At 38.7% G+C, this 125,000-nt stretch overlaps 11 protein-coding genes and 2 long non-coding RNA genes across 13 annotated transcripts in view; 5 read left to right on the forward strand and 8 right to left on the reverse strand.

The window, feature by feature from the left end:
- Positions 1 to 553: 553 nt before the first annotated feature.
- Positions 554 to 4,258, reverse strand: LOC145494295 (deep sea actinoporin Cjtox II-like). Its single transcript, XM_081473736.1, has 2 exons — positions 4,057 to 4,258; positions 554 to 1,008 (listed from the first exon to the last, which is right to left on the reverse strand). Exons 1-2 carry the CDS (start codon positions 4,256 to 4,258, stop codon positions 671 to 673), a joined length of 540 nt encoding a protein of 179 aa, XP_081329862.1. The 3' UTR covers positions 554 to 670.
- A 112-nt stretch (positions 4,259 to 4,370) lies between these two features.
- Positions 4,371 to 6,075, reverse strand: LOC145494491 (uncharacterized). Its single transcript, XR_014050259.1, has 4 exons — positions 6,062 to 6,075; positions 5,792 to 5,897; positions 4,943 to 5,011; positions 4,371 to 4,643 (listed from the first exon to the last, which is right to left on the reverse strand). It is a non-coding gene; the product is annotated as an uncharacterized LOC145494491 (long non-coding RNA).
- Positions 6,076 to 19,187: 13,112 nt separating this feature from the next.
- Positions 19,188 to 22,609, forward strand: LOC145494489 (uncharacterized). The gene is made up of 4 exons (XM_081473956.1): positions 19,188 to 19,218; positions 19,321 to 19,715; positions 20,659 to 20,715; positions 20,935 to 22,609. Exons 2-4 carry the CDS (start codon positions 19,665 to 19,667, stop codon positions 21,544 to 21,546), a joined length of 720 nt encoding a protein of 239 aa, XP_081330082.1. The 5' UTR covers positions 19,188 to 19,218; positions 19,321 to 19,664; the 3' UTR covers positions 21,547 to 22,609.
- Positions 22,610 to 34,849: 12,240 nt separating this feature from the next.
- Positions 34,850 to 38,164, reverse strand: LOC145495412 (uncharacterized). Its single transcript, XM_081475023.1, has 3 exons — positions 37,953 to 38,164; positions 35,827 to 35,883; positions 34,850 to 35,637 (listed from the first exon to the last, which is right to left on the reverse strand). The coding sequence occupies exons 1-3, from the start codon at positions 38,004 to 38,006 to the stop codon at positions 35,413 to 35,415; spliced, it is 336 nt and encodes a 111-aa protein (XP_081331149.1). The 5' UTR covers positions 38,007 to 38,164; the 3' UTR covers positions 34,850 to 35,412.
- A 5,416-nt stretch (positions 38,165 to 43,580) lies between these two features.
- On the reverse strand, positions 43,581 to 47,383 carry LOC145494296 (DELTA-actitoxin-Afr1e-like). Its single transcript, XM_081473737.1, has 5 exons — positions 47,269 to 47,383; positions 46,271 to 46,339; positions 45,764 to 45,944; positions 45,356 to 45,550; positions 43,581 to 44,041 (listed from the first exon to the last, which is right to left on the reverse strand). Exons 1-5 carry the CDS (start codon positions 47,365 to 47,367, stop codon positions 43,704 to 43,706), a joined length of 882 nt encoding a protein of 293 aa, XP_081329863.1. The 5' UTR covers positions 47,368 to 47,383; the 3' UTR covers positions 43,581 to 43,703.
- A 2,106-nt stretch (positions 47,384 to 49,489) lies between these two features.
- On the reverse strand, positions 49,490 to 51,824 carry LOC145495003 (uncharacterized). Its single transcript, XM_081474578.1, has 3 exons — positions 51,714 to 51,824; positions 51,096 to 51,152; positions 49,490 to 50,922 (listed from the first exon to the last, which is right to left on the reverse strand). The coding sequence occupies exons 1-3, from the start codon at positions 51,822 to 51,824 to the stop codon at positions 50,311 to 50,313; spliced, it is 780 nt and encodes a 259-aa protein (XP_081330704.1). The 3' UTR covers positions 49,490 to 50,310.
- Positions 51,825 to 54,276: 2,452 nt separating this feature from the next.
- On the forward strand, positions 54,277 to 57,262 carry LOC145494650 (uncharacterized). Its single transcript, XM_081474184.1, has 3 exons — positions 54,277 to 55,039; positions 55,935 to 56,075; positions 56,991 to 57,262. Exons 1-3 carry the CDS (start codon positions 54,430 to 54,432, stop codon positions 57,260 to 57,262), a joined length of 1,023 nt encoding a protein of 340 aa, XP_081330310.1. The 5' UTR covers positions 54,277 to 54,429.
- A 3-nt stretch (positions 57,263 to 57,265) lies between these two features.
- Positions 57,266 to 62,230, reverse strand: LOC145494652 (uncharacterized). The gene is made up of 3 exons (XM_081474186.1): positions 61,783 to 62,230; positions 59,424 to 59,514; positions 57,266 to 58,170 (listed from the first exon to the last, which is right to left on the reverse strand). Exons 1-3 carry the CDS (start codon positions 62,144 to 62,146, stop codon positions 58,041 to 58,043), a joined length of 585 nt encoding a protein of 194 aa, XP_081330312.1. The 5' UTR covers positions 62,147 to 62,230; the 3' UTR covers positions 57,266 to 58,040.
- A 1,419-nt stretch (positions 62,231 to 63,649) lies between these two features.
- On the reverse strand, positions 63,650 to 67,103 carry LOC145494653 (COX assembly mitochondrial protein homolog). The gene is made up of 3 exons (XM_081474187.1): positions 66,969 to 67,103; positions 65,111 to 65,201; positions 63,650 to 63,841 (listed from the first exon to the last, which is right to left on the reverse strand). The coding sequence occupies exons 1-3, from the start codon at positions 67,057 to 67,059 to the stop codon at positions 63,757 to 63,759; spliced, it is 267 nt and encodes an 88-aa protein (XP_081330313.1). The 5' UTR covers positions 67,060 to 67,103; the 3' UTR covers positions 63,650 to 63,756.
- Positions 67,104 to 67,203: 100 nt separating this feature from the next.
- Positions 67,204 to 69,928, forward strand: LOC145494651 (progestin and adipoQ receptor family member 4-like). The gene is made up of 2 exons (XM_081474185.1): positions 67,204 to 67,431; positions 68,101 to 69,928. The coding sequence occupies exons 1-2, from the start codon at positions 67,215 to 67,217 to the stop codon at positions 68,763 to 68,765; spliced, it is 882 nt and encodes a 293-aa protein (XP_081330311.1). The 5' UTR covers positions 67,204 to 67,214; the 3' UTR covers positions 68,766 to 69,928.
- A 3,526-nt stretch (positions 69,929 to 73,454) lies between these two features.
- LOC145494378 (uncharacterized) lies at positions 73,455 to 78,607 on the forward strand. The gene is made up of 3 exons (XR_014050248.1): positions 73,455 to 73,674; positions 73,764 to 73,997; positions 76,532 to 78,607. It is a non-coding gene; the product is annotated as an uncharacterized LOC145494378 (long non-coding RNA).
- A 117-nt stretch (positions 78,608 to 78,724) lies between these two features.
- Positions 78,725 to 94,662, forward strand: LOC145494376 (signal transducing adapter molecule 2-like). The gene is made up of 19 exons (XM_081473829.1): positions 78,725 to 79,439; positions 79,525 to 79,609; positions 81,373 to 81,448; positions 82,117 to 82,212; positions 82,814 to 82,893; positions 83,447 to 83,510; positions 83,896 to 83,986; positions 84,720 to 84,757; positions 85,212 to 85,271; positions 85,650 to 85,750; positions 86,779 to 86,870; positions 87,384 to 87,452; positions 90,355 to 90,389; positions 91,104 to 91,191; positions 91,536 to 91,590; positions 92,190 to 92,252; positions 92,565 to 92,679; positions 92,912 to 93,019; positions 93,102 to 94,662. The coding sequence occupies exons 1-19, from the start codon at positions 79,397 to 79,399 to the stop codon at positions 93,471 to 93,473; spliced, it is 1,731 nt and encodes a 576-aa protein (XP_081329955.1). The 5' UTR covers positions 78,725 to 79,396; the 3' UTR covers positions 93,474 to 94,662.
- A 16,782-nt stretch (positions 94,663 to 111,444) lies between these two features.
- The window catches only part of LOC145494297 (uncharacterized), a 91,957-nt gene continuing 78,401 nt past the window's right edge, over positions 111,445 to 125,000 (reverse strand). Inside the window, exons 2-3 of the mRNA XM_081473738.1 lie at positions 111,628 to 114,792; positions 111,445 to 111,511 (exon numbers count right to left, since the gene is read on the reverse strand). Coding sequence (XP_081329864.1) covers positions 111,445 to 111,511; positions 111,628 to 114,792 — 3,232 coding nt within the window. The remainder of the gene's footprint in view (positions 111,512 to 111,627; positions 114,793 to 125,000) is intronic.

Genomic DNA, 125,000 nt, shown 5'->3' on the forward strand with positions numbered 1-125,000 from the left:
ATAACGGAATTAACGTAAAATCAAGTTAGAATGCTTAAGAAATGTTTAAATTAATAAATTTCTGCGATTTGACGAGGAAAACAGGAAAAAACTACAAATTTCTCTCAAAAGTTGATTTTTGGCCCGACCTACACGAGATTTGTTGGTTGCCATGGCAGCATCAAAAATGATACACACACAATTAGCACATCAATTTTTGCAGAGAATAAAGAAACAGCTACTGAAATTTTTAGCCCTTTAAAGTAAATCGTCTTGTCAGAACTTTGAAAAAACCTTAAGGGTGTGGGGGGGGGGGGGTGTACGTCTGAGGGTTAAGAGTATTACCTCCGATGGTGAAGAGAATTAGAGAAAAAAAAGGAAATTAAATAAATTAGGGAAAATAAACAATATCAAACCAAAATATTATACTTAACACATGATATCGAAATTAAGAAGCGAACAGGGTTGGCATGTTAAAAGGAGGAAACCATCGGCTCTTTGAGAGGAGTTCCCGTCAAGCCCATTGAGCTCCTTAGTGTTAGTTCACTTGTGAAAAACAATAAAACAGTTTCTTTTTCCCAAACGTTTATTTTTCATTTCAACTCTTTAATACTAAGCACCACAGAAAAAGAAGAAAAAATCGGTTATGCGATTAAGTTGTGCATGCATGCTTGGTTTACATGCCAGTTGCTCATTCTTTTAGAACATGAATTTCCAAGGTAGCTTTACCAGAGTTGGACATAGAGCCGCGAAATTTCAGATCAGAACCGAGGGATCTGTCATGCCAACCATTTGCCTTGAAGGGGTTTGCATCATAATACAAATCATAGTACTGATCATAGTTGGCCCTTTGGTTTCCAGGGTACAGCTTAGCATTCCACCAGTTCTGGTAAAAGTTATAATCAAACGGAACAGAGAACATCACAGCAAGTGTTTTGTCGATGCTTGGAATGTAGTAGGCAAGGACTCCGACAGCTCCCGTAGCGACTGGTCCAGACGTTTTGCGAGGTCCGTAAACAACAGCGCACGCTGTGGAAAATAGAATAAAAGAAACAGACAAACAATTTACACATTTTAAACTCGGCTATCGCAAAATATCGTGATTTGTGAGTGGCAAGCAGATCGATTATTTGCCAACGCCAAAGGCCGAGGCAATGATTGATTTTTGAGATCAGTTATAAGATATTATTATGTGGCTTTGGCTTGTGGCCGATATAACGCGCGCTCTGATTGGCTAGGAGCGAGATCTGAGCGGTCATTATGCAGCCGTAATGCCCACGGGCCGATTACGGATTATGCAAATTAGGAAGAGCCCGGTTCTGAAAATTCAAGCGCATTGAAGCGATGAAAGCCGATTAAAATCAGTACGAGAATGTCAGTAGCTAAAAGTTTAGAGATATTTCTTTAGTAAAATTTATATAGATGACTTACCAGTCGGTAACCTTGTCTGGAACTAGTGAAAAAGAATCAAAGTTTGCCTAGTCTTAAGTAAAGCTAAAATCGCTAAGTAAAAAACACCATCGGCAGATCTGCCATGCATCCTGAGCAGAACACCACAAAGAAACTTATAAGTTATCATCTTAGTCACAGCAATTACCAAAGTATTGAACTCCGTCAAAGTTCTCATCAAATAGATTCCCTCGCTTTGACACAAGCAAGTGTAAATCAGCTTCCAGGATCATCAGATGTAAACAATCGGGCGGTTTCTGTCGGTAGCAGTGTTTCTGATAACTGCAGATGTTCACAAGGCTTGAAATGTTCATCCATAAATCCCAGAATGAAGAAGGCGAAGATGTGTTGTCGAAAGCGAATGCGAAGATCGAGCTAAGCTTATTTTGAGCAGTACATTCTGAAGCATTAGTATTTTCTTTCACCGAAAGACGGTTGGTTTGGACAATTTTGAAGCGCTTGCTGTCTTTTCTATATGCGTTGACGTTTCGCCCCAAAAGTCGGAAAAACTCCCCCATCAACTTGTGGTACCACGATACTAAAATACGTTTTTGAAGCTGTGACATTGACTTTTCCGTAAAGAAATGAGTGTTTTTAACGGAATACGTAATACAGTGGTGAATTTCACTGACTGTGTAGTTTTGCCCTAGGTTTGAGACGATGAATGAATCGGTAAACGCGCGCATCGCCGGATGTAAATTGACGACTTCCGCTCGAATGATTTTTCTTTTTATTGATGAGCCATATAATAAACAACTTAATAACCTCGACCGTTCGGTCGTTACGGGAAAATCTCAAACCTCGGCCTACCGTATTGACCTCGCTATCGCTCGATCAATACGGCAAGGCCTCAGTTTGAGAATTTCCCGTAACGACCTCACTCTCGGTTATTAAGTAGTTAATAAACCACCACCCTAGAAAATATAATCCTGCGCCTTCTGCAAGCCACACAAGACACGTACCAACTTTATCGATGCTCCAGTACTCATACATTTGAAAATATTTGAAATTTCGTAGTATTAGGAAAAATGTTAAACATTTAAAAATCACGGCACAATTCAATTTAAAATTTGGAAAACCTGTTTTACATCGTCAATTCAAAGACGTTTGCAACTTTGTAAGCCTGAATGTAAAGATGTCAACAAAAATAAATGCTAATTATGAATACTGAAGTGACCGAAACATGTTTTCTTAAGTCAAACGTTGTGTCTTGTTTTTGAAATTTTGAACGCATTTTTAAATAGAAAATTAATATTAAGACTTCTAAACGAAACCTCTGTGCCGAGTTATTTGTTTTTGATCTGCGCTTTACTGACAAGGGTTTTAAGATGATTTCTGCAGAACATTCGAGCAATAATGGCAAAAATCAAGTTACCAAAAAACCTCATGGCATGGTAATATTTTGAATAAAGGTAGGGAGATCTTATCGAGACCCTAGCTCTCAAGCTGACCCCGCGAGACAAAACTGGACTTGAAGTTATCCATATTTCAATTAAAACGGACGTTTCGCGTTCGTTGAAAACGCAATAACACGCGCTTTAAGCATTTTTACGAGGTTTGCCGGACATTAAATTTCTCGAGAATGCTTGTAAATTTAATCGCGGGGTCACCCTGAGAAATGAATTACAGTGAGACGTTTTAAATAGTATTCAAAAAGTTACCGTGCTATAAGTAGATTTTTAGTCAATAAATTTTGCACTTATTGCTTGAACTTTGAGCGGAATCTGTCTCCATTTCTTTCTTAGTTATGAATCTGGGCCCTTTTAAAGAGACTCCAATTCTGAAAAATGGGGATAACACTTAGAAAATTACATCACACATTAAGCATGGCGCGAAAAGGTGAAGGATGTTTGGGCAAGAATCCTCTGAGAAAAAAATATACATATATGTTTAACAAGGTGAAACGTTCTTGTTGGTCATATTGTGTTGAAGTTCAAGTAATATATCAAACACGAGAAACAGTGTTTCATCGGGATATTCAAAACCGAGAAGAGAGTTGAAAATACGACGCGCAGCGGAGTATTTTTGACGAAATTCGAGGTGTTTAGATAGCCCATGAAACACTGTCTCGAGTGTTTGATATATCTTCTCAGTGAAACAAAAACTAAGCAGAAAAATCGCCTAAATATCTTCCCAGAAATTCTCAAAAAATCTCCTAAATATCAAACATTTTCTAAATATCTTGAAAACGCCTCTAAAAAATCTGTTATTTTTTATTGTAAAAAAGCATTCCGATTTTAAATCCCTTAGAACGGCCGAAATTTCTAAAATCTCTTTCAGTGGAAGGAGTTGAAAAAAAAGATTCAGGTGCTTCGATGTTACCAGCTTCCGCCATTTCAGTTTAACATTTGTTCCTTTAGCGCTTTTAGTGATATGGAATACATTTTTCAAGTGGGAAATCGCTGAACTGTATTGTTTCTGGCATAAAATTTAGTCTTGTTTCAATGGAAAAGCGAGGAAAACACAGGGCTAAGCCAAAATAGGTATCAATATTTTTAAATTCGCCTACTTTTCTAAATATCTTTATGTTTCTAGAAATCTCGGAAAATTCTAAATATCCAAAAACATATCCAGATATTTGTGGCAAGGCCTAAGCGAGCGTCTGTAAATGCTAGATTCACTTCTTACCGTTATCCACAGAATAAGGCAAGTTTTCATCCGCAGTGCCAGAATAGAAGTAGAAAGAGCCTTGCTGCCAACGAAGTCCACTTTCGTTGTCAACGCCAATCGCGCATTTGCGTTTCACGTTAGCGAGGACATTTAAGACGTCTTTCAACAGATTGATTGTAAGCTGAGCACCTTCAATAACCGTTCCTGCAGCAACTAACATGAAATAAGCAAGTTAGTTTCACAACCGAAATCTCCTTAAAACCTTCGCACTAAAGTCACCGATCTAGAGATCTACTTGCTATACCAACAGCTCCTGATTTTGACGAGTGGCGGCAAACCTTTGCGATATTTAGAGGGCTAACTCAACTAGGGTTGCACCAACTGGCAAAGTTTTCACTCCTGTGATGTTCTGTGTATATGCTTTACGTTTTGATATGTTTTGTTTGTTTGTTTGTTTGTTTGTTTGTTTTTTGTTTTTTTTTTCTAAGACCGATTCCTAAAGATCATTTACCTTTGCGCTTAGACTTTTCGCTGTCTTGGTCTTCCAAGTCCTTCGGCAGTTTAACTTCAGTGTTATGAGATCGCTCCAAAAGGGCCTCCAGTTCCTATGTAGGAAAAAGGGCAACAAACCAAACAGCCCAAAGGGAGAGGGATTCTTTTAGTTTTTAAGTTTCTTAGAGTAACATTGTAGTTTTTAGGGATAGTTTTGTAAAGGGCGTCGGGCAAAAAATGGATGTATGCGCTATATAAATGAACTATTATCATCATTATTATTATTATTTTTATCATTATTATTATTATTACTATTATTATTGTTGTTGTTGTTGTTGTTGTTGTTGTTGTTACTATTATTATCATTCAGTTGGATTTTACAGAAAAAAAAAAAACAATAATTTCTTTTTACCTGGCGATTAGGAACCATTTCAGGGAAATCGGTTAAACGAGCATCTGCCAACAATGCCTCAACTTCCCGCTTTGTAAAGAAAAAAAAAGCTGAAATGTTAGAACAACAATAAGCTATGTTTCAAAACTGTCGCTTGACACATTGTTATTTGGAAATGTTTTTTTTTTCTAGTGGACAGCGACAAATATCCAATAAAAGTTGTTATTATCTTGCTTTTGTGCAGTTCTACTAGTGCCTATTTAAAGAAAACATATTTCCAAGGCCTTTTTAGTGTCTAACACATGCAAAGACGTTTTTCACCCTCTGTTAAGTGTTAAAAATATAAATAAATTCCTTCGACATGTAAACTTAGTGTGTTTAAATGAAATTGTGGCCGTTTCAATTCAACTTTCTTGGAAAAGTGTGTAGGTATGACAAGGTCATACCTACACACTTTTCCAAGAAAGTTGAATTGTCAGCTCGAAAGTGGAAAGAAAGTTGAAAGTCAGCTCGTCTGCCAACAGGCTTCCGGCGGGGACGGAAAAAATATTCTGCGAGCAAAGCGAGCGGACGAGCGCGAAACTGCAGAATTCGGAGAGCAAGGCGATCGGCGCGAGACCCTCGTTCGCCGCGAGCCTGCTCGCAAGCTAGGTCTCGGCATAAACTTCAGATTCTAAATGGCACGTCGAGTTGCAAAAGCTAATTTTCATGCGCTTTCCATTTTTCATGCTCGCTTTAAATTCTAATTTTATTCAAGGCGTAAAACGGACTTCAAATGCCATGGTAATATTAAGAGAAACGCCATTCAGGGTTGCAAACAGAAAGTTTGATCAGAGGCAATAACATAAGCCGAGTCAACTCTTTCTTTACCTCTTCATTTGGGTTGTTTGGTTTGATCGCAGATCCAAAGGTAGTAGTAGTAACCGAAACGATTAACAGCAAGGAGAAGATAAAACTGAGGTGGTCCATGTTCAACCTAGAAAACAATAATAAGACCACAGAACATTCATTACCAATGACAAGAAGTTCAACAAACTTACCGTAAGTTGCTTCAACAACGATTTCGGTTTATGTTGGAAACAAACTGATGATTGTTAAAGAGGCAGTTTAAATATAGAAAATACCAAAAAGCTGACTTACTGTTTTCCACGGTGTATATGTATCTATCTCTGCATAACCTGATAAGCCTTTACGTGAAATCGCTCTGAACAGGTTCCTATATACCGTGGAACCCCGCTATACCCACGAGAGTTAATTGTTTTCTATTTCGTCGCCTATTTTTTGCTTTGCCTTTGTTTCTATCAAATCAAAATATTTCTAGCCGCGTTCGGTTCAGTTTCTGCATTTATTAGTTCATTTTTGGGTACTTTTTCCGTGCAGATTAAATGCAGATTAGTCTTTTCGCGTCGTGTTATGTAATCGCTCATTGTTAATTACGTAACCTCGTCAACTCTATTCTTTGAGAAACCAGAACCTGCAAGGGACCGCATACGATAAACGCTGGCAACGTAGGATATACAAGAGATCTGATTAGGCAAAAAAATGTATGAAGACAAATAATAGACTGCAAGGCTGATAATACGTGAAAAACAGTTCGAGACACCAACATGACAAGAACCGATAAAGTAGAATCGCAACAGTGGACAGCTGTTTCGCGCTTCTTGGGGCTCGTCAGCACTGTGTATAGCGAAGATATGTAACGCCAGCTCAACAGCCAACGCACATAAATTGCAAAATGACCCGTTCACTATATCAAGCTCCGTACTTTGAACTCACTTGCGCCCCGAAACACGCGTTTCGGGGCGCAAGGAGACAAAGTGTAAAAATTGGTTTCTCGAAAAGCAAAAGAATAAATGTGGCTGGACAAGGCCAGCCTAAACATTTACACATTCAACCGCATGGCCAGTACCAACCTTTAAAACGCAGGGTATCGGATCTGAAAAGACCTACAGTCCGCAAATACATAAATGAGAAACCAGAAACTGCAACGCTTATCGTATGCTACTCTTGCGATCCTACTTTATCGATGTTGTATACTGTTGCGATTCTACATTATCGGTTCTTGTCATGTTGGTGTCTCGAAACGTTTTTCAAGTAGAATCAGCGTTACAGTCTATTGTTTTTCTATTCTTTTGCTCAAATTAAGTATATAGCGTTGCAGTTTTTCAATTTGTTTTCAGTCGTTGTTTTCCTGGCGTGCCCTACCGATCTTGTAAGTAATCAAGTCTTCCTTTGTATGTTTTGCTGCTTTTTTTCGTATTCAATTGTTGTTTACGTTCTTATTCATTAATTCTGTATTTTTACTCTGTTTCACATGTTTCAAGTGAATTGCTAGAATTGATAGGATTAAAGACGAATTCAGACCGTACTCAGTGGAGTGTTGTTTACACCCGCCTTACGATCACCGCGTTAACACAGTTACGTCGTTATTATGGGCTCTTTTTTTCTTTTCAGCGAAACGCCCATACATTTTCTAATAAGAAAACCCCATTAATGCGGCCACCACCGTTAATAAGACCAACAGCCACATACTGAAATCCCAACCTGTATAATCCTTCATAATTTTATCCAGTTTATACGGCCATTAAAGCCAGTTATGTTCACCTTTCCAATGTTAATATTACATGTAGTGAGTGAAGTTTCGATTTTTAAAAAGTATATCTGCATTCCGGATGCTTATAAAAGGACAGTTGTCTAGAAGCGCAATTGTAATACATTTGTTAAGACTTCCCTCGGTTTAGACCAATCATTAAATTTAATTTGGCCCTACCCTGTTAATACGACCAAATTTTCATGGCCTGTTGGTGACCCTATTAACGGGGTTCCACTATAGGCAATGCCAATTAGAGAAACGTTGATGACTACGCTATTTTGTAGTCTTCATGTTAGAATGTTTGGCGATCCTTGCCTTCTCTCTTCTTTGCTGCACGTGACTGGTTCTAAAACTGAAAATGACAATGGCACTGAAATGAAGTTTTTTACTTCTGGCCACTTGCACAGTTCAAACAACTTTTATTCCACAATTAGTTTATCTCCACGAGCTAATTAAAGCAAAGGGAACTTGACGTAGGCAATGAAATGCAATTGTTCTAAATTATTCAAAGCGGTCGGTTTGTGATTAGCGCAATCGCTAGTTCGCGCTGTGTTACTTAACCTTGTTCTTAAAGGCGGTTTTGGCTCGAAATCCTTACTCAAGAACTAAAATATTTCAGGCCTTATTATTCTAAGAAACAATAGGGAAGGACTTTCAAAACGAAACTGTTACCAAAACTTGTCTGGGGTGGGTGCATGAAATCACAGACAAAGATCATGATAACAAATAGAACCTAACAATAAATTTACTGGGTTGAGTCTTTTCTCTGGATATATCGTCTTTTGCAGACAGTCTTCCACGATGAGCGAAACCTTCCTAACAGCCTAGCTCTCTGTGAGAACTGAATGTTATCTGTAACATTGCTTCCTTTTAAGAAGTCGTAAACTAGAAACAAATAAATTTAAAATTGACAGCTGTCATTTCGAAAAAAAGAAAACAAAAAAAACAAGTGCAATTGAAACTCATTTTACAATTGCTAGAACTTGTTTGCACCTGTGAAGCTTTGAATCAGTGCATGCCCAGCTACAATCGTCTTGGGTAGGCCTCTAAGAATCAAGATAATAAAAGAATTCTCATCAAACGAGAAACACTGAAAATTCGTCATAAAAAAGAAATTTAAGAAACTTTAAATCAACTTTAAAGAGTATCCCTACCTAACAAACGTTTTTGCATACCCAAATTCAAATTTTAAGGTTAATGTTGAGCACAACAATTATGATAAGAATCCAGGATTTTAAGCAAATGAGGACAAATGAGGGAATTATTCTTTGTCTCCAGGCATTCTGTTGATTACACCGGACACGTAGAATTGTGCTTAATTTAATGGTGTTAACCAGTTTCAAACTAACAATGGTTAAAATAAAATATAATAAATTAAAGCATTACTTCAACCAAGGTGTATTACATTGTTTTTATTTGTTGATTCTAACGTTTGGAAAACATAAAATTGAGCTGTAAGCTTGAGTGTTCGTCCAATGCTTAATCATTAGATGTTCTCTACACGAAACAATAAGGTATCACTTAGTAGTTTTATATAAAATAACCACTATACATTCCAAGAAACTATTTAAAGTAGATATTTCAGTGTACTTTTGAATTAAACTCGCAGAATGTCAAACCAAGGTGATGTTTGCAGTTAACAAAAGGGCGCAAAATATTTCTGAACACACCGATTTTATTTTGAATCAACATAATATTGACGAAATAATTCATTTCCTTGATAGACGATATGTTGCTCTCCCTGATTTTGCTAGTAGTTATTTCAAAAGAAACTGTTGTCACCATTGCACCGGGAAGCTTAATTTTATACCTGTGTACTTTACTTTCAAAAACCAAACCATTCTAATTTAGAAAGTGAAAACTTTTTCAGGTTCACCTTACGTTTCCTAAAATTTCTATTGTTATGACAAATTTCCATTTTTTTTTTCTCGTTTGTCGAATTTTTTTATATTGAGGAAACAGAGCAGAGGTACAAACAATGCCAGACGCCTTGACGGGATTCACTAAACGTGCACTTCATTTTTTAAGGAATTTCGCGCGAAAATCTTCCAGTCGATCGTGTTTTTTTTTAAGATTTTACCGCATTCAGATAATGAGTAACTTGTGTAAGAAATGCAAAAAAAGAAAGAAAGAAAAAAAAAAGAAAAATGGGGGTCATCGACTTCGTTTCAGAGATAAAACGTGTGGAAAAGTACCCTGATTTTGAAAAATTGGCGCACGTAACTCAGCATGGTCTACAGAGGTTTATATTTAAAAACATCGAAGGTGAGTCCACGGAGGCAAACGATCTTGGTCATATTTTGTAGAAGTGGGTCTTACGTAAATAATTCCAAATTTTAACAACGTTTTCACAAAACTTAACCCTTCAAGAGACATTTGAAACCGCTTCACAGGTAAACGAAGAGCTAAAAAGACGGAATTCGATGGTGCACTTTGCAAAAAATTCAAACTTCTAATCGATAAAGTTTCATCGGTAGAGAAAACGATACATCAAAAGAAAAATAGGGGTCACCGAATGTCCAAGATCGTTCAATCCAGGCAAAGCTATAGCAATGGGCATCTGCCCTATCATTGCCCAATTTATTACTTGGCGCACTTGATGCATGAGGTGGCGTGTGAATTTCCGAGCGCAGTAAGGATGCGCAGAAACAATTAGCTCAAACGTCCTTAAACAGCTTGACGCGCGCACGCTTTCACCTATCTGTTAGAGTCGCGTGTCTAATTGTTTATTTCTTCGATGACGTGTCACATTCAACACTTCGAACTTAAGAGGGGCAAGGCCCGAAACGTCTGCCAATTAGATACTTATAATTTTATTTTGGCACTATTCTAGTGCTATTTATAACTTAAGTATCAAGTTCCTCAAGCTTTGGAGCTCCGTTCCGCTTTTTGCACTGTATTTACACTATCAACTAGCGATGACGACTTTTAAATGTATAACTGGGTGCGTGCTGGACGCCATGTTTTCTAGATATACATAAACAGTTAGCATCACTAAACGCACAAGGAACTCGCAGAGTTTACAGATTCCAATGCATCAACAGAGAACATATCTCGTCCTGGCAATGTCGAGTTGTGTTCTCTGTTGATGCATTGAAGTTGCTTCCTCTCTGAGCTGGTTCACTTCACCATATGTAAAGTTTACGTGCATTTCGAAACTGCTCATCACGCTGTAGCCGAGAAAATCGCAGAACAAAAAGACCAGAAATATTCCAGCTGTTGACCAAAGCTATTGAAATATCTCAGACTGTGAAAACCGGTGTAAATAGAGTACTTATTTTGTAGGAGAATGTTGACCTAAAGCCCCCCTCATCTCGGTCAACATTTTCCCGAAGATTTAGATGGATGCCTTTGTATAAAATTGAACGCCTACACGATGCCATGTTGAGAAACCGCTTTTGAGCTGACGGGCCAACCTTGGCAACCTTGCATACAGCCGATGCGCCTGAAATTTGAATTGGCCAATCAGGATTCAGCAGGAGGGAAAACTGTACTGTCCTGAAATCAAATGCTTGTTAACAGGAAAGGCAGTGAAGTCGGGCAACGTTTCTCACTACTGGAGAAGACAGTAAATATTCACGAAAATTGAGTTACAATTCAAAGACTCATATCGGAACATGAAATATAAAACACTGTGTGAATCCAAGCTTTTAATTTTGGACTGAAAATAGGTCGCTCGCGTCTGACAAATTACTCTTCGATGGCTGTCACCAAGTACGATAATAGTTGTGTCATATCGAACAAAATATTCTGTGCCTCATCATATTAAGCCCAAAATTCTCGAGTTAAGTATCAGAAGAAGCCCAAGCAACTCCAGTATTGTCTTTATTTTTGTTAGTTGGGAACAAAAATACTATTCGCATTATGAACACTTACCTAAAGGCTGATTTTTATTCAGAGAGAAAAAGTGAATCTAGTGATATTCAATGGTGTCAATTCGAAAGCTTTAAAAAAAAATAGTATATATCAACCAGAGTTTTTAACGTTTATTTACATCGGTTTTTTTTTTTTAAATTTTTATTTTTATTTTAAGTTACTGATTCAAAAAAGTAGGGATTACCGTACTCGTTTAGGGAAAAATTAAGATGTATGTCATTGTCCAGCTTGGCTTGAATAAAATCTATTATTGTTGTGTTTGCCGAAGCTAATTTCTTGAGCTGTCCATCTTAATTTAGACCGTTCAGGGTACCACCTTTTGGTTTGCTTCCAAATAATAAATGCTAGAGAATGTTCAAAGAGATTTTTTTTGTGTGCGCACAGACTAAACTAGATGTGCGATTGACTTCCAAACAAAAACTACGCCAGTATGGTGTACATGAATGACAAGCCTTTAGAGAAAATAGTGATGATCTCTGAGCGATATAAAATGTCATCCTGGAATCATGTAATCACTCTCAAGTCGGTGGAATGCCTATTTCCTCGTTTGGGACTTGTTTTCATGAAATCTCCGTAAAGCTCTCGAGCTTTCCGATTAAAACTCGTAAACTCCTAAAGGCATTCCATGAGCACTCCGGAAGCCCTCGGGGTTATTTCCGCTGGAGCTTCCGACACTGTATTAGCGGACGGAAGGCGAAAACGGGAATGACGCCATGTGAAATCAATTTATTAATTAACCCAAAAAGAAGCGAAGGCATGATTGATCACCGCAGTTATGCACACAACTCAAGTAGTTGTGAAATTAAAGCCTGAAAAAATCTCCGCAGCTCAAATATATGATCATTCATAATATATATTCGCACCTCGCCCCCGGGATTTCACGCGGCAATATCTCCTCGCGGTTTATTTACGGTCTCGCTCGACGGACTAAGTGGAAGAAGTACTACTCGTAGTCCAATTTAGCCAAGCCTAAAAGCGGAACTTTCGGGCCAAGTTGCTCAAAGCCCGATTATGTTAACCCAGGATAAGCGAGAATTTTGATTTCAGTTTGTAACGTTGCGGTGAGGTTTTCTGTATGTTGTTTGGCCTTTTGTTTTGAGTTGAATAATCTTATAATACACAAAACAAAAGTAGTGAAAAGCATTTGTATGGAAGAAAAATCTATACTTCGGTTAACTTTTAATCCTAGGTTAGCGTTAACCCGCTTCCGAACAACCCGGCCCTGTTTACAACCAGCTAACCTGACATGAGCTCGCCATCCAGTCGAAAACCAGCACTCGGTCATAGGTCAACTAAAAAAAAAACATGTGACCTAGATAAGCTTAAAGCTTGAGCCCATGATATGATCAGGTAATACTGGTCAGGGAATACCTTGTTTTTACAGTTGTCAATCGTCCTATTTTTTACCATAAAACCCGAGCCAAACGGACTCGCAAGCGGTCGCAAGTAGCTGCAAGTTGAACTTATGAGGTAGATAATTGCGTTCGGTGGCCAAACGGACACGCAAGTTTCCTCGCAAGTACACAAAAGTCGCAAAAAAAACCCATTTCAAGGCAGACATATCCTGTATTTCATTGGCTGATAATAGATTAATGGACGCCACTCCGTCATGCGCTGTGTAGCAGGAGCCCCAGCGTTCATCCAGCTTGAGAGTGAAAACAAACTGACCGGGGTAGAAAGAGTCGCTGGGCTTAGGTTTATTCGGTTCGTATCTTGTTGGGGTCAAAGTAGAGCCAGACACACCTTCCATTCCATAACATGGAGAATGATCGCCATAATTCCCCTTGTCAGTTGTGTGAAACCCGAAAAATCTGGTACCGTCTGACACACCATATCTGATATCACTGTCGGGCCCTTGTCCAATACTGACGTCATTTGCAACAGTGATTTCTACGGTCATCCTTACAGGCGCCGGCGGGAATCCTGGAAACTTTGAGAAGAGCGGCGTTTCTTATTGAGCCTGCGTTGAATGTAAGTTGATCAGCGGTAACTGTACGAGAACTGTCAATGTAGGACGCATGCGTCTCCAACCAAGAAGGAGTCATGGTTTGATGGTAAATCAAGTTTTCCTGAAAACGTCATTAACAAAGTAATCAAGATCGACTCCTAAAGTTAAGTTACAGCGGAGCTTCAGTTCGCTCAGCGGAGTATCACGGATAAAAATTAATAGCGAATAACTTGCAGGTAGTTTTCCATCAGACATAACTAGAATAGGTAATTGAAATCACGAGCGTCCGAGCAAACCACTTGACTCACCTTTACATTACAGAAATCCGCTGAACGTACCGACTGCTCACAACAGGAAAGAGCGACCTAAATAAAAAGAAAGTAAACAATTAGTCGTTGAATAATGACAGGGGATACTCCACAAACATTTACTTAGGGGAGTGTGAGCCGCTTCTTGAAACATTTGCCTTCAGTTTCAGACTAAAAGATGCTATTTTAATTACCCTATCTGTGGCTTAACCTAGTAATTGATACCTATTTCAGACCAAATTCTACTCAGGAACCTTTTGCGTAATTATTTTAGAAGGCCCTCAAATAAGATTGATAAAAACGCATCTTTCATAAGACGAATATCAACAAGGATAAAAATATCTTCTTCCAAGACTTACACATAAAGCTGACTAAGGCGTACAAACCATACTCTATTTCAAAATGTTAAAAATCGATACCCTATTTCAGACCAAAACGGCTAAAAAGCCAGGCGCTTTGGCGCCGCACATAACTGTTTAGGGGGGAAGGGTAGATGCCACCCTCCATAAGTTAATTTCAGAGTTTTGAAAAGACTATTTACTCTAAGGGGTTGAAACTTTCAGTAGCTGTTCATTAATCCTTCTGTATTGTTTCCTCCAGCTTTCTTCATCAAATTGCAAATATTTACGAATTTGTACATTTCATAACTATTCTGGCTTGATTTTGTATTAAGTTCCGTTATTTCTTGAATTTTTAAGGAAAATAGTGGCTAATAGTGAAATCCAAGATAGTGGATCTAAGATGGCTGGTCAAATGACGTCATAATCAACAAAGCTGGTATCATCTTGTAGAGCAATCTCAGGGCTATCCGGAATCAATGTAATTACCTTATCTCGCTGAACGAAAACCCAGGGGAGGGGTTCCATCCACCCATCCCCCTTGGTACCATGTTGGGGGTATGAATTGGCTTGTACGTCCGAGGGTTCAAATACAAGGCAAGACCCCCGGACATTCATCACGATCGTCCCTAGTATAGCGTAGTTTTCTTTCAATGAATGACCAAAGGTTGATTCCATCACTGTACCAGATCATCCAAAATTCCTGCCTAGACTAAGTTCTAAGCTAGTTTTTGGAATCTTGTTCTTTCTTAGTTCCAGTGTTCTAATACCAACTCATCAGAGGTACCCAGCGGATCGATCGTTTCGGTAAAATATCTGTTCGGTAGGTCTTTTGATTTAGTTAATAACCTCTCGGATTTTCTCTGGGGAGCTCTTACCTCGTACTTTCGTGATATGAGACAATTGATGCATTTTGTTTTGGGATTGGTAAGAAAAGAGACGGTTCGGGTACCGCTCATCTGTTGTTTTCTGCAAGCAGGAAGTGAAGCGCACTGCTCAAAATAGGGTTAGGTGGCGGGCACTAGTTGACGACCTATTTTCCATCAGGAACAAGGAGGATTGAGTTAGTGAGTGAGTGATGTTTTCGGCAAAGCAATACGACCTAAGGCTTTCGGGAAATTGACTTAAAAGTCCTAATAAATTCGACAGGACAAGCTCTAATATGACTAAACAAATAAAAACTAATGTATCTCGGCTTTAAATTAACCCACAGAGCTTTAAAAGTACTAAAACAGCGTTTTAGTATGAACAATTTGAGACAAACCGACGTTGGGTGCTCCTGCAGCTGACACATAACAAACGTTTTTAAAAATTTTTAAGACGCGGCTGCTAATCCGCAGGCATTGAAACAGCAGCAGTAAAATCTGCATATTCACACGATATTGAGCAATCTGTCGATATAGTCCGAACTGCGAGGGACAAACAGAAAGTATAATTGCTACATGAATATATCATAGACGCTACCAGTTAACAAGAACACTTTTGCGTGTTATTGTCCCGAGTTCTCTTACGCCAGTGTTCTCTGCAGGTCTTAATGGCAAGTGTGGTAAAACAAACAAACAAACAAACTCGGAGGCAAGTAATTCCTGATGCTAAAGGTCCCATGGAACAGTACCCTTTACCTACGCATTCGCCGGAATTTTTTACTGGAAAAAACTTGAGGCTGCTGTTTAGATGTCTAAATCACTTATCTTTCAGTGTCTTCAATACGTCAACGGCTTATTCGAAAGAGCAAGAAGACAACAGCTAAATGGGTCGTTAAAAGGGTAAAAACAGAAACTTTCGATTCGCAAAACCTACTTGTGTCTGTAAGAAAAGAAGTGAATTTATCGTCGAGCGCCAGTTAATCTGTGTTACGCGGATTTTTGCAAGGAAATGATTCACAATAGCCGGACTAACATTCGTTTTTTAATTTGTCTATCACCGCTCAGTTGTGTTTGCTCAGTCTAGTTTACTGTAGTATAACTGCAACTGAGTGTGATTCTCGCTGAATAAATTAACAAACGAGACTGCTATCTCTTCGAAATCAATGGGTAACAGGGAACAATTTGTTTATTTAATATTAAGTTCAGTTAAATGATTGCTTTATTTGTTCATTGAAAACTATACGTGGTAGGTCGAACTGAAGAAAAATAATCAAAACTAAAACGTTTCCAAACTTTGTTGTATATACGGAAAATTAACTGTTATTGTCATAAGTTAAACAGCAAATTAAACTGCCAGAACTTTTTCTGACATCTTTGAGAACTTTGCGCCCGTATTTAAACATTCATAATTGCTTTTAGGGATGGATTTGAAACTTACAAAGTGTGTTTATAAACCTGAATCTACACTGAACAAATTTTTCAAAGCCTGGTAGTATTAGTTCCTTTTGTCTTGTGGTGTATTTGATCAATTTTGGATGTACTTTTTGGATATATAGATTCTTTTTCAGAAAGACGGTTTTGCAAATCTGGAAAGTATGTTTAGACCAATAGGAAAGCTTTTAAAATGAGTTAAGACAAAATTTTTTCAATTATTAGGGACATTGAATTGCTGGAATGGTTTGTTTTGTTGCTCATGGTGTATGAATTCAGCTACACTTCTTCTCGACGTATCCCTTCTCCTGTAAACATTATACTAAGCACGTCCGCACCAGCTGAGCTTCAGGGAGAATATGAATAATATATCATACCTAAAAAATGTTAAAAAATAGCAGAGGTTATACTTGTGATTTCTTTCCCTACCCTATAATCCTCGCACGTACAAGCTGTCGTGAAGACGTCATTTGATCCGCAGTCTTGGATCCGCCATCTTAGATCAGCCATCTTGATATTTCACTATTTTCTTACAATGTCAAGAGATACGGGAAATCAGTACTTAAGAATCAAGCCAAAATGCTTTTTGAATGTAGAAATTTAAGAATTTCTGCATTTAATGAAGAGAACTTATTTTTGCCGGGTCCCACTGAAAACCACATGTATGTGAGGTGGGCTCCCTGTTGAAAGATCTTTATTATTATTATGATTGTTATAATTGAAAAAGAAAGAGAATCATGTGAAGAAAGTTGATGTTTGACCAGACCTACATGAAGTATGCAGTTACCATGGAAACGTCAAAAATCGTAGACACACTAATGACATATCAAAATGTCCTTCAAGAATGAATGAACATCTACGGAAAGTTTCATCATCTTAGAGTAAATCGCCTTTTCACAACTTCAATAAAAACCTTATGGGGGTGAGGGGGGAGGGGGGGGGAGGGCGGGCATCCACCCCTGCTTCCCATGTAGTGCAAGGGCTAAAAAGACCAAAATGACGAGATTTCCTCTTTTCTTTTGTCTATTCTCAACTTTTATATTAACGAATATTTGTGTTTTCTCAACGGCCTTCCAAAAATAAGATGAGGCTTTAACTCTTCAGGGGAAAAAAGGGCTCTATGTCCAAAGTACTGCATTGATTGTTCAGCAAGTTGCAATTAAATTTATCTCTTTATAACTTTCCCGACTGACTGCTCTACATTGATGACAGTTTCCGAGTTCGAGGTACACTCATGCAGTACTTTAGACATATATCCCTTGTTTTGCTCTGTCCAGTTGAAGCTTCATCTTATAATTGGAAGAACGCTGAGAAAGCACACATATTCAATTAAGGTTAATAACGGAAAGAAAGAAAATCTCGTCATTTTGTTCTTTTAGCCCTTGGACGTACAAGGGGAGAAAAGTTCTGGATACCAACCCTCCACCCCAATAAGGTTTGTTCCGAGTTGTGAAAAGTCGATTCACTCTAAGACGCTGAAATTTTCAGTATCTGCTCATTCATCCTTCGCAGACATTATGATCTGTCATTTTTTGTGTCTACTATTTATGACATTGCCATGGTAATCTCAAACATGATGTAGGTCTGCCCAAAAATCAACTTTTTTGACATAATTCTCTATTTTTTTCCAGTTCTCTTCATTAAATTGCAGAAATTCTTAAATGTCTAAATTTTATAAGCATTTTGGCTAAATTTTTGATTGCTGATTTCCGTTATTTCTGGACTTTTTAAGAAATTAGTGAAATTTAAGATGGCGGACCCAATTAAGATGGCGGATCCAAGACTGCTGATCAGATGTCGTCTTCACGACAGCTTGTACGTCCGAGGGCTAGAGGATCAGGGAAAGAAATCCCAATTATAACTCCTACTATTATCCAAAATTTACAGGGATACTACAATATTCATATTCTCCCTGAAGCTCGGCTGGGGCGGACGTGCTTAGAATAGTGTTTACTTTGAGAGGAAGGTCAGCTGAATTCATACGCCATTAGTAACGAAACAAACCATTCCAAAAAATCAATATCCCTAATAATTAGACCATTTTCTGTTAACTCATTATAAAAGCTTTTACATTGGTCTAAGGATACTTTCTGCATTTGCAAAAACGTTTTCGTGAATAAAATATATATATATCCAGTTAGAACATCCAAAAGGAATTGATCAAATACCTACCCCACGACACAAAAGGAATGAACTAGCGGCCAGTTCGGACTTTTAAAAGCCCTTTGTCTTTGATTTCTATTTGTTTCTTCATGAATTGAAAATTGTCTAACGGAATGAAGAACACAATCTTTATCTCTCGTCTGGGTATCTATAGATAAAAATTAAAATAAAACGGGGGAAAAATTTACCAGAACTTCGGGTCGTATAAGTTAGAAGAAAAGCCCAACCGGAATAAGGTTAAGCAAGCGATCTTCCATGGCTTTGAACAATTTGGTCAGTGTAGATTCAGGTTTATAAACACACTTTGTCAGTTTCAAAATCATCCTTAAAAGCAATTATGAAGGTTTAAATACAGGAGCAAAGTTTCCAGAGATGTCAAAAATGTTCTGCAGTTTAATTTGTTGCTTAACTTATGACAACAACATTTAATCTTCCGTGTAAACAACAAAGTTTGGAAACGTTTTAATTTTGATTATTTTTCTCCAGTTCGACCTACGTCATATATTTTTGAATATGCAAAAAGGAATTATTTGACTGAACTTAGTCTTAAATAAACAAATCGTACCTTGTTACCCATTAGTTTTGATGTGATAGCAGTCGCGTTTGTTTAGTCAGGGAGAATCACACTCAATTGCAATTATGCCTCAGTAAACTAGACTGAGTAAACACGACTGTGAGTTCACAGACAAAATAAAATAGGAATGTTAGTCTATTATTAATCATTTCCTTGCAAAAATCCTCGTAACACAGATCAACTGGCGCTAACAGACACAAGTAGGTTTTGCAAAAGTCTCTGTTGTAAGCTTGTAGTGCCCTATATGTTTCTAATAACGCTTATTATTGTTTTTGATTATCATCTTCTTTTTTAACATTTAGCTGTTGATTTCCTGCGCTTTCGAACAAGGCACAGACGTATTGAAGATGCTGAACGATAAGTGATTTACATATCTAACACAAATCTCAGTTTTATTCCATAAAAATTCCTGCGAATGCGTAGGTGAAGATTACTGTTTTGTGGGACCTTTTTCATCAGAAATATTTGCCTCGCAGTTTTTTGAACACTTCCCGTTAGGACATGCCGCGAAAACACGCATACGAGAAATTTGGGATAATAACCAGTCATGCCAAAGCATTCATGTTTACTGCAAGCGTCTGTGATACATCCATGCCGCATTTTCGATGTTCATCCCTCACAGGTCAGAGAATATCGATCTTGAAAGATGGCTCAATATCGTGTGAATATGCTGTCCCTTTGCCTGGTGATGTGCAATGTGAGTTAATTTCAATACCAGCTTCCTCTTTTATTTAAGAACCTTTGCTATGAGTTGTCAGGAGAACACTGAAACTAAGAATGAGATTTTAGCAGCAAGCTGAGCACTTAGCCTAGCAGAAATTTTGGTACGAACTAGTTCAGTCATTGAATCAACATTTGGACTTTTATAGGTTTGTCTCAGAAGAAGATATTTTTATCCTTGTTACTATTCGTCTCTTGAAAAGTTTGGTTTCATTAATCTCATTAAAGGCCCTGCTTTAATAATTGCGCAAAAGGACATACATTTAAGCCTCTGTTTTAAAGCGGCCACTCTCGGGGATGAGACAACTGGCTGCGTAATAGAGGTGGCCGTTTAATAGAGGTTCACCCGAAAACAACGTTGGGCGTGGTCCAGTTTTCAGTTTATCAAATATAAGTGCAAACAAATGCAAGAGGAGAAAAAGTAGAACAATGATGGTTTTTTGTCAATAACGTTAGCAAAAGCCAAAGAAACAATTACGTGTACAGACTCGACGAGTCTGTCAACCCAACACTGGCTTGTGTGCTGCACAAACAAAGTAAAACGCTTCAAGACTTTGTTTTCTGATTGCCTCAATTAAATACTGCTGAAAATGTGTTTTTAAAGTATTTCACATTGTCACTCTTTTACCTTCATCTGGCCAAAAACGTTCAACTTCAAATCTTCCTGGCCGTTTAATAGAGGAATAAAACAAAACAGAATCAATTAATAGAGGTTCGACCGTAATTCCTGGGTAGAATTTGGTCAATAATAGGTAACAATTACTAGGCTAAGCATCGAACAGGGAAAGAAAATGACATCTTTTAGTGTGAAACCAAAGACGAAGGTTACAAGAAGTGGGCCGCACACCGCCACCCAAACTTTCGTGTATTACCCAGCTCTCAATATTAAATGACTAATTGTTTACTTTCTTGTCGCTTAGGTCGCTCTTTCATGTTGTGTTCAATCAGTATATTCAGCGGATTCCTGTAATGTACAGGTGAGTCACGTGATTTCCTCGGAGGCTAGTGATTTCGATATTACCTATTTTAGTTCTGTCTGATGGAAAACTACTTGCACGTCATACTCCATTTAAAATACTTATCTATAGCAAAAAAAAAATAAAGAACTCTCACCCATGGTGTTTCGTTGGGCGCACTGGAGCTAGGCTATAACTAATTTTAAGAGTCTTGATTACTTTTTTAATGACGTATTTTAGGAAAAATTGATTTACCATCAAACCATGACTCCTTCTTGGTTGGAAGCGCATGCATCCTACATTGACAGTTCGCGTACAATTGCCGCTCACCAACTTACATTCAACGCAGGCTCAATAGTAAACGCCGCTCTTCTCAAGGTTCCCATGATTCCCGCCGGTGTCTGTAAGGATTCAACTCCGCTGACCGTAGAAATCACTGTTGCAAATGACGTCAGCATTGGACAAGGGCATGACAGCGATATCAGATATGGCGTGTCAGACGGTACCAGATTTATCGGGTTTCACACAACTGACAAGTTGAATTACTACGATCATTCTCCATGTTATGGAATGGAAGGTGTGTCTGGCTTTACTTTGACCCCAACACGATACGAACCGAGTAAACCTAAACCCAGCGACTCTTTCTACCCCGGTCAGTTTGTCTTCACTCTCAAGCTAGATGAACGCTGGGGCTCGTGCTACCTTGCGCATGACGGAGGCTTTGTGAGGACCGCTGGCTACAACAACCCGCTAAAGTTTAGTAAGGGACTCTCTCTTGAAGTCTATAAAAGTGGTAAAGGAGAGAAAGTTGGAATCAAGTACATCAAGGTCGCCATCAAGCGAGATGCTTAGAGGGAGAAATCTTGAAACGAAGCACAATTAATGTAATCGGCATCACTAGAATTGTCACGAATTGACTTTAAGGGAACAATAGCAGTAGAAAATCAGAACAAAAGTAATATTGGGAGTTGATTATTTGTGAAATTATAAATTGATGGAAACTTCAGTGAAAAAAATGAAAATGTTGCCGCGGGTTGATTAATAAATAATAAACAAGGGATTTACTTGGAAAAATATGTTTCATCCCAAGCCGTCCTAACTCTTGCTTCTCGCTGTAAATAATAGCAATTCTCTCTCTCACAAATTTTGTGTCCACGAACAGAAAATCGCTGATAAAGTTATCAATTAAAAGTAGTTGATATGTTGCAGTTGATATATGCATCAAAAGTGCTATTAATTTTCTTACTAAAACTACGCTAACACCTACATAGATGTTCTGTTGCCAAGTGAAACGGCTAGCCTCTTAGCCTCCTTGAGGTCATTATGAAACTCCCGCGCGCTTAGGATAGCGACAGTAAAATTAAGTCAGTTCACCGTCAACTATGCTAGTTGAGGACCTATGTTCCACTTAGGAACGAAGAGGATTAAGTAAGTAAGTAAGTACCGTCAACTATGACACAAGGAAGACTCGATCGACTTACAGGTTGCTCGTTGTCTGGTCACTTGAGTCGGCTAAGCGGTCTGAGTTTGAGTCGTTGAGGGTACTGTGTTTTATCTTGAGCAAAACAGTAATAGAGTGTTCCGTGGTGATAACTGTCCAACAGTACCAATTTAATGTAGACACAACGAAAGATGCGAATGCAGCCATAACACTACTGGAAAAAAGACTTGTAAAAATGGTAGTAATAGAGTGTGTCATCAAATTCTCAAATCCAAAACTAAAGAGCCACTAAAGGTTTTATCCTTACATCTGTTTATAACTTTCCAGCTCAATAGCGTCCTTCGTTTGGAAACCAGCGCATTTTGAATTTGGGAGTTATGGCGGTGCGTGACATGAAGCTAAGATCGCGTTTGTCGAAAAATATACACTTATCCCGTGGTTTTTAGCCATTTTAGGAGTTAAAGTACATTAAAAACCCGCGTGTAAGAACCTAATTTTTTCAGAGTTTGGCAAAACAGGCTCTTGTATTATGGGGTACTTATTGAAAAGTTTAGGCTAAGTAGGTTCTTAATTAGCTTCTTAATTTCTACAGAGTTGACATTGTTGTTGATTATCAGAAAATAGTATAAAATCTGGTCTGTTCTTCATTATAAATATTCATTAATATACCCATGTTGCCAAAAGTCCAACAACATTAATTGATATTATATTGTTATATTAAAACAATGATCAAACTGTAAGAGGATACATGCATGGAGCATTTGAACCAAGACCAAGATTACATAGAAATGATACATTCTGTAAATTGTAGCAATAATTGTTTCATAACAACAGTTCAAATTTAACATACATTGTGCATTTTGAGTTTCATTTAACAGTTCAATTTTCTAAATTCTCGATCACCTTTTTGTTTTTGGTAAAAAAAATATATAAATTAAATAGTTAAACCCCACATATAAGAACCTGTTGGAATTTGTTTGGCTAAACAGGTTCTTATATTTTGGGGTATTAAAAAAGCAAATTTCTGCCTGAAGGTTCTTAAATCCCTAGGTTCTTACACGCGGGTTTTTAATGTATTAGGAAAAGTGCTCGTGTAAATATTTTCTGGTTCGGTTCAGATAATCAGTCGACTAGGTAGCCAAAGTAAGTTCCAGATTTTTACACTATTTTCCGGCCGCCATATTGGAGGACTAAGGAGGTCCATCAACATGGCGGCTCCATTTTGCGCGGAACATTTCGACGAATATCTCAACTTTGGAACAACGCACACACCTTAAACTTGGAGACCTGTCTTGTTTATTTATCGTCTATAATATCTCAATTTCTTGACTTTATCCATTGAATGGTTTTTGATTTTACCTTTTATTGCGTGACAATGAGAACACTCTATAGCAAGACAATAATACATTACGTCTCCTTTCTGCAACTTGTTAAGGGTGTAAATGAGAACGGGCATACTGAAGGGTAGCACACAAAAATGCTTGAGGATTACGGGCAGTGGACAAGCATCTCATCCAGAAAAACTAACAATACTTTGAAATTCTTCAGACCAAGGAGATCGGGCTTTCCAGTAGATGCATTAGTTTTTCCCAGGTGTGACTAAATTAAACGTTGTACGTTGCTTGGGGTATTAATTATACCATTATCTGATTCAACAGGAAGAGGTATTGTAAGAAGTAAAGCACGTGTTTGGATCCAGTTTTATTTTAACCCTATTCAGACCGGAATGCGGGTGAGAAAGTCTTTTTAGACCCTCCGCAACTTTCACCGCTTGTAACTTTAATGTTGTTGAATCAATGAACCCCAAATTTGATGAATTTTCCTAAAATGCATCTGGGAGTTTTGTGTCACTCGTTTTTTGTTCAGCTTTTAAAACAAAACTCAATATATTAACTTTCTTGCTGTAGCTTTTACTCCTTTAGACTCTATCTTTCTTATCAGCTTTTAGTGTTTTTCTGAGATTATACAAAAATCACAAAAACCAAGAAGGCGGATCTCAACAACCACTCTACTGTGATGTTGGTATCCTCATTAAAGATTACTACTACTACTACTATCTAATAAAGTGGCAGTTTGAGAATGACGCCAATTCTTCATATTTTGCGCCCAAAAGGATATATTTATGAACGTACCATAAATCTCCCAGGTTGTCTAGCTTATGCATATGTGCATATATGTTTGGTACAGTTGATGTGATGTCTTGCGGGACTTTATCAGCTAAATAAATGTAGATGTAGATGTAGGTTTCATGGCCATAGCTAATAGTTACAGGGTGAGGGCCAAAAAGTCCATCCTCTCGACCCCACAAGACCCCAAAAAGCCTGGGCCCGATTAGCAATCTAGTCTATTTACACCACCAATAAAGGTTCATCCCGTTTTGAAGTCCGTGCGAGTGTCCCTGACAGAAATACTTGATGTACAAAAACCCACTAGGAATAGGTCGCTGATAATCAGTTCATACGTGGTAATTACTTAAGCAGAATACCAGCTAGAAAATGCTTGTGCCAAAGTTTAACTAATTAATGAAACAGACGGAAAGTAGACGATGTTACAGAGATTGAAAGGCATCAAATTCTTTTGAAGGGCAAAAATCCCACCTTTCTCATTTGCAGTTTTGACAAGTCTACTCAAGGAAAGTGATTAGTTGCATGTTAAGCGGTTTTCTGAAAAATGTATTTAATGATGCACGGACAAGTCACGGGCAACCGCTTTCAGACGTTTGCCTCAGAATTACCATTGAGAAGTCACTTTCGTTGTTCACCTTGGCAGAAGCACGAGTTCTTCTCGCAACATTAAAGCATTGCAAAGTTTGGGCAGACCTACATGATGTTGTGGTTACTGTGGCAACGTCAAAAATCGCAGACACACAAATGACATATTATGATGTTCGCGAAGGCTGACAACTTGGAAAATACCTTTTTAAAGGGAGGGGGTGGCATCCAACCCCTCCCCTTGTACGTCCAAGGGTTAAAAGAGCAAAATGACGAAATTTTCTCCTTTCTCTTTTCCGTTATTAACCTTTATTGAATATGTGCGTTTTCTTAACGGCCTTCCAATTATAAGATGAAGCTTTAACTGGACAGAGAAAAACAAGGGGCTCTATGTCTAAAGTGGTGTATTTCTTATTAAAAAAGTTTCGATTTATCTCTTTATAACTTTCCTAACTGACTGCTATACATTGATGACAGTTCCACGTTCGAGGTACACTCCGCGGCCAGTTCTGTACACCACTTCAACAAACGGACTCTTAAAAGCCCTTTGTCTTTGATTTCCTATTTGTTTCTTCGAGAATTGAAAATGTATAGCGGAAAAGAACACAATCTTTACTTCACGTCTTGGTATCAATAGATAAAATATAAAATAAGACGGGAGCAAAATCCACCAGATTTTCGGGTCGTGAAAGTTAGAAAAAAAGCTCGACCTCAATATGTTTAAGCGAGCGAGCTTGCATGGCTTCTCTGCTCTTTTCTTAAAATTTCACGGTTTTTTCTTTTGGTTCAAGTTTTTGTCAGCGTAATACGTCATTTCAACAAATAGCCTCTAGGAAATTCCTTTTTTAAGTTTTATTTTCTATTGTTTAACTGTTTTTTTTGTTTTGTTTTGTTTTTTTCTTGTGTTGGAAATGAAACAAAGGTGAAGAATACGAAGTTTTTTTCTTCATCTCTGGGTATTAATCAACCAGAACTTAAATTCAAATAAGATAGGGACAGAATATGACACTATATTGCGCGACACTATATATCATAATATACATGTATAATATAAACTCACTGGCTCTAAAAACGTTTCCATATCTCGACTGCAGGATTAGCGCAGAATTGTGGCATATACTGTTCGGGGGATCCACTGCAGTGTACTTTTGGTGACTTTTCGAGAGTTTACTATGGAAGACAAGTAGAACTGTTGCGGAAATTCGGTTTGAGTCTTTGTGCTTTATCGGAAAATGTCCAATGTCTTTCCAAGCCAAACTCAGCGGAGGCTCTCAAAATAATAGCTTGTGAATACAGCCGCCTCTTACTGCGTTGCTTTTCTGTCTTGTCTCAATTTTTTAGAAGAAATTCTAGTTCACTGAATCTATGTATTCACTTTGATATATAGATTTAGCCAAGACTAAAAGCGGAGCTCTTGATTACAATAAGCGATAGCCATACAGGAAGAAAATGATTTGTTTTTCTTGGATCAGATACTCCTCTAATTGTTCGGCATGTGGTTTCACTTCTTTTTCTAGTTAACTACTTAACAATAAGGTTACTATCAAATAAAGCGTACCCAATTTTCCAAGATTGTAGAAATTATGTAAACGCAAATTACTTTTTTCTCAGTTCGTGAGCGAGCGGAATTCTACAAATCCTGAAATCACGGTGAGCGGAATCGTCGTGTTGATCTATTTTCATGAACGAAATTGCAGTAATCCTCAGTCTAGTACGTTCTTTTACACTTCCATCGACGATTAATCAATGCAAGTGGATCTGTATTTACTTTTAAATGGCGAGCAAAGTCACTGTAAGTAAATTCAATTGAGTGTTTTGTTTGGTTGTTAGTAGCTTGGCGCGATTATGGCGCTTAATTCTTCATTTCTCTCACCGTAAAATGTTAAGTAAAAAGGTAAGTTAATTTCAGTCGAGTTTACCTTCTGATCGTTGCTGTAAATAAGAGAATTTATGTGGAATACGCTTAACGAATTTCCTCGCTTTCTGCTATTCAATTTACGGTAGAAAAGTCTGATTTCAAGTGATTCGCAACGACTGACAGAGATTGTTTTTGTACTCCAACTTCGAACTTTGCACGAAATTTCACACCGGAAAAGCAACTTTGGAGAACTTAACTGGTGAACTAGATGCAACTAACACAAAGACGTTTTTGGTAAAAAGAAATAAAAGTTGACACTGGCTAAAAATATGCACTGGACGTTTCGCCTACTACTGTTGCCTTCTTCAGCAAAGATAAAAATGCAAATGTCTAACGGCGTCCTGCTTGGTATGTGTACACAATGTGTGATAAAACTAAATCATAGGACTCGGCTTGCGCACTCGCAGGGCAAATGTCGTAAGGACGTAAGGACGTGAGGACGGATGCACGGATGCACGGAAGGACAATCTTGTAACTGCCATTTTTTTTTTTCGGTCAGTGAGTTACCAAATTTTTCTAAGATATGGGGCTGCGGTTGCGTGCCTTCAGCGCGCAGGAGCTCCCCTATAAATTAGCTTGCACTTACATGTAGTTCAATAAATTTCATTTTTTGGAAAAATACTGCAGGGAGCCATCCTACTGGTGATAGTTTTGTCATTTATCTCCGTGTTGTACAAGAGATACTGTGGGAGTTTAAATTTCCTGCAAACATGCAGTTAGGGGTAACAGCAACTTTTATTACCGGGTGTATAATAGGTTTATAAGCCTTAGTAGCTCGCAGCTAGCAAAGCTATTCTGGGCGAGCTACTATTACTTAAACCCTCGGACGTGAAAGCTAACTCATACACTCACGGTGGTATAAGGGGTTGGGACGGGTGCGTTAGAGAGAACCTTCCCCTAGGCTTTCGGTTTGTTAAGAGAGAGCAAAATGAATTTACAATGATTATATATCCCTGAGCTTGTTCTACAGGACGACACCATTTTTACTGGTTACGACGTCATCTGACGTCATTTGAACCGCCATCTTGGGTCCTCCATCTTGGATTTCACTATTTTCTTAAAAGGTCAAGAAATAACGGAAATTAACCCAAAATCAAGCTAGAATGCCCACGAAATGTACAAATTCAGGACTTTCTGCTATTTTGTGAGGAAAAGGGGAAAATACAGATTTATCTCAAAAGTTGATTTTTGGCCCGACCTACAAGAGATTTCTTGGTTGCCATGGCACATCAAAATTTCTCCAGAGAATGAGGAAAAAGCTGCTGAAAGTTTTAGCTCTTTAGAGTAAATCGTCTTTTCAGAACTTTGAAAAAATCTTATGGGGGGAAGGGTGGATGCCACCCGCCTTGTACGTCCGAGGGTTAAGAGTATTACCTCCGATGGTTAAGAGAATTAGAGAAAAAAAGGAAATTGAATAAATTTGTGAAAATAAACAAAATCAAACCAAAATATTATACCTAACACATGATATGGAAATTAAGTAGCTAACAGGGTTGACACGTTAAAAGAAGGAGGCCATCGGTCCTTTGAGAGGAGTTCCTGACTAGCCCATTAAGCTCCTTAGTGTAGGTTCAATTGTGAAAAACAATAAAACAGTTTCTTTTTCCCACACGTTTATTTTTCATTTCAACTCTTCAATACTAAGTACCACAGAAAAAAATAAACGGTTATGCGATTAAGTTGTGCAAGCATGCTTGGTTTACATGCCAGTTGCTCATTTTTTAAGAACATGAATTTCCAAGGTAGCTTTACCAGAATTGGACATAGAGCCGCGAAATTTCAGACCAGAACCGAGGGATCTGTCATGCCAACCATTTGCCTTGAAGGGGTTTGCATCATAATACAAATCATAGTACTGATCATAGTTGGCCCTTTGGTTTCCAGGGTACAGCTTAGCATTCCACCAGTTCTGGTAAAAGTTATAATCAAACGGAACAGAGAACATCACAGCAAGTGTTTTGTCGATGCTTGGAATGTAGTAGGCAAGGACTCCGACAGCTCCCGTAGCGACTGGTCCAGACGTTTTGCGAGGTCCGTAAACAACAGCGCATGCTGTGGAAAATAGAATAAAAGAAACAGACAAGCAATTTACACATTTTAAACTCGGCTATCGCAAAATATCGTGATTTGTGAGTGGCAAGCAGATCGATTATTTGCCAACACCGAAGGCCGAGACAAATAATTGATCTTTGAGATCAGTTGTAAGAAAATAAACCACCACCCTAGAAAATATAACCCTACGCCTTCTGCAAGCCACACAAGACACGTACCTTTATCGATGCTCCAGTACTTATACATTTGAAAATATTTGAAATTTCGCAGTATTAGAAAAAAAGTAAACATTTAAAAATCACGACACAATTCAATTTAATATTTAGAAAACATGTTTTCCAAAGGCGTTTGCAACTTTGTAAGCCCTAATGTAAAGATGTTAACAAAAAAAAGCTAATTATGAATACTGAAGTGTCCGAAACATGTTTTCTTAAGTCAAACGTTGCGTCTTCCTTTTGAAGTTTTGAACGCATTTTTAAATAGAAAATTAATATTAAGACCCCTGAACGAAAAACTATGTGCCGAGTTATTTGTTTTTGATCTGCGCTTTCCCGACAAGGGTTTCAAGATGATTTCCGCAGAACATTCAAGCAATAATGGCAAAAATTAAGTTACCAAAAACACTTCATGGCATGGTAATATTTTGAATAAAGGTAGGAAGATCTTATCGAAACCTTAGCTCTCAAGTTGACCCCGCAAGACAAAACTGGACTTGAAGTTAATTATCCATATTTCAATTAAAACGGACGTTTCGCGTTAGTTTAAAACGCAATAACACGCGCTTTAAGCATTTTTACGAGGTTTGACATTAAATTTCTCGAAAATGCTTGAAGATTTAATCGCGGGGTCATCTAGAGAAATGAATTACAGTGAGATGTTTTAAATAGTATTCAAAAAGTTACCGTGCTATAGGTAGATTTTTAGTAAATAAATTTTGCACTTATTCCTTGAACTTTGAGCGGAATCCGTCTTAATTTTTTTCCTAGTTATGAATCTGAGCCCTTTTAAAGAGACTCCAATTCTGAAAAATGGGGATATTACTTAGAAAATTACATCACACATTAAGCATGGCGCGAAATGGTGAAGGATGTTTGCGCAAGAGTCTTCTCAGAAAAAAAATATACATATATGTTTAACAAGGTGAAACGTTGGTGTTGCTCATATTGTGTTAGTCAAGTTCAAGTAATATATCAAACACGAGAAACAGTGTTTCATCGGGATATTGAAACACCGAGAAGAGAGTTGAAATACGACGCGCAGCGGAGTATTTTTGACGAAATTCGAGGTGTTTGGATAGCCGGTGAAACACTGTCTCGAGTGTTTGATATATCTTCTCAGTGAAACAAAAACTAAGCAGAAAAATCGCCTAAATATCTCCCCAGAAATTCTCAAAAAATCTCCTAAATATCAAACGCTTTTTAAATATCTTGAAAACTCCTCTGAAAAATCTCTCATTTTTTATCGTAAACAAAAACATTCCGATTTTAAATCCCTTAACCCAGCCAAACTTTCTAAAATCTCTTTCAGTGGACGGAATTGAAGGAGAAGATTCAGGTGCTTCGATGTTACCAGCTTCCGCCATTTTTAAAATTTGTTCCTTTAGCGCTTTTGTGATATGGAATACATTTTTCAAGTGGGAAATCGCTAAACTGTATTGTTTCTGGCATAAAATTTAGTCTTGTTTCAATGGGAAAGCGATGAAAACACAGGGCTAAGCCAAAATAGGTATGAATATTTTTAAATTTGCCTAACTTTTCTAAATATCTTAATGTTTCTAAAATCTCGGAAAATTCTAAATATCCAAAAACATATCCAGATATTTGTGGCAAGGCCTAAGCGAGCCTCTGTAAATGCTAGATTCACTTCTTACCGTTATCCACAGAATAAGGCAAGTTTTCATCCGCAGTGCCAGAATAGAAGTAGAAAGAGCCTTGCTGCCAAGGAAGTCCACTTTCGTTGTCAACGCCAATCGCGCATTTGCGTTTCACGTTAGCGAGGACATTTAGGACGTCTTTCAACAGATTGATTGTAAGCTGAGCACCTTCAATAACCGTTCCTGCAGCAACTGAAATGAAATAAGCAAGTTAGTTTCACAACCGAAATGTTTTTAAAACCTTCGCACTGAAGTCACCGATCTAGAGATCTACTTGCTATACCAACAGCTCCTGATTTTGACGAGTGGCGGCAAACCTGTGCCATCTTTAGAGGGCTAACTCAACTAGAATTGTACCAACTGGTAAAGTTTTTACTCCTGTAATGTTCTGTGTATATGCTTAACGTTTTGATATGTTTTGTTTGTTTGTTTGTTTTTGTTTTGTTTTGTTTTGTTTTGTTTTTTCTAAGACCGATTCCTAAAGATGATTTACCTTTGCGCTTAGACTTTTCGCTGTCTTGGTCTTCCAAGTCCTTCGGCAGTTTAACTTCAGTGTTATGAGATCGCTCCAAAAGGGCCTCCAGTTCCTATGCCGGAAAAAGGAAAACAAACCAAACAACCCAAAGGGAGAGGGATTTTTTAGTTTTTAAGTTTCTAAGAGTAACATTGTAGTTTTTAGGGATAGTAAAGGGCGTCGGCCAATAAATGGATGTGTGCGCTATATAAATGAACTATTATTATCATTATTATTATTATTATTATTATTATTATTGTTCTTGTTGTTGTTGTTGTTGTTGTTGTTACTATTATTATCATTCAGTTGGATTTTACAGAAAAAAAAAACAATAATTTCTTTTTACCTGGCGATTGGGAACCATTTCAGGGAAGTCGGTTAAACCAGCATCTGCCAACAATGCCTGAACTTCCCGCTTTGTAAAGAAGAAAAAAGCTAAAATGTTAGAACAACAATCAGCAATGTTTCAAAACTGTCGCTTGACACATTGTTATTTAGGAATGTTTTATGCCAAAATTTAACCGTCCTCTGGCTGGTATGGTTAATTCACACCTTATCATGACAACATAGTTGAATCAGTTTACAATGCACAAAAAACATCAGCAGCAACATCATCGTAATTATTGTTATTGTTATAATTATTATAATTATCAATGGTGTTGTCATGAATAACAATGTCAACATTATTATAATCGTTTATTGTTTTCAGTAACCTGGATTTTCGTTTTAACTCTCTGATTTAATATTTACGATGTATTTGTTCACTTTATTCTTTTTTTTTTTCTAATGGACAGCGACAAATATCCAATAAAAGTTGTTACTACCTTGCTTTTGTGCAGTTCTATTAGTTGCTATGTAAAGAAAACATATTTCCAAGGCCTTTTTAGTGTTAAACACACACAAAGACGTTTTTCACCCTCTGTCAAGTGTTAAAAATATAAATAAATTCCTTCGACATGTAAACTTAGTGTATTTGAATGAAATTGTGGACGTTTCAATTCAACTTTCTTGGAAAAGTGTATAGGTATGACAAGGTCTCAGCTCGTCTGCCAACAGGCTCCCGGCGGGGACGGAAAAAATATTCTGCGAGCAAAGCGAGCGGACGAGTGCGAAACTGGAGAATTCGGAGAGCAAGGCGATCGGGGCGGGACGCTCGGTCGCCGGGAGCCTGCTCGCAGGCTAGGTCTCGGCATAAACTTCAGATTCTAAATGGCACGTCGAGTTGCAAAAGCTAATTTTCATGCGCTTTTCCGTTTTTCATGCTCGCTTTAAATTCTAATTTTATTCAAGGCGTAAAACGGACTTCAAATGCCATAGCAATTTTAAGAGAAACGCCATTCAGGGTTGCAAACAGAAAGTTTGATCAAAGGCAATAACATAAGTCAACTCTTTCTTTACCTCTCCATTTGGGTTGTTTGGTTTGATCACAGATCCAAAGGTAGTAGTAGTAACCGAAACGATTAACAGCAAGGAGAAGATAAAACTGAGGTGGTCCATGTTCAACCTAGAAAACAATAATAAGACCACAGAACATTCATTACCAATGACAAGAAGTTCAACAAACTTACCGAAAGTTGCTTCAACAACGATTTCGGTTTATGTTGGAAACAAACTGATGATTGTTAAAGAGGCAGTTTAAACGTAGAAAATAACAAAAAACTGACGTACTGTTTTCCGCGCTGTATATGTATCTATCTCTGCGTAACCTGATACGCCTTTACGTGAAATCGCTCTGAACAGGTTTTTATATACCGTGGAACTTCGCTATACCCACGAGAGTTAATTGTTTTCTATTTCGTCGCCTATTTTTTGCTTTGCCTTTGTTTCTATCAATTCAAAATATTTCTAGCTGCGTTTGGTTCAGTTTCTGCATTTATTAGTTCATTTTTGTGTGCTTTTTCCGTGCAGATTAAATGTAGATTAGTTTTTTTCACGTCGTGTTATGTAATCCCTTATTGTTAATTACGTAACCTCATCAAGTCTTTTCTTTTGCTCAAAATTCCGTATATAGCGTTGTAGTTTTTTGAATTGTTTTCAGTCGTTGTTATCCCAGCTGGTGACCGTATGAATGGGGTTTCAACATAAGCAAAGTCAATTATAGAAAAATTGACGGCTATCCTATTTTGTAGTCTTAAGGTTAGAATGCTTGCGATCCTTGCCCTCTCGCACGGGACTGGTTCTAAAACTGAAAATGACATCCCGGCACTGAAATGAAATGTTTTACTTCTGGCTATTTGCGCAGTTCAAACAACGTTTTTTGAACACTAGTTTATCTCCACGAGCTAATTAATGCAAAGGAAACTTGACGTAGGCGATGAAATGCAATTGTTCTAAATTATTCAAAGTGGTCGGTTTGTGACTAGTGCCAACGCTAGTTCGCGCTTTGTAACTTAACCTTGAGGCTTGAATAAAGTTAAATTTGTTTGCGTTCTTTCGGTTGCTCTGTACTTTAGAAAACTTCACTTAAAAACACTCAGTGAATATCTTTTAAGTCACTTTTTGACTTGATAATGGCGCAAGGTAGCGTCGAAACCTCGTTCGCTTTTTTAAATGTGTTTTAAATCTTTTAGCGTTGAACTTCTTGTTCTTCTTAATAGCACAAAAGGCCAGCGAACTGAGGATTCACTTCGCTTTTCCATGTAACGTGACGTTAAAATTATTTTTTTCACGGGAAAATTTAGCCTAGATAATGGAAGGAATTTACGGCTTTAGTAACGACGACGCCGTAATTATAGCCTTGGAGCTACTTCATAGTCACGGTTTTATACTGTACTGTATTTCGGACGCTTAAAAGTTTCAGCCGGAGTGTTTTTTTTTTGGGACATCGTTTTTCTTCGAAATTAAAATCGTCCAAGATTTTTGCAAGTAATATATCTTACCTGGTAACAGTTTTCGAAGAGCGAGTTGGGGAACCGCGGAAGATCGAATTTTGGCGCCAAACTAAAAACTTGAAGACACAAAATGTTTTATTTATTTTTTTACTTTTTTTGTGTGTGTGTTTTTGTACTTTTTACAATCGGATGTGAATTATATATATATCCCTTAGCTGCGTTTCGTGGTTATTAAATGCCGTCTCCAGCGAGAAAAGTTGCCCGACTTCAACGCCTATCTTATAACATGCTTTTGACGTCAAGACAGTAAATTTTTAGCAACTGCTGAATCCTGATTGGTCAATTCAAATTTCAGGCCCACTGGCCGTATGTAAGGAGTTCACTGAATCCATGATTTCACTTCATAATCAACTCAGTCTGTAAATTATTTTGTAGCTAAAGATGAAAGTGTGAACTGTCAAAAAACCTGGCTTTTTAAAATTCAAAAATAGCCAGTGTTCCTCCTAAAACTTATCCCAATACCGCGGGTGTTCGATTCCATAAGCGAGTGATATCGACTTTGCTCCTATTTTCCGCTGCTTAACTTTTAACGGTGCTTTTTTTGACCTAGAAGACGTAAGAGCATGTTTGTCCAGATTGGAAAGATTTTTTCGCTAACTGATAACTGTAAAATGACGGCGCGTGCACATCAAAAGAAATGGGACGATTTGCGTCTAATACTGATCGATTATATACAGCGTAAAAGAATGACCAACAAATTTCTCTTTATTGTGTGTTGCAAAATATCGGTTTTGAGTTCGTGGACTGCCAATGATTGATCATATATGATACATAAAATGACCAACAAATTTCTCTTAGTCCCGTTTTTATTTAGTAACCAACTAAAAACATACAATGATTGAAATTTCTTTGAAACTCCCAGTATTACTCGTGTTTCCTTTTTCTACTGTTATGGTTCCCTTATGTGCGCTGTGTTTGAGAATTTCTCCTCCTAGGCGTCTTGCTTGACAGCGACCTTGATGTACCTGATCCCAACCCTCTCTCCCGCATTACTCTTGTAAACCTCGAGAGTGAGTCCCTGGCCGAGCATCAGTCGGTTGTTGTAGCCAGCGGTCCTCACGAAGCCTCCGTCATGCGCAGTGTAGCAGGAGCCCCAGCGTTCATCCAACTTGATAGTGAGGACATACTGACCGGGGTAGAAGGAGTCGCTGGGTTTAGGGATAACTGACTCGTATCGAAGAGAGGTCAAAGTAGAGCCAGACAAGCCTTCCAATCCATAGCATGGAGAATTAGTTCCATAATTTCCCTTGTCACATGTTCCAAAGCCGATAAATCTGGAACCGTCTGACACGCCATATTTGATATCGCTGTCAGTTCCTTAGCCAATGCTGACGTCATGCGCGACTGTGATGTCTACGGTCAGCGGAAATGAATCTCTCATCACACCAGCTGGAATCATGGGAATCTTTAGGAGAGCTGCGTCACTTACTGAGCCGGCGTTGAATGTTAATTGATGAGCGGTAATTGTGCGAGAACTGTCAATGTAGGACGCATGCGCCTCCAGCCATGATGGAGTCATAGTCTGATGGTAAATCAATTTCTCCTAAAAGCAAGTTTGTGAAAATACTCATCAATTCACAATGAAGACTTATTTTCTTGGTGGGAGAGTGTCAGATACAAAATCCAGATATGCCGTCCAGTACAGAGAACAAAACTTTAATATATTTTTTTTTAATGTTTAGCTGTCAGCTGAGTTCAAGAAACATTTGTCTGGCAAGCCAACGTAACCTACCTGTGGTTCACAGTAGTCTGGTGAGCATGAGGTATGCAGACAACAGGAATTAGCGATCTAAAAACAAGAAAAAATTAAACTCCAATCAGAGCCATGGCTACAGAAATTGAATACTTCGCCGCAAGCCGTCGTGAATAGACTGACAGAATACTTAACAATTATTCCATGAGCGCGCGTTGGATATGAGATGGTAAATAGCCAACGAGGCCCGTAGGGCCGAGTTGGCTATAACCAATCTCATATCCAACAAGCGCGAATGGAATAATTGTTTTACTAAATTCGGTGCGTTTGTATTCTTGGAAATATAGCTTAATTTTATTGGATTTTAATTTTACAAAACGACCGGAAGTCGATGTGACAAAAACAACAACAAGTGGGAAATCACATGACATGCGCGCCGTTTGTAAAATTAGTTGAATGAAAAATTTGAGAGCGAAGCAAGCGAATTTGCTGAATGAAATTGCAATCAAGTAGAATTCAAGAAACGTCTATCAAATGAAGGAGATATAACCTTGGTCAGAAAGTTTGAAAAGCGTTCAAGTTCGAGTCATGGAGAAGAGCCAAATAATTGTGCACTTGCACATTGCCATTGTAATAATGCTGCGGAAAACTTTGATCGCCATGTGACACAGACGTTGTGCCAAAATTATTCTCGACAAGATCTCTCTCAGGATTCCCTTGCTTTAAAAGCCTTGGCATTTCGAGCTGTACGTGTGGAGCTCACTGTTGGTCAGTTTTAGAGTCAAGGACAGAAACTATCTTAGCGTCAGATTCATCTTCAGAATCTCCGAGGCCACCCTGGTGGTTTTTCGTGGCTGGTAAAGAAGCGGGCTTACTTCGGTTCAGCTCAAAACACTCAACTCCTTGAGGTGTTTTTCGCAAGGACAGAATTGTTGGCGCTAGCTGTCGTTGATTCTCTCGTCGTCGTCGGCCAAAAAAGAGACTGCGATAAAACTAGGTCGTCCTCTGTAGCTGTGCGGGATTCTTGCTCTCGGCCGATCCGAGCTTGCTTAGTGGAACAGTTTCCTCATCTGCTCATTGGAAACTGGTTTCTTATGGACTACGCCGGCAATTATACCTGTTTTCCTGCGGCCTTTTACAAATGCATATGCTCTAATAATTTATTTACCTGGTCAGAGATAATGGAAAACGGTTTGTTGTGCTACGGCGTGCGAAGGAAATGATCAACTGGCGGCTTTAATGGATTTAATCAATGAACTTTTGCAATACGTGTCATCTTTCTTCCTCGCAGACGAGTAAAAACACTTCAACTCAACATTCAGTTCTTCTTTTGACATTTCTTATATCGGTTTCGAAAATTTGGTGTTACCAGGACTAGCAAGCCATTCTGTTCAGGTAAAATTTGTTTTTGTTACATAATCTTCATGAATGCGTAAAATCTCGCCGGTCATATTTTAATTTTGCAACTTTAAGGGAAACTTAACGTATACGTACCGTTAAATAATCTTATCTCGAGCTTTGTGGCTTTTTTGTTGTTACTGGGACGGCATTGTCCATAATTTCCTGTATTTCCTGTGTAGATAGCTCACCGAATGTGCTTTTTTTCATCCATTTTTTTTGTCGACGAACTTCGCTTCACGCGAAAAAGCTCATGCCGAGCGACATTTGCCGCTTTCATTTCCATATAAGGTCAAACGCAGGTATAATGGCTGGTAACCGAGATCCAGTGAACCAATCAGAAAGCTAGAATTGCATTATCCGAGGCTGCGAATTTAATAATTTGGGATAGTCGGATACGCCAGGCCATTTTCGGGCGACTTCTTTCCCGAATATTCGACAGCAACAAGTTTTGTTTTTCAACGGAACAACGTTATCATTCTTTTTAGCAGTTGTACCTATGGTTTATAATATTATTCGTAGTGAATTTGTGGGCAGTCATTTGAAATCAACAGTCAGTACCGAATCGGTTCCTTCCATTTAAAATCTAATGTTTCGTTTTCATCCCTTTAGCCTACTGATTCCTAAATCAAAACCATATCATGTGTTCGCAAATTTTTTTTTTAGATAACTGTGTTTATAATTAGCACCAGATTGTATTTGATAATGTACAACTTTTAAGACCAATTGCAGTTGTCTTGTGACTGTCTTCATCTTAATTGACTTACCACGCCGAGCAATAGAACCAGGTTCAGGATCGAACTGAAGGGTGAAAATTGCATGATTCCGCTTGATTCTTAAAGAGCCAACCAAAAACCCGATTGCCAGTAGATCGCAATAGAGTCAGGAAACAAAGAAAAGGAATAATAAACTTGCTCAATTTATTCTCGAGCAAAATGTTTACAATAAGCTAAAGTACACACACTACAGAGCAGCGTGCAAACAGCTTGATTCATATTGTGTTTAATCTCTTACTAAATTAAAACGATTTTATTTCATATTTATTCCGCAAAAATTGATTCAAAAAATTCTAATTGATTTTATATCAATACAGTCTAATTATGATTGTATACCATTTAACAAAAACTTCCGGAAATTTCGGTCAGAATGTAAATGCTACGTAACACAAATTTGGCTCTACCGACCGGAAAATTTTCCAAATAAGCAAAACATTTCGAAAGTTCCTAGTTCAAAATTTCCAAACGAAATGCCCGAATGAAAAATGTGCTTACCATTTACAAGTTGTGGAATTGTGATGAGCAGGTTGAACTAGTCTAGACTCTCTTGGTAAATTAAGACTTGCCGAGTTAATGGTAAATACCCAATACGTACGGAATTCAAAATTAGGGGATTTTTGCTTACCATTTGCGCAAACAGATGACGAACCGTTTTATCCTTGTAAACGGTAAATAACCTAGTACCTAAATAACCTAGTACGCTGGACAAAACTGTTTTGGTTGTCTTAAACCTTATTAAATTCCACACATGGAAAATTATTTTCATATAGATCACGCAAGGAAGGCTTGCGTTAAAGCGTAGCTAAATTTGCGGACTGAATCACAAAAGTATGGAAAGTTGCGCGATTTCTAAGATAAAAATTGTTATGGTTTACATCGACATCGTAGTGTTAGACTAGTGTTGTTGTGCGAAGAATATCATTGGGCGTTTGTGGATATTTTCATGAATTCAACGAGATGGCATGAGGAAGGAGCGATAATCCATTTAAACAGCACTATAATCCCGTGATACATCAGCGGTATAGAGAATCAAAGATTCACTTTGCGATGCTATTACTGAAGGGCCACAAAGCAACCCAACAAAGTTATTTCAAGCTGTTATGCAGGAAAATCCGAAAAAATGGCAAGCTACTGGTAGATGGGCCCAGAAACAAGTCCGTAAACATTTCTAAAAGCTCAAATAGCAGTGCCTATTGTTATTGGCTGACAACGCCTTAACACGGCATAATTTTGAGCGAATTGTGGCTTGTACGAAGCGCAATAAAAGACAGCCATCGTCAAAACAGGCGCAAGACCGATCTAGTGGCAAGAACAGTTTCAGAGTTCTAAGATCATATTGTATTTCAGTGGCCAAATAAGTTTTAAGAGTCTTTCTCACGCTTTCTTGTCAAAATCGTGACAAAAAGATTCACCGGCACATAAAGAGTTTCTTCGCAAAACAACACTCCAAATATGACTCATTTTTGTCAGAAATCACGTGATTTTCAATACTTTTGTGACTCAGTTACCAAATTTGGACAAGGTGTAACGCAAGCCTTTCTTGCGTGATCCATATAAAAATAAGTTTCCATGTGTGGAATTTAGTAAAGTTTAAGACAATCTCAAATTTTTTTTGTGTCACTATGTTTGTTTTAATTTTTTGCGGCAAAACTTCGATCCAGAACAGTTTTGTCCAGCGTACTGGTTATTTCGCTGTGTTTGCCCTTCGCTAACCATCGCTAAAGGAAAAGAAACCTTTGTTTGCTGTTTTTCTGTGTTTATCGTTAATATCAGGATGTAACAGGAGCCATAATCGGGGACGGAGACCGTAAGTCTTAGGATCCGCGCGCACCTATGATACCGGTCATTTTTTTTTTATTTTTAGAACAAATTGCGCCATCCTGACGTCATATATCTGCGCGGATCCACGCACATGTCGAGGGCTCTCGCGTGGGTGTTGTCACGTTGTGTGATCAACTGAATGGTGAGAGTTGCGAGATTCTCCTGCAGATTTATCACAGCGATGGCAGGAAATAAGGCAGGGAATAAGAACCAGGGCTCTTAGATGTATTTTTATGCTCTGAGCTATTGAAAAAGGTGAGTTTTTCAGGGTCGAAAGCATGACTTCAATTTCGCGCTGCGAATGAACAATATCTGCTCGCGCTAGTTGTACGAGTAAGATTTTGCGTTTGGTTCTGGAAAGAAAAGTTATGCAAGAAAACACTTTACTCTGGTATCGAGTTAATTTGTGAGTTTCCCAAACAATGCTTAATCATAACCAAACCCTGTTTTTGATAGTTTCTTATTGTTCTGTTTGTATGGCGAGTTTGCAAAAGTTTTTGAAAGGAAAGTCAGACGCGTACATAAGTAGCTAATTTGCATAGTGCAGCTCGCGTACTTCCAAATCCGAGTCGGTGTTTTCAATTGTCAACAAATCTTGACAAGATTTCTTTCGTTGTCTTTTGTGCTGAGAAGTTGCAACAATTTTCACCAACGCCAAAAGGCTCCTAACATTATGTGCATTTCTTTTACAACCTAGTGAAATTTTACACTGCCAAAATAAAATAGACAAGGAGTTTTGATAACTCAACCAACGAAATCGAAATCGTTATTCGAGTTGATTAAAGAAAGCGTCATCGTCACTTTGCTGATTATTTCTGCTGTATTCACATATTTTGAGCTAAGCTTTTAATATGTTCTCAAACATTTATCAACCTTAAACATATTTCAAAACTAGAGATATTATATGAGTTCGATGTACGTTTTCACACGAAGGTGCGGAAGTCCAATTTGTCAGTTTTACCGACTGTACAAAATACGCATCGGCGGGCGCTCTTATTGATCGACAACAGACAATTGGATTTTTACACAAACAAAACTGAGCAGCATCTACAGACGTAAACGTTATTGTCACTTATTGGGCCTTGATAACACATCAAGCGTTGCTTACAATTCAGGAGAAATTCAAACTTGACATTATTTTTTTTTTTACTTTTCGGTCGCGATAGACTCTGGCGAAATCCTCGCAAGCGTGTGGCAAGAGGAGAGAAACTTTGAAGTCCTGAAACGGTGCTATATCCAAATATATCCAACTGGTTTTTTGCTGCGTTATGGACAAGCTGTTAATCTTCAACATATGTGAAACTTAGAGTGGAGTAATGTGGAGCTCTTGTAAAAGAAGCAGTGGAACACAACTTGGTCAGTGATATAAAGGGGGACATAACTAAATTCGACACTGTCTTACTTCACTCAAACTGGAGCAGCTTACGACGAAAATACTGAGGCAAAAAACCAACAGACATGAACGTATTGATTTGTGGGCCAAAAGCATCAAACATTTCGGGAATTTCGGAAGCCATTTCCCCGCGCTACATCCGCAAAAATCCTCGTAGCATTGTACACGTGTGTGTCGCACATGATGGCGTAATTTGTTCTAAAAATGGAAAAATTATCCCATATCATAGAGACAGCCCCAATACTAGAAATAGCGCGCGCTTACGGTCTCCGTCCCCGATTATGGCTCCTGGATGTAATTAAAATTGACCTCACAATGAAAGGATCAAAGCCTGGGTGGAAGACTCCCATATAAAAAAGACGGGGCTGTTCGTCGGAAATTTTAGCCTGCGAACAGGCTCTCGGCGAGGACGGAAAAAAAGCTCGGCGAGCGCGAAACATAAGAATTCGGAGAACGAAGCGATCGGGGGGGGAGGGGGACAGGGGACAGGGGACAGGGGAGCCTGTAGACTTTGTTTTTGATGTGGCTATCCGCCCTTGGTGTTTAGCCTGTGACAATTCAGTCAATGAGGCAAGTAGACCTGTCAAGAAGCTCCAGTTTCAGTATTTCGAAACAGTTCTAATCGACCTAATCAAATAGCCGGGCGGGGCGTCATAATATAGAGTGCAAGTAAGCAACATGTTCACGGAATATTTCAAACTTATCTTTGTCCCTCTAGAGCCAATACTTAGAGAGCTTAAAACATTTTTTCCAAAACTGAAATGAGCCTAAAGAAATTATAAGGGCATGATAGAGGTGTCAAACTCTTCGAAGCGACGTGCCGATAACAGTGGAAAGTCCGGAAACCATGCCTTTGACCAGTAACCGGTCGTTTCGCCTACAAGTCGATTCGCCTATGTCGAAGTCGTTTCGCCTACACCACCGAAGTCGTTTCGCCAAACGGCTCCACTCCACTAGCTTTACTTAAAATTCCTCCTCATAACAGAGCATAGACCCTTTTCATAAATGGCTGCCAATTTAAAATTCTTTTGTATGCATTTAAATTAGCCTCACTAAACTCGTTTGGGAGTAAAAATTCTTTTGAATTAGCAACTCAAAAACGAGGTTAGTCAGGCTAATTGTGGGAGATTGGTATGAATAGGTGTTAAAAATCCCCTCCGTACTGACAGATGTCGACATGGGTCAGTTTACCACAACAATGGGTTATGACAACTTGAAATAAACAGACGACTAATATTCTGGGGCGGAAACCCGTCGCAGTGAAATCGTCCGAGAAGCGACAAACTAAAAGTTAAACTGCCGTGATTACTTTTACTTAAACATTTCGTCGGCGGCATTGGTATTATGTTGCTTAAGTTTAGGCTCCTTCGTTCTCCAGACGTTTTCGAAACCATGCCTCGTGAAGCCAAAAAGCATGAAAAAGAGGAAATCTCGAGGTCTACATTGTCTACATCTACATCTGCGCGTGACTCTCTCGTTGTGGAAGTTTCGGAAGCTCGTCCGTTCTAGAACAATTCCGTGCCGATAGCACTTGTTGTATTTTGTCCTTTAGCTTCATTGGTAGGACTAGTGTCCTCGAGTTCCTTCAACCATTCTTCTTGGTTACAGTACGGTCGACGCTCGGAGCCAAAGATCTTGTTCGACGCTGAACCTGTGGGTTCCACCAGATTTTCGTCTCTTCAGCTTCTTCGAAGACGAAAATGGGCCAGAATTTTTCTTCCTGACATAAAGAAAATTTGACAAGAACGAAAGCAAACTTGCGATGAAACAACCAGATTGAGAACAGTTCGCGTGCACAAATGAAATACCACACCGTAATCCACCGTAGGAAAAAAGATGGCGGCTATAAATTTTACCACAATGCCCTGCGAACCTAACACAGCCTAAAGGGCACAAAGAAAGCCAAATTTTTACAATATTTGTCTCTGTACAAAGGATATTAAGTAGCCTATGTTTGAAGATTTTATAACGTTCCTGTGCGTTTTTATGAGCATTGTTAACGTTTTCGTGCGGTAAGAACTATGGGTAAATTTAGCAGTCGCCATCTTTTTTCCTACAGAGGATTCGCATTATATGTGACAGCTGGCGGTGAATTTTAATTAGAGGTGTCGACGCGTTGTAAGGGGTTAATGATATTCAAAGATAGTTTTTTTGCTTTAACTCAAAAAGTAAAAAAGCGTTTTCCCCCATTCAATTCTTTTTGCAAAATATTTATCTCAGTCTTCTCAATTTGAACAGCCAAAAAGAGATTTTTCGCATTTTTCGTAAAAATCCACCTACCATGATACCTTAAGTAGGAAACAGGGTTGACATGTTATAAGGAGGAAACCATCGGCCCTTTAAGAGGAGTTCCCATCTAGCCCATTGAGCTCCTTAGTGTAGGTCCACTTATGAAAAACAATAAAACAGTTTCTTTTTCCCACGCGTTTATTTGTCATTTACTCGTCAACACTAAGCACCACAAAAGAAAAAAAAAATCGGTTATGTAATTAAGTTGTGCATGCATGCTTGGTTTACATGCCAGTTGCTCATTTTTTAAGAACATGAATTTCCAAGGTAGCTTTACCAGAATTGGACATAGAGCCGCGAAATTTCAGACCAGAACCGAGGGATCTGTCATGCCAACCATTTGCCTTGAAGGGGTTTGCATCATAATACAAATCATAGTACTGATCATAGTTGGCCCTTTGGTTTCCAGGGTACAGCTTAGCATTCCACCAGTTCTGGTAAAAGTTATAATCAAACGGAACAGAGAACATCACAGCAAGTGTTTTGTCGATGCTTGGAATGTAGTAGGCAAGGACTCCGACAGCTCCGGTTGCGACTGGTCCAGACGTTTTGCGAGGTCCGTAAACAACAGCGTACGCTGTGGAAAATAGAATAAAAGAAACAGACAAACAATTTACACATTTTAAACTCGGCTATCGTAAAATATAGTGATTTGTGAGTGGCAAGCAGATCGATTATTTGTCAACGCCGAAGGCCGAGGCAAATAATTGATCTTTGAGATCAGTTATTAGAAAATAAACCACCACCCTTGAAAATATAACTCTACGCCTTCTGTAAGCCACACAAGACACGTGCAAACTTTATCGATGCTCCAGTACTCATACATTTGAAAATGTTTGAAATTTCGTAGTATTAGAAAAAATGTTAAACATTTAAAAATCACGACACAATTTAATTTAAAATTTGGAAAACATGTTTTACATCGTCAATTCAAAGACGTTTGCAACTTTGTAAGCCAGAATGTAAAGATGTTAACAAAAATAAATGCTAATTATGAATAGTGAAGTGTCCGAAACATGTTTTCTTAAGTCAAACGTTGTGTCTTGTTTTTGAAATGTTGAACGCATTTTTAAATAGAAAATTAATATTAAGACCCCTGAACGAAAAACTCTGTGCCGAGTTATTTGTTTTTGATCTGCGCTTTACTAACAAGGGTTTTAAGATGATTTCCGCAGAACATTCGAGCAATAATGGCAAAAATTAAGTACCAAAAAAACCTCGTGGCATGGTAATATTTCGAACACCGAGAAGAGAGTTCAAAATACGACGCGCAGCGGAGTATTTTTAACGAAATTTGAGGTGTTTGGATAGGCGATGAAACACTGTCTGGAGTGTTTGATATATCGTCTCAGTGAAACAAAAACTAAGTAGAAAAATCGCCTAAATATCTTTCCAGAAATTCTCGAAAAATTCCCTAAATATCAAACATTTTCTAAATATCTTGAAAACTCCTCTAAAAAATCTCTTATTTTTTATCGTAAAAAAAAAACATTCCGATTTTAAATCCCTTAGGCCGGCCAAAATTTCTAAAATCTCTTTCAGTGGAAGGAGTTGAAGAATAAGATTAAGGTGCTTCGATGTTACCAGCTTCCGCCATTTCAGTTTAAAATTTGTTTCTTTAGCGCTTTTAGTGATATGGAATACATTTTTCAACTGGGAAATCGCTGAACTGTATTGTTTCTGGCATAAAATTTAGTCTTGTTTCAATGGAAAAGCGAGGAAAACACAAGGCTAAGCCAAAATAGGTATCAATATTTTAAAATTTGCCTAACTTTTCTAAATATCTTAATGTTTCTAGAAATCTCGGAAAATTCTAAATATCCAAAAACATATCCAGATATTTGTGGCAAGGCCTAAGCGAACCTCTGTAAATGCTAGATTCACTTCTCACCGTTGTCCACAGAATAAGGCAAGTTTTCATCCGCAGTGCCAGAATAGAAGTAGAAAGAGCCTTGCTGCCAAGGAAGTCCACTTTCGTTGTCAACGCCAATCGCGCATTTGCGTTTCACGTTAGCGAGGACATTTAGGACGTCTTTTAACAGATTGATTGTAAGCTGAGCACCTTCAATAACCGTTCCTGCAGCAACTAAAATGAAATAAGCAAGTTAGCTTCACAACCGAAATGTTTTTAAAACCTTACCACTGAAGTCACCGATCTAGAGATCTACTTGCTATACCAACAGCTCCTGATTTTGACGAGTGGCGGCAAACCCTTGCCATCTTTAGAGGCCTAACTCAACTAGAGTTGCACCAACTGATAAAGTTTTAACTCCTGTAATGTTCTGTATATATGCTTAACGTTTGGATATGTTTTGTTTGTTTGTTTGTTTGGTTGGTTGGTTGGTTTTTTTGTTTTTTCTAAGACCGATTCCTAAAGATGATTTACCTTTGCGCTTAGACTTTTCACTGTCTTGGTCTCCCAAGTCCTTCGGCAGTTTAACTTCAGTGTTATGAGATCGCTCCAAAAGGGCCTCCAGTTCCTATGTAGGAAAAAGGACAATAAACCAAATAACCCAAAGGGAGAGGGTTTTTTCTTTAGTTTGTAAGTTTCTTAGAGTAACATTGTAGTTTTTAGGGATAGTTTTGTAAAGGGCGCCGGGCAAAAAATGGATGTGTTCGCTACATAAATGAACTATTATTATCATTATATTATTATTATTATTATTATTATTATTATTATTATTATTACTATTATTATTGTTGTTCTTGTTCTTGTTCTTGTTGTGGTTCTTGTTCTTGTTCTTGTCACTATTACTATCATTCAGTCGGATTTTACAGAAAAAAAAAAACAATAATTTCTTTTTACCTGGCGATTGGGAACCATTTCAGGGAAGTCGGTTAAACCAGCTTCTGCCAACAATGCCTCAACTTCCCGCTTTGTAAAGAAAAAAAAAGCTAAAATGTCAGAACAACAATCAGCAATGTTTCAAAACTGTCGCTTGACACTGTTATTTAGGAATGTTTTATGCCAAAATTTAACCGTTCTCTGACTTGTATGGTTAATTCTCACCTTATCATGACAACATAGTTGAATCAGTTTACAATGCACAAAAAACATCAGCAACAACTTCATCGTAATTATTGTTATTGTTATTATTATAATCATCAATGGCGTTGTCATGAATAACAATGTCAACATGATTATAATCGTTTATTATTTTTAGTAACCTGGATTTTCGTTTTCACTCTCCGAGTTAATATTTACGATGTAATTTACTTTATTCTTTTTTTTTTCTAGTGGACAGCGGCAAATATCTAATAAAAGTTGTTATTACCTTGCTTTTGTGCAGTTCTACTAGTTCCTATTTAAAGAAAACATATTTGCAAGGCCTTTTTAGTGTCTAACACATACAAAGACGTTTTTCACCCTCTGTTAAGTGTTAAAAATATAAATAAATTCCTTCGACATATAAACTTAGTGTGTTTGAATGAAATTGTGGCCGTTTCAATTCAACTTTCTTGGTAAAGTGTGTAGGTATGACAAGGTCTCAGCTCGTCTGCCAACAGGCTCCCGGCGGGGACGGAAAAAATATTCTGCGAGCAAAGCGAGCGGACGAGCGCGAAACTGGAGAATTCGGAGAGCAAGGCGATCGGCGCGAGACGCTCGCTCGCTAATTGGCACGTCGAGTTGCAAAAGCTCATTTTCATGCGCTTTTCCATTTTTCATGGTCGCTTTTAAATTCGAATTTCATTCAGGCGTAAAACGGACTTCAAATGCCATGGCAATTTTAAGAGAAACGCCATTCAGGGTTGCAAACAGAAAGTTTGATCAAAGGCAATAACATAAGTCAACTCTTTCTTTACCTCTCCATTTGGGTTGTTTGGTTTGATCGCAGATCCAAAGGTAGTAGTAGTAACCGAAACGATTAACAGCAAGGAGAAGATAAAACTGAGGTGGTCCATGTTCAACCTAGAAAACAATAATAAGACCACAGAACATTCATTACCAATGACAAGAAGTTCAACAAACTTACCGAAAGTTGCTTCAAAAACGACTTCGTTTTATGTTGGAAACAAACTGATGATTGTTAAAGAGGCAGTTTAAAGGTAGAAAATACCAAAAAACTGACTTACTGTTTTCCACGCTGTATATGTATCTATCTCTGCATAACCTGATACGCCTTTACGTGAAATCGCTCTGAACAGGTTTTTATATACCGTGGAACCCCGCTATACCCACGAGAGTTAATTGTTTTCTATTTCGTCGCCTGTTTTTTGCTTTGCCTTTGTTTCTATCAAATCAAAATATTTCTAGCCGCGTTCGGTTTCGTTTCTGCATTTATTAGTTCATTTTTGCGTACCTTTTCCGTGCAGATTAAATGTAAATTAGTTTTTTTCACGTCGTGTTACGTAATCCCTTATTGTTAATTACGTAACCTCGTCAAGTCTCTTCTTTTGCTCAAAATTCCGTATACAGCGTTGTAGTTTTTTGAATTGTTTTCAGTCGTTGTTATCCCAGCTGGTGACCGTATTAATGGGGTTCCAACATAGGCAAAGTCAATTATAGAAAAATTGACGGCTACGCTATTTTGTAGTCTTCATGTTAGAATGCTTGGCGATCCTTGCCTTCTCGCACGGGACTGGTTCTAAAACTGAAAATGACATCCCGGCACTGAAATGAAATGTTTTACTTCTGGCTATTTGCATAGCTCAAACAACGTTTGTTGAACACTAGTTTATCTCCACAAGCTAATTAATGCAAAGGAAACTTGACATAGGCGGTGAAATGCAATTGTTCTAAATTATTCAAAGTGGTCGGTTCGTGACTAGTGCCAACGCTAGTTCGCGCTTTGTAACTTAACCTTGAGGCTTGAATAAAGTTAAATTTGTTTGCGTTCTTTCGGTTGCTCTGTACTTTAGAAAACTTCACTTAACAACACTCAATGAATATCTTTTAAGTCACTTTTTGACTTGATAATGGCGTAAGGTAGCGCCGAAACCTCGTTCGCTTTTTTAAATGCGTTTTAAATCTTTTAGCGTTGAACTTCTTGTTCTTCTTAAGAGCACAAAAGGCCAGCGAATTGAGGATTCACTTCGCTTTTCCATGTAACGTGACGTTAAAATTATTTTTTTACGGGAAAAGTTAGCCTAGGTAATGGAAGGAATTTACGGCTTTAGTAAGGATGACGCCGTAATTATAGCCTTGGAGCTACTTCATAGTTTTATACTGTACTGTAAGTATTTCGGACGCTTGAAATTTCGGACGCTTAAAAGTTTCAGAAGGAGTTTTTTTTTTGGGGGGGGGGGGGGGACATCGTTTTTCTTCGAAATTAAGATCGTCCCAGATTTTTGCAAGTAATATATCCTACCTGGTAACAGTTTTCGAAGAGCGAGTTGGGGAACCGCGGAAGATCGAGTTTTGGCGCCGAACTAAATTGAAGACACAAAATGTTTTTTTTTTTTTTTTACTTTTTTTGGGTGTGTGTGTGTTTTTGTACTTTTTACAATCGGATGTGAATTATATATATATCCCTTAGCTTTTCGTGGTTATTAAATGCCGTCTCCAGTGAGAAAAGTTGCCCGACTTCAACGCGTATCTAATAACATGCTTTTGACGTCAAGACAGTAAATTTTTAGCAACTGCTGAATCCTGATTGGTTAATTCAAATTTCAGGCGCACTGGCCGTATGTAAGGAGTTCACTGAATTCATGATTTCATTTCATAATCAACTCAGTCTGTAAATTATTTCGTAGCTAAAGATGAAAGTGTGGACTGTCAAAAAACTGGTTTTTCAAAATTCAAAAGTAGCCAGTGTTCTTCCTAAAACTTATCCCAATACCGCGGGTGTTCTATTCCATAAACGAATGATATCGACTTTGCTCCAATTTACCGCTGCTCAACTTTTAACGGTGTTTTCTTTTCTCCGAGAGCCTAGGAGAGTATGTTTGTCCAGATTGAAAAGATTAAATTTCGCTAACTGATAGCTGTGAAGTGTCGCTGCGGGCACACCAAAAGAAATGGGACGATTTGCGTCTGATACTGATCGATTATATACAGCGTAAAGAAAATGACCAACAAATTTCTCTTTATTGTGTATTGCTGGTTTTCAGTGTCACGCAATTCAAAATAGATCAAAATAAAAATCAAAACAGGTCAATAGATAAACTCCAGAATCTGGGAAATGAAAAAAGGTAAATATGCAAAGACTCTCGCCAAAATTCTGGTCACAGCAATTTTTCTTATGCGAGATATGCGGAGAAATGTTTTACCCAAATTTATAGAGATTTGTATGGAGACGCCATGCTGGTGCCCATCCGTATGGGCACCAACATGGCGGCCGGAAACCAACAGAAACATCTGTCACTGAGTTTTGCTACAAAAGCGTGAATTTATCCCTCGAGGAACTCTAAAACACTAAAATAATACTTTTTCTGAGACATGAACTGTTCAGATAGCTAAGTTCCCCGAAATAAGTCACTTTTTTAACCATCGTGACAACTCTCTTGGCCGTCACATAAATGTCGCGTCACGCAAAAGCTTAGAAATTCAAGCGTAGTGTATCACAAAACCAATAACCCATTCGGAGCGAAAATTTGTATGAATATTAGTTTTCAGCTGCTCTTATACTGTACATCATTTAAGTAAAATCTCAGGAAGATCAATAGTTTTGTAGTTCGAATTTTGGTGACGTCATGTGAAAACCAGCTATTGTAAAATATTGACAATAATTGATCATATATAATACATAAAATGACCAACGAATTTCTCTTAGTCCCGTTTTTATTTACTAACCAACTAAAAACATGCAATGATTGAAATCTCTTTAAAACTCCCAGTATTGCTCGTGTTTCCTTTTTCTACTGTTATGGTTCCCTTAAGTGCGCTGTGTTTGAGGATTTCTCCTCCTAGGCGTCTTGCTTGACAGCGACCTTGATGTACCTGATCCCAACCCTCTCTCGTGCATCACTCTTGTAAACCTCGAGAGTGAGTCCCTTGCTGAGCATCAATCGGTTGTTGTAGGCAGCGGTCCTCACGAAGCCTCCGTCATGCGCAGTGTAGCAGGAGCCCCAGCGTTCATCCAACTTGATAGTGAAGACAAACTGACCGGGGTAGAAGGAGTCGCTGGGTTTAGGGGTAACTGACTCGTATCGAATAGAAGTCGCAATGGAGCCAGACAAGCCTTCCAATCCATAGCATGGAGAATTACTGCCGTAATTTCCTCTGTCATTTGTTTCAAACCCAATAAATCTGGTACCGTCTGACACGCCATATCTGATATCGCTGTCAGTTCCTTGTCCGATGCTGACGTCATGCGCGACTGTGAAGTCCACCGTCAGCGGAAATGAATCTCTTATCACACCAGCTGGGATCATGGGAACCTTAAGGAGAGCTGCGTCACTTACTGAGCCAGCGTTGAATGTTAATTGATGTGCGGTAATTGTACGAGAACTGTCAATGTATGACGCATGCGCCTCCAGCCATGATGGAGTCATAGTCTGATGGTAAATCAATTTCTCCTAGAAAAGGAATTTTCAGACAAAATAAGCGATACACAATGAAGACTTTTGATTGAACTGATGGGAGAGTTTCGAATATAACTCCAGATGTGCTCTAGACAATGGACCTAGTTTTATTAGAATTAGCTGAGCTAAAAAAAAAGCCGTGCCTTGCTAATCAAGTGATGACTTACCTGTGTTTCACAGGAGTCTGTTGAACATGGGGACTGCAGACAACAGGAATAAGCAATCTAAAAAAAAAAACGAAATTCAAATTAAAATACCATGGTCATCGTATCTTGATCAGTGTGTACTCCGCCACTATCTCGTGAGTTACTTACCGCAGTATTTAATTTTTTTACAAGATATATACGAGGTAAAGTTTATCGGAATACCTATAATTATATATTAGGTATACACCTTTTTAGCATGCTTTAATTTTTTGTAAAAGATGAATTGGAGCGACATTTTTCATTAATTGACGAGGAAAATGGAACTAGTACTAAACTAAATGTACTCGATTCAAAGTAACTTTGTCTATTTATTTCCTATGATTGTAAATAATGTTTTTTTGCGCAATTAATACATGCTCCATTGCGGTCGATATTTTCTTCAAAATTTGCGTTTTGACAATTTTGTTTTCTCTACTTTCACATGCGCTGAGTGAATGCGCCAAGCTTTAGGTTTAAAAGCACCTAAGCCGTGGAATCACGTCTACCAGCATCGTCCGATGGAAACAGTTTCCGAAGTTTATAAAACAGGGAATAATGTATGGCTAAACAACTCGCTTAGAAAATCGTAGATTGACTTACTGGACTGAGTAACAGGCACAGAATTATCAGGCTTGTAGTCACTGAAGCGAAGGAAAAGAACTTCATGATTTCTTTCGCAATTTTCTTTAAAAGTAAAACTGAAAACCTCATAAGCCACTAACAAGGAAGTCTGCATGAAAACAAAATGACACAGTCACTAGGTTAACTTAATTTAATGAATTAATGAACACGAACTTTTTCGAGCCACGTACTGTTTACAATTTTCTTGATCAGTTGGGATTCTAAAAGTTATTTATATGTACGATCGATTTCGCCTTGAATCTCATATGTATTTCTCATTCCTTTGTTTCTCAGTGAAGTTATTTCGAAAAGTTTAATTAATCCTTATAAGCAAAGGTTTTGTAAAGCATAAACAAGTAAAAATTAACGATAAGAAAGAACAGCGTTTCGGTGACATCGTGACACCATTTTCATTTGATTTTCACCTTCATTTTCAAGTTTCACGTTTTTTCCGTTCTCAGGAAGTACATGAATAAGTTCGATTGTTTAGTGCATGAAATGCTGTTAATTAGAGAATTAACACCATCTCTCAATGCCCAGTCGGACTTAATTCAAGCAAAACTATTTGCCTGACATTACATATGTAAATACGAAGTATGTTAATCTTAAACGAATTTTCTGACAGTTTTTTTTCTTATTGCACTGTTTGAACTTGAAAATGGTGTCAGGATGTCACCGAAACGTTGTTCTTTCTTATCGCTTTTTTTTTTACTTGTTTAATTAATCAGACGTATTTTTCAGAAATAATAGAGAGGTTAAGCATGACGTTAACGGCAGATGGCAAACGGCGAAGATAACTTCTGATTTTAAATTCTTTTCTTCTAATCCGTAAATAAAGCACATAAAATTGAATAACGTCTCCCACTATTCATTGCAAATACAAATAATTTCACTCTACTGTACACACAGCTGAAGAGAGAGGGCAAAAGTTTCATTTTGCCGTTTGCCATTTGCCGTATAAAACATCATGCTTAACCTCTCTACTGTATTATGCTGCGCTCGCCTTTCGCTATCGATAACATATGGAAAACTGGGCTTTTTTCTTTTGATAGAGGATGACCGACGTTTTGGTGTGATCATGACGCCATTGTCAAGGTGATATATAGAAATATTGCGCGAGTCCTTTTTTGTGAGAAGCGTGTCTCGATGAAGTTAACCGTCAACCGTGAAAATTAGCCGTCAACCATCAAATCGGAAAATGTTTTACTATCAGCCGTCAAACAACCGAAGATATAACCGTCAACCGCCAAAAAGCTATATTAGGGGTGGCGAATGGTAAATGCGAGACTTTGCGAGACGGCGAGACGAGCGTTTTTCTCAGTGTGAGCCCGAGACATTTTGACTTTTTAGATTGCGGGGCCGAGACTTCAAAGTGTTTTGAGTGCGAGCGCGAGACGTTCAGACTCTTAAAATTCGAGCCCCAGATTGAAGGAGCTTGTACAGCGTTAAGCCAACTTCTTGGAACTGACTGGAACTGGAAATTCGATTATAACACACTACCTTATGATATCCTAGAGAAAAATAACTGTTTTTCTGGCACCAAAACGGACGTTGCGATAGGTTTCGTACCTTTTTGTGGAATTAAGACAATTAGGAGAAGTTAGGATTAACTTTGTCTCGGAAAATTTGTAAGTTGCTTCATTGAAATTCCATATCAAGTGAAGAGAAGACGTAATTTATAAAAACAGATAAAGGAACGAATTGGGACTTCGAGACCCTTAGCCTTGCGAAAAATCGAGACTCCGAGGCAGCTTCGTAGAAAAATCGAGACTGCGAGACCCTCATAACCGCTAAAAAACGAGATTGCGAGACCCGTGAAATTCGACTAAAATTTTACGAGACCCAGAGCTTTTGAAGGACCATTTGCCACCCCTTATATTTTATTAGCCTTCTACAGCTTTCTATTGTCGAATCGAGTCGAAGGTAACCCACCATTACGGCCCTCTAGGAAGTCAGCTAATTAAAAAGTTGAACTACATCTGTATACTTTTGCGTGAATACGTTATATAGTTTTAAGACTTAGGAATTCCTAATTTTCCTCGTTTCTATGAGTTTAGCAAATTGACGTCAGTTTTTCATGCGTCTGCCCTGGTATTGATCATGAATTTCGTCATAACATTGTCAAAGTAGTTGTTGATCCATTAGCTTGCGAGCAGGGCTCACCTTTGAGTCACGCGCGCGAGCGGAGCGCAGAGCGATCCGACGGGAAGGAGCCTCGTAGCCTGTTCGGAGGTTATGGATCCACGAGGCGATAGCCGAAAGGTACTTTGACAATGTTAAGACGAAATTCATTGTCCATAGCAGGACAGAGGCATGTAAAACTGACGTCAATTTGTTTTTTATGATAACAAATCGTCAAATTGTCCGCTCTCGTCTGTCGACGCATCGTATAAATTATAAATTCATGTGCCTGTCTGCTTATTGACAATGAAAATTAGCAGGAGCCATTATGGCTCCTGAAATTAGCCAACGAGCGCGCGAGAATTTATACAGTTATCGCAAAAATTAAAGGGTAAATATAGGACTAACTTGTTGGTCAGAGTACATCATCAGATCACAAAACCTTTGAAATAACCTACAAGAGCAGTGAAGTAAATTTAAGAGACATTTTATGTCTGCTACGGAGGTGTTGGGTTTTCAGTCAACAGGTCGCACGGTATTGGCCTCTCCTCTCCCCTCCCCCACTTAGGCTAGAATGAGGGAGCCTGGGTTCCATAATGAAACAAAAATGGCGGACGAATTTGCAGAAAAAGTTCTTCAAAAGGCTCGCGCTTTGGGGTTGAAAATCCGCAACCGTATCATTTCTACCGAGGGAAAATCCGTAAGAGTGGATTTAGCAGATGTAGCACTTTCTAGCGGGCTTGGTGTAATAACGTTTCCACTTTGTTTGGGAGCTTTACAAACAGGTATTTTTCGTCCGCTACGAATGACTTCAAATATTCGCGTCATTGGCTCTGTCTGTGGAGGCATTTCTGTGCTTATCTCCAGCAGTACTGCTTCGCTAGCTTTTCTTTCCAGCACTGTAATGTTGAAAGAAGTCAAAGACAACTCAGTGAAAGTTTCGGTGGAAAAATTCCTCTCGTTTGTTCCTGTAGACAGATGTTCAATCTCCATTTCAGTTTGTTACAAGGATGTACCTGTCTACGGATTCGCGAGTTTATTTGTGTTTAAATTGTTGGGTGGAAAGTTTCGATCAGTCTTACCAAGCAACTTGATTTATCCAGGGGCGTTTGCTAAAGGTTGCTTTCCGGCCAAAGGACAGAATTATGCCTCAAACGCTGTGAAGCAGAAACTTACATTGCTTGGTGAGTTTTTACATAGTTTACGTAAACAGTGTTATCTATTTGTAGTCTAGTGTTATGGAGTGAGGTGAGGTGTTATTCCACTTATTAAGGTCATTCCACTGAAATAGAACCTGCACTGAGATTTTTGTGAAACTTTGCCTATTGATTGTTTATATTACAGGAACTTAAATTCTGAAATAAAAATGAGGGGTCCCCATGTTCGTTTAGGAGCAACAGCGCCTTGTTTATACCCATATAAATCCTTATAATAGCACTATGATTGTAGTCACGATTGCTTGCTAAATTCAAGTTTCCGTCAATTGCTTTTTGTTCTACATTGAGAACTGGTCCATATTTATTTTACACAGAGAAATTTATTGCTCAATTCAAAACAACAGAAAAAAATGATAGGTCACCATACTCGTTTGCGAGAAAATGACGATTTACCTCTATGGCGAGGTCCAGCTGTAAAGAAAAAGCCGCCATTTTTTTAATGCATGTGCGCTAATCACGCGTGAAATTATGCGCAATAGGGATGGGCAGTGCAATACTGGGGAATGACCTTAATTGGCTGCCTGAGCAGGTATCATTCGTGTGGGAAGAGGGAAGGGTGTAGGTGGGGAATATGGTGTCTGAACTAATGGGACGTTCCATTTTTTATCTGCACTGCATTTTTTATCTGAAGAGGGAAGGGTGTAGGTGGGGAATATGGTGTCTGAACTAATGGGACGTTCCATTTTTTATCTGGCCAATTTATCAACCATGTATTGGCTGAGTGTCAACTGATATTCTGCCGATGTATCAACCAAGTGTCCGTTGATATATTGGTCAATAGTGTTGGCCGACAACACCTACAGTAAACTTGATTCGGGTGAATTAGCTACTTAGCTGAGAGTTGACTGTTGCTGTTATGCAGGGAAAAAATATGGTTGCCATTCTTGTGGAAAACGGTGGAGTACATCTTTTGTAGGAGATCATATGCCTCCAAATAAACTGGTTAGAAAAGGACAACAGCAACAGTTTTATCCACAATGCACAAGCTGCTCTAATTTACAAGGTGAGACTGACTTTCTCCAAATGTTTGTAACACAATTCTTTATTGTGTTCAAATGCTGTATCATGATTTGTCTCCTACCAAACATGGCCATCTCTGGTAACATTAATAGCAGTTGCTTTGCTTCTGGTGATAAAATCAATAAACAACACATGCGTCTCTAGTTGCTTACAATATTAGCTGAAATAAGAAAAGCATTGATTTTGTCACTTATTTTATGGGAGTGTTGAGGACACCATATTCACGTCTGAAGCCATTTCAGAAGAGAGACTTCTTAGTAATACTGTATCACTATTTATGAGTGGTTTACTGCCACTTATAAGCCCTTCCACTTAGAAGCTTAGATCACCATAGTTCATTACAAAACCGTTTATTTATTCCACTAAAATAAGCCCCTCAGTTAAGCCCATTCAAAACCTCATACGAAGTTGTATAAGCCCTGGGCTTACAGTGTATAAGCGGCAGTCTACTGTACATACGTTCCCAAATTCTCCAGTGATGGTGAAATGATGCAATGTAGGTGAATGCAGTCAGGGGAATTTTTGTGTTTGACTAATTAACAATTAGACTCGTAGCCCGCAAGGGCTACGGGTCAATAGCCCATTCGGCTTCGCCTCATGGGCTACTGACCCGTGGCCCTTGAGGGCGAAGGGTTCAATTGTTTTAGCATCACCTAACTAGTCGGACAGAAAAGGTAATAATAAAGTTGGCAAATGCAAGTTCAAGAAATATTTATTTGGGAATAAAACGAAAGAAAGCGTCACGCTCGATGGCGCCAATTTCGCTACTCGATGACTATTACTAATAGTCCCCTAGTAGCGTAGTCAATCAAAATGCAGGATTTGCATTAGTCCACTAGTTGGGTGATACTAAGTGTGAATTAGCCACTAAAGCCAGCTTGTTATTACTAACTAATAGGTGCAGCATTATCTTCAATGTCAAGAAAGCTACGTGTCAAGACCCATGGCTCTTCCTTAAGACTCTATCACTTGTGGTTACCATTACCCATTCCATTGGCGCTGTTAAGGAATTACGTCAGTGTCAAGTCGAATCTACAAGACTCTGACACAGGGTGTGATAAACAGTCTGAAGATGGGCAAAGCCCAGATGAATATTTATATAAACTTGTGAAGAAGACAATTTTGTTTTTAAAACTAAGTGATAAAGGTGACAATGGAGATAAAGATTAGCCCCAGAGATGTTTACAAAATACTTTATTGACCATGTACTCCCCAGTATTGCTTTCCAGTGACAATGTTTACATACATGTAGTATACAATTTTGGACATTTTCATGCTGTATCTGGCTGATTCTGCAGATAAACAAGTTTCAAGTAAGACAATCACATCTGACAGAATTTTAGAATGCCCACTTTCAAGTCTTGCCACATGTCTTCTGATCACTTATTTGTAACATGTACATTTCCTGGCTAGGTCTCAGAGAAAGCTTGATCATAGATCAAAGAGTACATTGTACCACAACTGTATGTAGAGCAAAACCATGACCCGGGAAAATCCTTTAATTGAAGCTACTGTGCAACGCTGGAAGATAAATCGTTGTTGTGATAAAGTGCAATGCTGAGATCAATAAATCACTTATATTAGTCAGGTTGTGAGTCAGAATAAGTAACAAACAGTTTGATTCAAGACAAAACTCTCCCTAGCTAAACTATAAAAATGGATGGTAATCAGTAAGAGAAATTTAGCAGTTGATCAGATCAGTTCTACAATCTGTACATATCAGGGACATACATGTAAAAGTCTGGGGTCCAGAAATTTGATGGTGCAAAAAACACTCCTCAATCTTCTTGCAAAAGTCATTTTGTTTTTGTTGTGTCACACAACATACAGTATGTATAATCATAGGAATGTTTATCAAGAGGTTTAACCTCAGATGTTCTCAGTCAGTGGAAGTGAAGCTTTTTCATTTACCACAAATCCTCAATTTCTTTTCTTTTCATTCCTCAATTTATGCTATTACTGACTCTTTCTTCTTCATATCTGCCGTATTTCCAGACTGAACATAGTTCATTTGATAATCTTCTCGTTTCTTCAGGTACTCTTTCTTGCATTCTTCAAAAAAATCTTTGTCTTGGTAGCTAAGGATAAATCAGATAAATATATTGTTGGTAGTCAAAGTCCTTACAAACCTCTGTAGAGGAATCGTAAAAATTAGTGTTTACAAAACTAACTATGTAGTGTAAAATAACCAGTTAAAAATATCTTTTGAAGCCAAAGTTAAATCTACATCACTTTCTAATTTGAGATTAGTGTTGCTGTGTGCGTACCATGAACTGGGTGATTTGAGAAAGAGTTAACCAATCTGAACATTACTTGAGAACAAAGGAGAGCAATCTTTTTCTTAAATAAACCAACAACATTGAAGAATACAAACAATCTAGTTCTTAACAAAATTGAAAACCCAGCAAAGTGCAAGGTGTTGCAGACCTCTCGAGAAACTTTGCCATTTATTGATTGGTTAGTCTCCATCATACATCTCTTACATTTTTCAACGGTTTGGGTTTAGTTGTCGCAAAATGAGTTTTCAAGCTAAATTTTTTGAGCAGAATGTATAATTATGGTTATCATACATTGTAGTCACCATCTGTCTTCTCATTGGTTAAAAGCCTACAGTTAATTCTGATAAACAGCCCAGCCTACAGATTATTCACTAATCTGCTAGCAGATTAGAGAATAATCTGTAGGTTGTGCGCACAATGCATGATTTCCAAGAGCACTGTCAAGTTCACGGACAACGAAGTAAGAACATGGCTTATCGAAAATATCCTGCGTATGATGCGATAATGTGTTTGTCATTATTTCCTTTAAAACAATGCGTAACAAAACAATTATTTGATTCGGTTTTTGTGACATTGAAATAATCAAGGTCTCAGTTAGTGTTATCAGCCTCAGCCTTTGGCTTTGGCTGATAACACTTACCTCGACCTTGATTATTCCGAATATCATAAAAACCTCATCCAATAATAATATTGTTTATAATTTGCCATCACGGACTGAATCTCTGAAAGTTTATATAGTGCAGAGGAGTGGATTGTCTCATAAATTCATCTCAAAAAGACCATATTATTTGTCACCACAAGGAAAATACCAGTCCATTGTTCTCAGTTTACATTTTGATTGGTTAGTTTTCTTCTACAGTGTAGGTGGTCAGCTTCGAGTAGACTAGACATATTATAATTGGCTTTCAAAAAGCCTGTCCCAGACGATAAACCCTCTGACATCTCCTGTAGAAATTGTAATTTGCCTCATTTTTACACTGATGTCAAAATCACAGAAACAACATAAAGCAGCTTGTTATGACCCTTAAAGTTTAGTAAAGAATCAAACTTACTAGCTTGTCATACAATCCTTCATTGCTTGGTTTTCCTTGCGGCAGGCCCAAGCAATGGATACTGTTCTGCCCTTTGCACATTGTGTAAAAGCTGCCAAAAGAAACATTAGAGAAATGCTCTCATCTTGGACCAAATGCCTAGGGGTTTCATTTATGCTTTCAGCAGGCAGGCAAAATGTTTTGAACTGAACTTCTAATCAGAACAACAAGAAAACAAACAAGCAGACAAGAACATTGAGGCTGTTAGGGAGGTGGATGCCATCCCCCTTCAAGTACAATGTGTTCTTGTCCCAGAAAATGTTCATTTCCCATCAAAGTTGTTTTTTTTTTTGGGGGGGGGGGGGGTTTGAACCTCTCCGGCTACCCCTCAGGAAATTCTAGTTAATTATAACTTCGCACTTTCCTTCAACAATTTTGGCATTTGATACCCCTTCCCTCTCAAAATTTCCTATGACCATCCAAGGGGATGGGAGGTATGGATAAAGGTAGGTAGGTAAAAAGTCTGCATACGAGCCAAGTGGTCCATCAGACTGGAGCTTATCCCAGTTACTGTAGCATGATGGTAAAATGCAGACTGCGGACCAGGGGTAAAATGCAGACTTAAGACTTCTTAAGTATATATAGTGTTATTTCCTTTATAAAGTGCTAACTGTAAACAGGGATATTCAGGCTACATGTACTCGTAGTGAAAGTCTGCACTCTGGTAAGCTTGAATATCACTCAGGTTAGCCTGAAAAACAACGTTCCGGTTAGCCTGTTTACAGGTAGTTCTCAATGATGGACATGGTAACAGGATAACTCAATAACCATAAACAGGAATATTCAGGCTACTTGTAGTGAAAGTCTGCACTCCGGTACGCCTGAATATCACTTTGGTTGACATGGCCCGAAAAACAACGTCCCAATTAGTCCGTTTACGGGTATTTCTCAATGATGGCAATGGTAACGCGATAATTTGATAACCGTAAACAGGGATATTCAGGCTACTTGTTGTGGAAGTCTGCACTCTGGTAAGCCTGAATATCATTGGGATTAGTCTAAAAAACGTTCCCATTTACAGATAGTTCTCAATGATGGAAAATGGTAACATGATTCAATTAAAAAGTCATTGGTCTGCAGTCTGCATTTTATCCCCGGTCTGCAGTCTGCAGATGGGCAGTCTACGTGCATTTTACACTTACCATTGAAACAACCATTATAAGCTTACTCGTGCTGTGATTGTTCAAGTTTGTTGACACCCGTTGACTTTGAAATGTTGCCTTGGACCGCAATGTTAAGATCTCAGTCAACATGTCGAGATGATAAGAACTTTCAATGTTTGAAAGTCAGCATTGAGAAAAATCAACTTTCAATCTTTGAAAGTCGGCTGAAAAAAGGGTGTGGACAAAACATGGGGTAGGCCATGGCCAACGCTGTGGCCTACCCTATAGCCTACTGGTGGTCAGATTTTTAAAAACAGAAACAAAACATCAGTAAGAGTCGAACAAGAAAGGTGGCATAAAATTATATCCCTCAAATGAAGGTATACTAAAAAATCAATAACACGATCCTCAAAATCGGAGGGAACAAAACAATGCAAACCTTACAGCACTCAACCTTGAAACGTCCTATTTCTCATTGTGCTCAACGTCTAGCTTCTTCAGCCAAGCAATCAACCATAATGGCATGTTAAGAGGGAGGGGAAGGGCCTGGGAAGGGTGGGGGGATTCCCAATTATAAAAAAGATGGGGGTGCTCATCGGAAATTTTGGAAAGAACCCCTAAGAGGTACCAAGATCCTGTTTTGTGGACGTAGTTTGAATTTTTTTATCCCCTAAGAGATACCAATTCCGACATAAGACATTATCTCCTGTCATATTTCGCAAAAGCTCCTGCTGTGGACCTTTTTGAGGCTAAACACCCTAAGAGGAACCAAAACTGCGTTTTTAACCCCTAAAGATATGGCAAGCACCCCCGTCACTTATATATGGGATTCCCCCCTCCCCCCGGGGGAAGGGCCGATATTACGTGGTCGCTGAGAATATCTAAAATGGCGGCTCCACAATCCATACCGACTGCCAGTTTGTAACATATAGTGGAGTGCTAGTGTAAACATGTAATGAACGGCGCTAGTGACTGTTAGTGTTAGTTAGTAACTTTTTAGTATACCCCTATTAGAGGGATACAAGAAACCACGAGGGATGTAATTTTATGCAACCTTACTCATTCGACTCTGTTATGTTGTTAAAAATCTGACCACCGGTGGGGCAAAGGGTAGGTCACAGGGTAGGCCATGGCCTACCCCACGTTTTCTCCACACCCCTGAAAAAAATCAGCATTGGCACGATCGATAAAACATCGTTGTTCAACGTGAAGCCTACCTTTAACAAAATCATCACATTTGGCCTTTGCTTTCTCTCTCACAATTTTGGGAATAAGAACTTCTTTTTCCACGTGTCTTAAATTTTCACCGCGTGCCCAAGGAGAAATTTTACTCGATGGATCATCATCTGTAGTATGAACATCTGAGTTTGAGGTAGCCATCTTGAAAATGCCCCAGCAGTCCTTGCAATCGTACAAAAGAGTGTCCGCGGTCGTCCGCGGGCGATCCCGTACCCAGTGTCTACGGATGTCGGTGGACGGTCCTACCGGAAGTAACCGGAAGTGAGATCCGGAGAGCAAGACATTGAGAGGATATCTTTTCTCAACTTTTACAATATTCAGATTTTCTCTGTGAGCAATCATGTCTGTTCCAAGTTTATGCACTGCAAGTAAACTTTATACTTCTCTCAGTCAGCCTGGCAGTCAAGCCTTAGAACATCAAAACAAAAAAATTTTGTTTTTGCATACTTGCTTGGCGGTTGTAGCCCTAAAACAGATACTTCCGGGATATCAAAACGAAAATTGTTAACTTTTGAAATGGGATTAACGAGATACTGGATAGTTAGGCCAAAAAAAGTAAAAGTAACAATAATTCTGCGTTGATTTGCCTGGTGCCAGGCATTTACTGAAAGGGCCTGACCTTATGTTGCTAGGAAGCTCTGTGTAGACAGCCTGCAGCTGGTCACAAGATCAGTAAACGTCAGAGAGACGCTGCATAGATGTGCATATAATTTTATTTTTATGCTGGTCGTATATTACATGTAACAGTCTCTAGTGGTCAATGGCAGGGTGTGGGGGGGTGGGGGTGGTGGAGTTCCAAGAATGGTGAAATAACTAAATGGCACTGTGTAAGTGTTGATGTGTGATAGGTGTTTTTGTAAGGATTAACTAGCTGCCATGTCAGTGATATTTATGCCAGAGCACAATTTATGCTAACCAGAGCTCCATAAGGCTAACTGTGGTAGGGGCGTACTCATAGTCCAGTCAAGCAGTGAAGGTTAGAGAGAATTTAATAATTTGCCGTTATAACTGGTTTTGTTTGCAAATGCAGTAATCGGAAGGATTTGGAAGGACTTCCAATGAAAACCCAAGTTGTATATGGCAATCTCTGCATACGAAAAAAAAAAAAAAAAGAAAAAACATCACCCAACATTTTTTGATTATTATTCTTTTAATAATCTCCACAAGACATTCTGTAATAAAATTTTCTAGCATTTTTTAAAATGGCCACTCAATCTTGAAATTAGGGTACATTTAAAACACACAATGGCAAAACGACAAAATGGGACTAGCACAGTTACCCTAAATATCACTGACTTGAGAGTGGTTAACTCTCAATAATTTTAAGGGTGAACCCTTAATTACAGACTTCCCTATCCCACATTGTCTCTTACAGTCCACCTGTAGTGCCATTTTGTCATTTTGCCATTTCATGTTTAAAACATATCCTTGAAATTTGTGCACACAACAGGCTATGTAATTAGGTATTAAAAGCCCATAATTTGCCTGCACTGAATTAACAATAATTATATCTGCATGGCCTTGAAGATGTCAGATACTCTTTAAATAGCATCAACAGCTTTCATCTTCCACAACATTTTCAAACTTTTCCTTGGATGGTAATGGTTTTCCAAACTTTTCAGCAAGATCAGTCCTGGAGTAAATTGCCAACACTTAGTTTCTCTGACACATCCAATATAATTCTGACTTCTTGGCTTCTTTGGATAAGTTCAACAGTCAACTTTTATACATGTACAAATCCTCCTTACAAGTCTATGTGCCTTTCTTTAAGACCTAGAGGCATTTAGTTACCTCAGTTGGTTATCACTGTTTTGTAATGAGAAGTTTGATCCTGATCCATAGTCTCACAAGCTTGATTTAGATCACAAGCTTGATTTAGATGTCAATTTAGCTTGTTGAAATGGGAACACTATTCATGAGACCAGAATCCAGATTATTTTGATGACTGTCTCTCAGTGTTGATTTACTTCCTTCCTTCCTTCCTTGACTGTTTTTAAATACTCGTGCTTGTATTTCTTGAAGTTGGCTTTTCCATAGCTGAAAAGAAATTTAAAAACTTAAAGATGTGGAAAGTGTATTATATTGCATCAAGAGTTATCCAAAGAGTGTAAAATTCTAAAATAAACTTTGATATGACATTGTACACCAAAGTAACACATACTGTGTATATCTTAGAACTACAGGGATGATCTCCTCGAGAGTTTCCTGTCTACTCATAAACATTTCATTGTTTCTCCTTTGTGATGTAACAACAGTCCACAAATTAAATCTAATTCCTGGCTTTCTGTTTTGTATAAAATTAAAACAACAAAAAAATTAAATGGAGCTCTGTGGAGTCAATGGAAACAAATGCTCGAAAACAAACAATTGTCAGCGAATGAACATAACATATTATTAAGTAGATCCAAAATGGTAGGAGGCCAACCTCTTGACCATTTAGAAGCACTTTTTGTAATGGGATTACAGTGTGACTGAACTCAGGACTACCAAGAGCAACACCAGCTTGTGGCCAGAATTGAACTGAAACTTAATTTAAGTTCAGTGCTCTAAACCACTAGGCCACGCTGCTTACTATGACTTAGACTGCTTGTAGCCGGGCTCTTCTTGTAACTAGATTTGTAGCTAACAAAATAGTCTCCCACCAAAGATTTTCATTGAACTGGTCACCACTTTTCACAAGAGACCTGGAACAAAATTTTTGTCCCCAATCTTTGGCAACCCCTTGAATGTGGGGCTACCAAGCTGCATGTACATGGAAAGAGAACACGCTAAACAAGTGCTTAAGACAAGATTTTGTTTCAGTTATCTTACTCGATATAGTGGCACTGATACTCAAGCTAGTCAGGAGTTTATTCCAAACTTTCATGATCTCAAATGATTGTACGTGCATAACTTAAAAACTGTTCATTGTCCTTAACCAAGTGATTGCCCACCAAAATCCACAATCACCTCTTTCTCATCTGGGGAATTTCACTGGCAGCTGGTGCTTAGCAACAACCCTGCTTAGGATCACTTAGGGGAGCGTTTAGCCATTGTGAACACAAAACGGCAGCACCCCTTTAAGCTAAAGCGTCTCGCCTCACAACCCCTGCTGAAGTTCGAGAGAACTCAGACTCATACTACAGTCACAACGCAGTGCACATTCCAAAGCAGTCCTTCATGATTCATTGATTACTTTAAACACATCACTTGATGAACACAAACTGTGTTATAACTTATTGCACCATCACTCTTAGCCTTTGTGAAATATACCAAGACTCAGAGATTTTCTACTGTTAATGATTTCAATGCATACATATTACTTACAATCCATTCATGCACTGTTTCATAGCTTTGTGTTCTTGACGGCAAGACCAGGCCAATGAGACTGTTCGGTTATCTGCACATTTTAGAAAGGCTTTTGCAAAGAGAAAAAAAAAGGAAACAATTTATTATTTAAGACAATTCACTTATTTTCATTGCAGCTTGCATCAGCCATCAACACGCTAGCTTAGTAATATACATACCAGATTGTATACCAAACGCTCTTGAAACCTGTGCATGCACCCAAGCCAGGTTTTGGACTACCTTATATAAAATTTCCCCTTGTGCATAAAGTATGTATTGTGCATCATGCAAAATGATCCTGAAAACCACTCAACAGCTTATATTCCTGAATAGCAAAGTATACTGTTAAATATAAGTGTTCTCACAACGTGAAAATCCCAATTCTGAAGACAGTGGGAAACAACATCTGCTCACTCATTTTAGAGTCATATCTGCCTATATCATATCATATCAAGCCTATGAAAATTATACTGCAAATTCCCCTGGGTTAATGACTTGTTTTAAACATACAATGACTGTATAAGTTCTAGTTGACAAATAATTAAACTATAAGACCCAGGTCAAAAGCCAAACTTAACCTAAGATGAACTAAACAGAGTGAATTAAATTCATGATAAGTTCAACGTTTAAATGAACTGAATTTAGATCAACCAAAATGATTTCCATCTGTCTGAAGCAGATGGATAGAACATGTTGGTCCAACGATTGAGCTTTACCCATTTGGATAGACACAAATTGCAATTTAGTGCGACATCTGACCTGGGCCTGAGAAACAAAATTTGTTTCTCTGCATGCATGTTGTAGTTCAACACTACCAAGGCTTGGTACAATTTGTTATTTTCCCTTGTTTGATACACACCAGAACAAAGGAAAATACTGAGTTATAACACAGGATACCAAGGGTAAAATATACATCTGCAACCTAACTCTCCCACCTTTTCACACTACCCACTCTCTCCCCCTCCCCCCACCCAATTCCTGAAATAAAAAATAGAAAATATATATAAAAAAAAAACCAAGATCTTGCTTTGCAGACTGATAACCTGGCATGCCCAATCAATGAAAATCAATCATCGGAAGGCAATCAATATAATCAATCTAATAGATAATAATTAATCGATTATTATCGATTGCCTCAATTAGTCAATGAAAATTGATACTCACAATCCTAGCCCTCGTAATTGCTATAGATTATATTGATTGTCATCGATTGTCATCGGTGATAACAATGTGGTGACAGGCCTACACAACTCCTATCCACGTGTAATAGCTGCTTTGAGAGTTTTGCTCAAACTAGTATATCTTTGAGGATCTGCCTCTTTTATTGCAAACAAAGCTAATCTCTTGTCCATTACGTTTTTCGCTGAAATTAAAACAAAACAAGAAAAATCGATAATATCAATGAAAATCAATAATATCGATGACAATCGATGAAAATCAACGGAAATCGATGAAAATCGATACTCACAATTTTCTTGGTGATCGATTTTCATCAATCAATTAATATCGATTACATTGATTGATATCGATTATATCGATTATTGGTTTTCATCGATTGGGCACGCCGGGACTGATAATGAGTAAATTAATTATCATTATTTTTAAAAAAAATCAATACCAGTGAATGGACCTCAGGGCTGCGTCAGTTGTGATTAATCTAGAAATTGCATGGACCTTTCATGTAATAGCTTTAGATGTGAAGAGGTTCACAGATCGATGGAAATGTATTGATGAGGTAGCCCCGTGTTAATGGATCGACTCGTTTCTCCGTATTGAAATGAAACTACAGGGAACGAAACTTAAACAAATCGAGATTACTCCAACCAAGAGTGCGTACCTTGCACATAAGAATAGCAATTGAGTTTCGCCTTCTGATAGAACCACTCTTTGAACAGGTCATCTCCTTCGACTTGCGTAGGAACGTCCATGTTTGATTTTACCCATCATCAAGTAGTGCCGTTAATGACCGGGAGAGCCTCGTAACGAGAAGATCTATGTAACGCATTACAGTTTGTCACGTTTTGATGTTGTGAGACGGAGACGGTCAAGCTGCCGGTATAAAGGTTCAAAATCCACCGTAAATATGGAGAAAAACGGATGTATAAATCATGCCAGCGGCAATCATTTCATCGAGAGGAAACCGGTCAAGGATCCCCGACTATTTCGACTGGAATTCTGCCCTCCATGGTTGCAATTCAACAAATATATTCTGGGAGGATATCGCTGCCATTTGTCCACAAGTCAATGTGTGGAGAGCTTGTTCTACATTCACAATGAAACATTTAATATTTATTCTCATGGTAAGTATGGAAGTAAGAAGAATTCACTCTGCTAACGCTTGTTGATTTTAAGGTTACAGATTCGTGAACTTCTGGTGCAGAAAAATGATAAAAAAAATTACATGCTGTGCGTACATGTTCCATGGGAGGGAACTTCTCGTTAATTATTAACCGTTGTTGACTGAAAAATCCTGCTTGATGTTGAAACGTACGCTCATGAATATTAAGCATCTTTGTGCCATTAGTAAACTGTTTCTGGAACCTTACCTTTTGAGCTGACTTGCCCCCAGTCCTCCATGCTGTGGTGTGGAGGAGGCTGCCTTTTGAACTGTAATGAATTTATGTTGATTGATGCATGGCTTCTCAGCAAAACTAATCAATGGGTCTTTCTTTTTTATTAGCACCCTCCCTTTGGAGGATCAGATTCAGATACACTAGTTTTAATGTTGTCCGCCCCTTTGAAGTTTGCCTCTAAGGGGCTCAAGATTTTGTCAACCTCTTTTTCGGACTCATTACCAGGGCCTCTCTCCATGGGGTAGGATGAAGAAAGGCCCTGGGAATGAGTTTGCCTCTTTTTGTGCAGTGCTTCTATCATATACCACTAGTACATGCAGAGCGGCATATCACCTACTGTATATTGCAGCTTTTACCGGAAGTATATTAATAAATTTTTGGCAAATTTTGTTTCAGGTATTCCTTGTGTATTGCTATTGGTTCTTATCCCAATGACGGCAAGTCAAGCTTGTCTAGAAAGTCCAGTTTGGTTTTTGCTACATTACTTTGCATGCTTCGCTCCATTTTTTGCAAGTCCGATTTATCATTTATTTATGTGTCATCAAAATGGCCAAGATGCTTATCACAAACTGCTCACCTTTGATGTCTGTGGAGTCTGGGCGATTAATGCTTTTGGTGGCCTTTGTGGAATCAGAGCAACATTTCATTGCCTTCCATTTTTGTGTTCCTTATCTGTAGCATTCTACATAATGGTTTCCTTGTTATCTGTATATTTCATTCTGGTAGCAAGTAGTCCCAAAGAAAGATTCAAGCCGTTAATGCTGTTTGGACTAATGAGATACTTCTTTGTCGCAGTCCGTATCTTGCTGTATACCTTTGATATTTCTAAATGCAGTATCAGTGCTTTGCCATATTACCTCTCTATGGATTTCTTGGCTTTTATCGGTGGAGCGCTGAATGTTGCTAGGATACCAGAAAGGTGGTTTCCTGGAAAATTTGACATCATTGGTAACAGTCACCAGATTATGCATGTGATAACCGTGCTGAGCGCTGTTTGCTTGCATATTGGATCTGTAAAAGATTTCAACTGGATGCAAGGAGCCATTTGTGAAGACATGTAGCTTGAAATTGTGAAAGTCTGTCACATATGCAATGCAGCCACGTTCTAGAATTAACAAACCTCGGTCTATTGTCTAAATTAATGTTTGGTAAGGAACTCACATGGGTTCAGTTCAGACAAAATCCATATTATTATTGTACTTTGGAGGGTGTAGACAACAAGTTTTACTTTGAGAACAAATTACAATTGCAACAAGTTCACAATCATGAAGTATTTAAAAACTGTGATTAAATTCCTCCAACATTTCACTGATTAAATTGACCTGCTTGAGCACAAAATCTGCTGGTTTCTTTTAGGTAGTATTTTCCTCAGACCTACCATAAAAGGCTCTCTTTGTAATGAGTTTTAGAAGCCATTTAGTCAAAACACAAAAACATTCGTCAGAGAACATCCTTCCTAAACATTTCTAGGAAAACTATAATTTCATATTTGTAAAAACTAGCAAACACTAAAGCTGTATTAAGTTTTAAGGGCAAGCCTGTCCATAGGGTCCCATGACAAAATGGGCAAATAAGCATGTGTTTTATGATTGTTTCTACTTGCGCTTGCTTTGCTCTTATTAACTGCACTTGGATAATGGAGGACAGGACAATGGATTAATCTGACTTGTGAATATTTAAGAATGAAGGGAATGGTTCACCAATTTTACCTTTAAGTTTGAGATATCAAAACATCTTGTAAACATAATGTTAATACTCGCTTTGCATCTAGATCTACTTTCTATCTTCCAAAAATTCGAACAAATTATGGCAAATTTAATATTCGATTTAATGGACCTACATTATGGAATGAACTCGATGAAAGATTCAAGTTTTGTACTTCTAATCAATTTAAAAAAGAACTAACTTTGCATTTCATTAGTCTCTATTAATCTTTACTGATATTTTGATGGTTCATATCTATTTATTTTGTTTTGTTTTGTATATTTAATCTTGTACCAAGTTTATGATATTTATGGCTACCAATGTATTTGTTGTGCCTCTTTCCTGACTCTTACATTTTTAATTATTATAATTACGGTCACCCAACTAGTTTAACTTTTTAGTTATTTTGGGTGTCCCACTACTGTATGTACTGTACTGTTTATTTATATATTTATAATTACAATCTTGTAAATTCTTTTAGTTGCTTACAGTAGTAGAAAATAAACTGTTGTAAACTGTTGATATGAATTATATAATTATTATTTTAAGCTGTTTCAAGGGATCGTTTAGTCGGGGAGCATCATGAAAAAAATCGGTCAGAGGATAAAATAGTTTACCCCAAACTGAATGTCTAAAACAGGCCATTATTATTTATGCTGTCTGCAAAGTAGTTACAGGTGTTATATTTATATGCAGGATCATACCAGGTCAATACCAGATCCAAATAAACACTGGTGTACAATTCACAGCCTAGCGGTTCCGAAGCCCCAACACTGTAGTTTTTCACACTGTTTTTGTCTGAATGTCATTTTCGCTGTCCGTTCCAGACCTTTTGGTAACATTTGCTAGGTTTCGGGGTTTTTCCACGATCCGTAAAAATATCCCACAAATTATAAGTTGCCGCGAAAATTTTCGTCGCAATAGTTTACTCTCAGTTACTATGCGCGCTGTGAATGGTCAATTTAGCGGGCTGTATTCTACTATGCGGTTTTCTGTATTCTACTATAGCAGTTTTTTTATGTCAAAATGTTTCATGATTTATCGCCAAGTGTCCTTAACTTTTACAACAAGTAAAAGTTTAAAACTTTTTTTGTTACTTTAAATTGTGTATTAAAACGTGCTAACGGCCTAACAACGATTTCAAATTGACTCGTTACAATTCCGTCTTTCGACGTACGTCAGAAATTTGAAGCCGTCCTGCGTGAATAGAAATCGTACCCTGAACACATCAGGCACACATTAGAGATAACTGTAGTAAATATCTTACTATTAACCTCGTCTTCTCGGTCCATTCTGTAAGTTACGGATTCTCGTATTTTTTTCCCTTTGATTTAATAATGGCCCGCCCGCTTCGCGCTTGGGTCGTAAATTGAAGGGAAAAAAACGAAGATCCGTAACTTACAGTCGGTTAGTAAGGAGTATGTAATATGAAATAAAAATAAACTAAAATGTTGTAATTCCAACATTCCAATTATTATATGGCTCTGTCTCCCAAGGACTGGAAACTACCAAATTCACGAATTTGATTGGCTGAAATCGATATTGAAAGCGGCCTAGATTTTCCCATCTACATTTAGACCGGCATCTAGACGGGTAATGTTTTGCAGTGAAAAAGTTGCAAATGCAAAATGCAAAATCACTAACTATTTCATCTAACAATACTTATTTATGGAAGTGCCAAAAAGTCTGGTGAGAAAAAAACAGTAAAGAGGACGAGCAAACTTTGACAGAATTAAATTTAGCTCATCGCCGTTCGCAAGCAAAACGTCAGTTAGTACAAACCAGTTACATTAAACGAAATAAATTGTTCTTGTTTGCGCCATATAATAAACATCGTAGTCGGTCTATATGGGAGAATCACTCGGGTCTTGTGTACAGACCTCACTGCGTTCGGTCTGTACTCACGTTCTCGGTCAAGATTCTCCCATAAAGACCTCCTGGTCCCCCTGCTCGGTCAATAAGAGCCAATTAAACATGGCTTCCTGAATATCACAAAAATCTATACTCAGCAAACAACAACAACAACAACAACAACAAAACAGTCTTTTACAATCGCAAAAATTATTTCCCGCAAAATACAAAAAAAACGCCGATACACAAAATTAGCTCCCGCAAAAATTTTGTGCCACGTAGCACGTCACCTAAAGCAGCTCAGTGATATAAGCCATCGTTCAGATCATCCATCCTGTACGTTATATGTACAGAAATAATATTGTACAGAGAGTTTTGGTCCACTGTTATTTCAAAGGAGTCAGTGAATGCCACGCGCATCAAAACCAACCGCGATCAATGCACGTTCCGTGCAGAAAATTTTTTCCCGTATCTCACACGGGATTGGCTGTTCATACAATTACGTCACTTAGCCTGAATAAGCATTTCACTCAGGTGTTTGTTATTGCTCATCAGTGGTCAAAACAACATAGCGTTAACTAACTGGAAAAAATCTTCCTGGTCTTCACGAAATCCGATGGCATGTCTACAGACTGATTTCCAACTTGCTTTCAGTTGTTCTGCGACTAACTTCACATCGCTACGTTTCTTTTGCGTCAAGTTGTAGTCAGATCGGGGAAAAGTCTGCTGAGGGTGTTGTGTTTGTAAACACTAAAGTTTGGTATCGACGATTGAATCCCAGGATTTGTACCAGGCGCTAGCTACTGAAGAAACTTTGTCTCCAACAGGCGTAGAGATGTCCTCTGTTCCCATTGCAGTAAGCCTCGTCAGGCACCAAAGGAACTCACAAGAAGCTTTGAAATAGAAAATATAGACACCATGAAGGCATGTAGCATTGAACCCACCGAAGAAAAAGGTGAAAAACAAAGTTCTAAACAACATGTTATTGTGAAAAGGCAAAGCCTGTCGTTCTACCATGGTCTCTCTACTCACATATCGAGGAATATAATGTCCCGGACCGCAAACAAAGAGCAGATAGAGATTCTGAAGAATTAAGGAGACTTGAAAACGAATCGGGTATAAGTTTTCATTAGTGGAAAGTTTATAGCTTGGTACAAAGTTTATAGCGCGATATCATGACGATCTTTAGGGAAAAAACTGACTCTGAATCTTCCTCGGTTTTACAAAGTGTACGCACGTGACTCTGATCTCGTGTCATTGCAGCAGCTGTTTCTGACGAAGGCACTATGACAGGACTTGACTAAGCCGCTGATACTGAATACATCATTGGGCTTTAGTGAAGCAGTTTCATCACTGTTCCACATTTTGTGAATACTGCTAAAGTTTTTGAGTGCATTTTCAAAATAAAATCATACAACAAAATATAATCAAGAGCTTTTTTAGACTTCTAATAAGACCAGGAGAGGAAGAAGAAGAAGACGAAGGAAAAAAGGGTGAAAAAAAGGGTACGGTTTCCAGCCGTTTTGGTCATAAATTTTAGGGTATCGATTTTGGCCACTTTGATCTTAAATAGGGTACATGTATGGTTTTAGCACTCTAGTCTTGAATTGGGTATGTTTCTTAGAAGAAGCTACTTTTTCATCATTATCAATAAAACCGTCAAGAAAAGCCCGTCATAACTTATGATTAGGGCAACTGCGCCAGCCGCAACGGTCATAAATAGGGTATCGAATTTTTGGCCAGGTAATAAATAGGGTAGCAAATGTCGTAGATTTTGGTCGTAAATGGGTAAGAGCTTTGGGAAGTGGACCGCACACCCCTACCCAACTTTTCTGCGAGTACTCTTCCCCCTCCCTCCCCCTTCCCCCCCCCCGGACTGAAAAATTGTTCAATGAATTCATTTCCTGGGACTCTCTTTTTTAAAATTTAAAAAAAATTCATTCTTCTGAGTTGATTCCAAGATCCCAACTGACCATTCCCCTCGACAATTACTTGGGGATCAATTTGGGCTTATGTTAAACAAACATGGGTATCATGTCGGCGCTGGGGGATAATAATGATAACAAAAGTCTTTATTTGTTCACGAGAGCCATTGTACAGCAAAGTACAAATTTCGAAAAAACGTGGCCATGACGTGACCACGTGAAAATCGTACTCCGATGTTCTGATTGGCTGTTGAAAACGATCTTTGTACTTTCTTGTCGATGTTTTGTCTACGGGAAAGGATTCGATTTCAGTCAGTCGTGTTCGAACGAAGATGGAGTTTATGATGCGTTCATTCCTTCTTGAACGCGTTTCTACCGACTGGTTAAGAATTGCAGTTATCTCCAATTCACTCTGTGTTCTGTGATTCGTCTTACAGTATTATTTCTGACTTGAATAGCGCGAAAATAACATCACAACATAAATATTTAGGTAAGATCGGAACGAAAGCTTGAGCTTATTCTATTCCACTCGGAACATACGATTTTACTCTAGTTCCTTGTCAATGTTTTGGCTTTCAGATATGTCTTCAGTTCCTATAAGCAAGGCCTACGTTTCGAAACGCTCTAATCGGGTGAAAAACAACCCTAAATGGACATTTTTTCACCATCAAATAGAGGAAAACAGCACTAGCAGACTTTCTCCGCTCGAATCACGAAAATACAGTGAAAATTTTGGGAGCGATTGCAAGGTTTCAGTACTGTGGGATGTCAGCGCCGTGCGATTGTACGTTGAAACAAGAAAATGATGGGACGGTAAGTTTCTGTGTTTGTTTTGGATCTCTGGCTTTGCTTGGCTGCAGATCAGACTTAAGGGCTTACATCGTTCGATTTAGTTATATTCAGTCATTAAGCTTATATTCGTTTCGGGTACAATACAGAAGTAACGTACGAATAAGCCTTATATATTTTGTTTTTTGAAATAACGACTCCTTTTCCTGTTCTATGCTTCAGGGGTTGTGGTTGAAATGTTAAGCTTATGTCAGTACATGACAATTGAATACCAATGAAATGTCTTGGCATACATTAAGTCAAATCTTCCTGTTGATTGAACAAATTTCTAGTTCATTTCAATTTTTATTGTCTTCAGTTTCTTTTTCATCCGATGGGCTTGTACATCGAATGGCAAACTACAATTATAGCAAATAAATACTGTCCTAAAATCCCAGATCTCAGTCAAATTTCAGAATAACTGAGCTAAATTTCAGGGCCATTCCATTTGATCTCCAGCTCCCCTCTCCTCTTCCCCACCCTCTATTAACAAGGTTAGTCAAAATTTACCAGCTAAGGCCCCATTTGTATGGTCTCAGGTGCCCGAGTCAACCCTCCCCCTGAGGCAACTTTATCAAGCGTTTGTATGTGAAAACATTGTCTCTGTAGTTGGAGTCAAAGTTGACCCACCATGATTATTCATAACCCTTATTGGATAATCAAATGTACAAATGTCCCTCTTTCTTTGAGTTTCCCTTGGTCATTTGATCAAAGTACAAATTTCTGCTTAAATCCTAAATCGAGGAATTACATGACACTCGCCACACCAAGAATTGTCCCGGGTTAGGCGAGGCAAAGTGTTTACATGAAGAAAAGTTGTCCCGCCTGCCAGGGCTACCCTACCTGCCGTTGCAAGACAACTCACCCACCCAAGTTGTCATGCCCCCAAGATGAGTTTGTGATCCTCTTGCAAATGTTTGGTTGAATTTTGCAAAGAATTAAGTGCAAAACTAATGAATGAGTGGCCAGCAATCGGATACCTGTTATGTGCATAGGACTCTGGGATTGCCAGGGGGCAAACAATGCAAATCACTAGACGGAAATGTATAGCGTAAAGTGTTTTGAGGTGCAAAAAAAAAAAAAAATTGGGGAGAGAGCGACGCTTTTTCGACTCTTACCGATGTTTTGTTTATGTTTTTAAAAATCTGACAACTGGTATGCCATAGGGTAGACCACAGGGTAGGCCACGGGGTAGGCCATGGCCTACCCCATGTTTTGTCCACACCTTCTTGAGAGGCTAACTGGTGCAAATGGTAGAAAAGACCCTCTAAGAAGTTTAATATATAAAAGACAGAAAAGAAGCTCTAAAACAAAAGACGGGAATGCACAAGAAACGTCTACCCTTTGTCATGCGATTTCAACTGATTTTGTTTTGCCAAAAGAAGAGCATAATCACGGTCAAATGGCATTTTTAAACAGACAGACTTGGAGAGATCATTCAAGGAATCACCCTTGATCTGTCATAGAAAAGGAAAATCGCTTAAAGATGTGCTTGTAAAAGCAAAACAACTTTAGGCAATCACCAGACAGCATGAGCCGCGTGGTCTGTCTACTCTTAATCAACCCCACACAGCTCAATGATTGCCACCGGGCTTATTTTCAATATTTTTGTATAACTGAGCTTCAAAATCATCCAAAAGTAGCCTGTACATAACTTAAAAGGCTTTACAGGGTTATTTCCTCTCGATTTATACCTAATTTTGTAATATTTCAGACCATTATTCGATGTAAATTTCACAATAAATCTCATGCAAGCAAAGGAATTTATCAGTAGATTTTATCACATATTTCACGGTTATTCAAACAAAAGCTTACATTTTCCACGTATTTACACTGCCCGAAACCACTTGCAATAAAATGACAGAGAAAAAGCATTGATCTTTCTCCAAAATCCTTTTTTTGTACCTCAAAACAACTTTTTACTATACATTTCCTTTTAACAATTCGCAATGGTTGCCCCCTGATGATCCCAGAGTTCTTTGCCCAAACACCAGTATGATATCTGATTACTGGCAATTTATTAATTAGGCTAGGCTAGGCTAACTAGCCATATAAATGGGGCCTAAGAAAAAAAAGTGGTCATGATTCCCCTCCCTTCAGAAATAAAGTTACTTTTCTTTACACTGAAAAAGCAATTTTTGTTCAAACATTTCCTTAAATCTTTAGATGAGTAGTCGTATGCCTTGTAGAAAAAATTCCTTTATTGGAGAGGAGAGGGGTAGAGAAAGAATAGAATGCCCCCCTAACTAGTGTCTTGCTGTTAAGTTTGTGATTTGCATCAAGAAAAAATTATAGGTCTGGAAGGCTGCAGTTGAATAGCTTCGCAATCCATAACTTCGTTGAACATTCAAAATTTTAGTTGAGGAATCACTTGCTGATCTGCCAGGATTTCATGATCTTTCAGTAATTAATCGACCCATGGCCCGTCAACAAAATCCCATGTAATCTTGTAGCTAATTATTTCTGTAATTTCTAGTTTTGATCCATGGATATTTATATATTTTAATTTTTTTTCTCAGGATAATACAGCGGATTGCCTGTACTGGATCAGGAATTAATAACACACCCAGATGTATGTTCATCAGACTTTGGTTGGCGCATCAAGTCCCAGGAACTTCAACAATTACGTGTATTATCACTGAGCCAGTGCAGTATTCTCTGAACTGTGTTTCATAACTTGTACATAGCAATATTGAGAGTTAAATGCTTTTACATGTATCTGAACATAATAGCATAATATTATAAGAAGGATTCAAGAGTCATGTAGTGTTTACCATTAAGCCAAAAAAATCTGGAAATTTTTGTTGAAATTCAAATGTATTAGTGACAATTTATAGAAAACTTGTTCAGAAATTTTGGACTGCCATGACCTCCAGAGGTACTCCTCTTGTTCTGTTTGGAATGGCATGTTCAAAATTTTCTTATTATTTTCTCAGACATTTCTTATATTAATTTTCAAGTCGTTCATGAATTAAGGGAATTGGTGCAAGCACCATCTCTATTTTGTTAGTTTGCTTATTTTGGAAAAAAAAAACTTTTCATATTATTCAACATTCATTGGTCTACTTCTGACATTTTTTTCAAGAAATGGTTACACATAGCCCTCACAATGTTCCTCTTAACACTATCAGGTTCTAGAAATCTTCTGGTTACGTAGTTTTTCAAAAACTATTTGAGTAAGAGGAAAGAAATTGGCCTTCTTGTCATCGGGATATTTTTCCTGCATAGTGTAGAATTTATTGTCAATGTATAGTAAAATGAGAAGAAGATAGTTTAAGTTTGATGGCTTTTACACCCAGATCTTTATTCAAATGATACATATTAGTTGTTTTCCATTTGGAAAAAAATTCCAAAAAATTTGGTTAAGAATCTGTGTTCCAGGGCAGCTGATTGTTTTCCACTTGTAGTTTCCTGAAGAACCTGCCATTTGTTTGTCTTAGGTGCAAAATTTGGCATGGCAATAAGAGGCCGAAAGGCTTGAAACTAGTGCAAACAATACAAGACAGTAAATAAAACACTAATTTCCAAAGTTTTGGAGCGGCCCAATAGAAAAACAGGATTACTTTTGAAAGGTTCTGTTCTGGTGAAGTCATCATCCACTTAAGACCAAACCGAAAGGTTACAAGTGACTATTTTCTTTCCAACCTAGAATTTCCCAAATTTTCCTGTGAATGGAAAACAACCATACTGCAGTTAAAGCTATGTATTAATTAAATGTATATTTATTGTTACTACATAATAAGTATTTAATGAAGAATAATCATTCAGTATTTGATAAGGCTTCAACAGTCTATTAGTTGAAGCACAAGTCAATTTAACAAATCAAATGTGGTTTAGCATGGTAGACCACATTTTGATTTGTTTTTTACCACAATATCAACGTCAAAGAAAATTTTTCTTCAGAGCGCGAGCTTAAAAAGGCATTGCATGACACATTGGCGCAAGTAGCGTTGTCTGGGCTCTTATCAACAACGGCAAATTAGCCAATCAGATAGCGAGATTAGTAGCAATTATGGTAAAAACAAGTTTTGACATCTTAAAATGGTCCCTGTTGAAGATATGCACTAACTTGTTTTTATAAATTTATCAAATTACAATGATCAGAATATATTTTGAATGAGAGTATTTACAGTGTAAATAAAGATACATGGATTGATATGACTTCCATTCATTGAGGGAAACACATGCAAAATTGATTGCAATATATATATTTTTGATCTTGTTTTTTAACCTGGAAAAGCTTATTTCCTTGTGTGTCCAGCTTTGTCCTGACATACTTGTAATCTTTACCCATGGGTTATTTAAGTCTTAACATTTCATGCAAGTTTGTCCCATGTATTTTCAGTTTAAATCTATCCCAAAATAATAAGAATGACAGTTAAAACATCAGAGTGGAAACTTTTGCCCGGATGCCAGATGGACACCTGCAAAATGTAGGTTTCTAGTCTGGCTCTTTTGTTCATACTTGGCATTTTGAACTTAATGTGTTCACTGTAGCAATCCACTGACAGGATAAGTAACATGTAGTAATTTAGATGTATATTGATGTAATTTGTATATGCTAGTGAATAAAGATTGAATGATTTCATCCAAAATTCTCCTGACTGCTGGTTTTGATGGACTTTCTAAAGCAAAGCAGGTTTCACCAGTTAGTAACTGGAAAGCGAACAAAAGTTGCTTGTTTGAAAACCACACATTGTGGGGGGAGGGGGGGGGGGTGGGGAAATCGATATCAAGCTCAGGGTTTTTCCAGCTCATGATGAAGGTTCTGGGGGAGGGCGTGGTATTGGGTAGGATTCTGTAGGCTGCAGACCAAAAACAACACACATTGAGAACAGTATCTGACCTTTGTTATTGTTGTTGCTTGTTTTGCTTTTATATGTAAGTCCATTCGTTTTTCTCCATGCTTGTCATATTCAGAGTATCTTGTGAGGCTGGGTTCAGGGTGGTCAAATTGCATCATTAGCTTGGGTTTCAGTTTAAATTCTTTAGGTCTTACGGACCTCCTGCCTCCCCCCCAGGAAATTCCAATCCCCACTGTGTAGGGAGTATCAATATTTTATGGAAGTGCACAATGTTGTTATTCCCTGGGTGCCGGGCATTTGCCTGGTACCTGAATCTTTTTTTTTTTTTTTTTCCCCTGTCTCCTCAAATTATGACAAAATTTTTACCAGCACAGCTCAATGTGTCGAAAATAGAACACATGGTAGACCTGTGACTTTTCAGGTTCTGACTTGAATATCCTACTGGTCAGTGGTATCTCGTTTTAATTCTAAGGCCGCAATGACATCATGGTCAATAATATTTCAGGAGCGAAGTTTGTTACGATTGTTCCGACAGTTTACCCTTGATTTTATGTTGAAAAAAATTGCTGTAGGTCTATAATGCCGTTATTTTCTAGTTCTTCACCCTTTGACCAAGATGTTGGTGAGTAGAATCACATTGCTGTCGCTTTCCTACAGCTTTCGTAGTAGACAACAAAATGTCTAACAATTTACCATTTCAACAACAGAGAAAGCGACAAGTGAACTCAATACCACGGACGACTGGCAACTTATTATGGAAATCTGTGACCGTATTCCACGGACATCGTCTGGGTTTGTTGATAAATCTTCATTTTAGCGAGTTCTTTTTATTCTTTTAGAGCGGTCGCGCAATTCACATAGGAAAGAATATTCAAGTATCGCCCATTCATTTGATGTTAGCACGTACGTAAGCTTGATATGAAAGACACGTTTCGCTTCCGTATAGTTCTGCCAGAGTGAACCAGTTGATCTTAGAAGGTTACTGATACCTGGTATTTATTCTGAGGTGGGAGATATTGCTGTAGAGTTTTAGACTTGATTACAGCAAGCTTCTCAATCTGCTATAGCTTCTTGTAAAGGTGATATACGTAAGACTAGAAGTGTGATGTGATGATGCGCTTCAGACAAAGGTACAAAGCTAGCTTAGTTATTCATGTTTTAGATTGAGGTAATATTACATGTACATGATAGGAGTTTAGGTATGCAGAGAATCGAGGAGATGTGGTTATGAAATATTTTGCTTGAAATACACACTTCTCTTCAGTCAAGAAAATAATACGTGTTCAGCTGCACCTCCTGGTGACTGTAAGAAACAGTCTTTAGTGACATCATTATGACATCATCAAGACAGTACATTGTATCATGACATCACACTTTACCTTGCAGAGTGTTGAAACCACACACAGCTTAAACGTAGGCTGCCTTGAACGTTCTTACATGTACCACAATGTTGTACAAGTAGTGTTTAGCCATGAACCAAAAGCATGCAGTTGCTTATTCGACTTCTGAAAACCATCTGGCCTCAAACTTCGATGATATAAACTTTTATGCAAATGATGTCTTCTAGGGTGATGTTGCATAAGCCCTTTTTTAATGTCGATTTTTTACACAACATTTATTGCATTAAAAATCGATGTCATGTAACATGGTGTACATGGCAACCTTAAATGCAACCTTAATTTTTGTAACATTGTTGTCCAAATTTTAATTTTCAGAGAATGTTGCATTAACATCACCTTTATGGTTTTAAAATTTTGAATGTATAATGTTCAAGGGCAAAAAACACAACAAACTGCAGGAACAGCGGGAAGATTGAACTTACTTTGCAGAGAACCTTTTATATTCCTCTAGGTTTTGCCTTTCCATAAATATACAAAAAATAGCCTCTGTTTGGCAAGAAAATATGGTGGATATTATTTTTTCTATGGACATTATGTGTTCTAAGAAGCAAACAGTTTTCCCAGAGTGTAGCTCTGAAAACTGTAAGCTTTGAGGAACAAATAATGTCCAAGGACAAATATCCAAGCATATGTTCATGCTAAATGGAGGCTACTGTGTTTTTAATTTTCTTCAAATCTTTTTCGCACCACATGCAGTTTTGAAGAAAATTGTGGAATATCACTCAGATGTTCCCCAGTTTTAGCTGGTGCATATTCAGTCATGTGAAGCATTTAGATGGATTGTATACTTGTAAAAATATACCGTGGGGTCACAATTGTAGAGATTGTGCTTACCTGGCCAACCATGACTTATCAGTAAGTTGGTGGATTATAAATTCAACTACTTGTATAGTGGAATCCCAATTTCTCAAATACTTGATTTTTCAAACCTCCAATACCTAACTCAAACCAAAACTTGTCTTTTCCCTCTCCTCAGTCAAACACTGTAATATTTTACCCCCAAATTTCTTGAACCACATGTACTCTATTTTTGAAACCAATTTTTGTTCCCATGGAGGTTAAAAAAAATTGGGATTCCACTGTCTTAGTTTATCCTTAGGGATGTATCATATTGATTTCCTAATGCATAATCATAAGTTATACTTTTCTTTTTAGACCCAAAGATGCATTACGTTCAATAATGAAAAGAGTAAACCATAGAGTTCCCCACGTTGCTATTCAAGCACTTACAGTAAGTTTTTAAGTAATGCTATATGTGTGTTCCGTTGGGATGATATGGATCAGGATCAACGATCCAAGATCGCTTGGATCATGGTGCATCCAAGTAATCAATGAATCCAGTCGGAGTAAGGATTCATCAGGTCCATTGTTATGCCATGATCCCAGTGGTTTTGGATCGATGATCTTGATCCTGCAGAGGAACTTGTATGTACATGTAATTGTACAGATATGCCCCTTCTTATCACATCTAGAAGGACTTGTTGTCCAGTTAGTGTTACTCTTATTGAACCTTTGGCTCATTTTCCCTACAGAGTGTTATAATAAGTTACATCTACATCTACATTTATTAAGTTGGTAAAATCATTAAAGACATCACACCAACTAAATTATAAAAGTTGGGTGTTCCAGGCACATTTGTTTAGATATAATTATGTAAAATTTCAAAGAGTCGGTTGGTACATGTAGTTGTTATGCTGGCCTGTTCTCTTGGAGATTTCCCATTTAAGATTTCTTGTGAGCGGTTATGATCATCTGTAAATAAATTGTTTCTATTGTTTGCAATCACTAACAAAGTCAATTCAATTAATGAGGCAAGACTAGACAAGTGTGTTTCTTACTGTAGGTTCATTACTACATACGTTCCTCAAAGTGGTGTGTTTTTCTCGTTTGATAATTTAGCTCCTATCTGCTTGTGTGAATAATTGTGATAAAGTGTTCCACTTGGAAGTGTGCTCCAGGGATTTTGTCAATGAGGCAAAAAGTATAATTTCAAGGGTAAGTACTGTTACAGTAATATTACAGTTCAGAAAAAAAAATACAAAATAATAGAAATAAATTCTGCTCCTTCATCTTCTCATCGACTAAAAATGTATTAACAAGTGCATAATGTTTCAAAACAGCTTTCTGTTTCATGTGTTGAGTTACAGTTGTACATACATGGACATCAGCTGGGAGTAGCACAAATAGCGAAGCGTGTGAGTGACATCATAACTCAGACAAACAAAATGGAACGGTGGAGAATTTGACACTTTTTCATGCGTGTAAGCGAGTGTTCCTAAAACAATTTTTAAAATGAGAATTTGGCCTTCATTTTCCTCCTATTTCTGTCAGAATGCGCTAATGTTGTCTGACTCTCGCGGGGTTTCAATAATTTGCATTCTATTTTCAGACATCATCCCTGTGATGGCACGTAAGGTTGAACATTCCAACGCTGGTGTAGACCTCAGTTTGTACTTGTACATGTACATGTTATTAAGGTTCAGAAGTTGGTTTCAATAGAGACTGTGCTGTGTTTGTAGCATAGTTTTGTTATGTGATGAACACTTTTCTGGATGGATTTTGATCAGTTGTACCATGTTCATCATTTTGTTTCTAGGGACATCCCAAAGTAACCGAAAAACTGAAAAGCCTGATAAAGGAGTGGTCTGTTAGCTTCAAGGATGACCCACAGTTGAGGTATACAATTTTGTGTGTTATTTTTTTTGTTAACAATTACAGTCCAACCTCTCCATGGATACAGACACCTCTCTAATATGGATACCTCTCTAATACGGACAATTTCCTATTTACCGGCAAAATTCTCATACATTTCCTCTAAAAAACCTCAGTCTATAATACAGACCCTCTCTAAAATGGATGACAGGCGCTAAATCTTGCAAATACAGTACAGTGTAATGAAAAATACTTCTGTGGAAACTTACATGTAAAAGTGACATCATCATAGTGACCTCCAATATGGACACCTCTCTAATATGGACACTTCGCTCTGTCCCTTCCGTGTCCATATTAGAGAGGTTTGACTGTACATGTCTACTATAGGGTGTTTTAAATGGGTACCAGATAAATTATGGAAGGTACATGTGGATGTACAATAACATTTTACTACTTGAAGCTTAATACAATGAAACCTGTACTAAGCAGACACGCTTCGGACTCTCATTAGATGATCAGTAATAATATTTCATGATGTGCATTAATTTTAAGACTTTGTCCTCTTGTTCAATTTCAGTCTAATACCATCACTTTACAAAGAACTCAAAGCAGATGGAGTTAGTTTTCCTGACAGTTCCAAGGTTGGCTTATTTTACATACTTCTATTCTATTTCTTACCTTTTGATTCTTTGCACCTGCAGTTCAATTTGAGCAGCAATAAATTATAGGGATGAGGCTATTTATTACATTGTATTTGTGAAGAGAAAGTCTGAAATTCAGATGAAATTAAATTATGTAGTACACAGAGAATGTAAACAGATAGTGAAGCACCGTGGTTGAAACTAAATGCAAAGTGTTTTTGTAATTTTCATAATCAAAATCTATTGAGTAGTTTTGACTACTAAAACTACAGTTTTCAGAGGAAAAAATGCCACTTTCTTTCATTATTTTATTTATTTTATTGACTTTTGTATATATTTTTATATACATGTAGTATTGCATTGTTTGTAATCATACTGTTTATAGGACACAAGTTCAAGTTCACCAAGTTCATCAAGTCATTCTTCAGCTCCTGCAACAGTTAGTGCACATCAAGAAGATGAAGATTTAGCCAGAGGTACTTGAACATCACACACTACACAGGTCTACTCATTCCGACAAAAACTTGAGAAAGGATCTCTATGAAAAAATTCGATTTTGAAGCAACTTCAATGCTTTTAACTGTTTCCAACATTACACCCTTCATTCAGCGAGTGAATACTTTACATTTTGTCGAGTTTTCACGTGACCTTGTGCAGTCACATCACAAATAGTCAGAGATGAGGGCATCAACCTTCCCTCACCAATATGCAACCATAGCATGGTACAGTTTGTTGCAGGCATGATTGCGACAACAAAATGTTTTGGCAAAAATCTTGGCACCATTTTTTTAGCAAACAATTCTTGCCTTCAGCTACCGTTCTCAAACTCATAATTCATCAAGTTAAAACAAAGCAAATCACAACTGTGAAGGAGGTTTGTATACCTGGTCTTAATTAGCATACAAATACTCTGCTGCCCGTCGTATTTTCAACTTTCTTCCCGGTGTTTGGATATCCTTTTGAAACACTGTCTCTCGTGTTTGATACATTACTTCCCTTCCTCACATCAAGTGCAATTCTGAATTGGAATTCTCTCCATTGAACCATGCGACCATACATGTATCTCAGCATTGTTCTAGTGGGAGATGTATGTGGGGTTTGTAAGGTGTCTGTATGTTGATGATTTGCCAACGGTGTTTTGACCTAAGATTCTCTTGCTTTGCATTTCTAATACAGATATTTGTCATTTTTTTTCTTTTTCACCTTCAGCAATTCAGTTGTCCCTTCAGGAAGCAGAAAGTAGTAAGGTAGAGCATACTGATTTATACTATGCTTAAGTAGTCATCGTTTTTACTATGTTGTTCAAATCACTGCTTTTTCAATGAGTTTTCTCTTTGCTTTCTTGAAAGTCAGTGGTATGTGACATGCTTTGTACACAATTGGGAGCTTTTGGTCAAAATTTCATGATATTGACCTTTCTAGTGATAAACCAAAAATTTGAAATGCCTTGAAATATCATCGTCGTGCAGTTTTACAGCTGTCTTTGATTTTGCTCAGCATATAAATACTTAATATGTAAGTCTTCTCTGGAACAACATTGAAAAACATAGCTGTAACAGAGTAGGCATGTTCTTGTTTGTGTAAACAGGGTGCAGATCAATTGATTTTGTTTGGTGACTAAGCTGTTGATCATTCTTTTGATGTCCCTTCAGTTGTTTTTCATGACTCTAGAAGTTTGATTGTTTCATTCAATATTTGTAGCCCAAGGTCTCTAGTTTGTATCCAAGCTTCAGTTCACCTTCACCAGCTCCTGCAAGAAGGGTAGGTGTCCTGTTTGAACCACAGCATATCCAGTTATTTGATCTGCTTTCAACAAGTCAAAATTGAAATTATTAGTTATCACCTCTATGACATCTATGTAACAGGATTCCATTCTGTTTGGTTTGATCAATCATATTTGAATAAATTTCAATGGCATGTGGTAGGGTGGGGGACATTGTCTTTGTAACACTTGCCATTGCCATGGCAACTACAACCTGATGCTTGAGTGATTTTGATTAATAAGTTCTCTTTGAATCCAACAGAAATTTATGAAACTGAAATGCAAAAACATTTATCAGTACAAGCAAAAAAAGCAAGCTACGACCTTAAAGAAAGACAATATAGCTTTCAACTGAATGTCTTTTTGTATTATGTTAGGTTGAGGCCAAAAAAGTCCGAGCGTTGTACGATTTTGAGGCAGTTGAAGACAATGAACTTACATTCAAGTCTGGAGAGATAATATCTGTTCTTGATGACAGGTTGGTTCCTAACCTAATCTTGTTTTGCTGAACATTTCTTTTATCAAACGCCTACTGTTTGTTGTCCGGAGGGGTGGGGGGAGGACTCCCAGATGAAAAGGACTGGAGTGCTCGTCGGAAATTTTGAAAAGAACCTCTGCCAAGATCCTGTTTTGTGGGCGTCGCTTGAAACTTTTTTCACCCCTAAGAGGAACCAATTCTAAAACAACACATGCTCTCCTGTCATTTTGTTCGACTCAATACCCTAAAAGGTACCGCAAAAGCTTCTACTGTGGACCTTTTGAGACTGCACACCCAAAGAGGTACCAAACCCGATCTTTTAACCCCTACAGGGTACGACGAGGCACCCTCGTCCTTTTCCTATGGGAATCCGCTCCAGGAGGTTTGTTGTTCCGTAGACCACAAGCGATCCCTGCAACCAGCCTGCTAAACTGCTTTCCAAGAGTACAAATACTGTGAGACACTTGTGTTCAGTTCGGCGTTATTTGTACTCTGCGGAGTGCATTTGGATGATAAATACCTCGTACTAATGGAGTTCCAGGTCCGCACTGCAAGTTATGGACCAAGGTTTTTTTTCCTCCTTCGATTTACGACCAAAGCATGAAGCGTGCTGGCCATTGGTCAAAGGAGAACTTACAGTACGGACCGTGATGACGAGATATCTCTACTATCGTACGGGTTCGGCAGACCATTTCGTAGAGGTCAAAACCAAAATGACTCAATTCGAGACATGTCGCCAACGTTGAGAAATCTTGACGATAAATAACGAAACGCTTTCATCCTCATCATTCTTTATAGCCCCCAGTGGGGCACAGGGGCGCTTTGGCAACAAAAAAATAAAAAAATAAATAAATAAATAGCGAATACCGCCTCTAACTTAATCAATCACAGCGCGCGTATCAACTGAGATATATAATATCAATGTTATTAATATAAAACACTACCTAACGATAAAGAAAGATGGTCAAATGTTTTCCTGCTCATAAACTTATATGACACTATGTGACTGTTTTTTTTTTTTTTTTCAGTGATGTGAACTGGTGGAAGGGTGAAACAGCTCGTGGCGTAGGACTATTTCCTTCTAACTTTGTGACGTCGGATTTGTCTGAGCCCGAAAGTCGTAAGTTTGTATTATGTTAAATCTACCCTATATAAAACTACCCAGATTCTGGCCATGCAGGGTCTCTGTGTTGTATTCTTGTGCAACGCTGTGTTGTATTCTTGTAAGTGATCATTACTTTTTTTTTCTTTCTTTCCTTTTTAATATAAACTCTTGCCCCCGCCTCGATTAGTTCTGGAACTAGTTGCGGTGACAAGCAAATTTTGTACATGTAACTATATGTAAGAAAAGAAAAAAAAAATTAAAGTTAAACTCAAACTTAGACTGAAACTACAAGTTTCTTTACTCTCAAAGTCCCTTTTACTATTGTGCCGAAAAAATGAATATCTGGCCACTTTGGAAACGAGAAATGGCATGAAAACAAGCTGTTTGAATGACCCACTCTAAAACGTGAGCCCAACTATATGAAACAGCTTCTCAGAAGTGGTAGTCTTACTAAGTTTGCAGTGAATTGAAAGCCTGTCTTCTACAAGTTGTAATCGATATGTTTTATATTTTTGCTGTTGTCATCAGCGTCGAAGGTGGAAAAGAAGAAGGTACGCTGGGCTGACGAACCTAGGCACCAGGCCCCGACATCTGAAGGTACTGTGTTTTATTTACGGACCTTGTATAATCGCAAATGATTTTCGATAATTTGGGAATTTCATTAATAAAAAAAAAGAAAACAAATTTTAAAAACGAATTAAAGCCCTAGGTGGAATTGAATAGTTCGGGTTAAGCACTGTCATATGAATAGCTTCGCACGGAGACTCGTTTTCACACGGGCAAGTAAGAAATGGCCTATTCAAGAAAATCTCGCTCGCTGACTGGCCATAAAGGCGTGTTATTAAGCGTGAAATCGCCATTGGATGCGACTACATTTCAAATGGCTTTTTAGTACTCTCAGAGACAAACTTGGTCCTTGAGTAGATAAGTCACGTAAAGCTATGTGATTCAAATGAAATTCATTGTCAGACTCGTTCGTTCCACGTTCAATACATGATACAGTACAGCCCAAAAATAATGCACGCGCAAGAACTTCTTTTTGCATCCGCAAGCCGTCAACTTCTTGCGGCTTCTTGCGGGTCGCTTGCGCTTGGATCCTGCAAGACGCAAGAACTTCTTTGCGGTTAGGAGTTAAAACCGCAAGAACTTCTTTGCGGTTGGATTTTCAACCCGCAAGAACTTCTTTTGCGCTAACACTCTTAGCACGCGAAAATCCGTATCAAGACAGTACCGTCTTGGCGACGGGTTCTAAAAAACACAACTAACAGACACAACGAAAAAAACATAACTAGCGCCACACTTACCGTAAGAAGCATTAAAGCGACAAATTCTTAACTCTTGACAAATTAAACTCTAAAAGTTCAGTTCAGACGACGAACTTTTCATGAGTCTAACTTAATTCGAATTTGGACCGATCCCCGGGAACGACCAAAGAAAAAGTAATGAACGGATGCGCGTTTGATGAAACTTCGAACTCGTTGATCGGCGTGAGCTGCTGTTTACATGTACCACAAAGCTGTATTTCAATCCATCAAAACGTAAACAAATATAACAGAAGAAGAAGTTGATTCTCAGCTGTACCGACGAACAAACAAATCGTCGACCTTACTACGTATACGGCTACCGTTACACAATAGATCTTGGGAAGCTTCTTAATGATGTGACTAATATTATAGGTTCTAAATTGTAAGCCATATAAAGTCTAAACGCTGTTGAGGTCGTCCTTGGAGAGAGTTTTCGTTCGCGAATAAATCAGTCAGTACATGTAGATTTTATCTCTGACAGTGGGAAGATTTTGGTCACGTGCTAAGCAACCTGTGAATCGAGAGTTTATTTGAAATGGCTTTTTCTGTCCGGACCAAAAGTTAAAAAAACACATATTTACTGGGAAGTAACTTCCAAGTGTAACCCAAATTTTGAAACAAGCAAGTTTCTCAGTCGGCGAAAACAAGCACAGGACTACATGCATGCATGACAAAAGCGTGACTTTTCACGCACCAGTAATGTTTGAAGAGGTTATGCAAATTCAAGGCGTCACAACAACATGATTGTTATCAGTGCATGCTGTCTTGAAAGATTTCGTTCAATGGGATTTTCTTCGAAATAAGAGGAATGCATAAGGCAAACTCATGAGATTTCGCTGTTCAGAGATCATTTATGTGCTTATCACAACCATAGTTATACCGGTAATGTTTTACCGCGTTGCAAACAGGGTAGAATTTACGAAGTTCGCTTCCATAGGCGACTTTCAAGTTTCGTTGATTACTGTTTGTTTAGAAACACAAAATATATTTTCTGCAAGGGCTTTTCGCCTGTAACACTAATTCTGCGAAAAGTTCTTAAAGAAACTTACGACATCGTAGTGCACACGCAGTCTTTGCGGTTCAGTGTGCGATTTGAACGAAAGTTGTCTTCGCTCACATATCCGCAAGAAGAAGACAACACTTCTGAATGATAATGAATTTTGCATTCAGAAGCAAAAAGCGTTGGACCCCAGACTAACTACATCGTAGTTCGATTTTTCTACGTGGACTGTTTCTTCATGAGCCTCATTACTTGGAGACGTTTTGTGATTGTATGCCAGCAGACTGTTCAAGTGATCGAAGGGCTTTTTTCCCGTAGGTATCATGAACACGCGAGTGCGTTCGATATTATTTTCGCAGTATAGGCAAACATAAATCCAGATCTGGTCTCAGCTGTTGGAAATATATCTCTTCCCACTGCAGTGACATATCTTATGGATAACGTTGCGAGCACACGCTGAGCATTTCGACCACCAACATGGCACTTATAAACGAACAGACTGTTTGACCTGCAACAACTTCTTGCGCCTTGTTGCGGCTTGCGGTAAGATTCATAAGTTCTTGCGGCTTCTTGCGGTTAGATTTTCAACTTCTTGCGGCTTCTTGCGGTTAGACTTTCAACTTCTCACGTTTCGAATGTTCTTGCGGGTAAACCGCAAAAACACGACATTTTTACTTCTTGCGGCGGTTTGCGTGTTCTTGCGGCGTAAGACCTTCTTGCGCCACTTCTTGCGCGTGCATTATTTTTGGGCTGTACTGTATGTACCATAGAACTCACTCGTCACGCGGTGAATTTTTCCGTGGTACACCGCTGTTGACACTTTCCTATATTGTTCTTCAAGAGATATTTAGTGGCAGATAATTCATGGTAGGCCACATATAATCGCCTTCCCCTTTACTCCTTAAATGCTAACCGCAAGCAAACAGCAGTAATTAAATGTTAACCGCAAGCAAACAGTAGTAAATAAATGCCAACTGCGAGTAAACACAATATTTAAATGCTAACCGCAAGCAAACGGCAGTAAATAGAAGCAAACTGCAGGGAGACTATATGGGTGGCCTACCATGAATTATGTCCCTATTTAGTTGTTTTTAAACAGTTGTTAGCCCGCTTAGTAGGCTAATGAGTTGTAAAATGTTCCCTCTCGGTGTAGCTTCGAATTTCGTCACTTTGATTTTCTTTCTTTGTTATCTAGAGTCAACAGTACCAGTGAAAACAGAAATCAGTGAGGTGAGATTAGAGCTATAAAGTGATGAATAAATATCTTAACTGACAACTTACTCAATGAGGCTTCTCAGAGGCATTGAAACAATTTTCCTAAATCAATACGTCAATAAGCGTAGTAAAACAATTGATAACATGACATCAATGCGGTTTTCTAACGTTTTACTTTGAAAAGAAATATTTTTAAAGAGCGTAGCAGGTTATGCAGGTGGAAAGGTTGTAAAGAAACTTTAAAATGAAGATAGTGAGAGCTGAGGCCAAGGAAGAAATAAAGAGCAATGGAACCCCTGCCTCTCCTCCCACCCACCCTTCTCCCCTCCCTCATCCCCTCTTCCCCCTTTCGCCTCCTCCCTACCCCCCCCCCTTCAATCTCCGTTCAGGGAAGGCTTAATAGGCCACGTTCCATATATCAATATTGTAACATGGCTCCGACGTTTTCAGTGCAAAATTGCAAATTTGTTAAGTTTCTCTTTTCCCCTCAATTCCCAAATTAAATGGGACTTGGTCTAACCCTGCGATGGACTAGCATCGCAGGGTTGAGACGAAGAACAGGCTAAGATTTCATGTCGGATTGGCTTCAGGTTCTCATAGAAACAGTCATAAGTCGCTTCATGTTACTGAAACCGGGATAAGCGCCGGCCTGATGGGCCACTTGACTCGTATATAGACTTTAACTTTACTTTACTGTTGTTAATACCATAACGTTTTATCTGCATTTAGGAAAAGATAGACTTGTGTACAAACATGTTAAAGGGAGCCAATATCGAAGGCGAAGACGAACAAGAGGAAACAATTCAAGATATGGAAGGTTCGTTTTGTTGTAATGAAAATTGTGCCACTCTGCACTTGAGCAGGGTTGAGATGAAGAGCAGGCTAAGATTTCATTTCGGATCATCGAGCTTCAGCTTCTCCCTGCTACGAATAAAGAGGAATTCTTTGAAAACTTACGAGTCTACATGAATGGGCGGAGGGGACGACTGTAAGTTGAGACCAGAAGCCGCTACTAGATCGGACATTTGTATTTAGCTGGTCAGGGAAATTTGATTTTTATCTGTGGCAACCATGTTGTTAAATTACGGGCACGGGATGTTCTATAGTTAATAAATTGAAGAGTTGTTGTGTTAATTGGCTAAGTTCTCCTATACATCACAGATGAATGCTACAGAATGGAGCCTCTTGTCAAGGGCAAGATTGAAGAAAGTGAAAGGTGAACCAAACCTCTTTATTTCTTTTCTTTTTTTACAACTAACAAAACCCGCTTTTACTGATGGTGTTGTTTTGATGGAAGCTATCCTTACATTTGTTTAAAATCCCATGTATGAGAATTTATCTAGCTAGTAGTTAAATTTTTAATAAGTTACAAACCGTAGGAAAAATAGATGGCGAATTGTTCACGAAAACCTTTACAGCGCTCAAAACGTACACAAAAGTTCCAAAAAGTTCAAATCAAGCATACACAATGTCGTCAGTTCAGGGACAAGTGTTGCATTTAAGTATGGCTTTCCTTGTACTTTATGGGCTGTGCAAAGTTTGCATGGGATTGTGGTAAAATGTACAGCCGCCACCGTTTTTCCTACGGAATGTTGTACAAATCAACTTGAGCAGTCACGAAAATAAAGCCTGGGGAAAAAAAAAAAAAAAAAAAAAAAAAGCCTTGAACGTCCTCCTCCAAGTTGTCTTTGACTTTCTACGTTTTCTCCTCCCTTCAGGCTTTCTATGGACTGCTGATTTCGGAGTAAAATTTCCTTCCATCCTTAGCATATGATCGCTTATAAGTAATACATCATCTTTTTTCTCTTTTTGTAGAAAACGCCAAGAATTATCATCAATGAACGAACAATATCTACAAGCGTTGAGTTTATACCAGAGGTAATCTCTTGATAGTTTTTTTCTTTCATTGCCTCCCTTATAATTTAAACTTACTTCTCGCGCAAAAATGTGGGGTGCTATCATTGCAACTTAAAATGACCCCTGGCACTTGAACTCAAAAATTTGATCACAAGATGTCAAGTGGACTTTTTGCTGTGGAGTTAAGGAATGGCTGACAGAAGTGTGCTGAATCTGTCTAAAGTGAAAGCTTAAAAATGCAACTCTCTCTTTCTGTTTGTCTCTCTTGTACGTAAAAAAAGAAAAAATATCAAAAACAGGTTAGTAAAGCAGGTTTTTCTTTTTGTATTACAGGCTGATGAAAGAGCCATTACCAGTCCCTACGCTGCCTTATGGATATGGCGCTAATCCCCAGGCCTCCATGGGCATGTATCAGCTGCCGGGATCAACAGCACAGCAATACCCTCAAGTAAGATGCATGGAACGTCCCTAAGAAACTCTATCGGATATTCAATGTTGGATATGCTTTTTCTTATGGTAACAAAATTCTAAAAACCATCGTTGCAAGGTTTGTGGAAAGGCCGATATTGTTACCCCGATTACGGTTCGATTCACTCTCTACATGTGTAGAAGCCCTGGGAAGTTATTCACATGGACGTTGCCCTGCGTTTACACTAACTTGTCCCGTTACTCTTTTCCAGGCGACACAGCTCTATGCCCCACATCCTGCAGGTTATCCCCAGGTCTCCCCTCCAACGTCACTTCAGTATATGAGCGAGCCGGGTGCCGTTCTGGGGTCATCTGTTATGGTGAGTGTTTGGAGGAAATCTTAATTCTTCATGCCTGTCGGCGCTTTTTCCAAGTAATGTTTGTTTCTTGCACGATTCGTAGGGCACGGCATACTCGAGCCAAGGGCCTGTTCAGCCCTACGCAAGTCACATGTCCAACCACGTGACTTCAGCGCCTTACCAACCGACTCAGCTCAGCCAGGCGCATGCTCCACCCCAGGCCTCGATGCAGCCTCCAGGCAACGTCCAACAAACGTTCCCAAGCCAACAGCAAGTTCAACAACCACCAATGTCCTACCAGCAGCAACAGCAACTTCCTTACCAACAGGGGATTCCTGCGGCACCACCCGAGTATCCGTCCCAGAGTGTACCGCATGATTACTATGCCCAGTCTCTAGCGCAACCTAGCGTGGCGGGCTACTCGAGTTTTCCCGCGCAACCACAAATGGTTTACTCGCAGCAGCCGCTGCTCTGATAGTGACTGCGGTCTCGTAAATTCCTGGCTTTGATTGATTAGTCGTTAGTGGTAAAGTTTTGCGGCTTTAAAAGGAAACACAAAATTCCCTTTCACTGGACAAGACGAGCGAAAACAAGCCCATTCATAACGGTAAACAATTGAGTTGGACCTGTCTGGGTCAGAACCGTCCTGTTAAGAAAATAACGTTGATTGATGAATTTTTCAGAGCTCAACTAAAGGTAACACCAAAACAGTTTAAGATTTCAGAGTTGAATGAAATTTGGGAAGGAATCCCTTGATAATAAAAACTGGTGTAATGAGTTGTATTCATTGTTCAAAACCAAGGTCCATACATAACACTGTAAAATGGTGCTTGATTAAGGCGATTTTTAAGTAGGATTAGACGTTATTTGTGAGTTATGTACGGTGCAATATAGATGTCGTGAGCAATTATTTTACAGTTCCTCAATACGAAATGCGTGTAAGATATCATTTGTTATAAAATGTTTTACATGTAATAGCCAAATTTTATGCACGTCCAAAAAGGAACGTAATCAACATGAACTGCCATGTGATAAATTTTTAAAGCCTTTAATTGTAATCTCATGTCTAAAAAGTGTTCGACACACTATATTCTTGATCGATTCCATAAATTAGGGTTTTGATATCATTGGTTCACAAAAGACAGAGTTACTTGCTTGCGATTGGTTAAAACATGTCGGTTGACTGACGTGAGCAAGTGAAAACTTGATTAACCGGATCGACGGAAATCCAACGACATTATAGGTTTATTTTTTATTGTGGAGGGCATAAATGAACTTTAAATTCATCAACGGGATTCCAGCATAACCCAATGGTTGAAAAATGCTACTTTGGGTTGAACTCAAGTAACAGTTCTAACAGAGCACTTGCTCTTGTGTTGGAAATTTTCAAAGGGAGACTGAAATTACAGTCTGTACAAAATCCCCCTGCTTATTTTAAATTGTGTCAAAGGATAGAGCACGTGCGTCTTTTGTTTTAGTGATAGTTTCACTTAATCTTGTTTATAAACCACTACAGTACTCAATAGCTGAATGGTCATACATTAGGGATAAAGTTAGAACCCCCTTGTACAGCACAGTAAACAGTGCCACATGAAAGTAGTGCACAATAGCTTTTATTTGAATGGTCACACGCTAAGGTTTCATCCACAGACTTAAAAGTTAGAACCACCTTGTACAGAGTAATAAACAGTACCACGTGAAAGTACTGCTCCATGGCTTTTATTTCATTGGTAATACACTAGAGTGTCGAGTGGTAAAAGTTGTTTTACAAGTCAGGCTAATTTTGGGGAAATTCTACGCCAATTTGTGAAAGGCTGTCCGAAGAGAAACTATGTAATTTTACCTGCTTCCCGTGTCGTATTTTGAGCTTTCTAGTTTTGATTATTACCTGTTGTTGTTGACTTCGTTGATGTTGTCTTTGTTGTGCTTGTTCGGCACATGAGTATTAGTGGACAGTCATTCTAAAAATAGCCTTGCTTGATAAATCTTTGACTGACAAATGACAGCACGTGAATACTCCACTTGATGAGCTCCTGTGTAGGAAGAAGAAAACTAGCTCCAATAGTTTAGGTAGCTAGTGATACTGTCTTGTTAAAAACTCGATGAAGAAGAGTACGCTTTGAATTTGCAAACAAGATCTTGTCTAAAATACACAGGAATAATTTTATCAGTACGTGTATAATAGAAATAAACTATTAAGAGATACATAATTTTGTTCAATGCTGGCCACTAACTTAAGCTCACCGTCCTCGTCATATAGAGGGAGGGGGGAGGGGAGGGGGTGAAGTCGATCTAGGTCACTTGGTCAACCCAGCTTACATTGGTACGTAGCGTGGAGCAACTTAGAATAAGGTTGCCACCCCTGGGTAGGGTGCTAGTCCATTGGTAGTCTTTACCCCTCCCCCCCCCCTCCCCTCCGGATCACTCTATCAGCTATAACCCACTTGACTCCCCCACACTGTAACTCTTAGAAAATTGAAAAATATGTTTCCCTCGGGGCCCATAATATGAAGCAATGACGTCAGGTGATGTAGTGATGACGTCATCATGTCCAAATTTCTTTGGTTCCACTAATTTTGATAAAACGTTACAAAACCAGCAAACGTGGCTGAAAAATATAGTCAAAACCGGCAAAAAAAACTAAAAATAAAAGAAGTTGCTCTAAAGAAGTTAGAATTTTCGTGGGCAAAGTTGGAAATTTGAAAAGCATGCATGGTTGCTAAAATATGATTGTCATGCAGACATCAAGCTCGTAACCAATGACATGTCACGCCCAATTATTACCAGATATATTTCGGAAAAGGTCACCAAATTTGGGACTCATGGCCTTAAATCGTTTCAAGGTTACAAAAATGGCAAGGGCCTCAACACCCCCCCCCCCCCACCCCCACCCCCGCTTCTCCCACTCTCTCCCTCACTCTCCCTTACGCTTGTCTCAATAGGGTTAATTAAGGGGAGTTATCGATCTCGAGTGAGAATCTAGCATTGTTTAAAATTAATGAACGAAGGGAGCTGTTCTAAATTAAATGTAATTTCTCTGTCAGTTCACGTCATGTCTAGTTTTCAAATTCCGCTTTTGCGAGCCAAGAATCTTAAAATAAATTTTAATTACGACATCGTGCGAATTTCACATTCGGTTTCCTGTGCAAAAAGTCAGCTGAGTCAACATATGCCTTCAGTAAGATATAATAATGTTGACAATATGCAGGAACATCCCACTGATGATGCCTTTAATGTACTTAAATTAGCTTGTACTGCGAACAAATACGCAGTTACTTTTGTAACTTAGTTCCAACAAGATTCGCAGGTATAGAATAAGCTTCTGGAGAATCTCTCCTCACAATGGCTTTGTGGCGTCTTTGTTTTCTATCCGTGACAGCAATGTCGCTGTTTGTCGTGACTTCATCAGTAAGTAAATTTCTAACATTTATATTTTTAGTTGTCTGACAGCTTTTCTCTTCACTGCGTGTTAGCGTTCAAGCCAGTGTGGTGAGGATTTCCCCCCAAAAAAGCAACAACGTGTTTCCTCAAATTTCTCAGCTAAACGACAAGAACGGCCGCATAAAGCTTATGATTCCACCGTGAAAATTAGCTTTTGACAAACAAACTCCTGATTTGTTACAAAGCCTGTGGGAGGTGATACTCTCTGGATCTACTCAAACGGCTACCGTCAAAAGAATTACTAAACTTGAAGTGACTGAATGAACATAAATACTATTGAATAATTTAATATTTTTCTCGCAAATTATCTGCAGCCAGCGAAAATGAAAATTGACGTTTACATTCCAAATCAAATATTGTTCATCCGATGTTTCAGTTGTTAATTTATAGTAAAGCCTTTGAACGTATTTTATCACGCATTTCCCTTCCTGTTTAACCATCATCACTTTAAATGTCACAAAACTGAACAAGAACTAACTGAAAAGCCTTGAAAAAATTGGCGAGTGCGGTGTCCCATATTTCCACGTCAAACGTGATTTCATGTGTTGTCAGGCCTTTAAAATCGTTTAATTAAGTCACAGTCGGAATTTCCAACAAGGATTTCGGTGCCTCGGTGAGTCTTAATGACCCCGAAATTGAGACACCTCCACAGACTAATTTATGCTGCCGAATTTAGTGAATATACAAAGCTTCTAAGATTCCATTGCAAAAATGTCATGGTATAAGCACTTCAATGACCGTTCATTGCCATTTTCCTTTTTTACTGAAGGCATGATCAATAATCCATGTAGTTCCGATAATTTTAAGTTTTTTTTTTTCAATTGGATAGCCTTCAGCTGTATTAAACCTGAGTTCCGGCGCTGTGGGTATTTCACACAGGGTTAGGAGCCAGTTGGCTCTCTGCTCGATTTCTTTTTCGTTGCCCAATTAGAATGAACATTTTTTCGAGAGAAAAAAAATGTTTTAGCAGAAAAAAGCATAAGGTGGATGCTAAGAGGCCGTGGGCCAGTCCTCGTTTGAAAAGATTTACAAATAAGAAGGGAATCAACTCAAGTTCTAGAGAGAGAGTCTATATATACTAAAGGTGCTTCCAGCTAAATACAGTTACGTCTACTTGTGTTTTTGCAGGCGGATGATACGCCTGGTCAGTCTATCTGTATGCCACTTTGTCAAGCAAAAAGCTGCAATGGAGAGGTGAGGATACACATAAGTTATTTGTCGATTGGGAGGTCCGTACAGTGAAAAACTGTGACCGAGGCTTTGGGTATTTTCAATGCCGAGGTCACAGTTTTTCACTGACACGGACCGACCATAACCGGTAAATGATTTAAAATTGAATTTAATATATACCCCATCTTTCTCAAACCTCATTTACAATTGTTGACATTTTCCAAACACACATCGTTCGCGTTCCCTACCGTGACCGTGGTCAGAGATAAGAAAATCCGGACCACGCCAAGATCCAATCAGGTTCCATCATTAATTCGTTACCGCGCCCTCTTGGAACAAAATACGCGGTATATTATTTACTTTTGTAGTCGACACATTTTAAGCTCTGAATTTTAATGAAGTAGTAAGATTATTTTCCTCTTGTTAGGGAAACATCAAAGTCTTCCACATGACGCCCTTATGGCTTGAAACACATGCGTCATACATCGCTCTCGAACGCACAGCATCCGCTGCTCAAATCGCTTTCAACGCGGGCTCATTAGCAAAGGCTGCGCTGCTCAAAGTTCCATTGATACCCGCAGGTGCCTTAACAGATGCCTTACCGCTGACTGTTGAGATCACAGTCGCACATGACGTCAGCATTGGGCAAGGCACTGACAGCGATATCAAATATGGTGTGTCAGACGGTACCAGATTTATCGGCTTTGGAACATGCGATAAGGGAAATTATGCCGATCATTCCCCCTGCTACGGAATGGAAGGCGTGTCCGGCGCCAGTTTAACGTCTATAAGACATGATCCAGTTGGTCCAAAAACCAGCGACTCTTTCTACCCCGGTCAGTTTGTCTTCACTCTCAAGCTGGATGAACGCTGGGGATCGTGCTACACTGCGCATGACGCAGGCTTCGTGAGGACCGCTGCCTACAACAACAGACTGGTTCTCAGCAAGGGACTCACTCTCGAGGTTTACAAGGGTGATGCAGGAGAGAGGGTCGGGATCAGGTTCATAAAAGTCACTGTTACAAAAGATTCTTAGGCGATAAAATCTAAGAAAAATGTGATTTCAATCTGTACTGGATATAAATGCAATAAAATGACTTTATTGCTCACAGTATAACGCCTTGAATACTAAAGAGTTAATTAATAAAGGTGCACTTCACCCCAACGCTCAATTGCAATTTTGTCGGAAAAGTTTCGAAGCATGGTTGCCATCGCAACATTGGTGACGCCGAGAGTAAAAAGCTATATCGGGCCGTATACAAAATAGTTTCAGCCATAAATAAAAACTATTTCAGTATAGAGCGGTTTCAATAGACCATATCCTTATTCCTGGCATTAAAAAGGGATAAATGCTATTAATTTGCATTTGAAAAGACTCCTTAAATTATCCTCAGTTGAAGTTGGTTCCAGTCCAATACCGAGTATACGAAAATAGTCTCTAGAGTATCGTCAAACCAATAACAAAGCAATCACTCTGGCCAATAAAAAAGCACACAGACAATATCCAATGAACCAATCAGAACTCTACGGAAATACATATAGCTACGCAAAGCGCGGGAAAACGAGTGCGAACGAGTCACGCTTGGTTCAGTTTTACTTCAATCGGATGAAAAAGTGGTCAGAGATTTTTGGGCCAATCGCTTAGCGCAGTAGCGCAAAACCAATTACTTTTCGAAACTCAAGTAATAATTTTCCCCACTTTTGCATTGCAGAAGTGCGCTTGTCCGTTGCGAAAGTATTATAATTAGAGTCACTACTTTGAAGACCCATCTTGTTGAAATCAATGTTGCCAATTGGTCCAAACTCTCATCAGGATGACCGAAGGCAATGGAGAATGAAAATAAATAGAGCTAGTCCCTATCAAAGGCCTTATTCCCACGTTAATCCCTATCAAGTTGATTAGAGCAGGCTCTGTTTTAGAATTCCCAGGAGAGTTTCAGAAATAGCCAATCCCGTGACGAAGATTGCACCCACGTGGACGGCCTAAGGGCTGGTTTTCATTGGCGATGGAGTCGTAGTCAGAGTCGTAATCAGAAGCGTAGAGCGTTACGATCCAGTGAAAATCAAACCGACGAAGCTGGAGGGAGAACACCGATTCTGCTTATGAGTCGGTCGCTTATGATCCAGTCAAAACTAGATTGTCGGAGTAGGAAGCAGAAGTGGAAGAATAAACCAATCACAATGCTCGATTTTGGGCCTTGTGATTAGTTGGTTCTTCCACTTCTGCTTCCGATTCCCACAATTTAGTTTTCACAGGATCATGAGCGACGGAGTCGTAAACAGAATCAGAAGAAATGGAAACGTTCTGATTCTTCCGACTCCAATTCCGTCGAGCTTATGACTTCGCTTAGGACTCCGATTTTCGATTTTCACTACGTCATAAGCGCTCTTGCGACTCCGAATCCGACTCCAAATCCAACTCCGACTACGACTGGGACTCCGACTCCGAGCCCACTAAGACTCCGTTTCCGACCCCGAGCCGACTCGGACTCGGACTCCGACTCCGACTGGGTAACTAGCAAAACCCATCCTTAAACGGCGTTGCACGCGTTTATATCCTCCTCAAAAACATCTGCGCTACGCGAGTGGCAACATCACCCACAAACGAATTGGGTACTATGTCTAAAAATAACTCGAGATAGATTACTTGAGAACAAGGCCTTTATGGGGAATGACAGTCTTGCACTTTGTCCTTTATCCTTGGACACATTATGGGCAAATACTCGCTCACAGATTGATCGCGAAAAGTCATGAGATTACAAAGTCCGATAGGTGTGGGCAATGACTAGATCATTGCTATGCATAGGGTGAAGCTCATGCCCAGCCCTTATCCCTTTCCATGCTTCTCCCACCGCGGCAAGTTTAATAGATATAAACCCCACGCGCGTACTTCAGAGAGGAGTACCTTTAAATGGCCACAAGCTTTTTCTTCTGCCAAAATTTTAATTTAGTTACAGTTGCGACTTATGTGAATAGTCCGTGCACAGCAGTGTGCTCCTTTTTACTTTTTACTAATTCTTTGCAGTATTCGACAGGATTTCCGGTTTTTTAAGAAATTAACTCGTTGGAGATTAGGTAAAGTCTCATCCACAAGTATTGCAAAGGATTACCGTGTCCTGATTTGCTTCTCCGATCAATTCGGTAACGAGTTGCCGCAAACATATCCACGTTACCATTATTGAAATTGGCCCTTTCTTGGTCCATAGGGACGGGGCTAGAAGAGAGCTTTTTGAGGCCCTAGCCTTGTAACTCTTAGAGAATGAAAGCTGTGATAATGAAATAAAAATGAAAAATATTTCCTTTGAGGTTCATAACTTGAAATGACGATTTCATATCACGTAGGAGTGACGTCAATATTTCTAAAAAGTAGCCCTCTTGTATCCGCCATCTTGAATTTCATGAGTTTTCAAACGTTACGAGATCACCAAAAGGGGAGGTGGCCTCATGGTTAGTGCGCTCGTCTCCGGGTCGAGCGGTCCGGGTTCGTGCCCTGGCCGGGGACATTGTGTTGTGTTCTTGGGCAAGACACTTTACTCTCACAGTGCCTCTCTCCACCCAGGTGTATAAATGGGTACCGGAGAACTTAATGCTGGGGGTAACCCTACGATGGATTAGCATCCCATCTAGGGGGGAGTAGAAATACTCCTAGTCGCTTCATGCTACAGAAACCGGGATAAGCTCCGGCCTGATGGGCCACTTGGCTCGCATGCAGACTTTACCTTTACCTACCTTACGAGATCACCAAAAGGGCTCAAATATACTTTAAACCGATAAAGAAGGCTGAAGTAATTTAAAAAATGTAAAATTTACTCCAGAGTAATTTTTGCTCCAACGCTGAAAAATTCAAAATTTTGAACACCATGCCCGTCAGAAAAGGCTGCCATAGGAAAATCAAGTTTCTTGACAAATCACATGACATGTTCAACTGGTTCTCCAGATAAATTGAATGAAACAAGTCAACTTTGAAGTCAATTTCTTCAATGCTTTTAAAATAACAAGCGTTCAAAACGGGTGAGGTTCTCAAAAGCTCTCCACTCCTATTTCAATAGAGCTACACTATTACTACGGTATACTATAGTATTTGTCAGGTTATGCTATACTATTGGTGTGGGAATATAGATCCCACAATAAGATTAGAAATAAAGACACAAAAGTGTTCACAAGATGATTTTTGCGAATTGAATTCTCTTAACTGTACACAAGAAATGAGCCGTCACTCAAACAAGTCCCTAGTTTATCTCAGCTGCCGAGTGTTCGAATTTCAATTCCTTCCTTCAGTTCCTTCCAGATGGTAAACATTGTTAAGTCCTTCGGTAGCACAGTTCTGTGTCCATTAAGGTCCTCTGCTGTGTATGTACCATTCAGCAATACTTGGACAAAACAACAACTTCCTTGCTAGGTCTGCATGAACCCCATGGCCGGATTGCGAGATTCTCTTCATGGCGGTACTGTCATCTCTGCGAGATATGATTGAATGTGACTGGTTTACTTTGCTCCTCGGTCATGTCGATGTACGAAAACAGTTCTTCTTCAATTCTTGGTTCCACAATGGATGAAAATGAGATGATCATCTCCACAGCGAGTAAGTCGAGGTCACTTGTGACAGCACGTTGAAATGCGAGACGTTGAGCAGTTCAAACTATCTGCCTAAACTTGACTGAATAATATAGTGATAATTATTTTGAAAACAAAATATGATGCAGCAAAGTTACGATATCTGTAACGAGCAAATGCAAAATTGCCCGGGAAATTGCCAAGTTGGGTTTATCTGTTAAAGTTTTTTCACGTTTTCATCCAGGCACGCCCATCCTTCGAAAATCTGGTCGGTAAACTCAGAAAAGTGATTTACCTTATCTTAGTTTCATTTCGAAAAAAAAAAAACTGAAACAAGAGGTCTGCGACCGAGCGAAGAATAAAATTTAGCAGCAAAATATAACTAATAAAGAGGGTCAACCGGATTTTGGCACGCAAATTAAAATTAAACCAAAATTTAAAATTGCGACATACCAGTCCTTGCCAGCTATACGAGTCCAACCAAACAATGACCCGCACTAAGGAAACGACACTACTAGCTATACTACCTTAAAAATGTAAATACGGTCTACTCACAAATGAATGATAAAATCTCGTTTGCGTCCCTAAAGTCTTTCCTGCTAATCAGATAAAAGATCAAATCTTAGTCTGCAAGTTCTTTTCAATATACATTATGGTTCCTACCTGTATTCACAATTTTTGTAACTTAACTCTATGTAGGTTTTAACTAGCAAATATTGTTCACAAGCAGTGCACTATTGTCAAATTAATGACGATATTAACCAAGATTTTATTGTTTCCTCTGCTCAATAAAACCAAAGTATAGAAAACAACAATAATAAATTCTTTCAAGTGAAAAAGCATAAAAAAGTGTCATTACTATCTTAACATACTTTAAAACGTTTTACGTAGGTTTCTGTTTAAACAGATAAGCACATCTTGTCAAACTTGAATAACGTTAATTATAATTTCTTTGATATGTAATGGTAATAGGACTGAGTGGAGTCCAGTTCGGTCGGTTATCATAAGAGTGATTTACTTACTGTTTTGACCCAAAGTAACAAATCTTGTAGTTCACGAGCGAACCTGACCGACAATCTATAAAGAGAAAACAAGCATATCAAATGTCCACTTAGCAATCGCTATCCGCCATCTTCATCTTTTTTCTTCAAAAAGAGCTTGTGAATTACAAAAGAAAATTTTGGTTGGGCAGCTATATCTCTTGTTATATTTGTTTTACCGAGCTGGACTTTTCCCTGATTATAGAACTCAACGTCCTTCCTTGCCTTAACATATTATTTTGACCACGTGACATGTCACGTGATCATTTTGTTAAAATTTGGTAAATCGGCGAATTGGTGGCGAATTTTCATTCTATTGATCAATAAATGAGCGTTTGCGATGCAAATTTAAATTATCTACCTTGCTACGTTTGGAACGATTTCGATTTTGATTTCGTTTATAGAAGATATAAATGATCAAAAGTCCAATTTTGTTGAAAAAAAGGACCTTTCACCCTATAAAATGTTTCTGTGAAAGGAGGGACGGTCATTCCAAACGTGAGAAGATTGAAATAATTGACCTGCCTCTAAAACGCGTTTTTGCAGGATGTTATTACTAAAAACCGCCACCAATTCCTCAAATAATGGCTATTTCCGCTAAACCTCGTGACGTGACATGTCGCGTGACCTGTCGGAAGTACCAATTCTACTTTAAAATGTTCAGGACATCAAAACCTAACTGTGTGCTAAATCTGTTTCCATTGCCATTATACCTTCAGAAGTATAACTAATAAATTATTTTCACCAGTAAAAACCTTTGACCCAGGCCTTAAACTACTTGAGCAAAATACTGAACCTGCAAATAACCGATTCATACATTCAGTGAACACGTTTGGCAATTAAATTATCCGATAAAGAGAGGACTGGAAGGAGTGTATCAAATTTTACAACCAGAACAAGAACGGCAGAGTCTGAAATCCTCAATCAAATTAATTTTTTTTTGGAAATAAAGAAACTTGCATTTCTTCATAAGATGTGATGAAATTATTCACATTTGAAATTTCGATGTCAAAGGAATACAATTCAGCTTCAAAAGGCTTGTGACAATTGTTCTGTTCAACTCGACCTGTACATTTCAAAACCAGAAGCAATCAATCAGTTGGACAAAACAAGTCTTTAGGCGTTCTGGATAACTGAAATCCAAAGAAAAAATTATGTAATTAACCAAATTATGTCCTGCCCTAAAATGCATTAAGACTCTGATGTAAAAGTCTCTAAATATTCCGTCTTTTTGAAAGATAACTTATCGATAATTTGTTTTTATTTCTGTAAAGTTTGTTATGCGAACTTTCCGTGTTCGTTCCGAAATGAAATGGCACTTGTTGTGCATGAGAAGTCCTTTCCATTTGTTTACTATTGATGTATGTGAATAGTATTGCTAATATGCAACATCTAATTAATATGACTTACCACAATGAGGCGTTTTCTTGTTTTCTGCAATAAGCTAAGAAATCAGTATTCCTCTACCGATAAATGGAATTTAGAACTTTGCCGCTTAATTTTGGAATACATAGCCTTTATTTTATTTTCAGGATTTCTAACTCTCGACATTGATAAGTTTTGAAGCTATATATTCGCATTTGACGTTTGGATTTCATTTTCCAAATCCATTTCTATTCATTGGCCATGAGGTTGTAGATTTTCGTTTCTGCAATTGACGTCTGATTTTTAGTGCCCGATGTCGGTTTTCAGATTTCAGTTATTTTTCCCCATTTCACTCAGTTTCGTGATTCAGGTGGTTTTACCACAAATTAGTTTGACGGCCGGGTTTTAAGGTTTAAGTCAGAAATCCACTTCTAGCTTAATACAGTTTTCTGGCATGTCGGCTGATGAAGATATTATTTAATCCCTTAAGGCATTTACATGTCAGATTTCGGTCTTTGGTAATCCCCCGTAAAAAAGAAAAGAAAGGTGACTGTACAGAAATCAAAACAGGTTGGGGATTTGTTATATTAATGACAAAAGTCTCTGAAAATAGACATACTGTAAAATCATGAACTGACAAAAAACAATGAAATGGTTCACATGATTATGGCTACAATCTAGGGAACAACTGTTTGCCAGTTACTTGAACCCTTCCATATCTACATACTATATCCAGACTCATTTTTCAAGGCTATGCGAGGACGTTTTGAACGCCAGTTCACCGATGTTTAACGACTTTTCTTCCAAGAAAATATTTGGCATGGACGGGGTGGGGCTTGGTTCCTTAAAAAAGATATCATTAAATATGACTTTTTGAGACTAAAAGTATTTTTCTCGAGTTATATCCATGTAAACAGCTGATCCTGCCGTCTTTCCGTGGCAAAACATTGCACTTTTTTGTATTGTCGTAAACACAGTTTGTCGAAGGACTTCTTAAAATTCAAGAACTACTTTTAGAATTTAAGTGTTTGTTAAGCATAAAAATGATTTCCTTTTCACTTTTTAAGACTTTTTAAGACGTGGATTAATCATGTTTCAGTGTACATTTTAGACATAAATTCTTTAAAGAAACGTTTGCCCACGTCTATCGGTTGACCTCTCTTCCTCAAACACTACGCGCGCGCCAAAAATCTTTTAAAATATTTCAAACAAATACGAGATGAGACTTTCCCACATTTGCTTCATCTTTACGTCATAGGACTTACATCATCAATCAATTATGCAAATAAGTGGTTACAACGAGAAGGGTCTTCCCCTCTTTTTGCCTCATTTTAAAGTCATATAACTTGTATCATCAATTAATTATGCAAATCAATGGTTACGAGGAGACGGGGTTTTCCCTCATTTCGCTTTATGTTACGTCATAGAACTTATATAGGAAACGAAACGCAAGAACCTGCTTGCTTTCTACTCGCTTTCTACCCAAATTTTATTCCATTCATAGACATGTAACATGTTATTTGTCCTGCTGCGTTCTTCGGCGACATATTATATCCATGTTGAAAATTTCACCAAATACTTCAAAAATCTATCTTTGCTTCTTCAGACATTACTGCCAATGGGAATCAAACTTCAATTTTAAGGTGCTATATAGAAAGACTCTGTTTTCCTGCATGTACAAACATAACATAACGAATAACGTAACGCCAAGAAGGGAGTTAAAAATACGACGAGCAGGGGAGTAATTTTAACGAGCTTTGAGGCGGGTGGAAAAGTGATAAACACTGTTTCGTGTGATATTTGTTCTTGATAAAAATTGAAACTATGGAGAAACTAAACTAAGGAGCCTAATTTATGCTGTTTAAGGGTAGTTTACTGTACAATGTCACGGAAATGATTATCTTTGTTGAGACGATGAAGTAAAAGTGGGTTAGAGGATAGTCTTTCAGCCATTTGATTGCCATTAATCAAAGGTGTCAAGATATACTCTCGGCCTAATACGATGCCCTTTATATCGTGAAACCAGCCATCATGTCCCACAATGCCTAATACTGCGTTCCCACTAGACCGAACACGACTCTCCGATAAACTGCAGAAAGTAGTCTGACTAAAACCTTGAACACTCAGTTCTGAAAACAACTGGAAGTGGAAAGGTAGAAAATAAAAGGATCTCGTGCATTATACGGAAAAGCACTTACGTTAACGTGATATAAAATTAAAAACGCAATTTGTGACAAAAGAAAGCAACATTAAGATGATCTTAATTGATCCAGCGACACAGAACAGATCCCAGAGAGCTCGTGCGAAGACTCATGGCTAACTTGTCTGTGTCCGGGGGGACTTCCACATAAAAAAGGACGGGGGTGCTCGTCATACCTTTCAAGGGCTTAAAAAAGCGCCTTTATTACCTCTTAGTGCATTCAGCATCAAAAGGTCCACAGCGAGAGCCTTAGCGATACCTTTCAGGGTATTGAGCCATGTTTTTCACCCCTGGTACCTCAGGGGTGAAAAAAATTTTCTTTCTTTCGTTTTTTCTTCTACACTTATATAACAATCTTGTAACCTCGAATCCCCAGGGGAACACAATCCTATTTTTTACCCTTCTGTGTTTTTATGGGCTTTACCAGTTTACATGCCGGTTAACACTTTTGAGTATGCTTGGTTGTGTAGTGGAGAAAATATCGACACGCACTGTTTTATCAGCTTGTTTCATTGGCTTAACCCTCAGTTCGTTCTTGTAACAAGAAAAAGTCTTAGCTCTAGGATGATATTGTTCTTTTAAAAGTCAAATGTACTTGGATAGATTTGTCTTTTGAGGCAAAGTCGTAAAAGACGATTTTGGAGAGAAACGTCATTGAAGCTTCTACTGCCCAGCTTTAGCAGTCGGTCCTTCATTTTCGCAAATATTCACATATGTATCGTTCTAGTAAACAAGAGAATATATGAAAGATCATATATTTGAGCTGCGGAGGAAGATATGAAGACATGATTGATCACTGCACTGGTATCGCACAGGTCATGGGTTCGAATCCCTTTCAAGCCTAAATTTTTTTCAAGCTTAATTTCACAACAGCCTTGTATCGTTCTAGTGTAGGTTCATATGATGGCTAAAGAATTAAGTAAACTGTTCTTAGAAAAAGGAAAAAATATGGATTATTTCAAAAACGTGTAAATAGTTGGGCTCTTTTGTTCGCTCACAAATGTTCTAATCTACCATAACTTTTTCCAAAGAGTTACTGAAGTAGAAGTGAACCGTCGGTAGAGGGGAACGAAAAATACCATCAAATAACCCCGTTTTTGATAGGACACGTTCGATACCGTAATATTCTAACGTCCCTCCGAGAATTTTGTCCTAAAAGCTTGTGACCCAAACTGTATTCACGTGGACAACCTAAGCCGTTCTACACGATTTTTTAATATCCACCAAAATATCTACGCAACGCAAGCGGTAACTTTGTCCGCCAGAGAACTGACGACGATGTCTAAAAACAACTTGAAAGTCGTGACATTGCAAGATGTCCGAAAAATCTGAGCAATAAATAAATGATCGACATGCACAGGGTAGAGCTCGATTTCTTCACCCGATGCACCCCCCCCCCGCCCCCCTCCGTCCGCGCTTGCAAGCGCTTTAATATCAACTCCACGCGCTTGCTTTAGAAAAAGAATACTAGTTTTAAACCGCCACAAACTTAATTAATTTAATAATGTTTAGTCTGCCAAGATTTTCATTAACTACAATTACGATTTATCACAACTAAATAGTCCATGCACAATAGTGCGGTTGATTTCTTACTTATCGCGCATGGCAGCTTCAAATTCCTTTAAGTATTATTAACGTGGACATTTCTGCGTAAACAAACAGTGGTAACAAGTAATAGTATGAACTATTCTTCGACAGACTGACCTAACAAATGCAATTTAGAATTTAACGGCTGAAGATTGGATGCAGTTTCATCCGTTGGTATTGCAAGCAATTAACGTGCCCTAAAATTTGTTTATCCGATCAATTCCTTGGGGGAATTCCTGCAAACATATTCACGTTAACCTTACTTTGACGAAGGTAGAAGAGCTTTTCGAGGCCCTAGCCCTGCAACTCTTAGAGGATGCAACCTTTGACTCTGAAATGACAATCACAAATATTTTCCTTGAGTTCCATAACATGAAATAACGTCTCATTTTCAACAGCCACCTTCTTGGGTCCGTTTCTCATGATTTTGCAAACCGTACCGTTTTAGAAAATACCCCAAAACGGCTAAAAATTAACCGAAAGTTATTTCAGCATCAACTTTCGAATAGCATGACATGCAAAATTACTTTGGATAAATTTTGGGAAAAGTCAAATTATTAAATCTAGTCAATTGCTTCATTGACAAACGTTCAAAATGGGTGGGACCTCAATAGCTCCTCCTTCCCGTCTTAATATGATTAAATATAAAAGGCTATTCACTAATTGTGGGGAAATATAAATTCAACAATTAAAAAAAAACATTATGAGGTACGTTCCTCAAATGGAATTCTGTTTTAACTGTACGCAATCATGGTTTTAAGAGGGAAATGGATATGTAACCCGGCAACCATCAAAGGGGCAGACAAAGATGCCAAGATTTATGTTGGAAGGTCCACGACCGTGCACAATCTTCTGCTTTGCGCTCATACACTATGCATGAATTACGCAACCAAAACGTTTCTATTGGTTAGTTGCTCAATACAGAGTAATCACCTATTGTGTTTTGTGCACGGTCAAGGCCAAAAAACCGAACAAAAACATACAACAAAGAAATTTGCCGGGATTGATAGCCATTCCTCTCTGTTAACTATGACACAATGAATGAGCAGTCACACCCAAACAAGTTCTCAGTTCATCTCGAGTGTTCGCGCTGATTTACAGTCAAGTTCTTCCAAATGTAAAACGCGTGTAAAGTCCTTTAGTAGCACAGTTCTCTATCCATGAAGGTCCTCCGTTGTGAAAGTACCATCCAGCAATATTTGAAGACAACAGGAACTCCTTTGTTAGGTCTGTATGTTGTCATTATGGGCGGATTCCGAGATTCTCATCCGGGCTGGAACCACTGTCACCTTGTGAGATTCGATTGACTGCGACTGGTTTGCTTTTCTCCTCGATCATGTCGATGTACAAAAACAGTTCTTCTTTTTCCTTGAGTCAGAGAATGAAAATGAGATGATCATCTTCACAGCAAGTAAGTCCACGTCAATTATGACAGGACGTTGAAATTCAAAACGTTGAGCCTTTCAAACTATCTGCCTAAACTTGACCTAATGAATAATATAGTAATAATTATTTTGAAAACAAGACATAATGCAGCAAAGTTACGATATCTGTAACGAGCAAATGCAAAATTGCTCGGGAAATTGCCAACTTCGGTTTATCTGGTAATGTTTTTTTACGTTTTCATCCAGACACGCCCATCCTTCGAAAATCTGGTCGGTAAAATCAGAAAAAGTGATTTAACGTATCTTAGTTTCATTTTCGAAAGTAAAAACCTAAAACAAGAGGTCTATGACCGAGCGAAGAATAAAAATTAGCAGCAAAATACAACTAATAAAGAGGGTTGACGGTATTTTGGCACGGCAAAAATTAAACCAAAATTTAAAATTGCAACTTGCCAGTCCTTGCCAGCTATACGAGTCCAACCAGACAATGGCCCGGACTAAGCAAACGCCACTACTACCTTAAAAATGTATATAGTTTTATACCTTATAGCTACAAATGAATGATAAAATCTCATTCGCTTTCCTAAAGTTTTTCCTGCTGATCAGGTAAAAGATTAAATCTTAATCTGGAAGTTCTTTTAAATATACATTATGGCTGCTACCAGCACTAACAATTGTTGTAACTTTAATCTATTTAGGTTTCTATTAGCAAATATTGCTTTAAAGCAATGCACTACTGTCAACTTCATGACGATATTAACCAAGACTTTCTTTGTTTCCTCTGCTTAATAAAACCAAAGTATAGAAAACGACAATAATGTATTCTTTGAAGTATAAAACCATAAAAAAAGTGTCATTACTATCTTAACATACTTTAAAACGTTTTACGTAGGTTTCTGTTTAAACAGATAAGCGCACCTTGTCAAACTTGAATAACATTAAATATAATTTCCAATATATGTCAGGATATAAAAGTCTAAATACATAATATTTCGCTATTTGTATGCTCACTGACACTAGAACAAGAAAAATAATAAGCAAATGACCAATAACCTTCCTTCTTTTGCTTCTTTCTCCTAGTCTCTATCAAAACGAACATTAAATCCGAGAAAAAGCAACGTTAATCTAGAAAAAATGTCAGAAGCTGAACTTTTGTCATCACTGAGAATAGTGAGTGGTTTAATTTAGGAAAGGCTGCTCTGACCAATTTTTTGTAAGTTTTAGAGTATACTTGAGATTAACAATCTTAAGAGAAAAATAACATCGACTTGTTACGATTATAATAAGTGCTTCGAATCTACAACAATGCCTCACACTAGCTAGTATCTTATAAAAATCATGTTTAAGCTCAAGCACCACTAGGAAAACACGGACTGCTGTAGGATATGATATGGGTCCAATCGTGTGGAGTTTTCCTCCCTGAGCTTGATTAGCTTCAGCTTCTGCAAAAAAGATAAACAAAAGTTTTCAACAATAACTTGTGACTGTGCGGCATAGTTGATAGGACATTTGTTATTTGTTTCTAAGTCTCTTTATTTGTTTACTATTCATTTCGAACGTTTCCAATTTGCTTTCGGATTAAAAGCGTGGAGTATTTCTAATCACGGTCTAAACATGTTTGCATGCTTGAGAGATGACTAAATAATAATAGAGAACTCTTTTCTAATAGCTTATATTTTCCTTTAAAAGTAATTATAACTCACCTCAATTGTCGTGTTGATTTAAGGATCGCCACAATTCAGGTGCATCCCTCCTATGCATACCGTCAACACTAAAATTAAAAATTTAAAAAGTACAAAATTACACGGTAAACTAAAATTGCGAAGAACGGAAACTACAAATTAAAACTACAAAATTATTTTGAAATGATTCTAAAATGCATCTTACCTACAATGCTCCTGTTCTTTTCCTCCAAAATCTAGCGTGACATCATCACCAATGAGTACGAATGGAGCCCAGAACTTCACCGCATTAAACTTTGATGACTTCCGGAGACATTTCATGGCCTGGTTGAGGGACACACTGGCACTGTTTCCATTCCGCAAGTGCTGGTAGAAGCTCTTCATGAACTCCATCGTGGCCTCGTCATCAATGTTCTGGGGAGACACCAGAACGGAGCGAGCACCAGCTCCCAGGAAAGACCGAGCAATACCAACCACTCCCTCAGCCTTGATCTCTCCTTCGCCACTATGAGAGCAACTAAGCACAACAAGCCTTGCTCGTAGCTGAACAGCGTCTACGTCTGCTATCTTCATGATATAGTCCTTCTCTTCGGGATCCGAGTACCTCCGTTCCGTGTTAGGGGCTAAGAAAATTTCACCACTTCCCACTTTTCCATGTGCAGCAATGTGTACCAAAGCAACCGAACCAATCCGTTTTAGCACCTCATCCTTAGTTGCTTCTTTTCCCGTGAGCGGAGTGGTGTTAAGAATCTCGCCTATCATCTTTACTTCCTTTTTGGCATATGGCAACTGCGATATTTTGGGTTGACCAAAGATGTTTTTGATTTCCTCCAGACATGGATCTCCCACGAGAAGTGCCCCAGTCTTACTGTGGTAGTCATCAGGACAATCAGCGAGCAGCTTCAAACTTGTCAGCGACGGAATCATGCGGATCCTGAAAGATTCACTGAGGTATCTTGAAGCTTCATCCACAAACGCAGCAATAGGAGCAAGGCCTAACGGACCATCCGGGACAATGATTATTTCATCACCCTTTAGGAACTTCTCGATGGGGCTGAAAATGCTACGATACAAAACTTGCAAGGAATTGTTTTGGCAACATGACTGCTCTGTTTGGCAAGAGGATTTTGTAAGCTGTAGATCATCACCTCTTTGCAGTTCCAAAGAACAACCACACTTCTTTTCTTTGAAAGCAGCTTTTGTTAAGCTCTTCAGAAAGCTAAACGCATCTCTGTCCTGTACGTTGTTCTGTCTAAACTGAACATCTTTTCCTTTGCTGAGTACCCATAAGTTGATCTTTTCACCCTCAAGTGCTACAAAAACTATTTGAGAAGATGTATCGGTTGCTATCTCTGACATCATTTCTTTAAATTCAAGAGACAAAGGCAGAGGTAATTCATGGCCATAATTTGATGCCATGAGATCCATTAAAGCTTGAGCTCGTCCCTGTTCAGCGGCACATAAAGCCTCGTCAGTCATGGAAAGCTTCAACAAAACTCTGATCAGACTGGTGTACGCCTCTTCATGCTCATCACGAAAGCTCACTTTCCAGGTATCTTCAAACTCAAGAAGCATTCTTATGCCATTGAAAACGTTTACACTGCATTGATAACAATCCAGAGCCTCCAACAAACAACCTGAATATTCACAACTCCTAGCTAGATGAAGATATGCACATCCCTCTCCACACATATCGCCGATTTCTTTAGCGACGTTAAGATGCAGCGTGAGGTATTTCTTGGCTAGTTTAAACTCACACAGTCGCAGATAGGCTCCTCCTAGACGACAATAGGCTTTTCCTTTGCCACTCTTGTCCCCTATCTCTTCCGCAATCTTCAGACTCTCTAGACAGTACTCTATGCTTGTCTTTGGATCACCGAGACTGCGATGAATGTCAGCGCGGTGTAAATAGGCAGCTCGTTGTCCGCTCCTGTCTCCCACTTCTTTGACAATGCTTAGATGTTTCTCATAAAACTCCATCGTTCTTCTGAAATTGGAAAGACAGTGATAACAATTGCCAAGATTGCCATAGGCGCGTCCTTCTCCTGCCCTATCACCCACTTCTTTAGCAATGGTAAGATCTTGCTCGTGGTACTTTATGGCCTGTTTGAAATCGCCGAGTCCTTGATAAGCATTGCCAAGATTGCAATAGGCTCCTCCTGCTCCTACCCTGTCACCCACTTCTTTAGCAATGCTGAGATGTTGCTCGTGGTACGTTATGGCTTGTTTGATATCGCCGAGTCCTTGATAAGCATTGCCAAGATTGCCATAGGCTCCTCCTTCTCCTGCCCTGTCACCCACTTCTTTAGCAATGCTGAGATCTTGCTCGTGGTACTTTATGGCCTGTTTGAAATCGCCGAGTCCTTGATAAGCATTGCCAAGATTGCCATAGGCTCCTCCTTCTCCTCCTTTGTCACCCACTTCTTTAGCAATGCTGAGATGTTGCTCGTGGTACTTTATGGCTTGTTTAAAATCGCCGATTCCTTGATAAGCATTGCCAAGATTGCCATATGCTCCTCCTTCTCCTGCCCTGTCACCCACTTCTTTAGCAATGGTAAGACGTTGCTCGTGGTACTTTATGGCTTGTTTAAAATCGCCGAGTCCTTGATAAGCATTGCCGAGATTGCCATAGGCACGTCCTCCTCCTGCTCTGTCACCCACTTCTTTAGCAATGCTGAGACTTTGCTCGTGGTACTTTATGGCTTGTGCTAAATCGCCGAGTCCTTGATAAGCATTGCCGAGATTGCCATAGGCACGTCCTTCTCCCGCCCTGTCACCCACTTCTTTAACAATGCTAAGACGTTGCTCGTGGTACTTTATGGCCTGTTTGAAATTGCCGAGTCCTTGATAAGCATTGCCCAGATTGCCATAGGCTCCTCCTTCTCCTGCCCTGTCACCCACTTCTTTAGCAATGATGAGATGTTGCTCATGGTACTTTATGGCTTGTTTGAAACCGCCGAGTCCTTGATAAGCATTGCCAAGATTGCCATAGGCTCCTCCTTCTCCTGCCCTGTCTCCCACTTCTTTAGCAATGCTGAGATCTTGCTCGTGGTACTTTATGGCTTGTTTAAAATCGCCGAGTCCTTGATAAGCATTGGCAAGATTGCCATAGGCTCCTCCTTCTTCTGCCCTGTCACCCACGTCTTTAGCAATGCTGAGATCTTGCTCGTGGTACTTAATGGCCTGTTTAAAATCGCCGAGACTGTCATAAGCATTGCCGAGATTGCCATAGGCACGTCCTTCTCCTGCTCTGTTACCCACTTCTTTAGTAATGCTGAGATGTTGCTCGTGGTACTTTATGGCTTGCTTAAAATCGCCGATTCGTTGATAAGCATTGCCGAGATTGCCATAGGCAGCTCCTTTTCCTGCCCTGTCACTGACTTGTTTATCACTGCTGAGATGTTTTTCGTAATAATTGATGACTTCTCCTTCTCTTGCCCTGTTACTTACTTCTTTAGCAATGCTCCGATCATGCTCGACAGGTACGCCACAGGTCTCTCGTTTACTTGTTTCGCCGCTGACTTCCTTGGCTATGTTAAGATGTCGCTGATTTATCGTAAAAGCTTTTTCGCAATTTTCGTTGCTATTACCAGCTCTGTCAAGTTGACCGTCGGCTCGTGTTTCTTTAACTGTGTGGCTTTTTCTGATATTGCTTAGTCGTTGCTTCCGATGCTCTAAAATTTTCGATCCTTGTTGTTCCATTTCTGTGTTAAAGGCAATGGGAATTGTTTAGCGTTCAAGTGGTTTTATTATAGAGATATTTCACAATAGATCACCAGGCCATTTCCGAACGTAGTACAGCCTAATAGTCTAGTAACCACTGGTAAAGGTTAACAATGTAACATACTTGGAGCTCAAACCTTTGAAGTCCTGCAGCCTATACACGTTTGCTGCCGAAAAGACCTTTAGTCTTTCTGGTACTTCTAAAGCATAATTCTCGCTAACTGTCTGAAGTGCATGGTTTGAAGTGTAACATCTATGATCTACGCGCTGGCATTAAATCTCAGTGAGGTTAGCTAGTGTCATCAGTGCTCCTCTCGTAAATGCTGGGGAATGTTTTTTTTGTAACATAACATGGCTTTGCCAGTGAAGTCATATGCCGCAAGTCCCTCTCATCGTAGTCTCCGGTAATGCAGCTAACAGTTGAGCGGTAGTGGCAAAAGGAGAGTATTCGGTGCCTTAATAAGACTTATTAAAGGGACTGACCGTTAACTACACAAAAAGCTACTTTACAGGTCTAGTCACAACATAAATAAGAATAAGAAAGTACCGGAACTTGCGACTACTGAGGGAAGAAAAAGGAAACCCTGGCCCTCCAGGTTGGTATTTGGGCGTGAGTCTTATCACCTCACATCGTAGAAAAGATTTGATTACGGAAACTAGAATCTAGTTGAATACAGCTACAATGGTTGCAGTACAACGCCGTGGCGGACTCTTGATGATGTCTTTATGCACTGGATTGACTATGAAAGAAGAAAGGGAACTCATCCATACTCCGAACAAATCGCAGGCTGAACCAAAAATTACCATAAAGGTGAGGTGTTGAAAAGTGGGTGATTAACAGGTTACTGAGGAAGAGACTGTGGGTAAATTTGGTGTGGCAGGAGAGAGAAGTGACAATTGGGAGCGCTTTAGCTCCTCTTGCGTACTAAGCAATCGCACCCTTGTATCGACCATGTTCCCACACATTCGGTCTTCACTAAATGGCCAATATCTTAACCAGCTGCAGATCGATCATGTAGCTACTATTAAAGCCAATTTTAAATGATCAGTACAAGATGTCAAGAAGATGTTAGAGCGTATAGAGGTGCGGACTGCGTAAGTGACAATAATTTGGTGATCACTAAAACACTGCTTCAGCTTAACAGAACGGGCAGCAGAGCGTTACAAGTCAGAAGATACGAGATCAGGAAGTTGAACACGCCTGAAATTAGGAAGCAATTTCAGTTGGAACTAAAAAAAAGGTTCAGCTGTCCGTCAGTGGAGGACAAAGAACACGGAAACAGCTAGTTCTGAAGATGAGGATGAAGTAGCGCACGAAAAATAAGTAGAGAAAAAGTGCACAAAGATCAGACAAACCTATTGTAACATGGCTCGATGTGTGTTAGGCTAGAGAACAAGGAAAAGCAAAAGCTGGATCCGCCAAGAGAGCTGGAAAAGATTAGAGGAAAGGAGATGGTTAAAGCAAAAGTTAGTTCGTGCAAGGTCGGCAAGACTTAGGGCGAGGTTGCAAGAGGAATACAGCAAGAAATACGTAGAATTGAAGGGAAGTACGCAAAAGGGTAGGGGAGAATGGGCTAACAACATAGCCTACTGCGTGCAAATGAAAGGTGTATACGAAGCTACAAGGAGGCTGAGCAGGGAGCCACCTAAGAGAATTGACATGGTAAGGAACAAGGCCGGTAAGTTGCTGACAAACGAAGTATAGCTATGATAGAGGTGGAAAGAACACCCAGAGCATGTGGCTAGGAACATAGAGGTGATAGACGAAATACCTATAACTGAGGCAGTGGGGTGCTATCCCCAGCATGAGCGAAGACAAAGCACCTGGTGTGGCCGGCATAAAAGTAGAGCTGCTCAACGCTGAAATAGCAACAGCAGTCGACACACTACATGATTATTTTTGTGAGGTATGGCTTTGTGGCTCTGTTCCTGCAGATTTGAGGAAGGGTGTTATCGTCAGAAACACCAGAAAAGGAGGTATTGCTAAGTGTGGAAACTGTCGGTGTATCACTTTGATGTCTGTTGTTGCAAAGTGTTGGGCAAGGTGTTGATCACAACAATATCAGATCTTTGTGCAAAGTTACGGAAGGAGCAAACTGGTTTTATGCAAGGAAAGAAAATGATAGAGCGGATCTTTGTTCTCAGAAACATTGTGGAGCAAGCATTTAAATGAATCTTCAGCTTGTATGAATGTTTCGTCGACTATAAGGAAGCCTTTGACCGTGTTCACGGGGAAATCTTGTGAATAATCATGGAGAGTTATGGGATTCCAACAAAACTTGTCGAAATGGTCAAGGCAATCTATGATGGAAACCAATGTTCGGTACCCGACGACACAGGTCTAACAAGATGGTTAGATGTGAAGTCCGGTTTGAAGCAGGGCTGCAACATGCCGGGGTTTTTGTTCTTGTTTTTTATCAAGTGGATCATGAAAAGTACAGTAGAGGGCGCTAATACTGGTATCAGATGAAAATTGTGGTACAAGTTAGAAAACTTAGATTTTGCTGACAATATTTCACTTACATCTGGCACCAAAGCTCAAATCCAGCAGAAAGTGTTGAGTTTCAGTACCAACAGTAAAACAATGGGCTGAAGATCAACTCCGAGAAGACAAAACTCCTCAGATTGAGCGTGGCCAGCAATCAGAAGGTGCAAGTTGGCAAACAAGATGTTGAAGACGTAGAGAGTTTTGTGTCCTTGGGTTCATACATCAGCAGGTCAGGCGGCACGGAAGAACACATTCCAGCAAGACTAGGAAAAGCCCTTGCTACGTATAACAAGCTGGGCAGGATCTGGAAGTACTATCAGTTTAACAGCAAACCAAGATCAACATTTGTAAGTTTAACGCACTCTCCTTATTGTTTTATGTATGTAAAACCTGGCGAGTGACTAAAGCAGACGAGAAAAAGCTGAATGTGTTCTTGCACAAGGGCCTACATGGGATATTAAAGATCTACTGGCCAATGCGTATAACAAACGAGGAGACTGAAATAAGAGAGGAGAATGAACCAATAAGTAAGCAAGTGGCAAGGAGAAGACGGGCGTGGCTAGGTCTCGTCCTTAAAATGGATCATCTTTTACATGTTCGAATCACTCTTGCATGGCTACCAGAAAACAGAAGGAATTGGGGTCGACCGCGAAACACAAGGAGAAGAACAGCGGAAAGGATTCTTAAGGAGAAATTTTTGGTGTTCTTCAATAAAGTTAAAAACGTTCGGTTATTTCATTCTTAGCTGTAACTTTTGGAACCGGAAGAACGTAATTGAACATTTTATCTGATTAATATGCAACTTTGTAGAATTTTCCAGGCACAAAGAAGTAGGAAGGATGTGATTCTTTCTTACACATACAACGACAATTTTTGATTCTTCAACCGCCCACTTAGGTCGCGTTAATGGGGCATGTATGTGAACGATTTCTGGACATGCGCTATCATGGTTTCCTTAAAGTTGTTGTTGACCACACGATTGGGCACGAGGAATAAATATGAGGCGTAAAAAATGACGTATCCATAAATCAGATAGAGTTTGTCTTCGAAAGAGCCCTTACATGCAGAAACAGATCTACTTGTCGGACAGAACATGATCCATATCAAAGGGTATGGGAATGAGAAACGGTGTTAAAAAGCTAAGAAATCCAAAAATCAGAGAGGTGTTTTAAACTGACAAAAGTTCGATTGAGGCCTTACACTATTGTAAAACTATTGCAAAATTGATATTAAAAGCTCCAAGCTTTTGCCGATCTACTGCATCATAAGAGATAAGAAAAAGTTTACCACGTAAGGCTTATATACACATGTAAAGTAAACACGTGTGAAAAGCGAAAGAATGTGGGGAATAAAATGTGTGAGAATACATACAATAATAATATGAAAATGAGGCACAAATATTAAAAAAAAAGAAATAAAAACCAATAATATAATCTAATGGGCGAGTGTCAAAGTACAAAGATTCTCTAGATATGCTAAAATAGTTATTGGAATAAAGGGTCGGCGGATCTATTGCATTCCTTCCGGGATTTAATGGCAGGTTTGTAGTTTCGTATGTAAAACGCTTCGTACAGGCGTAGATTTGCGGGGTCGTTTTCTTGCACAATGGTCTTGACTTCGACACTTTTGTGGAACTTTGCTTTGGCACTTTGAAAAGTGTTTTTTGACTGAGGAGTTATCATTGTTCAAGTGTTCCTTACACGATCGTAGATAAAGCGTGTAGTGCTCCCGATGTAGTGTTGGTTGCAGTTGTTACACGTGATTTGATAAACAGCGTTGCGTATTAAGCACAGTTTGGTGCTGGAGATGGGGCAGTTCGCCCTCGTGCATATTCGTTCCGTGTTGTTTTGAGAGAGAGCTCGTCTGAGAGTGTATGACTTGTGCGTGACATGTACTGGTATACCCTCTTATCGGAAAAATATTAGTGATCCTGTAGTTGAGTCGTTCGGAAATATATGGGGTCTTCAGGTACGACCATTCTGTGATGAGAGATAGGAGGTCTTTGTGATCTTTCTGGGGGTGCTTTGTTTGGTCTATATTGCTTTCAGGATACGAGGATATCGTCAAACATGTTTTGGTGTTTTGTGGTTGCCGTTTTTTTAAAGCATTTATCTTCGATACATTTTCGCTCATTACGAATGAAGTTGACCTTCGACTTTTCCGGTATTGTTGATTGGTAGTGGACGAATAGTGGTTTCTTTGCTGTTTTTTTGTAAAATTCGAAAGAACTTTTGCCGTCTTTGGAGATGGTAGCTTGGAAATCAAGTAGTGATAGTGAGAGGCCATTGGGTGTTATTTCTGGTTTCTCGATTTCAAACTTCAATTTAAGGTGCAGATTGTTTATTGTATGATGGAATTGGTCTGCCATTTCTTCACCAGTTGTCTGGCCGGAGATAAATGTCGTCAACACATCTTCTGTAGGGGCTTATATATAGGTGTGATGAGAGGGCGATGGTTTCCAGTTTGCCATGAAAAGGATGGCCAGAATACCTGAGATGTTAGAACCCATATGTAGGCATTCTTTTTGGCGGAAAACTTGACCATTGAAGGAGAAGTACATGTTGTTTAGCGTAACTGTGAGAAGGTCTGTTATGTCTTGTTTGGCTAGGTGAAGTAATTGGGGTGTGAATTCTGTCGGTGGCGCTGGTAATGGCTTCTTGTATGGGTATTGAGGTGTATCAGGATACCACATCGAGGCTCCATAGATATGGTAGCGTTTTGTTGGTGGTGAAATTGCTGGCTTGGATGCACTTGATGAGCTCGAGGCTGTTTTCTAGGTGAGCCGGAATGTCTTTTAGCATTGGTTTAAGGACTTTGGCGAGCAGCCATGACATGGATTGGGTTGGTCCACTGGTGGTAGATACAATGGGTCGTATTTTAATATCTGGACCAGTTTTGTGGTCTTGATAAGGTGGTAGAGGCTGGGGAGATCGGTATTTGCGGCGATAAAGCTTTTCCGGACTTAATGAGGCAAGTCGTTCTGTAGGCAGATGTTTTGCCAAGTTGAGTTGACTTTGTTCTCGACTGTTTTGGCCAGCATGCGGGGTACCTTTTGATAGGTGTTGGAGTCGCTGAGATGAGTTTGAACTACTTGTGTGTACGTGTCTTGCTGTATTACGCAGAATTCTTTGCCTTTATCGCTGGGGAGGCAGATGTAGTTGTTCTCTTTGAGTGTTTGATTGCTTTCCTATCTGCGTGGCTGGTGTTCGACCACTTCCCTTGGGGTTGTAGTTTTTAAAGTGAAAGTAGGACTGCGAAAGACGTGCCATGACAACAATATTAGGGGGACAATAAGTTTACCGAACGACCCCCGATAAAAGACTTCAAATACTTCCTATGAAGACAGATGTCGCACAAACCTAGGTGATAGGAGAGGAATGTGTGATGGGAAAAAGTTCGGTAACAGAAGGAAGAGCAAAAAACTTGGAAACGGTGAAAAATAGAAGGTAGGCTGCCAATAAACATGAATAAAAACGATGAGATAAGAAAGAGGAGTAGTGAACAGTTGCGATATATGAAGCTGTCATAGGATGAGAAATACCAACCAGTGAAGAGATTAGGCCGGACCAGTAAAATCACAAAAGAAGAGATTAAATTGGCTGAGATTAGATATGTGAAAAAAGGAAAAGTAGCAAGAATAGACTCCATAACCATTGAAATGCTATAAGCAAAAGTACGCAGAATCGTACGGTACTAGTACAGTGTACACATGAGTTATCGCAAACGTTTGGGATCAAAAGAAAAAGCTGAGACTGTGCCCTACAAACTGAACAGCGGTGAGATCATCAAATTACCTACGAAGGGTCATCTAACAGTATGTGGAAACTAGAAAGGACTAACTGGTATGTCAACAGCAGCAAAGTTTATTTATTGAGCAGCGTGATCATTACAATAAATAAGAGATGGCATCAAGCGACAGTTGTTAGGGGAGCACGCTAGATGTAGAAGTGGAGAAGTACCACTGAGGAAACATGTTTGAGTTCCCAGTGTATATCATTGGACATGTTATTTAGTGGAATTAAGGTCTATAGGTGCATCAGTTTATGGAGTTTGAGAAAGCTTTGGATAGTATATACCGAGGCAACATTGGCACTATCCTGCTTGTTAAGGAGTTATAATTATGGATCAAAATATCCAGCCCAGGTTGGATTACACGGTAAAGGTCCACGGAAATTTAAACAATGCGCTATGATGGGTGGGACCTTTCACTTAGGGTAGTCTGAAATGCTATCAAGGGTAAAGCATGGTTGTTCTGCTTCAGGTTTCCTATTATCTACTGGGTAATGAAGAGAACAGTGGAGAACAACAGGGTTGGTATCAGATGGAAATTGATAACAAACATCGATACTTGCGATTTTTTTAATGATTTAGTCCTGTTGTTTAGAGGATGGATGGAGTCAAGCAAATGCAAGTTTGCGAGAAGAGTACTGAGGTTAAACGTTCAATCAAGAGGAGACCAAAGAAATAGCACAACCTATGAAATGGTACGATTAAACGTCGGTCGGGCAAAGAGAAGTGGAAGACGGGGAGAAATTTGCGAAACTCGGGCGAAGGTGGACAAACAGGCTGGCAGAGATATTGATAAAAGACTTCAAATATGGGGAAAGTAGGAGTTGTATTAATAAGCTTCGAAGAGTATGGCAAAGGAGCCTGCCTAGGTGAAATACAAAAGGGTAATAATATTCATCAGCAGTACGGTCTGTGTTTGACTCTATGTTACCGAGTCACGGGGTGACCAAAGAGGATTAAAGGAAGCTCAGTATCTTCCAGCGTAAATGCGGAGATAAAATCCTGAAAGATTACTGGCTGGTCTGGCATGATGAAGGTCAGTAATCAAAAGATAACAGAAAGATTTGATTCAAGGGCAATCGATGAACAGATGACAATGGTAATGGTTAGGTCATGTTTTCGAGATGTCAGCAGACCAAAATATTAAGACTGTTCTAACATGGGCACCAGTACAAAAAAAATGCCTAGCAAGGGACGGCCGAGGGAGACTTGGTGGAGAACTATTAAAAATGAAACAAAAACCGCTTGTATTAATAAATACAGTTAAAACCTGGAGAGAAACGAAACTTCTAGCTAGAGATTGAGTAACTTGGAGTGGAAGATAACATGGCCGTACAGGCCGCTTTCAACTCTGTCGACCTGATCAGGAAAACACACGACGTTTTAATTAGCCTTGGGAAATTTCTTGCTTTAACTCCTTTTTCAAAATGAACCAAATGAGTAAAACGTTTTGATCCATGCTTTGGGCAGTCACTGTATTTAACATTTTACCTTACTTCACTTTTGTCAACAATGTCCACAACATGAGGCCGTCAAAAACGTGTTCTGTTGATTTTTGTGTCACTGACTAGAAAGTAACTTACTAAAATGGTACAGAATTCTTGATTTTTTGGGTTAATGTTTTGTCGTCAGCTAGTGGAGTCATGGCATGAATGACTGAACAAAACTAACAGCAATGAATTGCACTGTTAACCAGATTTGAAGACTGGAGTCTGATGACGACGTGATTTTCACTTTCTCAGTAATCTATCAATTTTCGAGGAGCACAACACCTTGTAGTGGCTTCCCTATACTTTCAGTTCCAAAGCAACAGTGTTTTAAAAACTACATAACTTTAGAGGGAACAACACAGGCATATATTACTAACATTATTGTAAAATGAAGTTGCAATGTCATTTTTCGCAATATTTCTTATTTGATGATAGAAATCTGAAGCCTCTCTTCTGCAACGATTAAGCTAAAATATTAGCTTGCAGTGTTCGTTTAAGAAAAAGGTGAATTTTAGGACTTCGTCAGATGTCGCTATTTATTTCACGAATTTAGGCAATATCTTTCAGTTTCGGGTTCTAGGTTTTTATGCTTTCGGATTTTACATTTCATTCTACAAATTTCGTCGAGCAAAGGTTTGAAACTTCTGCTGATGTTTTGACACTATCGTGACACTAGTTTAATCACTTAAAAGTTAGAGTTTTACTTACTGTTTTGACCCAACGTAACAAATCTTGGAGTTCACGAGCGAACTTGACCAACAAACTATAAGAGAAAACAAGCATATCAAATGTCCGCTTAGCAATCGCCATCGGCCATCGTCATTTTTTTTTCTTAAAAAAGAGCTTGTCAATTACAAAAGAAAATTAAGAACTTTAAGGAAAATCCATGTTGATCGTCTGCCATGACGTGGTGACCGACAAAAAGATAGTTCAACCAGATGTTTATTTACTGACATCATGGCAGGCTCGTTTCATGGTTGTCTTTTCATATCTAAATATCAGGAGATGCAGTTATTGTTAAATTTCCGTTTTCAGGGATGCAATAATTTTTCGAAAGTGTTTCCTTTGTATTAAAAATTTCGGGATAATTACAGAGCATGCAGATAGAAACTGAACTCTGCTCCAAGTGGCGTTTTCCATAACCAAGTACTACGAAAATAATCTTGAGAAAATTACAATATATGGCAAATAGGTACCATATCGGGGTGTTCTTCTTTGGGGCAGCAATTAATATGACTGCCTTCAAGTTGTAACTAGATTTTATTAGTCATATCAGTACCTTCCTATTCATTCAATTATTATATCCCGTCTGAAAATTTAAAAGAAAATGCATAAAAATGTTCGTTTTCTCGACAACTCAGGAACATTATACCATAATACTAGCTTAATCGTATCTATAACAAAATTCTCTGTCGTGATTGGTTTTCCGTGCGCCTTTTGTCATGTATCACGCGATCACGTGGGCGTCCAGCCGTTTTCTAATTGGATACCCCATAATTCGCACGTCAATTACGCTCACTTTAATGGCTTTCCCCGCATTGCTTCCTGCAGTTTTCAAAACTTATAAAAGCGCAGCAGAAGTTCTCAATTCCGAAAGTTATTGTAGATACGATTAATTAGTAATTGGACCTCGTGTCGTACAATTCATGGAGTAATCGTACTCGTAATTTCATATCTGCCAATATTATCAGGAAATCTGTATTGTACTATATCACAATTTTATCATACTAGACTTCTGACTGTATCAATTGTTTGAAAGGAAATAGAGCACCCTTAAGACTGAATTAAGAGCCTACTCTTTTTTGGCTTGATGCATGACAATATCGGGGATATTATCACATGCAGGTAAAAAGCGACTTACTTGCAATGGAGTACTTCTGTTGCCTTTGTTTCTTTGAAATCTCTTTCCTGGAGTGACTGTGAGCTAAGCGATCTTTGTCTCTTTGCAGCCTAGTGGAATAATGTAGAATTTTGTCAGCTGTAGACATTTCTAAGTTTTATAAATATGGGCCTTTCAGCTTTAGATTTTGATTTTCTTGAAGATTTGTAGTTTAGTTTTCAATTTTTTCTTAATCAGATTGATCTCAA

This window comes from Orbicella franksi, chromosome 8 (genome assembly GCF_964199315.1).
Source record: "Orbicella franksi chromosome 8, jaOrbFran1.1, whole genome shotgun sequence".
NCBI lineage: Eukaryota > Metazoa > Cnidaria > Anthozoa > Scleractinia > Merulinidae > Orbicella > Orbicella franksi.

Bases quoted from the DNA above. Each gene is read 5' to 3' on its own strand.
- LOC145494295 (XM_081473736.1), bottom strand. From the start codon at position 4,258: ATGTTAGTTGCTGCAGGAACGGTTATTGAAGGTGCTCAGCTTACAATC. The intron at 1,009-4,056 runs GTAAGAAGTGAA...TATTTTCCACAG, and splicing joins GCCTTATTCTGTGGATAACG to CGTGCGCTGTTGTTTACGGA.
- LOC145494489 (XM_081473956.1), top strand. From the start codon at position 19,665: ATGGCTCAATATCGTGTGAATATGCTGTCCCTTTGCCTGGTGATGTGC. The intron at 19,716-20,658 runs GTGAGTTAATTT...CTTGTCGCTTAG, and splicing joins TTTGCCTGGTGATGTGCAAT to GTCGCTCTTTCATGTTGTGT. The intron at 20,716-20,934 runs GTGAGTCACGTG...GACGTATTTTAG, and splicing joins CGGATTCCTGTAATGTACAG to GAAAAATTGATTTACCATCA.
- LOC145495412 (XM_081475023.1), bottom strand. From the start codon at position 38,006: ATGCAATTTTCACCCTTCAGTTCGATCCTGAACCTGGTTCTATTGCTC. The intron at 35,884-37,952 runs GTAAGTCAATTA...TCTTGTTTTTAG, and splicing joins TGGTTCTATTGCTCGGCGTG to ATCGCTAATTCCTGTTGTCT. The intron at 35,638-35,826 runs GTAGGTTACGTT...ACTTGCTTTTAG, and splicing joins CAGACTACTGTGAACCACAG to GAGAAATTGATTTACCATCA.
- LOC145494296 (XM_081473737.1), bottom strand. From the start codon at position 47,367: ATGGACCACCTCAGTTTTATCTTCTCCTTGCTGTTAATCGTTTCGGTT. The intron at 45,945-46,270 runs GTAAAAAGAAAT...TTTCCTACATAG, and splicing joins AAATGGTTCCCAATCGCCAG to GAACTGGAGGCCCTTTTGGA. The intron at 45,551-45,763 runs GTTAAGCATATA...ATTTCATTTTAG, and splicing joins CAAACAAAACATATCCAAAC to TTGCTGCAGGAACGGTTATT.
- LOC145495003 (XM_081474578.1), bottom strand. From the start codon at position 51,824: ATGAGGTTTTCAGTTTTACTTTTAAAGAAAATTGCGAAAGAAATCATG. The intron at 51,153-51,713 runs GTAAGTCAATCT...TTTTTTTTTTAG, and splicing joins TGTGCCTGTTACTCAGTCCA to ATTGCTTATTCCTGTTGTCT. The intron at 50,923-51,095 runs GTAAGTCATCAC...TTCCTTTTCTAG, and splicing joins CAGACTCCTGTGAAACACAG to GAGAAATTGATTTACCATCA.
- LOC145494650 (XM_081474184.1), top strand. From the start codon at position 54,430: ATGAGGGAGCCTGGGTTCCATAATGAAACAAAAATGGCGGACGAATTT. The intron at 55,040-55,934 runs GTGAGTTTTTAC...GCTGTTATGCAG, and splicing joins GCAGAAACTTACATTGCTTG to GGAAAAAATATGGTTGCCAT. The intron at 56,076-56,990 runs GTGAGACTGACT...ACTAACTAATAG, and splicing joins AAGCTGCTCTAATTTACAAG to GTGCAGCATTATCTTCAATG.
- LOC145494652 (XM_081474186.1), bottom strand. From the start codon at position 62,146: ATGATTGCTCACAGAGAAAATCTGAATATTGTAAAAGTTGAGAAAAGA. The intron at 59,515-61,782 runs GTAGGCTTCACG...TTCTTTTGGCAG, and splicing joins ATGTGATGATTTTGTTAAAG to CTTTTACACAATGTGCAAAG. The intron at 58,171-59,423 runs GTAAGTTTGATT...ATTTATCCTTAG, and splicing joins AAGGATTGTATGACAAGCTA to CTACCAAGACAAAGATTTTT.
- LOC145494653 (XM_081474187.1), bottom strand. From the start codon at position 67,059: ATGGACGTTCCTACGCAAGTCGAAGGAGATGACCTGTTCAAAGAGTGG. The intron at 65,202-66,968 runs GTACGCACTCTT...TCTTTGCAAAAG, and splicing joins TTGCTATTCTTATGTGCAAG to CCTTTCTAAAATGTGCAGAT. The intron at 63,842-65,110 runs GTAAGTAATATG...ATTTCTTTTCAG, and splicing joins AAACAGTGCATGAATGGATT to CTATGGAAAAGCCAACTTCA.
- LOC145494651 (XM_081474185.1), top strand. From the start codon at position 67,215: ATGGAGAAAAACGGATGTATAAATCATGCCAGCGGCAATCATTTCATC. The intron at 67,432-68,100 runs GTAAGTATGGAA...ATTTTGTTTCAG, and splicing joins ATTTAATATTTATTCTCATG to GTATTCCTTGTGTATTGCTA.
- LOC145494376 (XM_081473829.1), top strand. From the start codon at position 79,397: ATGCCGTTATTTTCTAGTTCTTCACCCTTTGACCAAGATGTTG. The intron at 83,511-83,895 runs GTTGGCTTATTT...TACTGTTTATAG, and splicing joins GTTTTCCTGACAGTTCCAAG to GACACAAGTTCAAGTTCACC. The intron at 85,272-85,649 runs GTAGGTGTCCTG...GTATTATGTTAG, and splicing joins CACCAGCTCCTGCAAGAAGG to GTTGAGGCCAAAAAAGTCCG.